The sequence below is a fragment of the Cyclopterus lumpus genome, chromosome 6 (assembly GCF_009769545.1).
Source record: "Cyclopterus lumpus isolate fCycLum1 chromosome 6, fCycLum1.pri, whole genome shotgun sequence".
Classification (NCBI taxonomy): Eukaryota; Metazoa; Chordata; class Actinopteri; order Perciformes; family Cyclopteridae; genus Cyclopterus; species Cyclopterus lumpus.
In genome coordinates, this window is record NC_046971.1 from 19,649,976 (window position 1) to 19,794,154 (window position 144,179).

Genomic DNA, 144,179 nt, shown 5'->3' on the forward strand with positions numbered 1-144,179 from the left:
TCAACCTTTCACTGTAATGCAGTTGTTGTTGTTTATATTGAACATACATGTTTATATTGTTGTCTTTAATGTCTTTTTTATATTTATCCTGTCACCTGTAATTGTAATTTAAATATGTTGTACGATGAGAGCGTACGTGTAACCAGAGTCAAATTCCATGTACGTGCACACGTACATGGCCAATAAAGCTGATTCTGATTCTGATTCTGATTCTGAATATATATTGTTTACCTCAGATCCTGTGTCAGCACCATGTGTCTGAATTTTGGTAAATCAATGAAAGTGTATGCAGACACTTCCTTGTAGATAAAACCGTGCATGGCATCAGTAAGTTGGAGGAGTCGGGGCCGTTTGGAAATATCATTAGCTGCTCCCCGGAGTTTTTGTGCGTTCTCGCCGCACAGGTTTTACATAGATTGTGGTTATACATCGACTTTCCCTTCACGTCGTATTTGTAAGTCATCCAATAGTGAGCAGCATTTATTTACCAGAGCATTTTAGTGAGCTCACAAAGGATAACATATTTGCAGAGAGCAAAACCAGCATTTCAATTGAACAATTTCCAAATGAACAAAGATTTGACATTGTTGTTGTTCCTTTTAGTGTATAAATGTAGTCTATTTATTATCAGAATTAAATGAAAAACCCATGTTTAAAGGACAACTTTTTTAACTTTCGGTCATTAATAACGTAATCAATTGTTTTTCATTATAAATGCGCTCATAAAAAGCTAAATTCACTTTATTTCATGTTTGATTTGTATGTTGTTGCATATTAAATCTTCCACACACCTCTGTGCTCTGCCCTTCTTCACGAGAATGTACCTTCAGTTCAGCGGCCGGCAAAGTCTGTGACATTTGACCTGGACAGGTTGTGAACTGTATCGCTACAAAACTATTGCTTTCACACAGAATATTACCAGCGGTCTCCTGGGGTGAAAGTCCTGTGGTGACCCACCCATCTACGGCAAAATTATACGTAAAAAACATATGTAATTTGGGAGAAAAGAGAGCGATAGACAGACAGATCGTCAGACAGACATATATAGAGAGAGAGAGAGAGAGAGAGAGAGAGAGAGAGAGAGAGAGAGAGAGAGAGAGTCTTGGAAAGATCTGTGATGGACAGCCCTATTGTTATTTTCCTGTTATTTTCTATCTTTCTTTGCTGCAGCCCGACAGCGTTATATGTTGTGTTACAGTATCTTCCAGCATGGTGGTCAGTGCTGTGTTTGCACTTTTGCCTGTTTAATCCGGGCTGCCTGGTGCGTTCGAGTCAGCGGCCCTCGTTGTTAATCAGTGTCCCTTCTAGTCCCGATAACGCATGTGGAGGGGTCATTTTTCAACTGCCCCCTGGGTTTCTGGGTGGTGAGGGAATGGAGCGATACATACTATCAATGTCAGAGGCATGCAGGCAATCAGTCTCTATGACAGTGGGAGACATGGAGAGGAAAGAGTGAGGGCTCTGCGAATGTGTTAACAGGAGGTGAGGACGGAGACCGCTTGGCCTTATTGAGAGCGGCCTACAGAGGAGCGTATGCCCACAGCTGGTTAGTATGACACTGATCACGCACACCGGCTCGTTAGTTCTGCCTCATTTGATGTTTCAGTCACAACAGAAATGTATTAGCTGGCCTGCTAGTGTGCCTCACGGCTACAACAATGACTCCGTCTTCCTTATCTGCCTGTCTGCCCATTCATCTTACATTTGCTCAAACACAATATGCAAAAATGAAACCAGGTATTTTGTTGTTACCAAATAATGCTTGTGTATTTTCATTTGATAGTGTTAAGCAGGCGAGTCATCAGAAACGCCGACGCCACCAGCATCATCATTATTACCATCATTATTAAATATATTATTACATTATGAAGCTGATGATGCTCAGTTACAGTCACTACCGCCATATTTATCATCCATAAGATGTTTTGCAGTGTTGTCTAAAATGTCTTCAAAGGGAAAAGAAGAAGAGAAAACATTTCCACACAAGTAATTTGGAGTTTGTTCCTGTCACCGTGTTGTAGATTGTACCCACATTGCTCATTTGGACTCAAATGGACTGCTTGCCGCTTATTAGTCTTGAGAAATTGGGGCTTGGGTGCTTGGGTGACAACACAAACAACTAGAGTCTGAGCAGGTTGACTAAAAGCCCCGAGAGGGAGAGGTTTTAAAGGTAGTGAAAGGCAAAGCAACTGCCTCTATACGTCAGGTGTACTGTAATAACTAAATCACTTTTTTTTTGTAACAACAAAAATACAAAACTTTGAAAAGATTGAACCTCATGGAGTGTCACGGCATCTCAGTGTTGGGTATTATTATCAGACTGGCTGGACGTGGTTGGGCTAACAAGCCAACGTGTGCAAAGATTCAGAAAGCAGTGAATACAAAACACCTCGAGGACTCAGTGAGAGAGGAAGATGTCCCAAAAGTGTCACAATTTATGTCTCACTGCTCCATGAGCTGCTGCACTGAACAAGGGAATATTTGGAGCAGTGCTATTTTAAAAGTCTGACACCGTGGGCTCCTTCAGACAAAATTGAGACAACTGTGCCTGCCCCCCTTCACCTCCCATCAACTGTTTTTTTAATCAAAAACTGTTTGTAAATCATTTTGTGAATACTATTTGGCAAATCAGCTCCTAAATTATGGAAACCAAGTTTCTATTTGCAAAACAAACCTGGATAAATTAAGAAATTAATATATCTGGATTAATTGCATATAAACAACATTCTGAAGCATATTGTTTCTATGATTTAAGCTGATTTATGGACATTAATTTGCAATGGCCATAGTGGCTCCTTTTAACTCTCCCACAGCCCCTTTGGGAGGTGTACCTCATTGTTTGAAATTGTTTGACATTATGGGAATGTGCATATGCTTTCTTGCAGAAAGATTGATACCACTCCCATGTCTGCTCAGTCAATACGCAGCTGTAGCCGACAGGCGCTTAGCTTAGCATAAACACTGGAAACAACCAGTAACATCCTGCTCTGTCAAATAATAACAAAATCGATTTACCAGCTTCTAAAGCTCAATAATTAACATGTTGCATCTTGTTTGTTTGATTTGGACAAAACCGTAGAGTAAAAAGAAAGTCAGTTGATGTTTCAAAGTGGGTTTTCCTAAGGTTTCGTCTCGGTGCCAAGCTAAGCTAACAGATCCTGCTTTATATTTAACATACAATGTGACAGTGGCATCGTCGTTCCAATCTAACCCTCGACAAGATGACTTCCCAAAATGCAGAAAGAATTCTTTAAAATGAATTGTAAAGCAGGAAGATATAACAACAATATTGATTATTTCGATTAATTAAAGGTGAGTTGACTGCAACGTATAAGGGCTCAGAGCTTGTATGGCACAGGAATGTGTTGGCCAGCAAGAGGACACACACACACACACACACACACACACACACACACACACACACACACACACACACACTAACATCCATTCATTCTCATTAAATCCCTCTCAGCTCCCTCTCCATCCTCCCTGCCGTTCTGAGCTCAAACAGCAGCATTACTTCCCTCCCCAGAACACAACGTGAGGAGCCGAGTCAGCTTCAAGCAGAATAATAAGAGACAAGAGAAGAAAGAAGCATAAAAGAATGGAGAAAGGTCGAAGTTGTGTTTCTCTCCACGATTCCTACACTTTCTTTGTCGTCAGTTGGCTCCGCTGCAGCTTTGACAGCAACATGGTTGAGAAGCATATAGCAGTGATACAATTTCAATTCAATTCAATTCAGTTTATTTTGTATAGCCCAATATCACAAATTACAAATTTGCCTCAGAGGGCTTTACAATCTGTACACATACGACATCCCTGTCCCAGGACCTCACATCGGATCAGGAAAAACTCCCCAAAAATAAACTTTCACAGGGGAAAAAGGGAAGAAACCTTCAGGAGGACAACAGAGGAGGATCCCTCCCCCCGGATGGACAGAAGCAATAGATGTCATGTGTACAGAATGAACAGCATTTATAAAGTTACATAAACACATTACATGAATATGACAATGTATGAATGGAACTCTAATCCATGAAACAGAAGGAGGTAGAGAGGAGGGGGGGCGGGGCGCATCAGCAGGGTCAACGCGGGAGGCCGGCTCACCAGGCATCAGACACCTCCAGGTCCAATGGACCCTATGAGACGTGAAGTCACAACGACTCCGGGAAGGAAACAGAGTTAATAAGGTGCAATGGAGAGATGTAAATTCATCCATAAGGAGAGAGAGAAGAGGAGAGAGGTGCTCATTGTATCCTAAAACATCCCCCAGCAGCCTATAAGCCTATAGCAGCATATCAAGGGGCTGGACCAGGGCAAACCTGATTCAGCCCTAACTATAAGCACTATCAAACAGGAAAGTCTTAAGTCTATTCTTGAATGAGGTGACTGTGTCTGCCTCCCGGACTGAAAGTGGAAGCTGGTTCCATAAAAGAGGAGCTTGATAACTGAAGGCTCTGGCTCCCATCCTACTTTTTAGGACTCTAGGAACCACAAGTAGCCCCACATTTAGTGAGCGCAGCTCTCTAGTGGGGCAATATGGTACTACAAGCTCCTTAAGATATGATGGTGCATCACCAATCAAGGCTTTGTAGGTGAGGAGAAGAATTTTAAATGTGATTCTTGATTTTACAGGGAGCCAGTGCAGAGCAGCTAATACAGGAGTAATGTGATCTCTTTTCTTTGTTTTTGTGAGTACACGAGCTGCAGCATTCTGGATCAACTGGAGGGATTTAAGAGACTTATTAGAGCAGCCTGATAATAAGGAGTTGCAGTAATCTAGTCTGGAAGTAACAAACGCGTGAACCAGCTTTTCTGCATCTTTTTGAGACAAGATGTGCCTGATTTTTGAAATGTTACGTAGATGAAACAATGCAATCCTTGAGATTTGCTTAACGTGGGAGTTAAAGGACAAATCTCGGTCAAAGATAACGCCGAGATTCTTTACAGTGGTGTTGGATGCCAGGGCAATGCCATCTACAGAAACCACATCACCAGATAATTGATCTCTGAGGTGTTCAGGGCCCAGTAAAATAACTTCAGTTTTGTCTGAGTTTAACATCAGGAAGTTGCAGGTCATCCATGTTTTTATGTCTTTAAGACATTCTTGAATTTTAGCGAGCTGGTTGGTCTCCTCTGGTTTGATCGATAGATATAATTGAGTATAATCTGCATAGCAATGAAAGTTTATGAAGTGTTTCCTGATAATGTTGCCCAAAGGAAGCATATATAAGGTAAATAAAATTGGTCCAAGCACAGAACCTTGTGGAACTCCGTGATTAACGTTGGTGGTCATTGATGCTTCATCGTTTACAAATACAAATTGAGATCGATCTGATAAATAGGATTTAAACCAACTTAGTGCGGTACCTGAAATGCCAATCGACTGATCCAGTCTCTGTAATAGCATGTCATGATCAATGGTGTCGAACGCAGCACTAAGGTCTAATAATACCAGTACGGAGATGAGTCCTTTATCTGATGCAATTAGGAGGCCTGCATGTAATACAAGCGATGTTCATTCAGGGCGGCCGGGTTCTTTTGCAGACAGCTGCATGTTATGAAGTCTTTCATGCACAAGCTATCAGTAATGTATAATACCTTGCATCCATATGTTTCTCAATTGATTCACATTAATGGTGCCAACAGAAAACCGTGAGCAGAAAGGGAGGAGCGGATTTGATCCCGGTGCTGCCTCTGTAGACACTTCCTGAGCCTGAGCAGATATGTTCCTCACCGAGGAGCATGTAGTATACTTATATGTTATTGTGTGTGGATTTAAAAACATTGACTGGCTGTCGTATTCAGGGGATTGGTTTTGATTCGAAATGCATACAATCCTGAATGGCCTTCCGAGCAGAAACGTTACATTTAGTGAATATAGATTAAATGAATATTTTGACATTTTGGAAATGATGTTTCTTAGCTTTCTTGCTGAGCATCATCAGATCAAAAGATCAGCACTAGTATGATGTCTGTACAGTAAATGTAAAGCTACCACCAGCATCCGGTTCACTTACCTTAGAATAAAGACTGCAAACAATGAAACAGCTGGTGAGGCTGTAAAGAGGAGCTGACAGGCGTCCTGTGTTCTCTTGACAGAGCCACGCTAGCTGGTTCCCGGTTTCGTCTTTGTGCTAAGCTAACTAGCTGCCGGATGTAGCATCAAATTCAACGTACATGAGAGTGGTCTCAATCTTCTCAGCAAACTCACGGCAAGAAAGTGAAAAAACGTATTTCGCAAAATATAGAACTTTTTAATGTCTTGACATTTGTTCGTATTCCTGAATTGAAACAGTTGCCTTTTGGGGTTTTTCTTCAGAGTGTATCCATGTTGTGTGTTTTTGATGCATCACAGAAGCTTGTATAAGTGAAGGGCACGATCTTTTCTTTCTGCTTGAAGTGTGCTCTTTGGACCTCAGGCACTGGAAGCTGTTCAAAGCTAGCCAGAGCTGTTTGACAGAACACAGGGGTGTGAGGGAAAGAGGGAGAGAAAGACATGACACATGATTTTAATTCCTTAGGTTGCCAACGGCAAGTCTACAGAATAATTTACAGAGGTTAGATCACACTCAATCCTTTCATCATTCTTTTTCTTACGTCTTTATTGTAATATCATAATCACTAACATCATTTTAGCTTCTTTCATCTTGCCTTTCTAGGTTTTCTCTCCTCTCTTGAATGTCCTTTCACTCACTCCACTCTTGCTCTCGTTTACTGAAATGATAGTGTGCACACAACAATGACAAGGGGCATATTAAAGTACCATTAACCTACAATCATTGTTCACTGTTGAGCCGCACAGAGATGCGGTGTCGTGCATTAACATATGTATGGGCGGGCAGAGCGGTTCTGAGGCAGAAGAGGCCAACTGTTCTCTCTAATTGTCACGCAGGACTTGGAACAAGGGAGCACGGGGCTGCAGGCGAGCTCGCTGGTTTACGAGAGAAGACTCACGAGGAACGAGTTTAGAAAGAGACCCGTCCCATCATTCCTACTCACAAAACAAATTATCACTTGGCCCTCCACCAAACACAAACACAGTGTCTCAGAGTATGACCACAAACCACAGTAATTGGCTCATTTGTAACTTTCTGGTCTCCATCCTTTGTGCTTGTGTGGTGTGCAACCCTCTGAGTCAGGACTAAACACAGTGAGGCTGCGTTTCACTTTTATGCTAAAATCTGGAACAGTCTTCCAGAATATGTGAGACAGGCCTCAACTCTCACAATGTTTAAATCCAGGCTGAAAACGGTTCTATTTGACAACTGAAAGTATTTTATATGCACTTTTCGCTTTTGATATAATTAATATATTATTATTTTTATGTTTTTATGGAATGATTTTATTTGCCTTTTTGTAATTTTATGTAGTTGTAAAGCACTTTGAATTGCCTTGTGTATGAATTGTGCTCTATAAATAAACTTGCCTTGCCTTGCCTTGCTTGATGAAAATGCAAACGAATGCACTGATTTTCTCAGCTGTTTTGAGGATATTACATAAATGATGCACAAGCTGGCTAAATGCCATGTTGTCGAACCAGTGGAGTTCCCATCAATGTGTCATTCGCAACTTTTCCCTTTAGAGGAAGGAAGTATATTTAGTCCTGCCCCTCCTCCCCCTCAGATGGTCATGCTTCTGCACCAGCATTTGTCACTCATCATGATGAGCTGTCTACCTTGAATAAGCGTCTCGCCCAAGGTAAAAGTAACCAGAACAATAGAAGAAATAAAACACAAGCACAGGGAAAGAGTAATTGTAGTTGCACAGTTTTGAGCAGGTCTTATCTCCTACATCTTTAACCACGGCTACATCAAATCACAATTAACATCACAGAAACAATTCAAAAATTGTCAATTTCAGTCAGACAAGATTTAAGCAGGCATACAAAAACATAAATATTCATTGTTTATTTTTTATTTATTGTAAAGATTCCTTGCAACTAGAAAAATGAATGCTTCACCAACGCAGTGTGAAATGCTTAGGAGCTAAATATTGTTTTCTGCAGCAGGCATGTTGCCTTAAAAAAGTGTGTCTAATAAAATAAATAATGTCTCTGTTATATTCAAGATGACAGTGTGACCGTGTGTAGTATATTATCAGAAAGGACACAGAGCCTGAAATAATTTTCATATCACTTATATTTACCTGTATTAATTACTTTCTATTTCATATTTCCAAAAAAAGTAAAAAATAATGGTAATGGTTGTACTGGTAAAATATTCAATTTAGGAGCATCTGTTTCCAGAAACAATGTAACTATTTATCTGGATAATCCACAGACCATACTGTCAGCGGTATACTGAGGAACTATTTCTTCCCTTTTGAAAGTCACTTTACATCTTGGCAAATACAGTTAAACTAAAGTGACAATTCATGAGCAGAACCAGCCAATTTACCCCTTCTTCTCTTTTAGTCATGTCCACATCCAGTCCTCTCTTATATTATTCAGGGCTATCATTGAACAGGCAAAGAGTCCCATATCACAGACTTGAAATGATACGTTGAAAGGAACTGGGGATCCATAATAATCAGATGATCAAATGATTTCCGCTCTAGGAATCAGACCCCCTCTGTGACATATAGACCTACAGCAAATGCAGCGTTAGCACTTTGTGGCCCTGGTAGTGGCTTGTGACGTGGTTCACCATAGAGACTGGGTGGAGCTGTATATGTCGTCTAATCCTGTCTTAAAATGCTCCATTGACAGACTCGGTGATGCATTCCAGGGATTTAATAAAATATGTAAAATAAGTCGAATATGTACGTATAGGAAGATTCCCGTGCCTCCGCTCTCATTCCTTTGCCTGAAACTGTTTTCTTAGTAATGTTTAAGACACTTTGGGGCGCACACCATTTGCTGTGGTCACATTGAGGAATGAGCTGCTATCAAGCGCTGGGAAGTCCGAGCTAAAGCAGCATGACAGAAGCAGCAAAGGAGATCATAAACTCATGCAATCCATTGCTGCGCATGCTGAGACTCTATGGCTGGACAAGCTTAATGAAATCAGAGACTGACGCTCTAGAGCAGTGTAACAGTCACAGGATCATCCCTACTGTGCACATACATATGCACGAGTGCACGCGCTGGCGGAATTCTAACTGATGTATGTCTCTTCTATGAACTGGAATTAGGTTTCTTATTACACAACATTCATTAGCAACTTCCCAAGCAGAGGAAACTGCATGCCACGTGATCCTGCACATGTTAATCCCGTAGATAGACAGTAATGGAGCGGGAGGACACTCTGCCAACTTTCCACACATGTGGCCATGGGCTGGCTGGTAAGTGAGAGGGCAAAAGTAAAGTTCTCTTCTTTCAAGCTGAGTGTTTGAGAGATGCTCTCCTCTACGTCAGCCTGTCTGGGCGTACAGAGCGAGAGTTAATAATTCACACTGGGAACAAGAGGTCTATAAAGGATCGCCATGACACAGCAAAGTAGAGAACAGGCTGTTTTAGAAAGCGAGGTGTGTGGGAGGAAAAAAGTCTTCTCTGCCCGGCTCTTTCTCTCTCTCTGTTCCACGTAAGCAATGAGACAGTGAGAGAGATGACAACGATAGTGTGTTTTAGTATCTGTGTGTGTGTGTGTGTGTGTGTGTGTGTGTTTGTGTGCAGGTGTGCACGTGATGCAACCATGTCCGCTCTCCATGTGGGCAGATAACTCACCCAGAGGATGAGAGGGTGGGAAAAGGTTGTTGAGGACCGTTCTGACAGCTACCCGCCTGCAGAGTTGACTGGCGACCTCTAAGGCGATGACTCGAAGGCTGCCAGAGTTCCCCTCCCGTTGTTGCCTCAATTACCAGAGCTCCGGCCCTTCGTGGATGCGGCTTGGACAAACCCCAGAAAACTAAAAGCGATGATACCTCACAACGAGACTTTCACCAGAGTCCAAAAGAACACGAAAAGGGGGTTTCCAACCGTTCAGCAGATGTAAATCCACATCGCCATCTCCTCGGGAGCAGTTTCATGCTCATCTCACTGACCGTTCGCACCAGCGTGCCACTCAGGTGCCGTTAATAGCCAGCGGCCTGCTCCTACCTGGTCCAACCAGGCATCAGTGGCTGTGATGGGATATGGGGAGCGCATGAGGTTCCAGGTGGGCAGCAGAAGCATGAAGGCCCTTTCAATGGTCACTTTCCCCTAAAAAAAACCTTTTCTTATCGTCTGCTATGTACGATGTCCACCACCATGTGGTGATCTCCCAGGGACGACTCCACATGAGGTGGTTTGGCCGCCTCGATACAATACGATGACTTTTCTATGATACTTTAAAATTAGACTTTTTCCAGATTTTCCATTTTTCGACATGTCCTGCCATCAGTGTGGTAATAGGTTAATGATGACAAGTTGTGTTAAAGTGGTCTACTGTACACAGTCCAATTACTATGCTTCGACTACTTTTTCTTTCTTTTCACATGACTATACTTTTTTGTTTGTTTTTATTTTCTTTTAGGCTACAATATGCTCAACTGCACAGCTGTGGGAAACTGCTTGGTCAGGTGATAACCTTTTTGTGAATTGGTCACTCCAAGCAAAACATTTTTATATCTCCCCAAATCACATTTTAATCCTCGCCCACGCCCAAACCAGTGAAAGCAACACAGACAAAAACAACCATATAACCCTCTTATATTTTTGGCAAAACATTTGGCGTTAATGTAGCACTCGTAGAAAGAAGCGGATTGAGAAAAAAAGATTTGTCATGACCTTTAAAGATCCCTTCCTCAATATCTCTCTTCCTCCCTCTTTCTCACCCAATCCTTTCAGCTATCTGCTCCTCTGCAGCGCACTCAAGGTCAATCGGCGAGCATCTGTATTGTCCGTGGATCACACAAAACACCTCTCAGCAAACCTGACACGGAGCACTGGTGCACTGAGGTGAACTGCTCAGAAATAATGCAGCAATCGTTGATGAATCAGGAGCATGAATATAGAAACTGACAATAGAGAAACCATTTCCACAGGCATTTCATTCAAAATACTGTAAACCCTACAGACTGTGATGCATACTGCAGTAAAAATGATTTCCCGACAGTGGGAAACATCAGCTTAGACAGCGCAGCTGTACATACGTGCATGTACAGTAAGCTACTGCAGGAGAGAAAGGTGTGATTGGGACTTAAACCTCACTATTAAAGGCATTTGTTATTATATCCTTATATTGCCAGAAGAAACATTTACTGTGATACAAAGCTATTATCACCAACAGACTTTCATCACCTATTTTATTTTTCTTTAACATCCCAGCACACTCTTGAGGAATAATGAGGAGGCAGAAATGTACATGGGGGAGACAGCTGAAGCATGCACATTAAATATCCGTACACTCCTGTCCATAGCCTTTAAACCCTCTTTCTTTTCATCAACTTTTCCATCTTATAGGTCCTCCCACCTGTCACATAGCCTCACGTTGCAAGTGTTCACAGTCAGATTCACCTATCATCACCTCGCCTGTCCTCCTCCTCCTTCTCCTCCCTTTTCATCTACTCTTCTGTCCTTTCACCCTCCAGCCATCAGTTACCTCCCTCAGGGTGAAGCCGGGGAGGGCACCGCTGACCTTGGATCTCAAGAGCACTCTCAACATCTGTGCCTGGATTTTTATTTTCCTGCAGAGGACAGTGACACACACACAGCAAACTGCCTGCAATGCGAAACACTGCGTCCCCAAAAGATCACCTTGCTATGATTTTTGCCTTGCTTCTGATCAACAGATAAAGGTTGAGCTGTTTTAATATATTGATTATGCTCATAATGCACATTTTATTTTTTCAACAGTCGGTCTCTCCCTCATCCACCTGCATCTAACAGCAGGTAAGGGAGGTGTGTGTTCTGCTAAATCCTAAGCCCGCCCCCTTTTTAGCAGTCCAATCAAATGGGAAGAATTTGATTGAAATCCCTCTTGTAACTGTACCCCCTCAACTATTCCATTTCACTGTGAAATATGTCACTGTACAGAGGCAAATGTCACGTCATATTTCTAATGATTGTTAATGTTTTGCCTTTCTCTTTGCATAGACCGCCTGTTACATTTAGCAACTTATACCTCTAGTAAGTCTTTTTCACCATTCAACCGTGGTTGCTGATGTGTTGCCTTCAAGGGCAAATACAACATTGATAGGGAGGGAGACGGCACACTGCTTTGAGAGATATCTTAATATAGTTATTTCTGTCGACAGATTTGTTATTAATAAGTGCAGAAGCATATACGATATATCTTTAATGTTTTGTTTGGATCTTATCCATTATACTTTACACAATATGTGTTTATTTAGTTACTCTTTCAAATGGAGGTCAATGGTTGCCAGCAGAAGGAATAGATCATGGTACGAAAGAACCAAGCCAGGAATAAAGGCTTTGTCACTGTGCTTCCTCTTCCAGGACACTTTTCAATTTCAATTCAATTCAATTCAGTTCATTTTGTATAGCCCAATATCATAAATTACAAATTTGCCTCAGAGGGCTTTACAATCTGTACACATCCGACATCCCTTTGACAAGGAAAAAAGGGAAGAAACCTTCAGGAGAGCAACAGAGGAGGATCCCTCCCCCCAGATGGACAGAAGCAATAGATGTCATGTGTACAGAATGAACAGCATTTATGAAGTTACATAAACACATTACATGAATATGACAATGTATAAATGGAACTCCAATCCATGAAACAGAAGGAGGTAGAGAGGAGGGGGGGCGGGGCGCATCAGCAGGGCCAACGCGGGAGGCCGGCTCACCAGGCATCAGACACCTCCAGGTCCAATGGACCCTATGAGACGTGAAGTCACAACGACTCCGGGGAGGAAACAGAGTTAATAAGGTGCAATGGAGAGATGTAAATTCATCCATAAGGAGAGAGAGAAGAGGAGATAGGTGCTCAGTGTATCCTAAAACATCCCCCAGCAGCCTATAAGCCTATAGCAGCATATCAAGGGGCTCGACCAGGGCAAACCTGATTCAGCCCTAACTATAAGCACTATCAAACAGGAAAGTCTTAAGTCTATTCTTGAATGAGGTGACTGTGTCTGCCTCCCGGACTGAAAGTGGAAGCTGGTTCCATAAAAGAGGAGCTTGATAACTGAAGGCTCTGGCTCCCATCCTACTTTTTAGGACTCTAGGAACCACAAGTAGCCCCGCATTTAGTGAGCGCAGCTCTCTAGTGGGGCAATATGGTACTACAAGCTCCTTAAGCTATGATGGTGCATCACCAATCAAGGCTTTGTAGGTGAGGAGAAGAATTTTAAATGTGATTCTTGATTTTACAGGGAGCCAGTGCAGAGCAGCTAATACAGCAGTAATGTGATCTCTTTTCTTAGTTTTTGTGAGTACACGAGCTGCAGCATTCTGGATCAACTGGAGGGATTTAAGAGACTTATTAGAGCACCCTGATAATAAGGAGTTGCAGTAATCTAGTCTGGAAGTAACAAACGCGTGAAACAGCTTTTCTGCATCTTTTTGAGACAAGATGTGCCTGATTTTTGAAATGTTACGTAGATGAAACAATGCAATCCTTGAGATTTGTCTGAGTTTAACATCAGGAAGTTGCAGGTCATCCATGTTTTTATGTCTTTATGCAGTGTTTCCTGATAATATTGCCCAAAGGAAGCATATATAAGGTAAATAAAATTGGTCCAAGCACAGAACCTTGTGGAACTCCGTGATCAATGGTGTCGAACGCAGCACTAAGGTCTAATAATATCAGTACGGAGATGAGTCCTTTATCTGATGCAATTAGGAGGTCATTTGTAATTTTCACCAGTGCTGTCTCTGTGCTGTGGTGTTTTCTAAATCCTGACTGAAACTCCTCAAATAAACTATTCTGATGTAGGAAGTCGCACAACTGATTTGCGACTACTTTCTCAAGGATCTTAGAGAGGAAGGGAAGGTTAGAGATTGGTCTGTAGTTAGCCAACACCTCTGGATTAAGAGTGGGCTTCTTCAGGAGAGGTTTAATTACAGCTACTTTGAAGGAATGTGGTACATGCCCTGTTAGCAAAGACACATTAACAATATCCAGCAGAGAGGTGCCAATTAAAGGCAACACGTCTTCAAGCAGCCTCGTTGGGATGGGGTCTAAGAGACAGGTAGACGGTTTAGAAGTAGAAACCGTTGAGGACAATTGGTCTAGGTTAATGGGAGAAAAGCTATCAAATATACACCAGGGCATACAGTCGTTTCCAAGGCCACTCCTCTTGATGACAGATCGGCAGTAGTTGAGGGCAAGAGATCATCAATCTTGCCTGTAATAGTTAAAATCTTTTCATTGAAGAAGTTCATGAAGTCATTACTACTGAGGTCTATAGGAATACACGGCTCCACAGAGCTGTGACTCTCTGTCAGCCTGGCTACAGTGCTAAAGAGAAACCTGGGGTTGTTCTTATTTTTCTCTATTACTGATGAGTAATAGGCTGCTCTGTCATTACGGAGAGCCTTTTTATATGTTTTAAGGCTGTCTCGCCAAACTAAGCATGATTCTTCCAGATTGGTGGAACGCCATATACTTTCGAGCTTTCGTGAAGTTTGCTTTAGGTCGCGGGTCTGAGGGTTATACCAGGGAGCAAACCTCCTTTGCCTCACTGTCTTTTTCTTCAGTGGGGCTATCGAGTCTAGTGTCATTCTCAGTGAGCCTGTAGCACTATCTACAATATGATCAATCTGGGACGGACTAAAGTTAGCACAGGATTCCTCCGTCACATTGAGACGTGGTATTGAATCAAATGCAGAAGGAATCGCTTCTTTAAATTTAGCTACAGCACTGTCAGTTAGACATTTGGTGTAGAAACTTTTGACTAACGGTGTATTATACTCCGGGAGTATAAACTCAAAGGTTATGAGGTAATGGTCTGACAGAAGAGGGTTCTGATGGAAGACCTCCAAATGCTCAATGTCAATGCCATATGCAAGAACAAGGTCGAGGGTGTGGCCAAAGCAGTAAGTGGGTTTCTGTACTCTCTGACAGAAGCCAATCGAGTCCAACAATGAGATAAATGCAGTACTAAGGCAATCATTATCAATATCCACATGAATATTAAAATCTCCTACAATAATAACCTTATCACTTTTAAGGACTAAACTTGATAAACACTATATATATATATATATATATATATATATATATATATATATATATATTCTGAATATGGACCTGGTGGCCGGTACAGTATAACAAATAGGATTGGCTGTAATGTTTTCCAGGTTGGATGTGAAAAACTAAGAACAAGGCTTTCAAATGAGTTGTAGTTGCAAAAGATCAAATCAAGTTTTCACTTGATTTGATCATTTGCATTCAACACTTTAGGAGCTTCACATTTACATTTTCATAAGTGATATGCAGCATCTCTCCTCATTTTATAGAAAGAACCGTATCATTCTAAGATGCGGTTAATGACAAGAAGCTTTGCAGAAGTTGATGTTATCTTGGCACACATAGCGTACAGAGGACCTTTAATTACATCCCCATCAGCCACATGCTCTGAGATGTGCTGCTAAGCCTGAGATCATCAAGCTAATGCAGCACCATAACATGCAAATGACCCCTGGTTCCATACCAGTCAGTGTGAGTCAGTAATGGTGCGTAAACCCTATGGACTGTGAAATATTGCTGATGGACTCCTTGGGTAATTGTGGGAGGAAATCAGTTCGGCACCGATGGCAATGAAGGTTATGACCTATATCCTCATCTTCATCATCATCATGGTTGTGTTTATCATTGTCTGCATCATCCTCATCCCCATCATTATTAGCCCCACCTGCTTACATCACCTGTCCAGCAGATATTGTGGGGTCTGGTGATGGTATTCAGTGGTACATGCGGCCCACTGAATACCATCATGCACTTCATTCCATGTAAAGACATTATAATGACCTCACCTCTGAGCAGGAAATAGCTTTCCCCATAAGATTAATAGTCCGAGTCCAAGTGTTCAGTTTAACTGCCACATGAGGGGTGGTTTAATTTTAATCTAAATTGAAGCATGGAAGGTGGATAAATAAACTTGTTTTTGGGGCAAAGGGAGAGATTAAAACATGGAAACATTTGAGTTAAGGGTATATGACCTCAATTTAATGCTGAGCTAATTGCTGAGGGAATGGAGGAATTGGGCAAGAGAAGGATTGTTGAAAAAACACCTGACCGGAGTGCTGTGCAAGGGCAGAGGCATTCATGTTAAATTTGCCCATGAGGTTTTCAGTGAAGCTTTCCTGTCTTCTGCTTTTGCTGAGGCACTTTGTCTTAGTGCAGACGAAACAGCTGGTGTGTGTGTGGGTGGATGAGCAGAGGTGTTTATAGGAGTGTGCTGCAAGCGTGACCTTCCATGATAACCAGTGAATGGAGAAGAGAAAGCAGCAGAATGCTGCAGAGGCAAAATGGGACTGCAAAACATGCACACACACACACACACATACACACACACACACACACACACACACACACACACATGCACACATATCTCTCTGAGCCAGAGAGGCAATTCTGCTTCAAATTGGGGGCCAGCTGTGGCACAGGGACATGGTGCAGGTTTCACCCGTGGTCTGCACTCTCTTCTATTAAACTAACTTAAGGAGTCATTTAAGGTGGATCTGGAGGGGAAAAAAGGCAGAGAGAGAGAGAAAAGGAGTCATGAAACTAGAGGCAGTAATAGGACCCTTTGGCTGACCTTTAGATGCTTTATAGGGAATCAAGTCATTTAGAACTACAGCGACAACCAATGATTATATTCATTACGGATACTATATGAAGTGGAAGGTTATTAGAATACTGTGCTCAAGAAAAAGGATTGTTACTGTAAAGAAATTTGACTCGAGTAAAAGTAAAAGCACTTAAATTAAAGTAAAATAGGTCAGTTGAAAGGGAAGGTCACACTGGTGGAACAACATCAGCAACATGAGCACTTATCTCCAAGGCAACAATAAATTCCATTTCATTGGACATAACTTTGCAGTTGTATGCGATACAATACTTCCTCAGTGGAGCCTCACAAGATGCAACCAGAAATGAGTCAAAACTCAGACAAAAATGTCTGACAATAATGAAAAAAAGACTATGGACACAGCGGCGGGTGCAACATGCAATATTAAGCTACATTAAGTGCATCGCCTGCCACTTCTCAGATAATCAACATCAGGCAAACAACCCGGAGCTGTCTAAACCACATACACTTCAAAGCCGCTGCAGCCACACACGTACCTGTAAAACAAGTTCAAGTACAATACTAAGAAGAAGCTACATTACACATTTTTAGCTGCCTGAATCACTGTTTTGAGGACTTTATGAAATGTCCAGTAAAACGAAAGAGCACTTGGAGGAAAAGTATATTTAATTCAATATTGTGCACTTTCTTTGTGAAGGACAATGTTGTTATCTGCCTTGTTTTTAAGCAGTAAACCCCACTCAGCTGATATAATGTGCTGACATGGGCTTCTCCTATCATCTTCCCTTTCCTGCAGTTGAGTCTGTGTTGCTGCTCATCCGTTTACTGGCCGGCGGGCATGTTGTCTGGCTCCACTGTAACAACAGCAACTAATGTCATCTTCCCACATAACTGTGCTGCATTCTCCGTCATGATAGACAGCATCTACACACACACACACACACACACACACACACACACACAATCTGTGGCTCACAGTTGCACAAACTCCAAACAGAAATAAAAACTGGCAAAACTTCACAGATAAAAGAAGCGTCCCCCTTCACAGAACTGATAATTCCAAAATAAACCTAAGGGAGAAGATTATGTGAAAAGCTATTTGGCCATCTGTGGACTTCAGATGTAAGATGTCAGCAAAAGCAAAGTCAAATATGTACTCCACAGGGAGGTGAGGGCAACTCAGCTTGTCACAGTGCTTCAGTTGAAATGGCTGCAGGAACCTCAAACACACTTTCTATTGGAGAACATAATGAAGCAGCATCGCTGGCCAATAACTCATATAGAGGTCGGTGCAGAGCTTCATTTATAGATCGTCTCAGGTGGTATGAATGTCCTTAACATCTGTCGATGTATAACCTGTGATGCTCTGCTCTGGTCTCTGTTGTGGTTCTGGCTCTCTGCTGGGAGTCACAGGCCAATGAGACCATCCATCAGACGGGTTTGATCCTCTTCCTGATGGGTCGTTCCTACCCACTCATGCTGCGTGACGCTGTACTGAGCCAATACCCCATCTGCCTGCACAGTCACCAAGCATTACTTAAAGGTGCAATTTCAATTCAATTCAGTTTATTTTGTATAGCCCAGAATCACAAATTACAAATTTGCCTCAGAGGGCTTTACAATATGTACACATACAACATCCCTGTCCCAGGACCTCACATCGGATCAGGAAAAACTCTCAAATAATAGAAAAACCCTTTCACAGGGAAAAAAGGGAAGAAACCTTCAGGAGAGCAACAGAGGAGGATCCCTCTCCCCCCGGATGGACAGAAGCAATAGATGTCATGTGTACAGAATGAACATAGTTACATTCAATGAATATGACAGAAATGTATGAATAATTAGTAGTAGGCATAGACCACGATCCAGACCTCCACAATCCATGTAAATAGAAGGAGGTGGAGAGGAGAGGCACCAGCATGGCCCTAGCAGGCCAATGAGGCTGGATGCAGGAAGCAGGGGCAAGGAGACAGGGGGCAGGGCCCAGGAGCCAGGACCAGCTTCAGACACAGCCAGGTCCAGTGGACCTGTGAGGCGAGAAGGCACAAAGACTCCGGGGAAGAAGTAGAGTTAGTAATGTGCAATGAAAAGATGTGAATTCGTCCATAAGGAGAGAGAGAAGAGGAGAGAGGAGCTCAGTGTATCCTAAACCATCCCCCAGCAGCCTATAGGTCTATAGCAGCATATCAAGGGGCTGGACCAGGGCAAACCTGATTCAGCTCGAACTATAAGTGCTATTAAAGAGGAAATTCTTAAGTCTAAATATTGTAACTGTGTGCCAATGTGTGCAATGTACTGAGCCACCTGCTTCAAAGAAAACGGGTCAAAATAAGATATTGTAATCTCTTTATGTCTCTGAGATGTCTGTGTGTTTTATTGGCTGGGGTCCGGGATGCCAGAGACCAGGGAGCAACTGGTATTTTATTTTTGTCCGTAGGGCGACTCCAGGGGACCAGCTTTGGCCAGCTTGCTGTGGCTGCTCGGATTCGGGAAATAAAACCTCAGCGCAGGGAGTCACAGCTGGCTGGTGGAGGGCTGGGTGAAAAATAATGTCTGCCGAGCAAGCTGTGCCCCCGGATCCGAGTAGGGTTAGCTGGGGTTTGCTGTACGCACGCAGTACTCCTCACGAAGCAGCTTCCAGGTAGCGGCGAGGACAAGGTGAGGATGAAAGTATTTTTCTTTTGTTTCTGCTTAATGGATGTATGATTGACAGGCCCTCAGGGCAGCTCCACTTTGTTGTCTGTTCGCTGTGAGTGACTCCCACCTCTCTTCTCACAGAACAAGTCATATTACAAGACAGGACGGGCCAGGGCCAAATGTCTTGCTTTGTCCGAAAATACTCCGACCAGAGATCCAAAACAAATCAGCAATCATTTTTGGCACGCTCGCTTAAATAATTACTTGATTAATATATTACAACCAAAAATCCCCGTTGGATCATAACTGCAAGCGACACATTTCTCATCATACAGTCGTTTTATCTGTTGTTGACTTTAAATTAGTGCAGATTCAAACATATTTGCTGACACTACAATTGAATCAAGCAAACCCTGGAGACCACAATGCTTTAAACACATCACAGACATTGCTGCCTCTTCTCTGTGAGATGGAGAACAAGTTAAGAACCTCCAAGTAAGACGTATATAGAATCCTGCAGAGGTGTACAGAATGATGCTCTCTTTGATGGATGCTCTGCATTACTTTTAAAGGTTGATGCCCATGTTCCATACAGCGCTGAAATAAATCTGTTCCTTATTCCCCGTCCAGTCACTGAGCATGGTGGATGCACAAGGGGCTCTCCATCGAGAGGTTGCTAGACTGTAATATAGAAATTAGACATTTGCACATTTTTACATACAACATATCGGTTAAGCAACCACATCCAAGGCTGCTCCTCTCTTTTTTTTAAAAAAGATGGCCATCTTGAGAGTTTGATCATGTCCCGCTGTACTTAGCCTGTCATTACAGGCCATGCCTGAGGGGGGCTGAACGTCCTGCACTGAGGGACCATGAGGCCGCTCTCAGCACAGAGCCATCTGGCGACGCTACATTTCCCAAAAGCATTTCCCTCTGTTGACTGATATTCGCTGTTTGTCTGTGTGCCTTCATTTCGTCCCCTCTCTAACAGTGATATTTATTGTAATATTATAAACTTCCCAGTTTTGTACCTTAATTTCTGCAAATGTCCCCTTGACGGCCCCCCCCTCCCCCTCATTTAAGTGCTCCAACTTATGCCTGCAAGGCTAAGAAACTTGGATTGGAAGACCATCTGGCGTAAGATGTGTTTTCAGAGATGTTTTCTGTGTAAAGGCTGCCTGCAGTCTTAAGAGCCCCCCTCATCAACTTTTTCATCATAGAATGGGGTCAAAGGTCAATCTCAGAAGTTGTTCTGACTAGAAAGGTTTTTATTACTTTTGATGACAAGATAAGAGATACATTTTTCTCACGGTGGCTCTGCTGTTTACCTGGGCACATTATTATCAAACCATCTGCCCGCTTCCCAAAAATGAGATGAGTTTGATCTCTTTTTTCCATCTCCCTCCCCCGGTTCATTTCTCCTTCATTAGTGGTGATTCGGCCTCCATATGTTGACTTTGTAAACACAACATGGCTGGAAAACAGCAGTTCCCAAGTACTGTAGCTTTTTGTGGACAGCAGATGGAGGATGTCATTGTTCAAAGTTGCCCTTACAGCGATTCATTTGAATCGATGTTTACAAAACAAACACATCTGGGTGCTGTTGATTATAGCGCAAGGTTATCAAACTGTGGGATGAATAGCTTTTTGGATCGTAGTCAGTAACTACACTTGTAGCTGTTGATGGCAGCAAACCATGTTAAATATTTTAGTAAAGCTGCATCACATCAATGTGTTGGCCATGGTTTAGGAAGCAGCTAATTGCTATAATTAACAGTTAAATGTGTTTGTGTTATATTACAATGTGACAAAGAACATTTTAAAAGCATTAAAACTATTTTAGCTGTGATTTACATGCGTTTATATCCGCAAAACTCGTCTTGGACAAGTTCTCAGAGCTGCTCCTGAGATAAAAGCTGCAGCGCTCAATCAGATTTAGAATATTCACTGTTGGCACTCTTTGACTATGAGCTTGAATAATAAAATAATGATGACGCTTAAAGCCCTCTAAATCTTGGTTTTAAATAGTTTCAATACACAGGACCTCACTTAAAAATCTTAAATCTCTAAATTACAATATCAGTTTAATTCATTCACTTAAAGAACTCCAAACCGTGTCTTCTTATTGGGTATTAAAAAACGCTTTTTCTTCTAAAGAGATGCTATAACAGTCAAAGATAATGCAGTACAAGATAGCTCTTTATAATAAAGCTATGATAAAACATGATTTATTGCAATTCAATGGAAATGGTATTTGAGTTATGTATAAACATTATACATAGGCTGGATTATTGGTTTAGTGCTTTATAACGCAGCACATTATGTTGCTTGTTTTGGAATGCTAATATTAACCAATTTACTACTTACTATCTACTATAATTTATGAATATCTTGATGATATGAATCTGTCAATGAAACTTGAGCGTGTCAGCAATAGTGCACGAGATCTGACATTGACTAAAATGGCTTTGTGACAAACTGAAGTTTGGAAAACTCAACATGGTGACAAAAGTGCACACTGACGTCTTTCGCAGCACGACGACACACTATCATTAATACATGGAGCAGGGCGGGGCGTCACGGACGTGAAGTGCAGGTGGACTATTTTAGCCCACCGCATCAATCATTAAAACGACCCACTGTACAGACGGACATGTCGGATGATCTGCTGATGGATGAGTGGACAGAAAGACGGGACGGCAGACGGTTGGCAGGTGGCCAGATGGTTCCTTTATGAACAAGATTGACTCTGAAATATCTTGAATATATCATGGGGGAAAAGTCATGTGTGGGAAGAGTGATAAGCATCATACAAACTCTTTGATACCGGTACGATATGTTACCATCAGGTACACAGAGAGGCTCCATACGGAGTAGTATTCAACTTATTATTAATGGATGGACAAGCCAGCCTTGTGTACAGTGAAGGCACGTACAGGTGAAGCACACAGTCGGCCCTGGTCCAACTCATCTATAAACCATAGAGAAGCGCTCATTATCTACGGTATCCATTTTTATATTTTACTACCCATAATGCAGTGCTGACTGTCAGTGGTTTTACCTTGTTATGGTCTTTGTAAAGCAATACGCTTCCTAATTAACCCTTACTCATCAATGCCCCGCCCCCGTGCATCAGCAGGCCCAGTCTGACTTTCATCATGATTGATTTGGTGCACAGGTGCACTCTCAATCAGCAGACACACACACAGTCTCTATCACAGCTGATAGAGACTGTGATAACTGCATTGGGAATAAAGATTTATATACAGGTGTAAAAAAAGAACCCCCAAAAAAACATTTTGGTTAACCTTATGGTTGAGGTCAGATCTATTGATCAGGATCAAACTGAAGCGGATCACATGAGGTTTTAGTTCGGCTTTTGGGTCGATGTCTAAATCCATCTGTACGTTACAGCAGCATCCTCAGATCAAACCTTTTCTTTTTAACACGCTCCAAGACATTCATTCATTTCAAAACACACCGACAGTAACAACACAAGACCACATGGTGAAATATAAATAGTTTATATTTAAGAAAATATCAGGATCAATATTTCACATGCCTACAATTTCCATCTGTAATGTCACTAATGTATCCTGTCACATACCGTTACATTTCATACGGTCACATGACACTGATGTGCAATTCTTTTTAAATACTTTAAAAGGCAACTTCATTTTGGTTGTAATTGTGGTTGATCAGATCCTGTAATATGCAACCCGAAGAAACATGACATTAAAACAGTAACTCAAATTGACACAAATCCTTTCATGGACAGTTTTTTTGTTGTAACTCTTCTCATGTTGCATGAAATAAATGGTGTGCGTCGGGTGAGGTCTCTCCTGACAAACCTACTTCTTATCAGCGTTGCAGTGGGAAGGCAACAATGTGAATTTGGTGGAGGGATTATCACAAGCAGGCAGTGTGTGTGCTGATCTGATACACATCTGGTGATAAGAGCATATTGAATACAGAAATAATGCAATTCCAATACAACTGTGGTATGCTGGGTATATGAGATATAACACACATACAGATTTCAATATGGCAGTTTACAGATGTCATGTAAGATTATTGGATTTGAAGAATGGAGTAAATTACACAATGGAAGGTCACAGAACCTGCTGAAAGTGTGCAGTATCAGAAAAGTTGATCAGCAACCTGGACACTTCTGTAAATATAATTTTGACACATCCCACAAATTGTATGTGTGTATGTATTACAGCACCAGCAGAAGAGCAAGTATTGATATGGACACACACAGAAGACATTCATACACATATTCAAACACAGAAGGAAATGCTTCTCTTCTTAAGATCTGGTTAGATTCTCCTTTGGCCGGTCATCTTATAATGCCGTACAATGATCGATAATAAAACATTCTATAAGATTATCAACCTTTAAGCAATAGTTGGACATTTGGAGGAATAGGCTTACATTAAATGTTTGTATCTGCTTTCTTACTGAAGGTTTGACAAGAAGGCCAACATTACTCTGTGTAGCAAAAGCCATCACTTCATTAGCTTAACTTGATGACAGGAAACAGCGAGCCTGGCTCTGTCCAAGCTCTCCAAAGAGGAACCACTAACTTCCTGGAAGTGTCGCTTTTTTAAATCATTGAGCAGTGCCAAGCTAGCTGTTTTGCCATTTCTATACCTTATGCTAAGCTAAGCTAACTGGCTGTAGCTTCATATCAGAGTACAGACATGAAAGTGAACTTTGTGCAAAACAGCCTCAAAGTGAAACTCCCAAAATGCCAAACTATTGCTTGATTACAATGACATATAATACAACACCTGATGTAAAATCATAGCTGAGGTGACTTATGACATGATACTCAGTCACCTTCATATTTAGAAATAAATTGTCAAATTATAAAGATTCTGAATAAAATTCTGAATTTTAATAAAAATTCTCTTTCATGTATATAACCTCTACATGCTGACCCTGAGGATAATACTGAAATACACATGAGATGCAATTCTGCTACCTTCACTAATGTTATCCTCTGGCTGAAGGAGGCATACTGGCAGCTCGGAAGAGGTTGTCTGTACAATAACAACCAGAACAATGTGTAATTTAAACTGAAAAGAAACTAGAAACAGGTTTAGATTAACAGACAGAAACAAACTGGCTGCTAAATTCAAAATGTGAGCAAAAGACTTAATGAGCAGGTATAGCAGCTCGACTACTTAATTAAATCGTGCCTTGGTGAAGTCAAAAGAAACCTGCACAGACTACTGATCAGCTGCTGGTCCTGATTTGTGTCATCCTGCATCGGTAGTTTCAATAGAAAACTATACAGGCGATGGAAGGGAAACTAAGTATTCTCATCAAAGGGACTGTACAAAAATAATCTGGGGTTAAGGCAGGGTCAGGAAAAGGGGGATGGATTGTTTGCTTTTTGCTAAGGGGGGTAGTTTGACTTTCTGGGAGGGCAGAGTGGTGTTTTACTTTTGTTTTTTCACTCATCTTATATTTTAGCCCTCCCTTAATATAGTTAATCATAACATAACATAAATAGCTAGATCTGTTATGCAACTTAGTCACTCTGTGGGTTATACAATGTGCCATAAGAGATGTAACTGATCTTATACATAAGTCTTTTTTTTCTTTTCATTTGGAATATGGGGTGGGTTAAAGATATTACAGCTCAAGTCTCTCAGTACCCTCAGAGTTGTGCCCAAGTCACTCAATGGGAGTGGTCACACGTTATGTACTAGCCCTTTCAAAGAAATAGAGGGGCTCTATGAATGTGTCAATGTCTACGGTGGCCTTCAGGTAAAAACATGACAGTCAGGGTTTGAAACCCGGCGGTGCAACATGGCGTACTCTGTGAAAAGGACCCGTTCCCTATGTAGATGTGAGGGGCTCATTCTAACACACACATATTCGTAGTCTCAGGTGATTATACACTTCTGAACACATGGTTATGAATACTCCATTTCTGCTGAAAGATCCACGTACACAATGCTCCTTTAAATTAGGGTAAACAATTAAACAAGTTGTACCAGTTCAATAGTATTCAATCATCTTGAAATATTGTGGGGAGGATGCAGTTTTTTGTGTATTTAGAGGGAGGGTCCAACACAATTATGAATAATGAGTGGGAGGAAACCTTTAAAAAAAGATTACACATAAGATTTAAGCCCCCTTCCGACACCAATAATTAAGGAACATTTCTTGAAGCACGAAATTAAGTCTGACTGGGTTACATTTCATTTCCCAGTATTACTTGCTGAAGAGTGGATAGAGAGGCACTAAAGTATTGGGACGAAGACAATGTGACAAAAATGACAATGCCACAAATATTCAGTAATACTGTTGCATATTTTGATCTAAAGTCTGACATGTTCTTTGGTGTCGACAAAATATTTTGTGACTGAAGTGCAGTAAAAGCATTGCAGCATGGCCACATGCTTTCTTTATTTTCCTCCTTCTTTTTTCATACATACTGTGAAAGACCTGCATTGCTTGTCAATTAAACCCCAAAGCAGAGTCATAACACACAGATTGATGTCCTTTGTACTTACAATTACTTGGCGGACGTGTTGTGGTCTTGGCTTGGTGATGCAAAAATCAATTTCGGCTGCACAGACCCACCATCAAGCATGCCGCACAAAAGCACACAGACACACACACACACACACACACACACACACACACACACACACACACACAGTTCAGTGAGGTGTGTAGTGTGAACTGGGAGTAGATGCCAGTACAACAGCACAGATCTGCTGTAAGTGAGCTGCCAATGTGTGCAATGTTTCCCTCATTCAGCTTCCATGTGCACTACACTCCAGGATCCAAGTAACGTAACAGAAAACATACAAATAAATAGTATAAAATGCTAAAAAGGCTCCAAAGTGCTGCCTTGTCTTAATAACAAGTTAAAGGCAAAGGTGTGTTTGTTAATGCGTGACTAACTAGTTTGATCAAGGCTAAAACGGTTTGCTCAATTGCACTTGAAGGGGCATCATTTGGGTCTGATGATCCCGTATATATGTATCTATGTATTTCAACGTTGGTTTTTGCCTGTGTTCTTGAAGCTAATTGTCTCCGATGATAATTCAATCAACTTTGCAGCTGATTTTATTTTAAAAACTTTAAATAATTAGACTCATTGAAATTCACACACAAGCCTTGGTTGCCCAAAGCAACAGCCATGTTCAACCTAGTTTGACCCGGGTGTCTTGGCTGTATAAAAGGACCTGCAGCAGGATGACCACGTCAATGATGATCTGAACTGACCCGCAGACCCAAAACTGAGCCGGGCTTTCGTTCACCACGAAGTAGGTGGTCTTGAAGACGTCCCCGGCCGTCCACAGCAGCACCATCTTCACACTGGAGCAAGAGGGACACAGAGAGGCAGACAGTGAGGTGAAGGTGTGAGAACAGGGAGAATTAAGGAGTTTTCTATCAAAGGAAAATAATTGACATTTGGGAAAGATGCTTAGCATAAAGACTGGAAACACCTGACCTAGCTCTGTCCAAAAGTAACAATGGGCACAAAATCCCATCAAAAACTGCAGAAGCGGCAATTTGATGTTTCGGGGCTACCAGCTGTTAGTCATCTTGGTAGTGAGCTACTGGTGTATCACAACTTCACAGAGCCAGGCAAGCTGTGTCCTCTTTTCCAGTATTTAAGCTAAGCTAACAGTCTGCTGGCTACAACTACATATGCATTGTCTATTCATTTTAACTCTCGGCAAAAAGCTGATTTCCCAAAGTGTAAAAGTATTCCTTTATTTTGTTCTTCTTTTACAAAGCATTCTTCCTGCCATGGATGTTCATTAACACTCAATGTAAAAGTTGTGCAGTGAAGGCAAAATAACAGCAGCTATCAGCCAAAAATAAGTAGCTGCTCCTTGAAGGCCTTGAAGACATCATCATCTGCCATGCCAGCAGCGTGATGGCAACACAACACCTCCAGGGAGTCCTCTGAAGCTGTATCACTGCTTCTTGTCCTCCTCCAGTCATCACTTTCTGTCTTGTTTTTATCCTTCATCAGCTATTATCCCCCCCACCCCACAAACTTGTGTGTCGCTGTCTCGAATCATTTACCGCCATGTTTCTTTAACTCTTAAACCTTATTTTAACTCCTGCTCCATCTCCTCTCATGTAGCATGTCATTTCTTTTGATTTGGACCGGCGGTTTCCAAATCCTTTGTCAGGTGCCTTTCAATAGTTTCAATTTAATGGCTGGAAAATGATGGAAGAATTGGACGATGAAGAGAAGCTCCTGTGCCTATAATTAATACGGGTGTTGTTTTGGCTCTGATCAAACATCTGCGGCGTCCGCAGTGCCTGGCACGTAGTCTCATCTTTTCAGGAGGTGTGTCTCTTTGGCTCTCTGCGAGTTTCTCAAACCACCTAAGTTGCTCTGCGCGAGCTTTCCCACATAATGATACCCTTCACAGTCTGTGCCCTCACTCCTACTCTACCTACTCTCTGCTCCCTCCTCTATTCTTGCTCTGTGGACAGCAAAGTCCCATAGGGATGAATAAAATAATGAGTTTACTCTTTTTATTAGGACCTGGGGACGGGGCCGGAGCAGGACTATCAGTCATCAATGAGACATAACGTAAGGGTCAGAGGGCGACGAGGGAGAAAGGAGGCGGAGACAGAGAGCCTGCAGAGGACGGCATTTATCTAGCATGCAGTGAGAGAGACAGCACGAAGACGGCCAAGCCACCAGAGAGAGAGAGAGAGACGGACCTCTGTGAGATAGATATGGAGGGTGAGTGTGTGCAGGGGTAGAGGCAGCCTAATGACTTTGGGGACATCTTGTCCAGTCGTATCCTTGAGCTCTCCTTGCAGAGTCATGTCAAACCCCAAACTCTCCACGGGCTGCCTCCAGGGCCCGGTGAGGAACCCAAACATTTGCGTCAAACAATCCTTCCCTGGCATGGAACCGAGGACATCATTATTCAACAAATCTGTGAATGTATTAAATCCAGACACTGCATGCGGTATCGAAATGTGATTAACAACCCAGACTGACTCAGGCTGCAAACTGTGCTGTGGGCTGTGCTGGAGAGCGACGGGAGCTGAACCAATACAATAAAATGTGTTCAGAAATCTGTATTTATATGTCTGTTTACTCATTTTGTCAAAAATTGTAATTACCAAAAAGAAGAAATGTAAGTTTTAGTTTTTATTCATTTCGGTTCTGTCCGTGGTAATTTGATTGTGGAAAAGTGATTGTAGTCCTGTAATTTGAGCCCTCCATACATTATTCCGTGACTCAGTACGGTATTACGCTAACATACAGAGTGATGTGATTACTCATCGAGTTTGCTGTCAGCACAACTGGACCCATGGTGCTTTTAATAAATCCTTCCCACAACAAACTTTAACAGCTAGGCTTCCACCAGTCTCTATGTTTCTTGGTTCTTGGACTCATTACAGGGCAGATCACAGGTTGTCAAAATCAAATTCCTTTACCATCAGCAGAGGCGCTCCTTGGTGGTGTGTCCTCTGACCATTTCCCTCCTCATTATACACCGATGACTGAAGGTAACTAAGTTCACTGATTATACAACTGGTGGGACTGATGTCCTCTAATAATGACACAGCTTACAGGAAAGAGTTCTCCCGGCCAACAAAACTAAAGAACTTGCAATAAAACCAGAGAGAGCTACAACCGCTGGTCATCAACAGCCAGGTGGTCAATCCTCTGGACAACAATCTCTTCCTCTCTGAAATGGAAAGACAACATCCCCATCATCAAGACGAAAGCTCACCAGCTTAACATAACTAAAAGTGTCAAAAGGTTGAAATGTTAGTTATTTTCATCTGCTTTTGAAAAATGGTTCACAACGGAACGGCATCGTTTCATTATAGTATATATTTCCTGACATAAAAAGTGAGTAAAAAAAACAAAAAGTATTGTTCCTCTTTCAAATGAAAAGTGAATGTGAAAGTGGATCAGTCATTTTGACAAGACATGACTGAGTCCGTTTGACGTCTTTGAGACTCTTCTGTACTGCTGCTGCCGTTACACTTTGTTTTGTTACCTTATCAAGCCAACAAGACGAAGACAATCTGCTTCTGTCACCGCACCGCTTCGCCCCTCTTCCGTCCTCCCACCTCCAATTGAACCACCTCAGGTTTGAGCAAGAATCAGGCTATTTCCACCCCTCCCGAAGGATGACCAAGGAGCGCTTGTTTCGAGCACATCGGAGTCTCACCGCTGTGTTCTGCTCTCTTAACAATTTAAACCTTCAGTGCAAACACTCCAAGGTTTCAAATAAGTATACTGAAGAATTTTAAATGGTTTTGCTTTTACTTCTTTCTCTCTAAGCGGCCGGCATCCCTCAGGGGAAATACCACTAAAGTTTGTTGTTCTGCAGAGAGCACCCTTTTCTGAATTTTGTATTCCTCGTTTTATCCCTCTCCTCATATTTTCCTTTCACTGCGCCACCTTCTTCTTTTCTCCTTGGTCCCGCTCAACTGTCATCTTCACTTGTATTGTCTCTGTTGCTGCCTTTACTCTACTCTACTCTGTGAAAGGGAATAAAGTCAGTGGCTTTTATCAGCTTCAGCTGCACACCATAATAAAGTCACATAATTAAGCTAGCTTGTTGGAACAAGTTCTCCCCAAAACAACTTGTGACGAACATTACATTTAAAACAATGGAATTAGGAATAACACTGCAATTCAGCAGAAGTTTAATTTAGCTGAACTCCTAGTTAAAAATCAGTGCAGAGCTTTCTTGCTCGCACAGCCACTCTCCCTATTGGAAATAATGGCTTCTCTCGGTGTGAAACCGCGCATTTAGTTTGAAATCTTTAGATACATTTATTCTTTCTGCTCCTCTCAGCCTCCGTCTCTCTCTGGCCCTGCCTAACCTCCCCTCCCTCACGCTCACAAATTCTCTGTTCCCAAGTTGGCTAATTTCTTTGCTCAAGAGACGGCAAACACCATTAACGAGGATGAGTCATTAGCAATCTAATTAAGCAGGGCGGGTCATCTGTACTAACGCAGCAGTGCAGCAGAATAGAGTCAACATGTCAGTTTGGGGTCATTCGTCTCTGGCAGGAACACAGACACACACACACACACACACGCACACATCCCACATGTTACAGGCTCTATCTGTTTGTCATGCTAGCATCATGTCGCTCCATCATGGCCTGGATACCATTAACTGTGGGACGTGGGCCTCCGCTGACAGGTGATGAAAGAACAGAACAAACACTTGAACTGAGGCTTTGAGTGTCCACAGAGAGAAGGAGTTATCATGGTATTGATTGAGAAATATTGACTTACTGACTGACTCGCTCAGAGTCACACACACAGACACGCACACAAAAGACACAGACACATACACTCACGCCGACTCATTTCAGCGCAGCCTGGACAAGTCTCTCATCGATTACCACTGACCTGACGCCTTCATCTGAGCAAGTGGCATGAGGAGAGAGGAAAGGGTGAAATGGTGAGCTGCGCACTTCAAGGATGGAAAGAAAAAGAAGGGAGCCCGGAGATAGATGAGGGAGGATGGAGGGATAAGGGAAATTATGAGAGATAGATGTCAATGTATCCGGACAGGAGGACGATAAATCTTTAGAAACGGAGCCACCCTGATTGTTGCCGAGTGACAGAACAGGAGAGAGCGATAGAGGAAGCAAGGGGAGGGGGGGTTTAATCACTGATTACATGGTGTGACGACTGTCCTGTATGTGGGCCAGGCAGCAATTGTGCTGTGTCTTGAACGAGTGCTGTCAGGCCAGCTATTAGCTGCTCTAAGCGGCCAGGGTGGGCAAGTGGAACATGACTACAGGAAGCAGGGCTCAGTGACATTTGGAAAGAGGGACAGAGAAAAGGGAGGAGAGAATTCAAAGGACATGAGCGTGTGCCTTCACGGCCCAAATATGAGCAAAGTTGCCTGATCTTTAAATGTCACTTTGTGAAAAAATCTCTAAAATAACCGGAAAGCTCATCCAATTGTATATCAGTGCTAAAATTCCTTCACAACGGTTGTGAAGTCCATCTATCCACTTGAATTCTGCACACATCGGCTTTCATTTTAGGTTTAGACGGGACACAAACAACATTCTTTAGTGAGAAACAACATGCTACGCACCAATCCACCATGCCATCTTTTGAACCCTTACTTTGTGCCTCCCGACATAAAAAAGACACTAGATTCTGTATTAGCTCCAATTATTGGATATGCAGTAAATCATGTGCTGTAGAATAAAACTGTCTAATAATATTAGGTAAGATATGCAGCATTCAGACTTCCTTGACCTAACAGTCTGGAAGATTCAAGGGACAGGTACAGTGATACAACAATTAGTTGATTAATAGGACAATTTTAACCATCAATTATTCGGTGATGTCATTTTGTTGGAGCAAAAATACCACACAGCCATACCAAGTGGTTACAGTTGTGCTGCTTTTTTTATTTTTTATTAATTGATTAATCAATTATTAATTAAATATATATAAATAGCTAGAATAATAAGAAATTGCATCCCTTCACAATAAAGTATGCTTTGCAGACAATTATTGGTCCCAACCAAAGAGCTTCACTTTATATTCAAATTCTTTCTGAAGCAACCACACACCTCAATCTGATTCACAAGGATGCCTGTGTAACATTGTGCACAAGACAACTAACAGGTCCCATAATGTAATCTATTGGTGGAGCAATATACCACTAGAAACAATAGTGATTAGAAGGCTAACAGGCTGACTGTTACTGCAGCTTGTGGATGTATTGCTCCTGGTCTACTTCATCAGAACAGTTATTCGATTAAGTTTAATCTCTCTGTCCACTTTGCATCTTTTGACCCCCCTGAAAATTGCCCACTGTCGTCACCTCCCTGTAGCCCCTTCCACCACTCGTTCTTCTTCTCTTAACCCCGCCTGTCTTCAACCTGCTCCTAAATCTTCCTCCACAGCCAGACTTCTCTTCTCTGCCTCTCCTCATGTCAACTGTTGTCTCCTTATCTTCTTGTCCCGGCCTCCTCTGCTGCCTTCCACCTTGTTCGCTGCCCAAGTGACCCCTGGATGGATGTTGGGATGAAGGAATGGAGGAAAGGCCAACTCAAAATAAGTATGGCTGAAGGTTTCTTGCAGGTATAAAGTGGACTGCGAGCATCTTTCTGAACCCATGCAAATCAGTTTATATCCACATATGTACATTTTTATGAATGCAGAATGAGTACAAATGTGAAGGTGACCGTCTAGTGAATGACATCGATGCCATGCAAAGTTTACAGAAACAGTGTTGACTAAAGTCTACAACTGAGCGATGACGTCTCTTTTCCATCTCTTTTTCATCTCTTTTTCAGGGCAACCATCCCTGTGTGCATCTGCATCTGCATGTGTGTTTGTGTGTGTGTGTGTGTGGGTGGGTGTGTGTCCACGCCTGCATATCGTTGTATACACATGTGGGCCCACACATTAGGGTGTGTCAGGAGATTTATCAGGGTTGTAGCTCTCCCCAAGGGGTGTGGAGGTGGAGGGGGCAGAGAGAGAGATAGAGAGAGAGACGAAAATCAAAGGGCCCAACGGGAGAGAAGCTGAGCTGCTCTTAAACCACTAACTATGAATTATGCATGTTAATCGATTCGCACACAGGCAAACAATGAAAGAGATGGATTCAACTTCTCCAAACGGAGCGAAGGGGCGGTGAGGAGAAGAAGGAGTATGAGACAGTGTTTGCTCACAGATATTTTAAGAACTTTCCTTCGGAGGATGTAAACAAGTCAGAATAGATGGGAAGGCCGAATGCGGATGGCTTTTTCGATTCGTAGCTCTGTTTTTCGAAAATGGTTACAGAAAAACATTAAAGCACAATCTTCTAAAATGCATTTTAATAAGCTATTGGATTTCCCTCACTTGAGATCCATTTTAAATTCCTAGGCAGAGCCCTTCTTCAGTGTGCTAAGCTCGGCAACTGCTGTTGTGCAAACAACATTTCATTAACCATACAGATGACTCAGATCATCACAATGACAACACGCTCTCATTATATAATTATGCAATATGTATGTAATTGATCAAACGTAATTTACTGTAGAAATCAAACAGTGAAGAAGATGTTCCATGAAATGAGTAACCCAGTAACCCCACCCAGCTCACATTAGGATGTGTAATCATAAAAAAAGAAGAAGATCTGAAGTTTATGTGATGATCATGATGTTGGCACTTCATGTCTAAATAGTACAGATGTATTTACATGCTGAGGAAGAGCTCTGTCCAAAATGTTTGTGACTACGGTTCCTTGGGCCGTACATGTCACTTTTATGTCTCCATTATTAAAGAATATGGAAAGTCTTTATCTGCATCTCGATCTGGATATGTATCAAAATACAAAAAGTGAAAATACATGATTAATGAGAATTACAGATTAATTAAAGTGCAAGTAGTTTATGAGAAAACAGTATCGTTAAAAGATAAAGATCAATGCCACGGAAAAATATATCAGTGCAAATAAGTTGGTACTACTGTGTTTTATGTCCCTCTTTTGTTTTTCTGCTGCCAAGTCTCACTCAACCGTGCCACGATACAAGTATCTTATGAATACGTACTGTAGAGAGGACCTAATCCATCAGATCAGACTTTCCTGGGGAGCTTTCTGGTGTGCGTGTGTATAATTGTGAGTGAATTAATTAACTCCTTTGCACATTCAGCCCCGCAGCTTATTTCCACTATTTCCTCACATTATTTCAAATACTCAAGAGTAGGAATGGTGCTTCATTCAAAGAATCAAGCAGTTTAGTAGTTCATTAAACACTGCAGGTATCCTTGAGTTATGCCGTCACCTGTTCGGCCTGTTTATGCAAACAACAATGTGTTTCTGTGCGTGAGCGATTGCTCAGCTAGTCTGCCTGTTTTTCTCTTCCCTCTCATTAAACCTCCTTGTCACAGTGACAGTGGAGTGGACACTGATGGAGGCGGCCTTCACCGTGTCACAGTGACAGTGGACACTGATGGAGGCGGCCTTCACCGTGTCACAGTGACAGTGGACACTGATGGAGGCAGCCTTCACCGTGTCACAGTGACAGTGGAGGGGACACTGATGGAGGCAGCCTTCACCGTGTCACAGTGACAGTGGAGGGGACACTGATGGAGGCGGCCTTCACCGTGTCACAGTGACAGTGGACACTGATGGAGGCGGCCTTCACAGTGTCACAGTGACAGTGGACACTGATAGAGGCAGCCTTCACAGTGTCACAGTGACAGTGGAGTGGACACTGATGGAGGCGGCCTTCACCGTGTCACAGTGACAGTGGAGGGGACACTGATGGAGGCAGCCTTCACCGTGTCACAGTGACAGTGGAGGGGACACTGATGGAGGCGGCCTTCACCGTGTCACAGTGACAGTGGACACTGATGGAGGCAGCCTTCACCGTGTCACAGTGACAGTGGAGTGGACACTGATGGAGGCGGCCTTCACCGTGTCACAGTGACAGTGGAGTGGACACTGATGGAGGCGGCCTTCACCGTGTCACAGTGACAGTGGAGGGGACACTGATGGAGGCGGCCTTCACAGTGTCACAGTGACAGTGGAGGGGACACTGATGGAGGCAGCCTTCACCGTGTCACAGTGACAGTGGACACTGATGGAGGCAGCCTTCACAGTGTCACAGTGACAGTGGACACTGATGGAGGCAGCCTTCACCGTGTCACAGTGACAGTGGAGTGGACACTGATGGAGGCAGCCTTCACCGTGTCACAGTGACAGTGGACACTGATGGAGGCAGCCTTCACCGTGTCACAGTGACAGTGGAGTGGACACTGATGGAGGCAGCCTTCACCGTGTCACAGTGACAGTGGACACTGATGGAGGCAGCCTTCACAGTGTCACAGTGACAGTGGACACTGATGGAGGCGGCCTTCACAGTGTCACAGTGACAGTGGACACTGATGGAGGCGGCCTTCACCGTGTCACAGTGACAGTGGAGGGGACACTGATGGAGGCGGCCTTCACCGTGTCACAGTGACAGTGGACACTGATGGAGGCAGCCTTCACAGTGTCACAGTGACAGTGGACACTGATGGAGGCGGCCTTCACAGTGTCACAGTGACAGTGGACACTGATGGAGGCGGCCTTCAACGTGTCACAGTGACAGTGGAGGGGACACTGATGGAGGCAGCCTTCACCGTGTCACAGTGACAGTGGAGGGGACACTGATGGAGGCGGCCTTCACCGTGTCACAGTGACAGTGGACACTGATGGAGGCGGCCTTCACCGTGTCACAGTGACAGTGGAGTGGACACTGATGGAGGCAGCCTTCACCGTGTCACAGTGACAGTGGACACTGATGGAGGCAGCCTTCACAGTGTCACAGTGACAGTGGACACTGATGGAGGCAGCCTTCACAGTGTCACAGTGACAGTGGACACTGATGGAGGCGGCCTTCACCGTGTCACAGTGACAGTGGAGGGGACACTGATGGAGGCGGCCTTCACCGTGTCACAGTGACAGTGGAGGGGACACTGATGGAGGCAGCCTTCACCGTGTCACAGTGACAGTGGAGGGGACACTGATGGAGGCGGCCTTCACCGTGTCACAGTGACAGTGGAGGGGACACTGATGGAGGCGGCCTTCACAGTGTCACAGTGACAGTGGACACTGATGGAGGCGGCCTTCACCGTGTCACAGTGACAGTGGAGGGGACACTGATGGAGGCGGCCTTCACCGTGTCACAGTGACAGTGGACACTGATGGAGGCGGCCTTCAACGTGTCACAGTGACAGTGGACACTGATGGAGGCAGCCTTCACAGTGTCACAGTGACAGTGGACACTGATGGAGGCGGCCTTCACCGTGTCACAGTGACAGTGGACACTGATGGAGGCGGCCTTCACCGTGTCACAGTGACAGTGGACACTGATGGAGGCAGCCTTCACCGTGTCACAGTGACAGTGGACACTGATGGAGGCAGCCTTCACCGTGTCACAGTGACAGTGGAGTGGACACTGATGGAGGCAGCCTTCACCGTGTCACAGTGACAGTGGACACTGATGGAGGCGGCCTTCACCGTGTCACAGTGACAGTGGACACTGATGGAGGCAGCCTTCACAGTGTCACAGTGACAGTGGACACTGATGGAGGCGGCCTTCACAGTGTCACAGTGACAGTGGACACTGATGGAGGCGGCCTTCACAGTGTCACAGTGACAGTGGACACTGATGGAGGCGGCCTTCACCGTGTCACAGTGACAGTGGACACTGATGGAGGCAGCCTTCACCGTGTCACAGTGACAGTGGACACTGATGGAGGCGGCCTTCACCGTGTCACAGTGACAGTGGACACTGATGGAGGCAGCCTTCACAGTGTCACAGTGACAGTGGACACTGATGGAGGCGGCCTTCACCGTGTCACAGTGACAGTGGACACTGATGGAGGCAGCCTTCACCGTGTCACAGTGACAGTGGACACTGATGGAGGCAGCCTTCACCGTGTCACAGTGACAGTGGACACTGATGGAGGCAGCCTTCACCGTGTCACAGTGACAGTGGACACTGATGGAGGCAGCCTTCACAGTGTCACAGTGACAGTGGACACTGATGGAGGCAGCCTTCACCGTGTCACAGTGACAGTGGACACTGATGGAGGCAGCCTTCACAGTGTCACAGTGACAGTGGACACTGATGGAGGCAGCCTTCACAGTGTCACAGTGACAGTGGAGGGGACACTGATGGAGGCAGCCTTCACCGTGTCACAGTGACAGTGGAGTGGACACTGATGGAGGCAGCCTTCACCGTGTCACAGTGACAGTGGACACTGATAGAGGCAGCCTTCACAGTGTCACAGTGGAGGGGACACTGATGGAGGCAGCCTTCACCGTGTCACAGTGACAGTGGAGGGGACACTGATGGAGGCAGCCTTCACCGTGTCACAGTGACAGTGGACACTGATGGAGGCAGCCTTCACCGTGTCACAGTGACAGTGGACACTGATGGAGGCGGCCTGTCTGTCCCGATGACTGAAAAGTAAGCTTTGCTGACAGATGCAGAACTACTTTCTTTCTCAATGGATATGTATCTTTGTTAGTTTCCTTTCTCTAGACAGTTCCTCTGCAGTGTCTCACTCAATTACAGTGACTGCATTTTATTGTCATGAATGAGATGTCAAACTACCAACATTCATGGAGAGAATAGAATATATACATAAACACCTGTGGTATTATTGGGTGCAGCTGCACATTCAGCTCCCATTCCCTCTCTATGTCACGCCATCACTCTCACACCATCCCAGCGTGCAGCTCATTTCTTGCTCTCAGTTCTGACTAACACCCTTCAAGTGTTGATGGTGGTCCTATTACCGTGTCCTTTCAATGGCAGCCTAATGGTGGTTTCACATTTATCTTACCTCGAGGCCATTGCCGGCTTGGCCCCGAGGGACATCGTCCAGAAACTGTAATGACCTCCAAGCACTTTGTGACCCGTGAACCAGAGTTGTGTGTCCCAGAAGGGAGCATATCTGGGAGGCATGGGTCAGGGCACTGGCTGCATATGTGTTACACGTGCACAGCGTTCTAGATATGGCATCAACATGTGGAAGAAGATGTGATGAAACAATATATCTCGATGTCTCTGTACTATCACATAAACAGTATTTTCCCACCACTGATTTTGCTATTCAGAAAACTCAGTGAACCGCTAACCTCAGTTTACACCTGCTGCAATAATCTCTGAACATTGATGATTACTACTGTATATTGAATTCCTGTGAACCAGACGCTAACAACAGTTCCTCTGTTGCCACTTTGGCTGACTGTTGTTTGGTGCCATGACAGAGAGATGCTCCGAGGTGCGCTACGATTATATTTCTGGAACAATGACCAGGACACATCATTCATACACGTGGAAATGTGATGCTTTCACATTACAGATAATCAAAAGGCTCTAAAACCGTACTGTGTAGGTCAATAAAGGAGTTTACTCTGAATTGATTGGGCGAGGATGAATGATATGATTCTTCTGAAAATTCTAGATAAGGTTTATCTATGCACTTTATTATTGAATAAGAGTGTACTGCCATAGCGGCTCTGTGAGGCTGCACTTGACCTGCATGCTAACATGCTCACTGTAACAATGCTAACATGCCGTTTATCAGATGTTGTATTGATGTTATTTTACCATGCTCACCATCTTAGTTTGGTGTTGTAATATGTTAACAATTTCTAGTTAACACCAAAAGCAAAGTGCAACTTGGGATCATTTGGATCATTATAAAATATATACATTAATGTCGAGTAGATATTTCTTTCATGAAAAATAAGAAAAGTAATTGAAGTACTGGCAAATCAGAGATGATTTAGAAAATTAAGATGATTACAGCCTGAGGTTCTGATCATATAAAAACAATTCATGTGCTTTCTTCTGGTTTGCTGTAAACAATAAAAAACTTTTTATAATAATGGTGGAATCTTTTAAATTATGATCAGAGCAAAACTGGCAGACAGTCGATGGGTTCAACTCTTGCAGTGTAAGGATGTGTTGCTTTTCTGTTTTCTGTTTCTGTAAAGCACATTTCTTTAGACTGAACTATAACAAAATCCCCATAAATCTAAATCTGCAGCTCTATTTTGTATATATATATATAAAATGTGTGTATATATGTGGTATCATATTGGTCATCCTGAAAATTTATGTTAACATGCCTAGTCTTTACGGGAGCTGATAACAGGAAGTGTAATGGGACCACAGCCGAGAAATGTTATCATTTAAATACAAATTACAATTACAGATTGTAAGAGCAATGTGTGGTGTTTTTGAATAATGCATGTATTCATGCATTATTCTTATTTGTGGATTGAACAAATAAAGTAAGACATCCTGCAATGTTGAGTCCATTTGGAAAAACATATATACACAATCCTTCCAATATAAGAATGTATTCTTTTCCATAATGGCAATGAATTTCGTTAAATGTCAACAACTCGGGACAAAACTGAAGCAGAGCTGCTTAACGCCCATAAACCCATTGGCAACGGCCGGTTGCCATTATGTTCTATGTGAAGCCGGGGCCAAGCTTAATTGAAGAAAAGAAAACACACACACAGACAGACAAAATATTTGGAAGTGGAATCTTCAAAACTGTGAATATATTTTCATTATCAATGTTGCTGTTGTTGTTAAAATGAATAAATATGAATAAGAAAAATAGAACTATACGATTAGCCACACAAAACCGAAAGTCACAAAAGTATACTACACTATGGAAGATCCGTAGGGAGGCACACGTCTCATTGTCTAGTTTGTGTTCCTTTGGAAAGGATTTAGACACAATATATAATTTCCTTTTCCATCACATACTGGTTTTTTTTCTATACCTCATGCCTCTCTCTCTCTCTCTCTCTCTTCTAGAACAAATGGAAGAATCCTAAAGTAAAGGGGACAAGGGTCAAAAGATTTAAATCATGTTCTGCGCAAAGAGACAGAAGTGCTGAATGGGCTGGTTCCATCCCTGCAGGGTTATTCGCCCAATTAGGCCATGGAGATCGACAGCGAGGTTACAAAATGATAATGCTGGAAATACGATATTTTCTGGAAAGAGTTATTTAATAAATGTAAAGTGTATTCCAATAACTGTTTTTGGTGGTTCATATTATATCATCACATTATTGAGTATGCAGGGACTTTGCCATAGATCAGAGTTTTGCGTATCGATTTTCCTGACTCAGTCATCAGTCATCTCGGAGGCCTAATGTAGTGTTATTGCATATTTAATCTCTGACGTGGTATTGAGTTGGATGGATGCTCACGGGAAGTGAAAGCCCAGATGTGCACCCTGAGGACACACCCTGCATCTTTAAGTACACTACTGTGTGTGAAGACTTTACAACTAAAGTATAGGTATGGCTTGTTTTTTGTTTTGTTTCTATGGATCCATGTGTGATATAAGACAAAATATGAAGGGGCTTGACATCATTTTTCCTTAGCATGTTTCAGTATAAAAGCTACTGTGAGGAGGATCGCCTCCAAATGTAGATATGAACTGCTCATTCTAATTAAAAAAAAAAAACACACACAACAATACATATTGGTAGGTGATGATTAACTAAAAAAAACACATGTATTAATATTATGTTTAATTACACAGGAACTTTAAAAATAATAATAATATATATATAACAATAAAGTCAATTACATCATTTTGAGAGAGAGGAGATGTAAATGTAATTGCCATTTTTCTTATGATTTTCTGACATTTAATGGAGCAAATGATTACCTGATTAACATAACAAAATACTTTTGCATATTAATCAACAATTAAATAAATCATAGGTTGCAGCCGTTAAAAACACTTATTTTCACGTATTGTATTTGTGTATGAAAGAACTTTGATTCAAGATATGGAAAACAAAACCCATCCCAACCCAAGGGAGAGATGTTTATTATCTGACGTCACTGCAAAATCCTAATTTTAGGATCATCATCATCATCATCATCATCATTGACGTCTGTACTTCCCGAACATTTACTGAAAACTCAGGAAAAAAAACTGAAGCATCTCTGAAATATGTTGCTTTATATTTTGAAATATCTTTGTCTACAGGCTCTTTTCAGGGATGAGTGACCAGCAAAGCATGCAACCACACACACACACACACAAACACACACACACACACACACACTGTACGTATGGTTTTTGCACTGATGACAGACGAGACGTAGTGATGACGTAATGATGGTTTTGTGCCATTAGGGTGTACTTGATCTCACAGTCCTCTACCTGAGAGGCTAATCAACGTACACATTGACCTTTGCACACTGTGACATAACATTAACAAGAACAACTTTCAAAATGCAAGCTAAGCCTTTTTTTTAATCCCCCTCCTTCACCCTCTACTTCCTCTTTCCATTCAAGGTGACCTTGGACTTTAATGCCAGTACAGGCTTAACTTCTGGAATTACCTCAACATGGTGTATGTAATAACACTATTGAGAATATTTCTTGGATGGAATAAGTTGATTATTTTCACTGATTTTAGAGGGCAGATAATTTCATATCATTACCTTAATTATTTTTCTATGTAGATTTCTGCCATTATCGTAGCGTAATCTTGAGGCCTTGAAGGAGGGATTGTATGCATTCCACTTTTATGTGTTGGATGTATTTAGTGCATTTAGCCGTATCAATGAAATGGATAGATAACAGCTAGATAGCTGTTTAGAACTGTTTATCCAAACCGTGACTTGCTGCTCTAATGATTAGAAATGGCCTTATTAGCATACTTTGTTCATAAGAATATAAATGACTTGCGCTCTATGGACATTAAGGTTAATAAGAATACTTTCCATGAGAGGTTAGTGAGCACTAATGAATTTCTGTGGCAGTGTGCCACTGTACGCCAATGTGAGTGTGGGGAGTTATGAGCGTTCTGCACAGCTCTGCTTGACCTCGGAGCCTTACCTCATGCCTTTGGTGGAGCCGTTGTGGAAGTTTTGCAGCAGCTGCGGGAGGCCCAGCATGGCCTCGAACATCACGGCCAGGGAGCCCAGCGTCTCCACATACACCACAGAGTCCAGCAGCAGCAAGGTGACGACGGCACACAGCACGGTGAAGCCGAAGCAGAAGAGCAGGTAGTCCTCGAACGCGCTCCACTTCCAGAAGTAGCGAAAGTCCAAGTCTGGAGAGCGGAGAGAACAAAGTGGTTACACAGAGACAAATGAACTTATCCTCACAACTTGTTATCAGTATTGCTTACAGTCTGAAAGAAAACCTAAATTGAGTCGATGTGGCAGGTGGAAGAGAGAGGAAATAGGGAGGGAAGTGGAGATTGGGAAAAGGTGTGCAAGGATTTAAAGGAAATAACAGAAGAGCCTGGAGAGTTAATGGAATAAAGAAGCGTGTGTGTCTGTGTGTGTGTGTGTGTGTGTGTGAGTGAGCGTTTGTAGTGCAGAAGTGTGAGAAGGTTCTTACAGTATGCGTGGATGGGAACAGAAGAGCAAGAGTGGCGGGCAGAGATTGTAAGTGGCGATGTAATGGGAAAAATAAGGAAAGAGCTTTCCATTAAAGGATGCATAGAAATTCTGCAAAGCCAGCACTCCTAAATCAATACTGTGCACATGCGTAAGTGAACGGAACAGAGATAAATGAGACACTCGAAAGCTTTGGAATAATTGGGCACTTGTTGAGGCCTCAGAAAGTTTATCTTTCCACTGACAAACCTCTATTTATCACGTGCGGCTTTTCACTGATAAATACCATGTTGTTTGCTAAAAAACACTATCGGCTTGAATGGAAGAGGTCGCCGGCACCATTGACTGCACAGAAAAGTCAGAGTATGATTTTGAATTAGACGTAGCCATCTCCTAATGTGAGATGATCGACAGTCTCTCATTGCTTATGCATTACCATGGAGCTGTGGAAAAACAGATGACATCAGCTAAAAGGGGATTGATGGCGAAATAAGAGCACACTAGTCAGCTTCACCTGACTTCAACTGTGCCGCTGTTTCCTTTCACACGGACTGAATAGGTTGACGTGTGTGTGTCCTTGAATTTCTTTGTACACACACACACACACACACACACACACACATATATATATATATATACATACACACATTATAGTATATGAGAGACGAATGCTGAAATCAAAGACAGATCAGGAAAACCTTCTCTGCTGTGGCAGCTTGAGATCTGTAACTAATTATTTTATTGGTGATTAAATCTATTGATTATGTTTCTTTTGATTGGCCGGTTGGTTTATACAATTTTCTAAAATAAGGCACCCCTGTGATAATTAAAAAAAGGAGGAACCAGAAAACGATTGGCACTTTCGGTGATAAATTACTGAAATGATTCATTAAAACAGTTTTTAATAAATCTTTTGTCAACCAACTTATCAATTAAATGAGCAAACGTTCCAGCCCCAGTTTGATCAGGACTTGGATTAGTATAAGTAAGTGTACTGTACAACAGAGCTCAAACAATTAAACTATTAATAGACTAGTTGATTCAAATGTAATATTTGCTGCATGGTCTCCTAAATGTGTGGGTTTGCTTGTCTTTCAACAAAAACAATTGGATTCATACTTAGGGATTCAGAGATGGTAATGAATCCTGTACACATTTGCTCATGCAAAAGTATTCAGTGCACACAGACACAGCCAACACCAGGGCCGGGACGCTTCCCATTCCACTCCAGTGAGCTGCATCTGATGTTGCATCCTGGGACAGAGAGAGTGAGACATCCTGCAGCGGGTGCAGCGTGGCATGTTTGTGGCAAACAGCAAACGTGATGAATGGCTTTATTACGGAGAGACACAGAAGGCACAACGCCCACTGCTGACAACACGCACAGGGGATGGGAGAGGAGAGAGATACAAGACACACACACACACACACTTCTCAGCTCTCTCTACTTGACAAATATCGACTCTCTAGGCGTGACATATGTCTGTCCTCACAAGCCGCGATACTGACAGGAGCCAAAGAGCTGAAGACAAGCGAGTCTGGAACATTTCAGAAGTGCCTCTTCACTGCTGCTGCCGCATTTACTTCAACACATCAAACCCGAGTCATTGCAGACACTGGCGGCTGGCGATTCAGGAGAGGCTTAGAGGCTGCCCTTTATCGGCAACATAAAAGCCCTTCCATTTCCTTTTGAATGAGGCCAGGCTGGGGAAGAATACACATGCTGACAGCAGCAACAATGAGAGGAGTGGTATTTCAATACTACTGACAACTTTTCAGTGTATAAAAGCCTCCTGCTGAGCCTCTCCTATTTCCATCTCTCCATTTTTAATTCAGCTTCCCCTTCCTCTATCCTGCTTATCATCAGGGCGCATTCACACTCACACTCACACGCACACACACACACACACACACACACACACACACACACACACACACACACACACACACACACACACACACCCTCTTGTACCAAGCACATTTATTTCCATACAGAAAACAAAACCCACCCACTCCCCCCTCCTCTTAGCCTTCCTTCCTTTCCTTCCTCTCTCCCTCTCTCTCTCCCTCCATTCCCATTTCGTCTCTCACTTATACAGCCTTGAATGCTTACCTGGATAATCAAATTGCCCGGAATAGTTAAATGGGGAAATAAAGCGATGCATCATTTACAGAGTCATCTGTTTTATTTGTAATCCTATATATATATCATGCATCATTCCCACCTCCCATTCCCTGACCAGCTCACTATCTTCCTTTTACCGTTTCCTTGCTTTTCCTTTCACCCATGTCTCTGATTAAAAAGGTGTCTTCACAGGACAGCATCCTCCTGTCTGGATTGTCGAGGTCAGGGATGCACTTCAAAGACCCCAGAGGCTGCCGGTAGGAGGGGGCGAGACACTCCTTCTTCACCGGACTCTTTGTTTACACAAAGCCCATGCGAGGTCAGAAAGAGAGGGAGAGCCTGGAGTAGTTGTACGGAGGCTAAACTCGCAGTATTCCCCAGCAGGACGAGCAGAGAAAGCACAGTATGGAGTGTCACACCGTTAGACCGCGAGCAGGACGACTCAGCTCTCTGGAGCCTCCTCTCTGTATTTCATTAAGTGTGAAAGTTCTAGTCACAGCTGAGAACGGGTGCGGATTCTTGTAGGAAATGCAGGATTTAATGGACTTTTCAGGAAATAAATCCTCTTACACCATCTAATAGGGACGCCATAGAGACTGCTACCATTTGGACAGACAGAGAGTCACTGAACCGTTCTAAGTGATTCTCTCGCTCAACAGGTCTGAGGGAAGACAGATAGGAAAGGGTCCTGCACCTCTCTCTCTCTCTCTCCATCTCTCTCTCTCTCTCTTCCTCTCTCTCTCTCCATCTCTCTCTCTCCCTCTCTCTCTCTTCCTCTCTCTCTCTCCCTCTCTCTCTCTCCCTCTCTCTCTCTCCCTCTCTCCCTCTCCCTCTCTCTCGTCAGCTCTCTGAATAATACAAAAGCCTGTAAAATAATGTCCACTCATTAGGTTACTGTGTTAATGAAAGACACAAGAACAAATTGTCCAGTCTCTTGAACTAGTTCATATTTAACTTGAGAGCAGAACAAACTTCATTCCACAACTGCCTGCTTTGGTAGAACGGAAAGAGGACAAATCCTGACTGAACTTTCCGTCTACCTTTTGCGTTCACAAAATGATCAAAAACACAAACTTCAACACTTCAAAGCAAACCAATATAATTGGAATTAAAAATCAATAATGATGACAAGAACCATCTCCTTGTAATTCTACAAAAGCCCCCAATCTTCTGCATCTACCGCCCCTCCACACCATTTAATCCATTTCAGTCTCCCTCCCTCCCTCCCTCCTTCTTCCCTCCCTCCATCCCTCCCTCCCTCCTAACTGTGTTGATGCTTCCTAGTGGAGAGGGGATGCTGCACAATGTCAGACGGGCACCAGCACTGTGTGGAGAACGAACGGCTCGAGACCAGTCATGCGTGGCAGGGTGTTATTTGTGTCAACAAGCACGGCTGGTTCTGCCCAGATTCACGTCCGTCTTAGCTGTAACCTTTCCAGTCATGTTCTCGAGAGCTTCGCTAAACAGCTACTCCGTGTCTTAAATCACACAAAATGGCAACATCCCACCCACAAGAATGGGCTCTTAATCAGCTGCCAATAATAAAAAGCTCCAACAAAATATTATCCCATTTGGAGAAGTCGAGCCATGCGGAGAAAAACTAAATAACAGTAATTAACGGCTCATTTACCGGAAAAACGTACAAGCAAAATAACTGAGAAATGTGCGAGAAAGTGATAAGCAAGGAGAAGTGCAATGGAAAAGTGAAAAAGAGAGAACACTTTGCTGTATACTTCAGGCTGATCTTCGACATTCAACTTTCTGATCTTATCTTGAAGATGTACACACACACTATTGAAATGCCTGAATACACACACAAACAACATACAAACACAAGGGGATCACAATGTCCAGTGCAATTACTGTAACTCTTTGATTTCCAATAGCTTCTGTATGCGTTTGCCCCAGGGGTGATGGGGCATAGTAGTCTGTACAACACATTCTGCATTTGAATTTGTTTCTTCACATCTATCAAAATAAAAAAAATAAAAAAGTCTGTCTGATCTTCTAATAGCACATCTATTCACAGGGACATCTGGAGCATTCATTTTGTATAATATTATTTGCATTACAAAAAGTCACAAACAAGTAATACATTCACAACTGAACAGTTTACAGTTGCTTGCTTGAATGCCTGTGGTGAGGCACCGTGTCTATTTAATAGAGGATTCCTCCTGGCGTCTACACAGAATGTGCTATAGTCGGCATGGTTGGAAGCCTAACATGATATCAGGACAGTTAACTGAGTTACTGGATAGGTATCAGTTTTTACGCAACCAGAGAAATATATGTCTTCCAGCAAAGAAAAACACAAACAACATTCTACAAATAACCCAATACAAATTAACAGTATCAATTTTAGCACATTTATTACATTTTAAAATGTATAATGTAGCCATTATACCACTGCCTCTATCATAACAACGGCTATTCAATTCATGTAACTAGCGTCCCTTTACTAAAACCATCAAATTAAAACTGCTGCTATAAGTAAGTACAGAGCAGAGGCACAATACGTAGTGGACACCGTGTGGGCCTGAATCTTTATACTTGGCATCAAAGCATAGAGCTGTTAAAGGCGTCGGCTTGCCGGTTAATTCTGCATTACCTTGGCAGTGCGACTTCAAAGATGTCCCCCGGGAGAAAGACAAATTAATTCATGAATAGCAACACAAAGTGGCGTGTCTTTCCCTCGGGTTGCTCTGGCTAACAGGGTCTGGGCTGTGAGCTTGCGGACGCTGAGCCCGCTGAAGCACAACGTCTCGTGTCAGTATTCGCATGCGACTTGCATGGTATAAACGTTGTCCTCTTGTGTCAACAGATACAGAGCAGTAGACACAGAGCCATGTGGCCATCAGCTGACCATGTCCGCTTTGAGTATATTCAAAGCTTATCTCCACAATTCATAATGACTTCTGAAATAACATTTTTATTTTAATCACTGTGCATTTACTGTATAACTACTATAGACTTTAACTGACATGATTATCTATGATTATAATAAGTACATGTCTAATTTATCTATTCATCCTTTTTTGTTGTTCCACTTTCCACCTCTTGTTAATGTTAACTGCATATACAGTATTTGCAGCTAGTTAAAAGAAGACAAAAAGAGAGAAACTATGATCTGACGGAGAAAAAGAAAAAGGTCTTTTAGTCACGGTCTGGCCGACTTGCAAAATAATAATAATAATTTTTCATCAAGAACCCTTTTTCCTCTGAGCTTCTGCCGCAGTAGCACTCCTGAAAGCAGCCTTGACCTTGCCAGTGAACCACGGCTGTGTTTTCCCCACAACTGATTGCTTCCTCGTTGAGTGTATGTGTGTGTGTGTGTTCCTTCTTCCCTCTTGACCCAGACGAGGCTTAACTAATGAACTCCACTGGCATCGACGACCCACAACAACAACGCTGTGACCGCCCGACCTCTGCGACGTACTCATGTATTCCACATGCGCACCTGATTTATTAAATAACATAAAAAGCCGAGTCGCAACGTACACCCCCTCCCTGCATGGGGGACTCTACAACGGCCACCTCACACGCATGGCAGGTGCCACTTCGGTGCGATACTCCCCGTTAATGGATAGATAGAGACAGTCAGAAAAGGTCTATTCAAACATTTTCTGTAAGCATGTGCTGCTGAAGTCGTTCACCTTCATGACAGGAAGATTGACGGCCCACTCGTGTCCCGACAGAATAGCATCTATCAGTACAGTCGGAACATGACTTCTCCACACCTAACAACATCTTTTTATTTTTTCAGGTCCATTGACAGTTCTGGCACACTGTCAAACACATCCACCGTCACCATGAATTACAGTGGGGCGAAAAAGTATTTAGTCAGCCACCAATTGTGCAAGTTCTCCCACTTAAAAAGATGAGAGAGGCCTGTAATTTTCATCATAGGTATACCTCAACTATGAGAGACAAAATGAGAAGAAAAAAATCCAGAAAACCACATTGTCTGATTTTTAAAGAATTTATTAGCAAATTATGGTGGAAAATAAGTATTTGGTCAATAACAAAAGTTCATCTCAATACTTTGTTATATACCCTTTGTTGGCAATGACAGAGGTAAAATGTTTTCTGTAAGTCTTCACAAGCTTTTCACACACTGTTGCTGGTATTTTGGCCCATTCCTCCACGCAGATCTCCTCTAGAGCAGTGATGTTTTGGGGCTGTCGCTGGGCAACACGGACTTTCAACTCCCTCCACAGATTTTCTATGGGGTTGAGATCTGGAGACTGTCTAGGCCACTCCAGGACCTTGAAATGCTTCTTATGAAGCCACTCCTTCGTTGCCCGGGCGGTGTGTTTGGGATCATCGTCATGCTGAAAGACCCAGCCACGTTTCATCTTCAATGCCCTTGCTGATGGAAGGAGGTTTTTACTCAAAATCTCACGATACATGGCCCCTTTCATTCTTTCCTTTACACGGATCAGTCGTCCTGGTCCCCTTGCAGAAAAACAACCCCAAAGCATGATGTTTCCACCCCCATGCTTCACAGTAGGTATGGTGTTCTTTGGATGCAACTCGGCATTCTTTCTCCTCCAAACACGACGAGTTGAGTTTTTACCAAAAAGTTATATTTTGGTTATATCTGACCATATGACATTCTCCCAATCCTCTTCTGGATCATCCAAATGCTCCCTAGCAAACCTGGACATGTACTGGCTTAAGCAGGGGGACACGTCTGGCACTGCAGGATTTGAGTCCCTGGCGGCGTAGTGTGTTACTGATGGTAGCCTTTGTTACTTTGGTCCCAGCAGGTCATTCACTAGGTCCCCCCGTGTGGTTCTGGGATTTTTGTTCACCGTTCTTGTGATCATTTTGACCCCACGGGGTGAAATCTTGCGTGGAGCCCCAGATCGAGGGAGACTATCACTGGTCTTGTATATCTTCCATTTTCTAATAATTGCTCCCACAGTTGATTTCTTCACACCAAGCTGCTTACCTATTGCAGATTCAGTCTTCCCAACCTGGTGCAGGTCTACAATTTTGTTTCTGGTGTCCTTTGACAGCTCTTTGGTCTTGGCCATAGTGGAGTTTGGAGAGAGCCAGAAATCTTGCTTGTTTGTAGTTGACCAAATACTTATTTTACCGAGGAATTTACCAATTAATTCATTAAATATCCTACAATGTGATTTCCTGGATTCTTTCCCCCCATTCTGTCTCTCATAGTTGAAGTGTACCTATGATGAAAATTACAGGCCTCTCTCATCTTTTTAAGTGGGAGAACTTGCACAATTGGTGGCTGACTAAATACTTTTTTGCCCCACTGTATATTCCTTCTCGCTCGAGCGCCGATTGCTCAATGAATTTGAGTGTAATTCTAATTCAAAATTGACTAAAGAGTTGTTGTGTTTTTTATTTGTTTGCAAAGAGCATCAATTTATTATTTCTTTGCATACATTTTCCACATCATGATATACTGTAGATACATAGTGATAGATAGAATACTTTATGTATCCCTAGATGGGAAATTGCATCATTACAACATCATTTAAATAAGTGATAAGTTATAAGATAAAATTATGTAAACATAAATAACTAAAATCTTAACGAGAAGCTGAACTTGACGGGCTCAAATCCATGTTCATACTTGTATGATACCTTTCTACTATAAAATAGAAAAGATTTTCTCATCATGCACATCTGAACCGCTCCGTTTTAGTCTCTTTGAGCCGCCCTCCCGAAAAAGCCCAGTCTGCTCTGATTGGCTTGCGAGATGAATACGTAAAGGTAGTTCTCAAGCTATGGGTGGAGATTTAAAAAGATGAAATGTGTGCATTCTAATGAACCTGCATGTGACATATGAAGGGGAGCCAAAACTGACTGGCTTGTCTTGCGTTTGTGGGTTGAGCTCTCCAGATACCCAAATGTTTTTGCACAAGCACTGAAAAAGTGAATATTCATAATACATCACCATTAACAACTCAAACTAAACTTGAAATATACTCAACGATGGTGCCTGGTAATACTCTGTGTATTAGTGCAGCAGATGTTGTTTATTGCCATGTATTGATGCGGCAATTGGAATTGAATATGGCATATTGACGATGGAAAAACATTCCTGAGATTAATAACATGATAATGATTACGATGGTATTACCGTGCTCTGCGTACTCAAATGTCACTACAATGGATGTTCTTAGTCCATCTTCTTTTTTTAGTGCTCTACTAAAGGTCATTGTACGCCCGTTGGACTCAAGTTGCCCACACACACAAAGTTAAGTTCTAAAAACAGTGAGACACAAACCAGAACAGATCAGAGGACAATTAGACTTGATCTGAAATCTAAATAAAAAATATGAACAAATGCAAACACAGATCTAAACTGGTGGAGCACCAAGCTGCTCTCAGAGTACAGTTGATTTCTGCCTGCACTTCATACTTCACACTCTCCATCTCGCCACATTCTTCTCTTGTGATTATGCAAATTGCACCGCATGATATGGATCCACTCAGGTATTAAAACATATTGACACACAGACCTGGGACACTTGACACCACAGTAGGACCCTCTTGACCCCAAGAAGACCTCTGCTCTCGAGCTCTCGCTTGCGGTCCAATTTATAGCTCTCTTTTCATTGACCCTCTCACTTGTCAATCACAGCCCGCCCTCCCTTTCCCCTTTCCGTACTCTTCTTGCCCCTTATCTATCCAGTGCTGGAAGTTCCATTAGGCAGAGAAAGTCAGAGATAAAAAAAGTACTTCATTGGCGTCATCCTCCAGTTGTCCGGATGATAGCATCCGTATAAGCCTCTTTATCTTGGCGCGCATGCCAGCTAAATCCCTAACTGTCTCAAATCCTTTCCAGATCACACTAGATGGGTTGCGCCTGCAGATGGTTTGGCCTCGAGGAACCCCAGTGGTCTCGCTGTGAACCTCTTTGCTCGTTTAGGATTTTTCCGTCTACAGCAAAGTCAAAGTTTGACGTGAAAGTTCTGTTCTTCCGTTTCATGTGTTTTTCAAAGGTTGCGATGAGTGAGCACATATGTTTTCTTATTATGGTGGTTGGTTGATGATCTTGTTATCTACTAATGCCAAACACTGAAGCGTTCATCTCTGCCAGCAATGACATAACAGACACTTAGTCATAGTACCACTCAAGTTTCCCAAAATCATTCACTTTGAACTATTCTTTATTAATAATGTTGCTCTCAGAAACTTAAAAGACGCTGACAGGGCCGACTCATTTTCACCAGCAGTAGAACAATGGCTGAGGGAACATCAGGAGATTCAAATAAGGCCTAGTGTTGGCAGCTCGTGCTGTCGGAAACGTGTCGTTTGATACGAGCATTCACATCAAAGCGGCGCACCGATGCCGAGCTGACAGCGGGCAGGAAAGTTCATCGTTTGCCGCTGTGCCCATAATTGTAACTACATGACTCCATGCAGCCCCATCGGTATGTGAACAGGGACACATTTGTTATTGTCCTAGCTCCACTCCAGCACGCGGGATAATAAATGAAACGGTGATTTGGAGAGTGCTGGCTTTCAGCTTTCAGGGTGTCCCACAATGTCAGACAAATGCCAAGGACTTTGTCATACAAATGAATTGGTCATAAATCTGAGCTTAGCCATGATACAAATGTCCCCATGATATGTACTGCTCATGTGTGGTGGCATTTCACATCAAATTAGTCTATCTATAGATTTTGTATTATTCAGCTTTTACTTGTCAAGCATATTCCCCTGGCCATGGTCATGGAGAAAACAGTGATACTAGTCACTTTCTTGTTACAGACAACAAGCTGACCAGTTATGAAGTAACTATAAGTAGTTATTTCCATAATATTCTTGTACCATTGGGCGTCATTTAGAGAATTCTCGTGCGCAGAGTTCTGAAAGTCTTCTCGAAGACAAACTGCACAAACGTAACTTTTAACTGGATTAATGCAAACTGCTCATGAGGAGGTGTGCGTTCATGAGATTTTATTGTTTGCATAAGCAACACCCCAAAAAACAAATACTTTTTTCAGCAGCATCTAATGTTTTACTATGTGTGTTTTCATGTATTTGTGTTTTTGAAAGTTAACATAGAAATTATGGACTTTTTATCAAATGAAATGTTGAACTTTTTTGTGTTTTCATTTCACAAAAAGGGAAAAAAGAAGAATTTCACACCGCTTAGCTTGAGGTCCTGCTGTTGAATATCAGCAGACACCAATAAAAAGCATGTCGCAGTAGTCGTGGTATTTGGGGTCGGGTTGGGGGATCGCTTCTATTTTCACATCATCCAAGCGTAGTTACTCAAGATCGCTGATAGGCAGTCCGAGCGCCAGGAGACAGCGGCGTTACTCAATGAACCTCGATGTTTTTTGCACGCAATACCGAATAAACATTTCTAAAAGGTTTTATTGACAATATTTAAACATGAAAAAATAATCGATTTAATAGCAATGTCTCGGTGTGTCTGTGTGTGGTGGAACAATATCGCAGCATCACGTTCAACAGGTCACAGTTATTGGTATGTTCGACGTGACAAGACTCAGAGATGGTAAGATGACCTCAGATCTGAAAATATTACAGCCTTTCAAATTCACGAATCATGAATTTGCACTCAAGAATTATATGAGGACATATTTTGAGTATATTTACATTAGTGTTTTCTCATTGTCTTGTTTGCTGTCTCACCGAGGATCTGCGCCACTTTCATATTTACACTCAGCTTTATTATGAACTTCGACTAGCTCTGCACAACGCAGGATATAAATACTATGAAATACGTAATGCATAAACCATCCTGACTTGAACCGAATACAGCAACATACAGTAAATTAGCTAGCCACATTGATATGGTTAACAAAAAGTAAATTATTAAGCATTTTAGTTGACATCTGTTACATATTTAAATTCCAAATTATTTCTATTTAAAAGCATCATTTAACACTATATATTTAAAGAAACTATTTATTTAAAGAGAAGTGATTTTCCCCAGGTGGAGGGAGGCAGACAATCGCTACAGACAATCGCTACACGACTTGTACGACAGGTCTGGAGCCACTAGAAGGATCGGTTGGAAAGGCTGGCTGTGAAATGTGCTCTGGAGGGGTCTTGAGACGTTTGTGTGGATACCAACTAAAAGATGCTACAGGATGCATTTGTATGTCGTTGTGAATTTAAATATAATTACTGTGGACAAATAAGAGGGATTAGTAGTTTAAAATATAAATATATTTCATTCATTTCTTTTTTTGGGGGCCATTTTGAGGCAGCGGAAGAAAGCTGTAAAGAACATTCTAAACACACACGGAACATTCTAAAAACACAGAACATTCCAAAAACACTGAACATTCCAAAAACACAAAACATTCCAAAAACACAAAACATTCCAAAAACACTGAACATTCCAAAAACACAAAACATTCCAAAAACACAAAACATTCCAAAAACACAGAACATTCTAAAAACACAAAACATTCCAAAAACACAAAACATTCCAAAAACACAAAACATTCTAAAAACACAAAACATTCCAAAAACACTAAACATTCCAAAACACAGAACATTCCAAAAACACTGAACATTCCAAAAACACAAAACATTCCAAAAACACTGAACATTCCAAAAACACTGAACATTCCAAAAACACAAAACATTCCAAAAACACTGAACATTCCAAAAACACTGAACATTCCAAAAACACAAAACATTCCAAAAACACTGAACATTCCAAAAACACAAAACATTCTAAAAACACAAAACATTCCAAAAACACAAAACATTCCAAAAACACTGAACATTCTAAAAACACTGAATTTAACTGCCATAAATATTATTTATGTCATTATTTAATAGGCTTGTTTACATATTATTATTTCTACAATTTGTTTCTTGAATATTGATTATGTTGATAGGAACTATGTTGATATGTCGCATATTTACGTGCAAACTGTTTTTGTGTAATGTGAACGCCAACGTATGTTGAAATGTATTTATACAGTTCGACGGTGGATTGATGACGGTGGTGTTGACAGAAGTGTTCTGAGACGAATAAATCCATCAGTAACTAAGAACAGAGGTGTTGTGTATTTCCTGGAGGGAGTGATACAGAACATTCTAAAAACACCGAACATTCTAAAAACACAGAACATTCCAAAAACACAGAACATTCTAAAAACACAGAACATTCCAAAAACACAGAACATTCCAAAAACACGAACATTCCAAAAACACAGAACATTCCAAAAACACGAAACATTCTAAAAACACAAAACATTCCAAAAACACAGAACATTCTAAAAACACAGAACATTCCAAAAACACAGAACATTCTAAAAACACAAAACATTCCAATAACACAGAACATTCTAAACACACTCTGGATATCAACTAAAAGATGCTACAGGATGTGTTTGTATGTCGCTGTGAATTAAAATATAATTACTGTGGACAAATAAGAGGGATTGGTAGTTCAATATAAATATATTTCATTCATTTCATTTTTTTGGGGGGCCATTTTGAGGCGGAAGAAAGCTGTAAACACAACATTGACATATTATCACTTCATTAAGTTAATATGGCAAACAGCTGCCGTTTAAGGGTCCACAAAGCTCCTTTTTCCCAGGCAGAAAACCAGCGTTTCAACAAAAAAGTGCCCCGGACCAGTGGAGAACCACTGACTCAGACCAGTGGAGAACCACTGACTCAGACCAGTGGAGAACCAACCAATTTGTTTCTTGAATATTGATTATGTTGATAGGAACTATGTTGATATGTCGCATATTTACGTGCAAACTGTTTTTGTGTAATGTGAACGCCAACGTATGTTGAAATGTATTTATACAGTTCGACGGTGGATTGATGACGGTGGTGTTGACAGAAGTGTTCTGAGACGAATAAATCCATCAGTAACTAAGAACAGAGGTGTTGTGTATTTCCTGGAGGGAGTGATACAGAACATTCTAAAAACACCGAACATTCTAAAAACACAGAACATTCCAAAAACACAGAACATTCTAAAAACACAGAACATTCCAAAAACACAGAACATTCCAAAAACACGAACATTCCAAAAACACAGAACATTCCAAAAACACGAAACATTCTAAAAACACAAAACATTCCAAAAACACAGAACATTCTAAAAACACAGAACATTCCAAAAACACAGAACATTCTAAAAACACAAAACATTCCAATAACACAGAACATTCTAAACACACTCTGGATATCAACTAAAAGATGCTACAGGATGTGTTTGTATGTCGCTGTGAATTAAAATATAATTACTGTGGACAAATAAGAGGGATTGGTAGTTCAATATAAATATATTTCATTCATTTCATTTTTTTGGGGGGCCATTTTGAGGCGGAAGAAAGCTGTAAACACAACATTGACATATTATCACTTCATTAAGTTAATATGGCAAACAGCTGCCGTTTAAGGGTCCACAAAGCTCCTTTTTCCCAGGCAGAAAACCAGCGTTTCAACAAAAAAGTGCCCCGGACCAGTGGAGAACCACTGACTCAGACCAGTGGAGAACCACTGACTCAGACCAGTGGAGAACCACTTTCCCAGACCAGTGGAGAACCACTGACTCAGACCAGTGGAGAACCACTTTCCCAGACCAGTGGAGAACCACTGCCCTGGACCAGTTAAGAACCACTGACTCAGACCAGTGGAGAACCACTGACTCAGACCAGTTGAGAACCACTTTCCCAGACCAGTGGAGAACTACTGACTCAGACCAGTGGAGAACCACTTTCTCAGACCAGTGGAGAACTACTGACTCAGTCCAGTGGAGAACCACTGACTCAGACCAGTGGAGAACCACTTTCCCAGACCAGTGGAGAACTACTGACTCAGACCAGTGGAGAACCACTGACTCAGACCAGTGGAGAACCACTGCCCCGGACCACATCTGTCACACATGTTCTTAGCAGCTCACTATTTGTTGGACCAGTTATGTTCTTCTCAACTGTGACAAAAAAGCTTTGAACAAAGTTAATGTAATAACGTGTGTTTGATCTTTGATACAGTAATGTGGGTTTTAATAAATATAATTAAATGGATTTATTTTATAATATTAGAGAAATTTGCATAAATATTTTTAGATTTATATAAATGCATGTACAATATTTTTACACTTGAATAAACAATGATCATATGCAAAGACAGTTATTTAACAATATGTTCGGGAGTAGTTACATTCATACAGTGTTACAGTTCCAACCGGCCCTTTGAGGGCAGCCATGACGCTGATGTGGCCCACGGTGAACATGAGTTTGACACCCCTGACTTGGACAATTCTGTTCCTATCGAAGAGAGAATTCTAAGGACAAAAAACAATTGGGAAATACCCAAAAAGTTTTTTTTTTTGGCAACGTTGATTATGGCAGACGTGAAAGGGTTCTGAAAGGCTGGAGCATTGATATAACGGACGATGGAGCTGTGTGTCTCATGATGGTAACTAGACGGAGTGGTGTAGTGACCTTGGTGCTGAGGATGGGGGAGTGAGGTGGACAGATGAAAGACAACAAGACTTGGGCTCTATTAATTAAGTTAAGCCTGGCTGTGGATGAAGGTGATCAGCTCCAATAATCAGCTGTTGACCAGATGGAAGAGTCGTGGGTCCAGATAAGGACACACAGCACAGGGACTATTTATTAGGGTCTGCTGGGGCAGACACGTTATCAATGGGAGGCTTTCTTCCTTCCAGAGATAAGCAGGTGTCAATAAAAGATAATGGGACGAGACCACAAAGTCAGCTACTATTAGCTCAAAAATCTTTCCAGATCCAGCCATGACTATGTTTACATGCACACTCATATCCCACCACAATGCCAAATATAACAATATTCCAAATTTGATATGGCTCATGTGAACATCATATTCCGAGTAAGACATGTTGGATATGTCGATATTATTCTGGTTTTAGGAGCATTATTTGGACACGTATGCAGTGCATCCAATGGTTTGTTTACTCAGACGGGTTCCTGCTGACGACCAAACCAACTAGTCAACACTTTGCAAAGCTGGAGTAGAGATGCATGCTCAAAAGGAAAGCCCACATTTCTGGTTGGAAAGAGAATTAATAAGGATATGGATATCAACATGTTTTTGGATCTGCGCAAATATTGCAACCGACCTTTTCAAGAAAGTGCTGTTGTGTTTTTAAATGAAAAAGGGAGGATGTGTTCGCAACCGGTGGAACACTTTGAAAAAACATACTTTGACTCAAAAAAGCGGCTCCTGCCGGTCCAATTTTCCATAGTTTGACGTAATAAACGATTTGTCGCACACAGACGATAATGAAGAATGAAGTCGACGTGGGATTCAATGGCCCCGGCGATGAGGTTCTTAGGGTCGCTTTCCGTTAATCGGAATATGCACGGCTGCATGTAATTGTGAATATTAATATACAATATACATTAGCCATGTTAACAGCTTATTATGAATAAAAGCGAATATTTGTTGCATGTAAACGTAGTCATGGGGAGTTCCCATTTAACATACATTTGCTTTGTGCGTTTTTTACGGTCTGAATATGTAGATTTCTTGGGTACATTAGGGCACATATTTTGTAATGCCATGAATATAAACAAACACGGCAGTGCTTAATGAAACTACATTGCTCCAGTTAATCATGTTCCCCAGTGCTTTAGGATCCATCCCGCGGACATAGTGCCGAGTTAAATAAGTGAGACATGAGATTCAACAACTGCAGATGACACAAGAGGAAGACTTTTAGTTTGATCAAGTAAAAAATGTGTATAAGTAACAGATGAATAAACGCGCTAAATTTGATTGTGTGGCTTATGTTGTGAATCTTTGAACTCTCCACATCCCCGGCATAGTCAGTGCTGGGAATGGGCTCCGACTCTGAATGGTTGACAGGGAAAACGGTCACCAAAATAACCAGTTTTGTGTAATTTACACGACTGGCACTGACAGAACATGCACACACTAACAACATGGAAAACAGAGAAAGTGATGATATAACAGAGAATCATAAGAATGATTGGTTTTCTGCAGGAAACAGGATATCTGTATGTCTCGTGGTCTAGTCTCTCACAGGATGTGACAGAAACATACGCATACACACACCGCCACAAACACTACTTCCTCGGGGTACAATTACCTCATCACCAGGTCCGAGTAATTAGCAAAGCAGTGCTTCATTAAAAGTCTTTATTTAGATAAAAGGTCTATTGACCTTCCTCACAACGCAGCTGGTTACTTTCCTGTGTTCCTGTGTTCCCGTCTCCCTGTGTGTGTGTGTGTGTGTGTGTGTAGTTGCCATCCGGAGATAATGTCCATGTCACTTTACTAAGATTGTTTAAACATGTAGCTTTTCCACAGCTATATTACCAGGTAAGTGGCAATGTGAGGAGCTAACAAGGCTACTAACTTTGTCAAACAGCAGAGTTTAAGCAAAGGGGGTCGCGTTCTCAATAGTAAACACAGAATACATAACAGAAACGTATCATATTGATTGACACCAACAGCTGACAATCAATATGATATATTTTCTCTTTTTGTCTTTTAGTATTGCAATGCTTTTAAAGTTGTTGTTTTTTACATTCTCTACACAGTGGAGACAAAGAAATAATAAGAAGCCATGGCAAACATGATGAGTGCCAAACCAGCTGCTCAGATTGAGTTTATATATTTTACATTTCTATATTGAGCTGTTTATCTAAATGTGTAATGAAAGCAAATTCTTGACACGTCTATGTTAACTACTGTAGATGTCATAATCACAAAATGCATTTGATTTTATAGATGGATGGATAGATAATTAAATTAAGTAACAAAACAATAGTGCAAAGATGTAACCAAAGAGAGGGGTGGTCCGGGTTATTCAATATGGATAATAACTTCCTCATTGTCCTCCTCTCAACCATCTTTTTCAGACTGTTTAGTTTGCAGCCAATAATAGAGCCGGCCTTCTTCACCAGTTTGTTCAGTTATGTAAACAGATCAGTTAGAAAAGGGATGTATATTGTTGGGTTGTAGTGGATTTTATATATATTTGCACATGTATATAAGAGAAGTTTGTTTTAAATTAATACATAAAGAAAGATATGATAATTAATTTGGGATATTATGAGGAATATTCTGGAGGAATGTTTTATGAAACATAAGAGGATCACTGTTTTATTATTCTGTTTTAATGACAAATGTAATGATTAACTGTATGATGCATGAGAATGAATGAATGTTTTATTGTTTAGACAATAGTTAAAATGGATGCCGATTGAAACCTAATGTGTAGCTTTTATTCTGAAGGCAGGATAGTAGGTTTTATTCTGAAGGGGAACTTCCTGTCCTTGACCGAAAGTGTGAGCTTTGACCTCGCCAGCTTATCAATTGGCTTAGCGAACAGAACTGCGGCATCCTTTGAACTGACCAATAGAACTAACCTTTAGGTGTGAATTCATTTGCATGACCATACTAACGACCGAGCATTTGTTCTGGGGGACATGGTTCTACTGGTCTGGAGACATGGTTCTACTGGTCTGGAGACATGGTTCTACTGGTCTGGAGACATGGTTCTACTGGTCTGGAGACTCGAGACAGCCCCGGTCTGTGGCTCCTTGGGAGCTGCAGACCGTCTGTGGAGAGTTCCTCCTTTCTGGCCCCACGATCGTGAACGCTACATGAGTATTATTTTTGCCATTAAATATTGTTAAACTTTAACTCATTGAATCATGAATTTCCTGCGGCCACGGGACCCGGAGCTCTGAACACAAATCTTACAATAGACTTCATTCCCACTCCGACAGAGAACGGTCAAACTTTAAGAAGCTTATCATATGACTTTCCACAACAATATTACAACGCCAACACAGAATCTCAGTGTGTTGACACTGATTGCTGTTGCACACTGCCACAAACACCCTGAACAACAGGGACTGGGCTTGTGTGGGCCTTTTCATTAACAACTTAATAAAACACCTCAGAATGTGATCACACATTGATGGTCAATAATCGCCACTTCTCCCAGATGCGTCTGGACATGTCTTGAAATGAAGTATTATTTCCCTTTAGATGACCAGAGCCTTGGCGTTCAGTGCTTGTTTTTACAACATGATGCAGATGGAACTGGATCTGAGCATCAGCCAGCATGGTCTTGCTGTGAGGTTGCATCAGTGTCCACTTCTTTGCTTCGGCAATTCAGAGGGAAGAGGAGAGGAGAGAAATGAAGAAAGATGTATAGCGCTGGAGAGAGAAGAGGAGAGTAAATTAATGAAGTTAAAGAATGACAAACGAAAAAGGGGAGGAGCATAGAAAGAGATTGGACGGTTGCCGAGAAGTTTCTGCTGCTTCGATACTGAGGAACCTTTCGGGGGGGGGGGGGGGGGGGGGGAGACGTTGTTCAACGATACGTCTTTTAGTCAAGACGAGACGAGTCAAAGCGTGGCTACTTAGGGAGGACTGTTGAAGTTGATTAAAGGGCTAAAAACACGATTCGCAACACAAATAAATCTGTGTCACCAATTAAGTTATTGCTCTATCCTAATATCTATAGAGAAACGACCGTCAGATAGTGATTCATCACATTAGCACAGACATTAAAGCAGATTTGCAAATCTATTTAGTGTCCAACAAGAACGTATTGCTTCCAAAAATGAAAGTTTCAAACATAAAGTAACTAAATAATTGTAGGGTGTCCAGAAAAATACAGTGCCTTGTGTTAAAAGTCATGTTAATGCAGCAATGATGATTAAAAACTGTTTATCATAGCCCACTTGAGCTTATCTCCTATTGTGGTTCTGATAATTATCTGAGCTGCTTGTTAAACACCCTGCTTTGTGTGTGTGTGTGTGTGTGTGTGTGTTTGAGGGTAGTCCTGCAGGCAGCGTTGTTCTCAGGAAGTCTGCATAGGTCTGGTGTCTTGTGGACAGCACAGTGCCTAAATCCTGTCCTACACACACAGCTGTAAGTTCCTGTTCCTCTGAAAAACGGATCATCACAGAATCTTTTTGAGATTGAAAACTTTTTATGAGAGGATAGGTTTTTATGTTATGGGAAGCTTGTGTTGGGCAATCCAGTGTTTGTTAAAACAAGTAGACTTTAACAAACAAACTCAATTCCAGTTATCCACTAAAATAAAGAAAATATACCAATTAATTAATTAAGTTGTTTGATGAGTGTTGCATGCTTTCATGCTGTATTCTTCCTTTGAGGGGTATTATACATGTGGATAAGAGCATGATACAGAAAGAGTTTTTGCTCAATGAGAGCACCAGGGTTTTTAATTCAAAGTGTGACCCCATTGCATGCATATTATTATTAGTATTATATCTTGTGATCAGGTCTGGTCAGAGTACAACACACTGGGCAACGAAGCTGTGAGAGAGTGAAGGACGAGAGGTTGAAGTCAATCTCATTCAGCTTTTACTCAATGAGGGAATAATGAGCTTAAACCTCCCAGGAATCTGCTTATCATGCCGGCTCCTTGACATTGTGGAGTCAAGGACTAATGTGCATTAACCCTCAAAGAATTGCATGAGACGCCAGATAATTTAGTTCAGCTGACACGCATCGCTGGAGGACTTTCAAAGAAAACTCCTATGTAGCATCACAAGCCACGGCCCAAACAAGGACACCACAACAGGATGACTGTATTATTTCTTGGATAGGGGTCCATACACTTTGTGAATTTGTGTTTAATAACGTTCTTGGTGTGTGGCTTTAGTAATCCAGCGAGGCCACAATGCGGCTGATCAGGCTGCAGTTTGCCTCCACGGTGCACCGGCGGAGAGCAAAGAGGCCATCAACTGTGAGGAGAAAACAAAGAGTCGGACCACAGAGGAAGCAGAGATTTCATTTTACCCTCCACATGAGAGAAAACCCCTCACGAAGCAAGATGGGCACAATTCCAGATACGCCTTGCGCCTTCACCTGAACGGGTGCCATCCGGTGAGTACAGAGAGCACATTAAATGACTCAGTCAGGTTCATGCCCAACACACTAATATACTAGAACTAGCAACAGCTTGACCTAAACTACAATACATCATGTTGTCATTTGTGGCTGCTGACACTGATGCGAGAGAGCGTTACAAAAAGTAAAATATGTATTATTACTGTTATCCTATCAATCTATTACTACTATGTCACTCAAAAATCCAATGTTAAATATTATATAGCTAAATCCTAACTAGCATGATTACCATGCCAAAGAAATCTGCAGTGACAAGAATCACACAGCTCTTGTTTAGTACAAACCTTTCCTACTTTTGTGCTGTCATCATTATAAATGCAATATTTGGGGAATTTGAACTGTTATTTGGGCAAAACTAACTATTTGAGGGCAACACTCTTGGCTCTGGGGTAGTTTTTCTCTCTTTTCTTTTATATTTGACTATTTTCTACAGACAATACTATTATTATCGAGATCCATCCATCCATCCATCCATTTTCAATACCGCTTATCCTCATTAGGGTCGCGGGGGCGCTGGAGCCTATCCCAGCTGACATAGGGCGAAGGCAGGGGACACCCTGGACGGGCCGCCAGTCCATCGAGGGCACATGTAGGGACATACAACCATTCACTCTCACATTCACACCTATGGGCAATTTAGAGATCAATTAACCTGCAGCATGTCTTTGGACTGTGGGAGGAAGCCGGAGAGCCCGGAGAGAACCCACGCTGCCACGGGGAGAACATGCAAACTCATTTATTATCGAGATATATAATTAAAAGAATTTTGGTGGAGTAATTACAAAATATTCTTTATATCTGTAGAAAGAAATGGTTTCTTCCAGCTTTCGTCAGTATCAGGTAACATTTTAAATACTATAGCAGCATTATGAGGGAATTTAATTTAACTTTCTTTGTCACATTAAACAGAGGGGGGGGGCACTACTACACCTGCTTCCCTATTTCCAAGGTGCATGGAGAAGGGGAAAAGTCTAAAGAGGTCAAAACCCCACCGACATGTGTAGCTCGTAGACCAGCGGGGTTTTGCTAGTAGCTTCTCTGTGGCTTGTCATACTAAACAGACAGTGAACAAGCGGCGGATGGTCTTTCATCGACTTAACAGGCACTCAGAAGGTATTGACTTTGTGTTAGCAGGCATCTGGATGTCTTTATCGACACGTCAGAAACACACAACACACTCACACAATCTGGTACCCACACACTAAAACAGATGTGCAACATGCCCCGAAGACTCTCTCTCACACACACACACACACACACACACACAGGTGTATAACAGATGGGTACACATAGCTGAACACGCACACACCTGTCGGGTTTTATGGTGGAGATGGATGGTGATAGATGGTGTCTGTTTGACAGACCGTCTCCTTAGTGCTGGTCTAATGAGGCGACACACTGCCCTGACTGACACAACCAGTTCAGCGGTGGCAAAGACAAGTTCAGGATTTCTAACCTACATCCATAAATAACCACAAGGTATCGGAGCAGACCCTCAGAGAGAGGCTGAGCCATTTTCTCAATATCAAATGTCTGATTAGAGAGCCAAAAGCAAGTTTCTATTCTCAACCGGGTGGGCCTGATGAAAACTATCTCCATTTAATAATTTTCGATAACACAAGTAGCCCTATGGAACTGACTCTGCATGGAGACTGAATGTGGATGTTTCGCCTCAGTTTGGTCGATTTGTTTTCAACAAAGCTAACAGATGACAGGACAGAGGGGTCAATCAAGCACTCTGAACAAACCCACACAGTCCTGAGGAGAGGTCTAGTCTGGGGAAACAGTGGGTGTATAGTGAGTATGAAAAAAAAATCGACTTTATTTATCAAGTTCTAAAAGCATTTATGTGCTTGCGGGAAAGTTAGTCATCTGAGATTTGAGAGTGGGCAGCAAAAAATTAACTGAACGCACAAGCAATGGGGTCAAATATCAGACCCGTACACATAAATTACCACAGTAGCTCGGGGGATGAAAAAGAAAATGAAACGAATGTAGATAGATGACTACGTTTTCACATGGGAGGTACACTGAGATATTAATATACAATGAAGTTTAGCGCACAACACCGGTACACAAACAGGTCTTTTTTCACAGCAGACATTTTTGACTTGTCGAAGTAGAAAAAAGCAGAGGTTTAACTAATAACATATAAAAGGTGCAGGAGCCTTGAAAGAGCAGCAAACTACTAATTAGGTTTATTTATAGTTAATTCATATCGACCAAAGCAGAGACTGGAGCCACTCAGTAATATAAACGCACACTTTGGAGAACTTTAGAAGTATTCCTCGAAGAGGGAAAATTCCTTTTAGGACATGAGACCAACAAACAGCCCTTGAGGGCCGTCATCAGACGAAATGGAGAGTCACTCCTCCATTTTCTGGTTTTAATATCCACCAACATTCCTCCGCTGCTACTGCCAAATATATCAAACATTTAGGAGACGCACCAGGCACAACAGGGACTGTGAAAAACTGCTTCATGTATCCAAACGGCAAAACGTATCTTTGGTTTTAGTCAAATGTTTTTCACATTGCAATTCGTGTTGCAATGTGTGGGCTTACGAGAAAACTATTGGAGCAAAAAAATGATCTCGACAAATACTCCCTTCGAGGCATGTTATATTATTTCTGTTTAAAAAAAACAAAAAACATTTTGCCCAAGTAATCCAAAATGCTCGACTCCTCATAAAACAACTCTCGCCTACCTGACTTCATTTGACTTGTAAATAAACTGTTATCTGGGGTTTAATTAAACTCTTGACGTTGAAAGTATAAGCACACTTTTCTGTGTGTCTTAGCATATGTAAATTAAATTGGTTGGGTTGCACAGTGTCTGCCTTTGTGTCCCTGTGTGTGTGTGTGTGTGTGTGCGTGTTACACCTGATTTGTCTTGCTGCAGTCGTGCTGCCGGAGTTTTGTAGATACGAGTGAGTGGCAGAATCGTCATACTCTGCACTGCACCATTTAGTAATTCATAGACAAATGCAACATGCATCTATGCAAGTGCAAAAGAACGGGGCGATCCCAGCCTATTAGACACAGGGAAACACTCACGGACAGACAGACAGGGCACTCCTCTAAATGGAGTCCAGCTTTTCTCTTCAAATGCAGTCGAAGGTCACACATTAATCTGAGAACAATGCACAGACCTTCACCTTCAAAGCGATACGCTGAGTCAAGGTCACAACGCACAAATACTGTAATCGGCACAAAAAAGCAGCCTCAAGACCGGGAAAGTAAGTGTTCAAGCTCGGCTGCAGCCTGGTAAAAGATGAGAGTTTGGAAGTGAATTAATTAATTATTCAGCTTTCCCTCCTCTTCAAGCTGTCTTTCAGGGAAGAAAAGCACCGAGCACTAAGCCGTAGGTAAGGTATCTGTCCATTACCTCAGTGGTATATTTAAAAGGGTATACTGCAAATCAAATAAATTGGTCCTCAAATGAATTTTTCTGCAGTGTGGCAGACTCAGTGCAGAACAGTGGCTGTACAGAACAGTTATGGTGTGAATTTATGGGGCATTAAGTTGCGAGGAAATACCGTATGTTATCACTTGGATGAATAAAAGCAGAGTGACAGCTCATTTTGTAACATTACAGACAACGAATTAGCCGCCGACTGAGCAAGCTTCCTTTAATGATTCCCATCACGCGTCTGCTGCTTCTAACCTCTCCCGAAAAGGTTATCAAGAGCAAATTGCTTTCCCCGCTTGAGTGCTAACGGATTTAAGGATGACCGCAGTGTCAACACCAGCTATCAAGAGGCCCAATCGCTTCCTGTGTTTATGGTCTGGTGAGCTCTCGTTGGTTCTCACAAACAGGATGGCGTGGAGCAATTGTGGCTCTTTGCTGGGGGACTCACAAAGTGGTGAGCGCTGCTACTGTTGGCTGGTTAAATGTAGGACATTATTACCTGTGAAAAATATTTAAATGCATGCTAAATATATGCATGCACAGGTTACAACCTTAAGAGCAAGTGTTGTAGCAGTTAGGTTGTGCTTGACCCACTCCAACCAGTAGAGGAGGATGTTGCTCCACTCATTATTTGTTTTAAAATGAACTTCTGGTTGCAACTCAACTCGTAACTTTAAATTTGAAACTAATTTCTAATTTCCAGAACTCATTTGCCTTCACTCTGTCTCCCCAGTCATTTCCCAATTCACTTGTTCAAAGTTACTCCCCACTTTCATTGCACCAAGCCTGAGGTCACATTTGTCTTTGAACATAATCTCTCCCCTCGGCCCCCCATCAGCCTCCCAATCCCTGTATCATAAGGCCATGATTGTTAATGTGGCACCCTGGGGCAGCGACTGGAAGTCACTGCAAAGTCAGAACTCAGAGTCGGCTCAGTGTAACAACCACGACACAGACTCTGCAGGTAAAGCTCTAACTTTAATCTACAAACCAGACCAATCTAGTCTTTTTTAAATCATAAATATTCTTCAGAGATGACAACTCGTACTTTACAGTCAATTCATTCTGAAAATGTTTTCACTATTGAATATCTACTTATTACTACTTTATATTGGTGGCAATGTGAAGGGTTACATTGTAATGGACTGTGTAACAAAATCCCCAAACAGCCTCCTTTCTGCTGACCTTTCATTATGTATTTACAGCAACCGTCACCAGATTAAAGCAGCATAAAGAGCTAAAGTAGAGCATGCTAACATGTGCACACACCCACACAAAGAACAAACATTTAATTCACCCACTCCATATCTCCTCAGACTCATTAACGATAATGAAGGTGACCTTGCTGGAGAATTAAATTCTGGTCTAATCATGTTGATTCTCTCAGCTTTCACTTAAATAATAAAAAAAAAGGCAACGCTTGGAAATAAAAACAATTCTGCCCTCTCACTTTTTGGGGGGGGGCGTAGGCATTATTTACAATGTGAGACCCAGCTATGTGTTGCCTCTACACGTGTGACAGTTGTGTCCAACCTGAAAAGGCTGCGTGGCCGGTTCCAGTCAGAATGCAACACGCACTCCTGTGTCCTGATCACATCCTAGCTGGCCTTCTTGAATTGATAACAAGAAAACAGTGAAGATAAAATACCCCACCGATGAGTGAGTCAAATAACAATACAACCCTGACTTGATGCAACACAACAATTCTCTCCCAGGATGCCTGCTTCCTTTATATATATATATATATATATATATATATATATATATATATATATATATATATATATATATATATATATATATATTTTTTTTTTTTTTTTACAGGGACAATGCACACCAATCAACAGTAAAACTGTAAGTGAGCCAGAGAGGCTAATTTTCATCTGCTGTCCCAGGCCAGATTTTTTGAAGGCAGCCAGAAATGACAACATTTCCAATAACATCCTTGTGGACCACACTCCTTTCAGGCATGCCAACATGGCACCATCCGCACATTGTCCTCCATGTCCCTGCATACATCGGAGAGTGATCCAGTATTGTGGTAAACACCTACACTTTATGAAAGGAAAGCATTATGTCAACTAACCATGGATGGAAACAAGTATACAAGCAGCCCAGCAGGCAAACCCGTCGTGAAAACGGCCTGAATATGATTCTCTTCAGCGTATTCAACTTATGTCAAAGCATTTAGCATCACAAAGCCAGCTGCATTTAGCAACAAAAAAACGGAAAAAAAGAAGCTTGGTTGAACCCCACATGAATAAAGGCAGCATGCCAGATGCGGCTGGCAGCACATTGAACACCCTTAGGTGATCGACTGAACACAATTCCGCAGACATAAATCACTAAAATATGGAAAAACACCTTCTGCAATACACAAATGGCTAGTATGAAGAAAGGAACCAGGGCAGGTGGAGGCTGAGGAAACCAGCACAACCAGCAACAGCAGAATGTTACAAGAAAAGGAATCGGTAGCGTATCCAGGAGTTGCACAGAGAAGTGACAAGCAATTCTTAATTTCACTTGTTCATTAAATCGGTGCTTTTTTCGTGTGTGTGTGTGTGTGTGTGTGTGTGTGTGTGTGTGGGCATGTCTTTAGGAAGTGGAAAATGAGGTCAGTAAGGAGGGAACAGGTGTTGGCAGACAGGCCACTGGATCAGAGATGACCCTGGTATGGCACACTTCAGTCTCAGATGTCCATGCTGAAATAAAAAGTGAGGGGCAGGAGGAGGAGGAGGAGGAGGAGGAGGAGGAGAGGTGATGAGACAGCAACAGAAGGACAGAATGAAGAGAGATAAGAGAAGGAGAGCAGCGGAGGAAGGTGGGAAAAACAGACGAGAAAGGGGTGCTGGATGGGTAGCGGAGAAATGACGGGAGAGAGAGCTCAGCGTGAAGGATCTTCAGAAAATCAGGCCAACGTTACAGAGAGATGGCCCTGATCTGTTGGAAAGACTTAGCGTTGGAGGGAGGAAAAGACCGTTCTGATCTATTCTTGTCCTGACCCCAGTCGTACTCGGACTCTGAGAAACCGGACCTCGGTGGGGGGGGGGGGACTTAATGTGAGAGGGTGATCTGTCTGTATTTTAGTAGCCGGGGGTCATTACGGACAAACTCGCGTGTGACGATTTGATCCTAAGCTGCATCGCTCTCTCTGTATATTAGGCTGTTTGACACAGGCTGAACTTATTGTCCAGAGCATTTGCAACACAGACAGAGACAACGCCTGTGGAAATAATCCGCAACCGATTCACCACCGGTTGACGTGAGTGATTATATTCGCCATGAAAGAAGTTGAAGCGTGGGCTCACGGTGAGTAATGCACCGGCCCTTTGCCGACACGAGAGAAGCACAGATGCCAAAGATTAAGATGCCCCAAAGGCACGCAATATCGAAAAAATCCCTTTGGAGAACAATTGCCACCGCCAGCGACACAAACGGAACACGCAGTCTGTTTTGATTTACAAAGAAACGTTCCCCTCCTGAATTCGAATCCGAATCAAACACTGATCATGATATACTGATAATGTATGTCTTTTAATAACGCACCCTGCTCTGCATGATCAGAGCACTACAAGATCCCATCCTTCAATTTCTCTTCCGCAGGCAACTGTTATCTTATAAAATTGGTCTTAGATTGAGTTCCTGCCAGCCCATTTGCAAAAGCAATCAACTCGAGCGACTGTAAAAAAAAAAAGTAAAAACACAATTACCCATAAAAGACAACACCCTATCCCTATGAAGAGTGACCCTGAAAATAATCTTGGATGGGCTCCCTCAATCTGCACTCGCGGACCTTAACACGTACACACACACACACACACACACACACACGCACACACACACAGTGGATGCTGATGCTTAATCGTTAGCCCTCTCCGTCCCATCTCTGATTCTCCCTCACCCTGCACTGACGCTCCACACACACACACACACACACGTGCCCAGAATAGACTAATCTCATGTGCGACATTACAGCAGCTAATACATCCATAGGACATTACATATCTTACATATCTTAATATCTATTCCAGAGTGTTATTAGTATTCAGGCTTTAACATAAGCAGTGTGCAGAAGCATTTACCTTAACGTCTGGACACAAGGAGCCAAATGTAACTTTTCTAAATAAAGAATAAGGCAGGTGGATGTCAGATAAGAGGTACATAAGTGGCCATCAGGTGAGGCTCTTTGAAAACAGCAGCCTTGCCTGTTAAGCTTTTCCAATGGCACCATCTTTTGGCAAGAAGTAGGAGTTGAAGCACTTGACACCTAAACTGCTGACACAGAGCAGTCCATGCTGGATTATGGATATGTCGTTTACCACCCTGAAATGTTTTTGTAACTACTGCGGTAATGTGACAGCGGCTGTTCGTTGTCGGTCAAGATGGCTTCGGAAACAAAGCCGGTTACCTGAAAGTCGGTGTTGCTTGGTGCTCACTCGGTTGGTGTATTGGACCATACAGCACAGGTGGAGCATGGCAAACATGGCGAGGATCATCACCACACTCTGCAGCAGCAGGGTGAGCTCAAACTGCTTCCCTATCCTGCAAGGACGCACCCGAAACAACGACCACATCACAGACTTTACACAGTTGATGTAGGAGCAAATACACTACAGTCAACACAAATATACATGGCCTTTGCAATATAAATAAGGATAACAACAACAAATAAACAAGCTATGTATATACCACAGTTAACACATAATACTATATTATTCAATTAAATGGGTTTTCTTTTTTAGGACGTGTCATACAGGCTATAAGCAGCACAGAAAGACCTCATAAATAATCCAATGTTCCCACTGGATTCTATAAAGAATTGATTACATTCCCTCTTCTGTCCTTCCAGTTGAACAATGACCTGTGCTCTCCGGTGTGTGAAACGATTTCGAGAAGCAAAGTGAAAAGCAAATGGCTCACATTATATAATGAATCTCATTCTTTTTTGTGACTATATTCCTCTTCCATTCATTTGTTACACACTGATCTATGGAATTACCTTTTAAATGGCCTGTGCCATCCAAAGGGGGAATAACAGATTCAAAACACAGGCCTTCCCCGGTCCTCCTCACCAGAAGAAGATGCGCAGGATGTTGGCTATGAGCAGCACCAGGCACACTCTGGTGGAGAAGCCGTCGCTGTTGCTGCTCTTCTGGATATCCTGGTACTGTGGCACATAGGGCAGCGCCCCGCCGAACACCATGAGGCAGGACGCCATCAAGGACAGCAACGACCACGAGTCCTCCATGTCCTCCTCTGCATCCATTACACCAAGGTAAGTTCAGAGGCGTCCAGGGGGTCAAAAGGTGGCACCTGGGAAGCATGAAAGGAATAAAATGGGAGTTCAGCAGAGTTATCAGCACTCAAACGTATGAAGCTGATTGCATTTAAATACCTCAGTGATGCATTTAAAAATAACTATCCCTGAGAATAAAAATGTTTTTGAAAGACAAATGGACTTAGGTTTAAACAGTAAAAACTTACTCTTGAGTTCATTCTTGAGGTTACAGAGTCCCCGCTGGACAATTTATATATTTGTATCAGTCTTCTTCAACACGCACAGCAGCAGCAACAATACAATACACAGGTTCCATCCCTTGCGTTAAAAATGTTTAAACTGCCACGTGAGTGCAGACTTTCTCCCTGTAGCTACTGTCCATATTTATCTAATTCAACATATCTCAGTTGTAGGTTGGCCACGCCAGTGTGTTTCCCTTTTCCTACATTTCGTTTCCAACCATTAACAAATCGGCCAGAAAAAAAAATTGCACTCACTGACTGATTACTCTGTCAAAACAGGTGTAATTCATTACATTTTGTTATTAATTGTTTTATTAATTTAGTAAAACATTTGGAAGGTAAACCTTAAAAAAACTCCACAATTTGTTTCCCTGATAATTTTGTTTGTAATTATGGTGCTAATTATTAGGTAATAAAATAGGTGTATCATTCTTCAACAGTCAGCACTCGGTATATGCACACATGCAGTCGTGTAGTACACACTGTACAGGCAGAGGTAGTTACATTGTGTGAATAGAAGTAGTCCCACAGGTAAACATATGTGTACTGTGCCGCTATGAACAAACACCAACACTAAACTAATACAATTGTATTCCAGCTGACTTAAGCAGAGCAGTTATCTCATGATAGAAAGATTGAATACTACTATTCTAATGAGTAAGTTCTTACACTATATAAATATTTTGGGCTTTTGCAAGAAACACCTTCACCGGAACTTTGCGATTCACTTTGTTTCTATTATTACTAGTGAAGAGTTGTAAAGTGGGAAGGTACAGACGTGTGATTTATGAATGAGCAACCACAGAGCCAGACTGGGATAACAGGTGGGGATCTGTCAAGTCAAATATGTGGTAATGTCCCACAGAGAGAGAGAGAGAGAGAGAGCAAGTGGAGTGCAAGGAAAGGTTAAACGGCCGATGATGGCCAGTGAAGCCAGAGATGAGGACGAGGATGTGTCCTGGATGGGGGAGGTGTCAGTACGAGATGTCACAGGGTGTGGAGATAAAAAACATAAGTCTGCTTCTCCTCCTGCTGACTGACTTCTCTCTGACTAACAAACCACTGAGCGTTTACACAGTTGAACCAAGCGGGCCTACATGCAGCACAAAGTAGTTCAGGCACTGAGGTGATCCAACCCTAAAATCACAAGTGCTTGCAGGCATTGAGGGGATAATGACATCAATGACTACAGGTTTGCAATTCCTTTCTTTCTCCAGAGCACATAGAGGGAGTCATTACATTTGAGACAATGTGGTCTTGTAATACAGATTAGCAGCTCCTTCGCAATGGGATTGGTACGTGGAAAAAAATGTTTGGTGTGCTGTGTGACACAGAAGCAAGACCTGCAAATTCTCTGCAAATAGTGGGACTAAAAGGGAATTGGTGTGGCGTGACTCATAGGTGACCGTGGGATTCTTCTCGTGGCTGTGTAATAACAACAGTGTAACTTAACAGTATTTGTATTCACATTATCTGAGCAGGCAGTGTCAGCTGATGAGTCGCTCACTGAGGCTCAGTTAACACACTAAGGATAGTTTAGTCATAAAACAATAAATGAATGAAAAAACACCAGCAGGTTCTCTGAGTGGTATCTTTTTGAAATCACACTGATTGCTGGAAGTAGGCTAATCCAACACAACAGGGGATGCAGAGATGCACCGAGAGTCCTCCAAGAAGATGAGCAGGATCTGATTACACGTGAGGCATCTGTTATTTCACACAACTCAGATGGAAGTAAGGGCAGAAGGAAATCAATCGTCCAGCCAAGACCTGGCTGCTTTTGGAGGATGGTGCCGGACAGGTGGATCTGGTCTGGTGGAGCAAAAGCCAGTTCTTCACTTACCCGTGCACGTCTCCATACTTGATCCCCAGAACGTTTAAAAACAAAGTAGTTTTTTTTTTTATAGGTTTCCGACAGTTAAACATTACTCAAGTATTTAACAATCCAAGGTGTCTTCAGCTATTTCCTTGTGCCCCAGCAGCCTCTAGTGTGTTGGGCCACGTCTAGCAACAGGGCACGCTGTTATGCAAGCAGAACATAGCTTCACGGGGCGGGTCACTGACATGCCTGAACATACAGGCATCCGTTTGGGGCTACTGGGCTACTCCAGTAAGAGCACACAAAGACACGACGAACACCGGCTGCTTACATTGTATGCAGGTTTTGACGTGCCATGTCGAGTACACCACGCTGTGTGTTTAACTATTTAAAAAATATATATATATATTGTTTTTGTTTATTAAAAAGTGCGCGCTCACGGCAAATGCCGGCCGGTCGCGGTGTGTGTCGCCCCCCGTACAGCGGTGTGTATGTCCGTCTAGGTCGCGTGATTTAAGAGTCGTCGTTTTGAAGGTAAACGGTGCAGCAGCACCTAACTTTACTCACCACTCGCCTTCATTCACCTTGTCGGAACAAAAACACACTCGCACACTCACACGGGTGTGTTTCAGCTCCACAGCACCCTGGGGTCCCTGGAAGCTCCAACTTTCAAATCCCAACTCGCTCCCAAGATGTGAATACGCATCGGGGCACACGTACACACACTCGCGCACGGATAAACACACACTCGCGCACAGATAAACACACACGCACGCCCACACACCGTTGTTCACTATTACACTATTACAGATCTAACGTTACTATATTTCAATGTTTAACGCGTGACGGGGAAGCAGCCAAACACAAGTGAACAAATGCAATGAGCGCGTGCGGCGTGTGGTCTTCTCCACAAGGGTTTAACAACAATAACTAACGTTACTAAAGTAATGTCACACACTGCTCATTAAAAAAAAACTACATATACCACGTAATTTAGAAGCCCCGACACAGCTCTCGCGAGACTCTTAGTGTTGCGGAACAGCTGACTGCGCGGTGGGTGGTGCCAACGACTGCTATCTTTCTCGAAAGCTATACGCCTAATAGTGAACACAGTTGGGAGACTTTCTGAATTTGAGTACTGTTTGTCTGCTGCTAATAACTCACACCACAACATGGCTGAGACGGACCCCAAGTCGGTGCAGGACCTCACCAATGTGGTGAGTTGTGATCGAGATGGCGATCCAGCGTTAGCTACAGCAGCCTAGCTTAGCAAGGATGGCTATACGAATGCTAACGGAGGCTAGCTAGCCAGTCTTCGCTAGATCACAGGTGAAGACTAGCCAGACTGTAGCACCAGCAGCATTTTGTGTTTATTTATTCGTGTACAAATCCAACCGGGTTATGGGCTCGGCGGGTTCAACCCGTTTACTGAGGCCAGAACGTGCTGGCCTTTTTGTTTTGCACGTTATGTAACGTTAGTGGTCAGTGTGGCTTCTCCATGACATCACAACAGAGCAACACGCACAGCTTTACATCAACACATGATATACTTCTGCAGTGTCGTTGTCTTGTAGCTGGGGTAATGTGTAGGTAGTGTTGTCATGGAGATGAGCATAAAAGCCATTACACTCCCGTTACCCTCCTAAGCCTTCAAGTTGTATTTGTCCTCCTCCCTTTTTTCCCCCCTATATTTGTTTTATGTTGTCTCTACACTTTTTACAGCCATTGTTGAGTAAAACGTGTTTAAGTACACTTCCAGACCTTTCCTTAAGGACGCCCAGTTAAGTGTGTACATACATACATCTGTTTTCATTGTACTGCTTTTTTTTGGGTTTAAATCATTCAGACCACAGGCATGATGCATTAGAGTGGGTGTGCTGATGTTTTTCAAGTGCCAGAAGTACGGTCCACTGAAGGCATCATTACTTAAATCCTCTTGATTGTGTCCAACTCTAATTAAACTGGCGCATTTGACATGTGGCTGTGATCTTCAGTGAACCAACTCTAATCCGTACACGATTAATTTGTGGCTTCGTAGTGAAATGGTAAATGGACCTGTACTTGTATAGTGCTTTTCTAGTCTCCTGACCACTCAAAGCACTTTAACACAACATGACATTCACACACTAATGTGCAGGTGGAACCTTAGCCCTTCCCATCAGCAGTAACTAACATTCGTACACATTCATAGACCGTAGACAGAACTCCGGGAGCAATTTTGGGGTAAGTGTCCTGCCCAATGACACATGGACTAGTAGAGCCAGGGATCGAACCGCTGATCCTCTGATTGAAGGATGGGCCTGCTCAGCATTGAGCCATAGTTGCACTTACAGTATTTGTGCCGTGTGTTTCACAGGTCCAGACACTGCTGCAACAGATGCAGGACAAGTTCCAGACCATGTCCGACCAGATCATCGGGAGGAATATCCTAATTAATCGTTCATAAAGCAAGCAGTCAATTGCTCATTGATTAAATGCATTTGTGGTGCAGATTTTTTATCTAATATAATGATGGATTGATGTCTCAACAGTGGACTGACCTGGACACAATTAGACCCACGGGTAACTTTGTGAGTTCTTATGTTAATTATATGCCTTAACTGCTTCCTCACTTGATGAGATGAGCACACGCATTGACGACTTGGAGAAGAACATCGCCGACCTAATGACCCAGGCTGGTGTTGAGGAGATTGAGGCGGCACCGGAAAAGGCTAAAGAGGGTCAGGGGTCATAATGAAGGTAAGCCAGAGACCCCATCCAGCTCCTGGAACAGTGCAACACCAGTATCCCCAAATAGCTTTTTTTATTCATGCATTCCATTTTGCTTCAAACTCTGTGCTTGTGTTCTCTTCTTGATTGACTCATGAATCCTAAGAATATATACGTAGATATCAGAAGATCAGAGTCATTTTCTTTTAGTGTTACATATCTCAGTTAATCATTTTAGTCATGATAGTTTATTTTGCAGTGTCAGATGTAAACGTGTAAATGAACACATGTATTCATTAAGTGACTTCAGACGCAGCCCATTGTTTTGTCTGTCCCGCAGGTCCCCAAGTACGGGAAGTCGGTCTGACATTCAGGAGCAGCAGACTTTTCGATCCTGAAATTGACCATTTGATTTGATGTATCGTCGTGTGAAATGCTTTTTTATATATTGAATATTGTGATAAACGGTTAGTTATGTAACTTGACTTGAGAAGTTGAATGTCATTTGTAAGTTAGAATAGTGTGATATGCCTTTCAGAAACATGTGCAGGAATGCAACTTAAGGAATTTTATGCAGCGACCCAGAAGTTATTTCTCCATCATAGAGCGTAATTAATAAAATGATGGCTGATGGGGACAGCTTTGCCCTGGCCGGTGCTGAGAAGTGCAGGCTCAGGCCAGTGGAACCTCCACCCCTACCAACATGGGAAGTGGGCACAGTGCACATCTGAAGCCTTTGGGGATTTACAAACAGCACTGTTAGACCAAGCTGTGGGATGCATTCCAATTTCAACAGATGTTCTTCTATTAAAGCTATTTAATACAATGCTTTGTCATGTATTACATAATACATATTTGTCCAGGTCCAGAGTGAATTTAAAAAATATATAAATAACTACCAGGTGCTCATTGTTTTTCTGTATATATTTTTTTTTAAGCCAGAGTTGCATTTGATCTTGCAAACTATCTGAAATGTCTGTTGCATTTTTTGGGGGGTCTATATTGTTTATAATGTATTGAAATTGAGTTCATTGTTAGACTAGGCTGGGAAATTGGGAATTTACTTTAACTGTTAATATTAGAGGTTATTGCAACAATATCTGCTCAAAAGTGTCACTTAACTGCATAGCAGGAACCTTTATTCAAATTAGTGCAAACCAAACAAATGAACAACAAAATAAAGCGTCAAGCAGAACTGAACAGCAGTAAGCAAAACGTACACAATTAGTAGTGAATATATTCTGAATGCAATATTAAAGTTATGTATGTCTTATGAAGTGAATGGCTCCTTAATTGCATTTTAATATCAGCTTATCCAAGTTAGAACTCAAAGTCCTCCTCCGTCATGTCGATGGCCCACGCAAACTTGTCCCTTTGGCTCTTATTGTAGATTTTTTCTATAGGTACATCCATGTTCTTACACCTAATGAATGGAAAAACGATTGTTAAGTAAACAATGCAAAATAAATAGTTTAACCCACCAGTTGATCTTCTGACATGTCACAAATCTTTTCTCTTCAAAAAAAGAAAAGCAGAGGTATTCTGACAATATAAAAGCACTGATGAAAAGCAATCACTAGAAATTTAATAAATATTTTAAAAGCCTTATATACAGTTGACCGTGTAAGTATAATTAGTATTGAATTGATTATTTTTTACTCAAGCGCCTTGAACAAACTATTGTAATGAATAAATACAAGCAATATACATTCTTCATAGCTAAAAGTAAGGTATTTGCTTTAATGCCGAAGAGAGAAAAGCTACAGATAGAACAGCATTGATTAAAAGATTTGAAGAATATTTAATGATGAGCAGTAACTTTGTTTATCTGAAGTCACAGTTATGCTGCTGCAGCTATGCTTTATCCGCATTCATGGTTTCAATAAGTCCACAGAAGAGATTCTCTATTGACAGGGTCGGCTAGCTTCCTGCTTATTGTGAGAATGTTTTATAGCAAGAGTTTTTCAAAGACCAGTAAATCAGTGAGTGTTTTATTTACACATTTTGATGAGATCCACTAAGCTGAACCTGCCTCAGGTCACTATGGTGGTTAAAACTGATTCAAAAAGAGAACCAGCATCACTAGAAAGTTAAGCCCCTCATTCAGTCGTTGACTCAAACATCTTGCTTTGTGACACGGGCCCCGGGTGGAGCTCAGGTTCATGAGTTTAGGCGGCGAGTTCGTAGGCAAAATGTGTTTTCACCTGTTGAGAGAGTCCATGTTGGTGTTCACTCACCAAGCCACGCTGATGCGCGGGTCCAGGTAGTTGAGCTTGGAGGTACCCAGTGCAATCTGTTTGTTTTCTTCCCTGTCAGTCGCCTGGAGCTCCAACTTCAGCAGCTGCTCCTCGCAGCGCTTCACGGCTGCCTTCTTCCGCTCCACCAGACTGACAGAAAACATACAGGTTTGGTCTTTCAATGTGAAAGCGTTCCACATTCGGGCCAAGCAAAAAGGAGTGTGTGCCTTCATCACAATGTGGCTTAATTCACAGAATGTTTTGTGTAAATAACTTGAAGTAGCAAATGTCCAGCTGGCAGAAAACCTATGCATGTGCAAAAAAACCTGAATATTTAAAACAGTTAAACACGTTTGGGGATAGGGGTGATGGACAGGGGTAAATAGAACTATGTGTGGCTTTTATAACTAAGCATAAGTGTCCCTTTTTTGGCTTACAAATTGCTTACATTCAAAATGTCATCCCACAGAAACAAGTGTTACTTTACTGTGCGCCCACACAATACTATATAATGCTCTCTATCATGATTATCCAGAGAAACAAACATTTCGATCATGAATAAAAGGTAACGCACACAAAAAAGCAGTGGTCCATTAAGGATGTCGTACTGCAACGTACAACTAACAGTGTTTTTAATTGCCTTTTGGCTCGAGGCACAAAGACTAAAAGGAACCGCAGGGAAGCTCATCTCAGCGAGTTAACAACAGGGCGGCCACCACAACTAACACAATTTCATGGTCAAGAACTTTATTTCTCACAGCGTTTAGCTACGGCTCATTATTCACTGGGAAGCAGTTATCTCTTGTTTGGAGGCACTTAACCCTGTCGGGTACTTGTCCACAGCTTGCTGTTTTTTTTGTTTTGTTCCAGAACTATTGTGTCACGTACCTCTGCAGCTTGGGGTCTGAACTGCCTTTGGTCTTTGCCTCCTTCTTGGCCTGTTTCAGCTCTGTTTTTTCGAGGGCCAGCGTTTCCTTTCGAGCATCAATCTGGGTGGAGCACATATGGAAATGGTCGCGTTTATTTAAGCAACAAGGTACGAGAGGCAGTACTGTATCGTCAATAATGTCCTGTTCAAGGGTGTTGTTAGGCCTGACGCGTCATTCATATATATATATATATATATATATATATATATATATATATATATATATATATATATGTCACTGATTGGGATGGAAAGGTTATGAAATCTGCACTGGACTTCCTTCAAGACACTGTTACAGATTAATAAGAACAAGAAATATATTATCCCCCTGTAATTGTAAATGTGATGAATGACCGTGCCCGATAAACAAAGTCCTTACCTTGGCCTGAAGATTAGCCATAGACTGATCAAAGGTCTTTGGCGGCGCCCGCTGGTGGTTACACAGAATGGCAACTGCTCTGTTCGCCCTGTTGTAGGACAGCAGTTTCTCTGGCTCATTGTCAGACTCTGAAGGGTGACAGATGAGTTATTTGTATCTTAACAGGAAAATCCCACTAAAAAACACAATTCTGACCAGAGATAAAGATTTAATCATGCTGGTGTCCAATCTTGACCTTGAAAAAACAAAAACACACACACAATTTATTTCATTTGTCCAGATCCCTATAAGCGTCACCTACTATTCCTGGGGTCCACAACATAAGGTACAACCGCATGCCATCCTGGAGATTGGCTCTCAGTGGCAATCCAGAAATGAGAAAAGAGAGTGACACTTCTATCTCTGAATGAGAAATGGTGGCACAGGCAGCCAATTGGAACCTGATAGGAGTGAGGCATAGATTCACAGCACTGTGCACACTGCACAGCGATAATGTGCTCCTGGAGTGGCTGACTGGCATCAGGCTATCTTGAATCAAGCAAGCTAAAAATAAATTAAAAACATCAAAAGTGGGGCAGTTTTATCATGGGACTCCATGACGCAAGCAGTCAGGTAATAAAGACAATGATGGGGGCCTGCCAGCTTGACAAAATGCAATAATATTCAAATATACTGATACATTTTCTAGCTGCTGTGGAATATGATCCGTTGCCTTTTGTAATTTAATGTAAAACTGCTTTATAGCACAGTGAGTGTCTGGCACTTACTGTTTGTGAGCTCCTTGAGCTGCTGCTGTAAGGTGATGGAAGCGTTGTATGTCCTGAAGACCTTGGCACTCAGACCGGCCATTAGAGAACCCAGGTGCTTGTTCAGCATGCCTGTCTGCAAGGAGAAATGGGGAGAAAAGAAGAAGAAAAAAAAGAGACAACACAATCACATCAGTGTGCTTTGCAACGAATTCCACAAAACCGTTTGACCGACTGAATCAAACCTCTACCACTAGGTGGCACTGTGGCATTGTGCCACTGCAGTGTGTAAAGTGTCTGTATTGTACCATAACAAATAAAACGCATATAACACCATCTCTACCTTCATTATCATCACCAGCCATTAGAGCAGAGAATTAAAAGAAATCAGAGGACTATTTCCCCTCTGACATTTCAGTAGGTATTATAACAAGTTAGAGCCGTCATAGCCTGTGGTTAGATAGCCATTAGCTCCTGTCAGATGGCTGCAGCTTCAACCGAACAGGGAAAAGATTAAACGGAAGGGCACACACTGATATGAAAGAAAAACAAACATGTATGCTCACTGTACACATAATGATAGGAGTTGTAAACACATGGACTGGAGAGGCATGCATTTCTAAACGCAGACGAAAGCTCACAGGCGTGAAGAAAAAGAAGAAGACGAACATCCAGATGAGCCTGCTGGTGAACTCGCAGCTCTGGCGGAAGAATCCTCATCATTCTGATGATTCTGGTGAGGATTACAATAATGATGTGGTTGGTTTAATCAGAGCAAGGTCAGGACCCGCCTGTCGGGGGTGCCGGGCACAGACGTATGTGAATGTGTTTCCCTGCAGGACCCTATTAGAAAAGTTTTTTTTTTTCATGTATCCATACGTGTGCATGGACATGCTGGAGGGCGCAGCATGTCCGTGCACATCCATGCGCACGCACAGTTGCTGCCGTGCTTGCCTTGCTAATGAGCTACCTAACTCTGCTCCTGCAATGCTAATGAAGGTGTTTGCAAGTCTGATGGGCAAGTATGATAGGTCTCACCCACCCCCACCCCCCTCTAACTCCCTTGGTGTGGTATCTAAAACACAGGATGCTATGTACCGGAACTTTCTTATTATTATTATACTGCGCAACCATTTTGTGGTGATGGCAACTAATGCTAGGGAGACTAAACTGGTTATGATGATGTGAGGGTGTCAGTTCCCTTTTAAAAGGAAAAAAGGGATGCAAAATTGAATGCGCCAAATAAAGCAGCTCAACGGGAGGGAATATACTAAACTGCTTTTTCTCCCTCTGAGGTTACAGTTAATGACAATGTGTTTACTGTAGCTCTAATGATGTGGACTTTGGAGAGGAGACCTCCAGACAAACGCTTTCCTTTATAGCTTGGATCAAACCTCGACAGGACACGTGCGTGTGCGTGTGCGTGTGCGTGTGTGTGTGTCACCATGACATCTAATATCGAGGAGCACTCTCTCCCTCAGAAATGTTATTCACTACAATTGGGCCTTAATGTTTGAAACACTTACGGGTCTCTGAAAGCACGGGCCATGTTAAAAAAACAACATTCTCATGCATTGTGCCTTATTTTAGTAAAAACCAAACAAACAAGTTCAAGTTTTGCAGTTCAAAGAGAAACAATTAAAAAAAAATACCTCCTCATGGTTCTATGTTGCAATTAACATCCACGTCCATCCAAAATGTCCTCACATCATTTTATCCTTTTAAATATTTGTATGAAATTGTCATAATTAGCACATGGATTATTTAATTATGGCCAAAAACATGTTTTGTGAGGTCAATGTAAATTAGTCCAACCTTGAGTCCAAATGGACATTTGTGGCACATTTGTAGAAATGTGCTCACGACGTTCCTGGTGTATCACGTTAACGAGAATGGACCATTCAGAACGCCTCCGGCCACACATGGTGCCGATGCGGGGCCATAAAAATATATTTCCCAAGGTGTAATTCTTTCTCTATGTTGAAAATAAAGACGCTCCGACTTTAGTTTCACTGTGACGGTAAAGGTAGCTCTCAGCCCTGGACACCAACACCATGCTCACCAGTCCAGCTAGTTTAGCTCCAAACACCGCGGATGTTAAGTGAATAGGGCTTGGAGTCATTTAACTCTGCTCTCCTGTTCATGTTTTGGTATTTACATGTCAGTCCTAATTTGTTTAATTTGCTTTCCACTATCTCTCCACATTAAGGCCATGTGAGGATAGCAGCACACTCTCCACCTCTCATCTTCCATCACTCTTCCCATCGTCCTCCTCTTCCTCGTCTCGGCCTTGCAGCTGTTGCCAACTATATACTTTCCTTTCTCCCTTCAGCTTTTCTCCCTCTCTTCCACCTACAACCCTTTTACAGCCATCTTTCACCTTCTCACCTCCCCTCACCTGGACCAGCTGTCACATTCCTACCGCTCTGTCTACTCCTCCACACCCATCCTTCCTCCGCTCTCAGTGGCCTGGCCTTTGCGGGTGCCAATCAGCCCGCGCACAGCCACCATTACCATTCCACCTCCAACACGACCTGACACTTCTTGACACACTAGAGAGCAGAGGCACTGCACTCCCTCCTTCGATTGCTCCATCTCACCCTCTCATTCCTGTCCCGTCTCGCAGCGTCCTTCTTCCACCTGTCAATCTTCAGATATAGACACGAGGCTGGCTCTCAAACCTTCCTCGCACTTTCTTATCTGAATCTCTTTCTCGCTCCATTTTGTTAACCCCCTCTGCTCCAGAGTGACCGTTTGACTATAAATTCCTAAATACAAATCATGTCTCCCTCGAGCGTGTCTCGAGACAAGATATTTCCTTGCAATCGGAGTACTTAACCCAAGACTGCCAGGCTGTGAGCTGTTTATTGAGTGATTCTGAATGTGTCCTCAACCAGGATAGTCTGTTCGCCTTGGGTACAGTCTCAAACAGACAGATTATGCTGTTGTTTTAAAAAGGGGCCGAAGAGCCCCCTGAAGAGCCCCACGTCTCCCTGCGGTGGACTAACCATGTGTACAACTGCTGCATGCTGTGTGGCCCTGCTGCCTGCAGGTAGAGGAAGAGATTTCTTTATGTGTTGTAATTCATCCGTCGAGCATGTTCATTCTCAATTTCCACTAGTGCAGCTTCAGTGTTCTCTGCCAGTTTCCATCCCCTCTGTCTTTTGAAACTTCTTTTCTGCCTTCAGTCTCCCTGCCCCCAACACCCTTCCCCTTCTCTTCAATTTACCCCTTTCATCTCTCCACACCATTGGCTCATTCAATATCATCTCTTAAACCTTGCAGTTCGGTCCCTGCTTTTCCTTTACTGCAGCCAGAAAGAAAATCATGATATGTTGCTTTCACAATGTTTCACAATGCCTTTTCTACAAATATTACACACTTTGAGTGTTTCACAGTTATTAGACAACCACAGAAAAGAAGTACTAACTTGTGAGCAGATAAACATTATAATAGAATCACTAAAATAATTTAGAAAATACTGTTTGTTGTTAATAGTTATTGAGACACTCACATTGAGGCGGTCAAAGAGGTCATCTCCAGGCTGTTTGTTCTCCAGGAACAGCTTAAGATTCTTAAAAACCTGAAAAGACGTACAGACAAAATGTATCATGCATGCCTGCGTATTGTAAGAACCAGAAATAAAATGCCAACATTACAGGCACAACTGTGGCAATTTGTATATCCTTCTTAAACATTGTTTGATTAAAATGGCATTCAATGTATCAATGAAGTCATCGCGAAAAACACCATAAATGACACTTATATAAATGCATTATAATAAAGACACAATAACCTGAGTGACTAAGTGTGAGTGTGTGTGTCTCTGGAGTCTGATCTTAGAGCCAGGAGTGAAAATGGCACAATTACACCTGACATTTCCAGCGACGCACCGCCTCTTAATAAACTTGTAAAATATGCACGGCACAAATTAATAGCAACAGATGCATTTTAAAACAAAACAAAATATTCACTGACTGATTTGCGTGGCAATAATGTTCCCTGTGTCAAACAATCCGGGAAAAAAAAAATAACAAGTACTTTTGGGATGAAAATGTTAATCAGTGTCTGTCTAAAAGTCTCATAGCAGGAGGACCCCAAAGTAAGCTTGTGTAATTTGTGTGTGTGTGTGTATGTTCAGAATGGAAATACATGCATACATAAATGCTCAGCAGGCTGAACACAATGCGTTTATGTATCTGCAGGTGTCCCCACACTATGGGGCTATTCGATACAGTCAATGTTGTAACTGGCTTACAAATTGAGACAATAGAGATGCACTGAGGTGCTAATCAGTCTTTATGTAGGCATCAATGTTTGGGAAAGGCACGCTAGCAATGGTTTAGTGTCAACCCTTCCTGCCAGCAGGGATGGCTCGTCCCCATTCCTGCTGGAAATCAATGATTTTACTTTTTCTTTCATTGAACTACAAATGGGGCATACACTTTTGGCACGCCATAGCATGCATAGCTTTGCTTCCCTTTATTGACGTGTTTTGTACTCGATAATGTTTTGCAGAGAAGCAGCACATTTTATTAAACAGTACATAAGCCAAATGTATTAACACAATTATTAAAGTATTAAATGATGGTTAGAAATGGAAATCCTTTTCCTTCCATGCGTGTTTCATTAATACATTCCAAGTGACATTTAGCAGCAATCTCACTGATTTCCTTAGGAATTGATGATGCTAAAATATGCAATGGACTAATTATTTCTAGCTAATGTGTTGCTTTTGAATGCACTCATTTGAATAATTATACATTCTGCAAAGAAAAAAAAACACTTTGACTGTCAGGTGCTAACATTTCTTTCCCCCCCATCTCTGGAACGGAAGATAGCATGGGCTGAGACCAGAAGAGGGGACAGAAATTTACATACACACACACACACACACACACACACACACACACACACACACACACACACACACACACACACACACACACACACACACACACACACACACACACACACACACACACACACACACACACACACACACACACACACACACACACACACACACACACACACACACACACACACACACACACACACACACACACACACACACACACACACACACACACACACGTGACAGCTGTTTGTTTCCAGACACATTTGGTTCTCTTGTATTGTAACATATATACATACATACATACATACATACATACACACACACACACACACACACATACATATATAGTTGTGTGTGTGTGTATATATATAAAAATGTGTGTATATGTGTGTATGTATATACATACATACATACATACATACATACATACATACATACATACATACATACATACATACATACATACATACATACATATCTGTAAGTTATCAGACAACATGGATCATGCTACGCGACTTATCCTTCCACTTCTAATTGCAATGATTCTATTATTCTTTACAATTCTTTCCTAATATAAGATAATATCTGGTACTGAGCGGCAGATAGACTGAGATTAAACATAGTAGTTTGGGAGGGGCATTTCAAGCAAAACCCTACTTGATAATCACTGGGAACTATTATGATGATCAGGCCCCTCAAACAATTCTTCCAACTGAAGCTACAGGGGGCCACACAAGCCGAGGAAAAACACTACATTTTCTATAATGAAATACCATTTCATTATAGAAACATGGCAGCAGAGGAACCCATCATTAATAGTAAGTAGCCATGAACCTCAACTGTAACATCCTAAACTTGTACTGTACTGCGGAAAAGAATAAGCACTGTGAAAAGTCTACGGCTTTCTGTTATAACAATATGTGCCCTGTGAATACCGCCCCTGAACGGCTACAGCATTGCAGATCTCAAAGGTGCACTCCACACATTTAAAACACTAAGTGCAGTTTACATGTCTTGAGGAGTTGCATTTTGTGGCCATTGTGATGTCATCGGGGTCGGAGTGAGGCTACGCCTGTGGCAATAACGAATAACGTTTTAATCGTTTTAAAACTCCTTTTACCTTCAAAGAAGTAATTCTTTGAAGGTAAAACATGCATGGTGACACTTAGATTCTGTGTTGTGTAACTCCAGTTCTTTGAGGATCAGTTTGTTTCATGCACCATAATCATTATGATCCATTTCTCTGCTAATTATTTGGATCAATTTATTCCAGAAAATTCCAGAAATAAATACAATGCCCATCACAAGATATGTCAGACAAACCCTATGTTGTCTTACCATCAATTTAAAAAAACATATACAACAATATAAAACAACTTGGAGATTAAAGCGGATTCTAAGATTCAACGAACTGTTACCAACAATTGTGGCATAAGAGATGCTACAAAGAAAACGTCTAACACAAGGGAATTAACTGATGATTCCAATAGTACAACAAAGTACTGCTTAGCGTGACCAAAATATGTAAACCATTTTATGATGCTCAGATGTACAGGCCAACTCAAGTTACCTCAAGTTGTGGGTTAACAATTCACCAACATGTGATCCAAGAGGAGCCGACTGGAGCAGAGGGACAGATCAAAAGTCCTAACAGACACACATTAAACCAGGAAACCAATCTACAACTGTGCCCAGAGGAAATGTCTCTGTTCCCTCTCTGCTGCAGGCGCTGAGCATGTCGATATGCACAGAAGTGACCTTCTCTGCAGGGACGTATGCCAAAACCCAAAGAGCAAAACCTAGATTATCATAATGAAATATTTTGGTTTTGTTCTGCAATGTACCAGCCCTTATGTACCGGACTGGTACACTCCAAGATGTTGTCCTTTTATGCAGTTCTTTGGTTCCCCTATTTTAGTTTGTCTGTTCTGCTTTATTTTGTATTTGTAATTTTCTATTCCTCTATTGTGTTCATTACCTATATGGCATTGTCTCCTTTGCCTCATGTATTTTCTGAAATGTTTACTTGTATTGATGTTATGTTTTTACCTTGCTTCTATGTAGAGCACTTTGTAAACCCTGTTCTTAAAAAGCCAGCCAGCCAGCCATTTTCAATAAAAGGTGCTATATAAATAAAAATAAAATAAAATTATGTTGGTAGAAGAAAACCTCAGCAAATAAACTGAGAGGAGTTGACTTTTATCAACTATTTGTATTTCCAGAACCAATTTCTTCGGGTCCAAGCAAAGTCATGGAAGCAGGATGCGGAGTTGTTGTTGTTGTTCCTTTACCTTCGTGATGACGGGGACCTTGTTGTAGTAGCGAATGGAGTCTTTACCGAGGAAGTCAAATTCCACCACACACTCGTTGCCTTCCAGTTTCTCGTGAAGCGTGATGTGCTCCACACGTAGCGAGCAGCAACCAACTGTGTCGGCCGTCTCTCCTTCCTCCTTCTCATTACCGGCTCTCAGTGCCAGCTTTTTTTGGGGGGTCAGAAAATACAGAGATAAATGCACAAATCTACACGCACTTTGCCGGTACTTTGACCGTCATCCTTCCCAGTCTCTCACTCACACACTTGTTTTTTGATATCTACAATCTTACTAAATGCAGATAATGTGGCTACATAAAATCATATTTCATTGCAAAAGATCCTCCATCCAGCTATGTGAGAAGACAACAAAGGCAATTGACACATAGCATTGATTGCCAATATGTTTACATGGCTCTTGGTATCAGACCTGAGCACTAATGAGAATCGTTTTAACTGACAGCGGTATATTTCTAGCACTGGTGTGCAAACATGGTCAAACTAGGTACACTAATTGCTGCATCTTTACGTCAACCTTTTTCCTCGACCGACCGCTCGGAACCAGACCTTGTCTATGAAGTAGAGAGCCACTGCTCTTTGTCGTGTCACCATCTGTTTAGACTTGAGATCCTGGCCGTACTGGTTACGGATGTCGTCCACGCACAACTTCAGTTTCCGAGCGATCTCGTATTTTTCCCAGTCCTTCTCTCCCTTGGTAGGATGAAAAGTATGAAAAGAAGGCGGAAAAGAAGAGTGGCGTCGACAAAGATACAGCAGAGGGCAGGAGGGGACCAAAATGAAGAAAAGGAGACAATGAGAAAGAGGAGAAAAGCCAACATGAAACAAAAAACTAAAGAAACAAAATGTAACATTTTCCTTGAAAAGCCTCCAATTAAAACAGTAATCAAAATGGTAATCATGACATGAATGCAGGCCTCAATATCACTCTATTGGCAACATGTTCTTTGCCTGTTTGGCACAGGCTATATTGTATATTGGGAGATGGGACTAAGACACAATTAAACCCACCATCGGTGAATACATGCACATATTGTCATGGAGACCAACAGTGGAATAACTTAACCTTTACACGTGAAAGACGGAAAGAAAGAAGAGGACGAGCGAATAAAGGGAGGGCGAAACGCGAGACGGGGAAATAATGACAGGATGTCAAATTTTACATTTACTCTCCAAACAATGCCATGATGGCATGTTAATATTTTAGAAACCCCAAAAATATTAGGACTGCAAATCTCCTACAAAAACAGAGTGGGCACTTAAAGGTATACAACACAGATCTAACGTCGGAATCTGAGGTCAACGGTGTCAGGACCGCTAAAGGAACAAGAAGCCTCTGAATTTGTTTGACAAACTGTAAAAATATATACTGTACCTTTTTTGTAAAGGAACCGCATTCACAATAAAAATACAATGCTGTGCAAAGGTTCACATTCGTCATATCCTTCACGGCAGCTAGAGTCTCACAATATCACAGGATCACACAAAAGATCTTTTCAGGTTTGAAGTAATTGCCTTTGTGTTTAAACTCAAGTGTTTCAGACATCATGCGAGGAGCCACGGGTGCTTCGGTGTGGGTGTTTGACGGAATGACAGAGGCAACCGTTTGTTTGGAACAAGGATGGCGGCTCCTGAAGGGGTTAGCGTAGATGCTGCAATAGCATCAGTTATATCATGCTGGCGAGTATTTCTGAATTGAAAGAAGAAAAGAGGATGTTTTTGCTCGTCTCTCGACAGTCTCCAGCGTCTGTCAATCAAGAGTTTGATTGACAGACAATCAAGCGACAAGTGTGTTTTTGAAAGTCACTTCTCATTTCCAAACAGTTTCCAATGACGGAGTCTAAGATGGTTCTGTCTAACAAACCATCTGGTGCGTGGACTCCCCATTTTGACTGATTCAATGTTGTTGTTTATATTCTAACTAAATATATCTAATTTCAGTTGGATTGCAGGCTATTACAGCATCATTCATTTCAGTGTGCTAGAGGCAGCCAGACAATTTCGTTTGCCAATTTGCAGACACCACGCTGAACTAAAAGAATTAGCACCAACAATGGCAAGATGATCAAATGCTTTGAATCGCTTAGATGAAGATAACAAAGGATCAAAACTGAGTCTGCAGACCTAAATATTATTTCTTTTCATTTCACAATTTCTTGTTTGTCAACCAAACCTGGCGCCTACAGTACACACATTTTCTCTTGTTATTGGTGGTTTGCCCATGGTGCTTTGGAAACACGGAATAGGACAAGACAAAGGCAAAAGGTAGAGAAGGCTTAGTAGTGAGTTTAAAAAGCACCATACATTTTGTACATGGTGTATCTAAAACACAACCCATGTCGACCAATTTTTCAAGGCTGACTATATGGTTTTGATTGATGAATGTGTTTTTTTTCTTTTCTACCTTTTAGTAGGTGATTGGCCTACATTCATGTCATCGTGGTATTAAAAAAGAATCTACTTCAATTCCCAGTAAAAGTTGCCTTGTTATACATAAGCCGTTGTGAATCACATGACAGATGTCACTTTTGTCAATATTACATTTTTGTTGAGTGGCAAGCAGGTGAGAACAGAGGCTGCTATGGCAACATTTGACTGGTGGTGCATTAAGGTGCTCGCAGGACAATTGGATTAGTGCATTTATTAACCCCAACTGAAAATCCAATCTAAAAACCTAAAGTGTTCAAAAAAACATTTGAGTTAAATAAAGCCACAAGCAAACACAGCCTGTGCCTGAATGCTAACAACGTAGAAACTAAACTACGGTTTAAATTAAAAAGTGTGCATTCAGCCCAGAACTGGCTGTGGCGTGTGCCTGTGAAACTTAAATAGGAGCATTTTCTTGCCCGTTTGCAGCAGACTACTACTGTTGATACCTTGAGTTTTGAGTTGGCATTTAGCATGATGTATTTAATGGAGCCCTGGATGTTCTCAGTCCAGCTGGCCAGCCATGTCACAGAGTTGTCGCATCGAACCTCCTTCCAACGGTGACCAGCAGGCGGCACAGGGATGCGGGCTTCTCTGTCAATTAAAAGAGAGATTACAAGACAGAATGTGTGTGTGTGTGTGAGAAGTCACAGCATTGGAGTAGACGCTACAGCCTCCTAAAGGGGCGCACGCCTTCTAAACATAAACATATGACACCAGCGCCAGAAATGGATACAACAGTTGAAATCTACAGCTGTGTGATATGAATTCAAGTAATGGATTTCTGAAGTTACCTAAAGCAAACTTTCACAGTCAAAATCCAAACACCGCACCATCTGCAGCAGTGCACTACAATAATCTGTGCAGCTTTCAATATGGTGATGGACATTTTGAAGAAATTGAAAATATTTGTTTAGGATTTGCAGCTTTTAAAAGCACTTTGTGCATTGTGCTCTTCCAGCTAGACGGTCGCACCTGGGGGTGTTATCACAGGGTTTTTAGCAGCAATGGTGATGGGAGTTTTAATAGATCCTGTTTTTCGTCACACCAGCCTTTACTTATGCATCACTGTGCTGTGTACAGTTTGAGCCCCTCGCCTCGCTCTCACTTGCTGCAGTTGATGATGACATGCTCTGGTTGGATCCTCTTCTTCAGCATGCCCTGTTTTGGATGCTCGCCCCGACCCCGGAACAGCCCCGGAGGCTCAATCTTAAAGTTGCCAATCCGCTCTTTGTGGTGGTCCAGCAGACAGTAGCCATATTCTTCCACTACCTTCTGGTTGGCCTCTTTCAAAACCTACAACAGAAATCAAATAACTTGAATGTCATCATTTTATCTTTTAAACCAAAATGATCCATGCTGACTTTTAGACATGAACAGGAGGAATTGAATGATATGGAAAACATGGCAGATGGGGACAAAAAAAAAAACCGACAGCACATTACCAGTTTCTCCTCTTTGGTCATATTTTTCCTGGCCTCCACCTTGGCTTTATGCATGGCATGGATCTCTCCAAAGTCACATTTGTTGAGATCTTTAATCAGCGACCTCTCCTCATTGGTCATTTCCTAAACAGACACAAACACACAAATCCGACACTCAAGTGAGATGATCCCTTCTTGAGTAAAGTGTACCTGCATAAAAACATGGATAGCTTTTAGTGATAAAAAGATACATTTTGATCAACAATAAATGTCTTCAGTCAATAGTGTTTGGTAAGGGGCATTTTCACCATTTTTAGAATCCATCTTTCTTCCACTACTTATCCAAAGTTCAATGGAAGTCCTGATGAAACCAATTGACTTGTTAAATCAAAACTTCAATATTGATCAGAAAAGGTGTACAAATTCAAACACTTTTTCTGTGCAGAGTAAAAATATTGAACTGACGGAAGAAAGAGACAAAGGATCTGCACACAGTGCTGCTTTATTCTATTTACTAGGAGTACATAACCTTTGTCTGTCAAATATCAGATCACACAATAATGCATCATAAAATGAACAAACGAGAATAGCACATTCAAATCAGATTAGTGACCTTACGCTATTACTCATCTTTACAGAGGCTGGAGTGGACAGAAGAAAAGGGTATTGTTATGAAAGGCCAGAGGATAGCCCATTTCCTCCTATGAAGGCATGACACAGCAGTAAACTGAAGGGCAGCTGAGTTTTACCTATAATTGTCAACTTTCTAAAAGTTATTGCACAAGCGGTCACGCCATCAGAGAGGTCACGAACATTGCAGCAATACGCAGGAATTCAGACTCTATGGTTGATCTTGGAAGTTTCCGGTAGCAAAATGTCATGACAACACGAGTGGCTTTTACAACCAATTCATGCATGTGCACAAAACGCACACCTCTCTCAGAAACACTCAGACAGAACAGACACGCAGTCAGTCTCCGTGTCTAAGGATGACTGACACCCAACTGTGGGCGGGCACTGAGGGCAGTGGAGCGAGGAAGAGTTTTTCCGGCTATAATAACAGTTTAATTGGATTTGTTCATATGCAGGGGAGCTACTTGTATGGATTAGCATATCAATGCCTTCACACAAATCGTGTTTTCAAGTGCATTGAGCACTAAGCGGAGCAAAATTAATTCTGCATGATATGACTTGGGGCTTGGCACAGTGTTTTCTCTATACATAGGACCGACACCAGGGTAGACGCCAGCCAGTCACACAGACACACTTTACAAGCGGATTTTCTACAATTTACAACACAAAGCTGGAATACAAACAACTAATACTGTACTTGGATGTCATCTGTAGTTTAAGTTTGGACTAAGACAAATAGCATCAATAGAAATGCAGCTGGACAAAAGACGGTTGACATTTAGAAATTTTCATGCAAATTCACTTAATTTAATTTGAATTAATGTGGATAAACTTCTGAGCTAGAGGTGTCAGCTTTGAGGGTTAGGCTTCAGCAATAGTGTCCACGATAACAGAAACTTATTTAATTTTCTAATGTAAAAATGGTGGCAATAGCCTCATTGCATTGTTGTAGCGTATCAAAAAACGTTGTGTTATTGTGGTTATATAAATGTAATTTATGTTGCTGTCAGATTGCTGCCTTGTCCACCCTGTGAAGCCACAGATGCGTGCAAGAGAGTAAATAGCTCATGACACCATTGAAATGTTGTTTTTGAAAGACTTAACGCCAACAAGTAGCAGAATATTTTGTTAGACAAAAACATGTTGTGAATTTTGGAAATTATTACATATTTTTTTAAATTATAAATATTGACTTTTGCAGCAAGAACTGAGATAATTAGCGTTTACATAATCAGGAGTTTAGTGTTATTTCAATTCAGTGCCAGTCTTTACTGCATGTTGCTGTTGTTTCCTGCCTGTCACACTTGTTTCTCTCTTCACTCGCTCCTCACACAGCCCTCGTGCCCCGAGCAGAGACAACACCCGGCGGTCTGCCGGCTTCTCGCTCTTGCTCACAATATTAGTTCATCTGATTCAATAAGGTTTTTAAAAAAGTGGTGTTGTTAACCCTGTTGAGAGAACCAAGTGATAGAAGAGCTATAAGTAACTAACTAACTAGCTGCTAAGCTAATTCATGCATCGTGAAATGCCATTGGCATTCAGTGTGTTAGAACTGCGATGTGAAATCCTTATTTGTGTCGCCCAAAGCACACGTGAAATACACTGCAGAAGGATGTTTCTTTAGTTTTTTTTAATGTTTATGTACAGAGGGGGGTCACAGATACTGGTATTGAAAAGATGCACAATTTTACATTATAGACTGTTGTAGTGAGATTTAGTTGAGTTCGGACTGCTTGTGTTGTTTTTGCAATTGTAATTTAATCGAATTGTGAAGCGAGTGAATATTCACACTTCTAGTTGATTGATCTGAATGATTAATCTCAGCACACCCATGCGTAAAATAGCACTAACTGCCTGTATATTGTTTACTACTTATGGGTATTGCAACATATGCATCTCCAGTCCATAGATATTTGTACCTGTGTGTCTGGGGTTTTTTTGGGATGATAATTTCAAATAAATTCTTTTCTAACAGCAATATTGTCAGTAGAGGAATTTCATTAATCTCCAAACACTATTAGGGGTGCTTTTTTCCCCCCTCGCAATACTGACAATCTATCCAAGACTCCTTCTGGCTTTACCTTCCTCCAATCTTTAAAGTAGTTCTCCCGGAACACCTTCTTGGTGGTGTACTCATGGTCCAACATCTGGGCAAAGAAAAACGCCACCTCTTCAGCTTCCAGGCTCAGCTTCACCTTCTTGCCTGCACACAGACAAACACAAGCTCAAGTTCAACTCCACAACACACAATGAGGCTCTAAATTTGCTTCATGCCCTCCGTCCTCATTTAAACTCAAACACACCACCGAAGCTCAGATCTACATCCCACAGTACAACAGCCACTTCAGCTCATCTAGAGTCCTGTCAGACTAATGCATGGATTTATAGAGACAAGGACACAGATCTACATTCAGCCCCACGACTAAGAGTGAGCTACAAACAAGTACATGAAGCACAGTAATTAATAGATCAAACCAACTCCCTGTAGGAATGTTGTTGCTCGACTGCTTAACAAAGCAAAAGTAATCGCAGTCATCAATCAGCGTTTGACCCAATACACCTTTAGCGTCCTGAAGATCCAATTGTGCGTGTGCGCGTGTTGGTGTGCCTGTACACCTTTACCCATAGATCTGCCCACTTCAAAGACCTCTTTCATTTGATCTGCAATGTTGTCCACTGCTCCTCTAGAGTTTGAGAATCTACATAATTCCAGCATGATTTCAAAGCAGTTTCTTTTAAGGTTACTTATAATAATTTGCCGGTTAAATTTTCAAATTTGTACAAAAGGTCAAAGGTCTTTTGACTAGTTGGGGACACCAATGCAATTCAACACTCCAGACATTTTCCTTAACTTTAAAACACACCGAACGTTGGTTCAATGCATTTGTACGGCCAGCTGTCCTGCTGAGGGATGACGGCTCTTTACATAATTAAGCCGAGCCATCCTATACATGACAATGGTTAAATTGGGGATGAAGCACACATTTTCAGACAGTGTGTCCCAGAAACCAGTCATATTTGCACTAGTTTGTGCACTATTGCCATCACTGAGTCAGGAATTTCTTTTAAAAGAGAGCTGGAGACAACATCATACATACGCTATGTAAAACAGAAATTGCGTCACCAAAAGGTGCAGTTTGGCTCGGTGGAGAGAACCTCCTTCTCTTTACAAGAGCCGGTCACCTCCTCACTCTCAGTAAGAGAAACAATACGCAGCTACTAGAAAACCCTTTCCGTCCCCTTATGGCAGGCTTTGGAGTAAAAAAAAGCCCATTGCATCTTCACACGTGGAGCATCGCGTTGCAGCCATCGGGGCTCTGCATTGAAACGGCTGTGGCCGGGGCGGGGATGACATCAACACACGCTGTAAGACTTTCCTCAAACTTGCGGCCATTATTTACTTACACTTTCTTCGCCATTATTGTCTAATGAGAGAAGAGAACAAAGGCGAACTTGAAGGATTTCCTTTTAATTAAAACAAAAACATCAATAGCAATAGCCTCTAAAGGTTATTTGCTCATACGTAATGTAGGCCTATAAACAAATAAATAAATAAATAATTGTAGCCTAGACTGTGGATCTCTTCTTCTGCGTTTCATTACACCCTCTAGACACAGTGAAAAGAACAACGATCATCGTGGTTACGGTGGGATTACGATACCTTTATTAAAAAAATCCCATGTTTGTAAACCAAATCTAAATGACATTTTGGTCTGCTATCTATCTTTTTGATTATTTGTTGTCAACATATCTTTATTTTCGGGATCACTACTTCTGTCTGGACAATTTATTTACCGATCTTAAATAACAGTTTTGTTCAATTTTGACAGCTTTCCATATGGATTTTTGTTTTTACAGCCTTCAGCTTTTATGCGGAATTTATAAAGCACAAGTTAACATGAAGAAAACCAGAAAAGAAGAATCACAGCAAACGTCAACAAGTGATGTTACTATGTAGTGCTTGAAATGTATTAATTTATTTTTAATGGTCTGAACAACGCCTGAGAGGTACCAAGCGTATGTTAAATTATAATCATGAGTGAAAACATATGCGAGAAACTCTTTCAACCCCATTTGACACATTCAACTGACCATCATAGTAGAAGTGAACGTTGTTTGGCAGAGGCTGGTACTCAGAAGGGAAGTAGGGTCCATTGTGTTCTAGAAACTTCCATTTCACCCCATCTTCATACTTCTCTTCCTCCCACCTGACAGAAAGCAAAACGAGGATACATTTGAGAAAGGGAAGATTGCTGCTCTCCGGTTTCCCGCGTGTAGTTTGTGTGATTGTGTGTCCCGCAGCATTTCCAAACCATCTCCAGCGACTCTGCTCCTCCTCCTCCTTCTTTTTGATCTTCAACTGTCTTGCCTCCTCAATATCCACTTTTGTCTTCTTTGTTTTTTTTGAGACTGGATGCTCTCCTTCCTCTTTCTTTACCGTCTGTCACGAGAAAAACACTTGAGATGTCAATTCCAACACTCCCATCATAAACCACATTTCCAGCTAACGTATATTATATAGTAGGAGTAATGGAAGACAAAGGTCTACCTTTTCTGTTCTTTTCTTTGATTTCCTTTTCCGAGCTTCTCTGTCATTTTCTTCTTCCTGCCCATGTTGCTTATTTTTCTTCTTTGAGCTGCAGGTGCCCAGAGGACATGCAGCGAATAGTTATAGCAAACACAATATGGGGAAAGAATTTGCAGAAACGACCACATTTTTCATACACAAATATTAACATGATTTACAGGAGCCAAAACACTTTGTAAACCGTACTCTTATATTATGAAAAAACCTACATGTAAAATATGCTCTCCTTTCTGGCCAATCCACGGGTAAAAGTGCTGACTTACGTCGTAGGTGAAGCGGCAGAATGTGAAGGACCTTCCATGGACTCATCCTTAATTCTTTTCCTTTTCAATCCTTTTTCCTTTGCAGCAAAGTCATCATCCTCTGGCTCCTGTTTCAGCGACTCTCTAGACCACAAAAAGATCTGGGGATTGTCATTGTCATTATAAAGTTGAGTGAACTTTTCATCTTTACATTGTTAGAGGTTGCTTTTTTCCCCAATCAGAAGTCTGCTTTGTAGTCTTTTGAAGGTACAATTATTTTCTATGTCGACACACACATAGTGGACTGCAGCTTTGTGTTAGGCTTAGAGCAAAGCAACATTCACCACTCTTCAACCAAAATTCACAAGAGTGAGTTTTTCATTTCCATCCTCTTTTCTTTAATATTGTTGGGCTTGAGAAAATACCTTTCTTATTCTATTTTGTCTTCGAAAATCTGTCTTTTTTTTCTTTACTGCTGTCGGCTTCACTCCTTGCTACAGAATGAGGGCAAAATTACCCTGCCATGCGAAACAGAGAGGTCCAAAAAAAATTATAATCCTCAAGCGCACAATGACCACAAGAAATCACACATAATTATGGTAATCAAGCAACATTTTTGAAACAGTAATGATAATGACAAAATTGCAGCAATTAGAAATTCAAAGATATAATTATACAACTGCTAGCTTGGGTTTCCCTGCAGAGTAAGGAAATACTGGATAGGGAAATTCTCAGATTAAGAAAACAAGTCCCCACTGCTAATAAATGACAGTGTTCTCTTTTCAACACATAATGAGTTAAGGGGGAAATGTAAATAATGTAAAGCCTGTAATTGTCAAACTGGCTTACTGAAGCCCAATTACAAGATGCTTATAGTAGCAACTACCCTGTATGTACTGTATGAGCCTAATGCACTCTCTCTGTACTACGGCATGACCCCTGATGTCTTCTGAGCTAGAGTAATGAGGCTTCTCCCTGGTCTCTGGTTTTTGCAGCAAACACTGTACGTGTTTGGGTTCAGAACAAAGATGAGACGGGACCTTTGTTCTACCTCGAGAGGAAATCTATCTTTGGACGTCAACAGATAAAATGTAAGATAAAAATCAGATTTAATTTTCATTTCTGAAAAAAAGATTAAAAAGAAAAGACAGAGTCAATACAGTATTACAGTAGGGAAAGTGCAGGAGTAAGGAATAAGAAGAATTATGGTCACTGTACATATTCAAGGTACGCAGAAAACTGAACAATACCATCACTGACCCTTATTGACTATATTTCTCTAAATCAAACATACCATTACTTACATTTTGTTTACCTATGTATTTATCCAGCCAGTCAAGTTCAATTGTCATACAAACTGAACAGAATATTTTTTGTATACAGTAACATGTTGTTCCAGCAACTGTCCACAGCAGAACCTGCACACCAAAAGGTCCACTCATGCTAAGAGTGATTGTTCCCAATGGCACAATGACATCCTCCATCAAGACATCATGCTGACAAACGATTAACAAATCTTTCAAGGGCACTGCCTTTTTGTTTACAGAACATGCGCCAGCTAAAGTAGAGTAACGATGTTGAATTACATGTCAATACAGAAGCCCAACTGCCTGCCTGCAGGTGTCACAATCCCATTCATGCCGACAGTCAACGCTCTTAACCACCGCAGTAGGTTAGCTACTTGAGAGCCAGAGCTTTATTTATATACACTACAAATTACACATATGGGATTATTCCAATGTAGTCCAACTATGTCCTTGTTCTCCTTGGAGTAAGGATGTTCCTGGTGCCTAATTTACCTGATATTTAAACTTACACACTAGTCGATTTGGCAAGAAATAATACTCAGTAAACTGTCAACATTTTTGCACAATTAAAATGTAAAAGGTTAAATATTGTCATTTAAAATAGTAAAAAACATTTAAGTGCTGCTGAAATCAAGATGCCCCCACTGACTGACTGACTCTCACACACACTTAAATCACTCCTCCAGATCCAAAAAAAAGCTCCCATGACTCACCAGCCAGCTGCTTGATAAAGACATGTAAAAACAAATTAAAACGACTGTGCAGCAATCAAAAGTTACGATCGAGGCGTCAAACTAAGTATTGTAAAGACCTAGTTCTCTATTTTGTTTACTTTGCAAACTTAAGTGTGTGCTGTTGCCAAGCTCTTCAGTTCAACTGCTTAATGTGGAGAAAAGGAAAAACAGTGTGCAAGTAGAAATGGTCATGTTTTTTTGGTATCATGCACCACTGAGCAAAATCCATAAAAAGCTATACAAAAGGAGTGTGGGTCACTGCGTCCATTGACATTTACGGTCTGTGGTTCTAATAGCCTTGTGTTTCTTCCCCAACTCTGCTGTGAGCCCTTAAATTTCCTCCCTGCATGAAACCCTCTCAACTTGCAGTTGCCACCTGAGCCTTTCTGTTGGGATGAAAAAAAAAAACCTGAAGGGAATTATTAAAAGCCAGAATTTATCAAAATAGTCTCCTTTGGAAAGTCTCTTGTCATATTGGGTCGGGTTAATTCAACCTCTCGGAAACAATCCATTAATAACTCTGTAGAAACCCTACTGTGAGACAGATTTGACACAGCAGGTCTTTGGCCAAAGTCTGCCATCCCAGCAAATCCCTGCTGAGTGTCCAACTACTCAAACCATGCATTCTCATTTATTACTTTCCTGACAAGCCTCCAATATTTGTCTTCCATGCAGATTAAAGTAAATTTTCTTGTAAAATTAAAAAAATGTGATGGTTTCTGTCCAGGGCCCTTCAACATCCAAACACAAGGATTCATTTCCATCACCTCAGGTAATAAGTTTTCTGGCTCCATGGTAACTTTTCAATAAGTTTGGGCCTGTGTAAACATTTTTAGAACAGTAAGATAGTAACACCGGACCAGACCGTTATACCCAAAAAGATCCCACACGGTGTCACACTTGACTCAGCAGCTGCACCGAGCATTACACTTTTTTTTAAGCTCACCAGCTTCAAATCTAAAATGTTGCCATATAGGCGCAGTTTTAGTTTTCTTTGTGACTTACTCTGCTGTGTCTCATCTGCCCCCCCCAAAAAAACACATGCACTTTCTTGTAAACATATTAACAACGTGAGCTGTTTGCATAACTTCCATATTTCATCCCCTTCATGTTGCATTGCACTAAATTGCAGACACTAGTTGCTCTATTAGTCCAGTTAATAAACAAACATAGTAATATATTAATAACGTTGTCATATGGCTTATAAATTTAACAGATTTCATGTTACTCCCTGTTAATTGTATCCTTCTGGTTGCCATAGGAAAAAGGGGCATGGAGGAGAGATTCAGATTTAAGCTTGTTCAGCAAAACTGGAAGTCACTCCAACTCCACTTATCAGTTTATTATCACAGCCTAGGTACAGTCAACTTGTATTATGACTTCATACCTACCTTGGACTGCTGGCTGACTCCAGTGTTTCTGTCTTAGGTGCCTTGACCTGAGGGGAGGAGTTCAACACAGCATATATGTAACGCACTGCACACACAGAAGGCCTATGACACTACGCACAGTAACTCTGTTCATGCTTACATAAAAATAAGTATGCACAAAGTCTTTAAACATTCATACAATCAAAAGCAGGTCATGTTGTATCTTCTGGCTTCTGGTGAGTACATGTATGCACATCTGTTGCATATCATGTTTTCCATCTTGAAACATGTTAACATGTCATGCAAAGCCCTTTATCTGAGGCTCTTGGTTACAAGCAGGCATAATTAAGATAATAACTTCCATGGATGAGTGTTGCATATAGTGTTGTGGTGCTTGTAAATATTCCCTGACAATGATGTCGGACTCCAACAGCACAGAGGTAGTAACTTAGTAGGACAAGCTGTTGCACATACTGCAGCTGCGACAGTCTGCTCCGGGGTCAGTGGGTAACTGGGGCTGGAATCGTCACCCTGGTGCTAATTCCAGACAGGACACGAGTTATGGACAGACTCACATGTCCATCACGAACCTTCCCCTGGTCAAGATGATACTGAATTTCCATTGAAATGTTTCAAAATCGGCCTCAGCCTATACATATGTGCAGATTTTAGCCACATCTAGCTCTGTGCAGTATTGAGAGAAGAGTAGTAAATTAGTGATTTACCTTGTTAAGAGACTTTCCATTTTCAGTTTTCTCTGTAGCATTAGCTGCCTTTGCACTGTTCATCAGGATGAAAATTAGAGAAAAAAGCTTGTTACTGATTCAGTATTTGTATGACATGAGCAATTAGGAGAAATATTGCAGAATTAGGGCGGACGCTGCTTACATAGTCAATAGTTTGAGCTGCACTTTAATAAAAAACTAATTTTGTCATATTTGCTCCAACTGTCACTATATCTTGAAAGTCGTGCATGAAACAAATAATCTGGGGGAGAAAAACAGGTTTCTCCACCTCCTCTCTTACTGCTCCTAATGGTATTTACAAGTTTCCACCGGGGCCTGATGAAAAACAGCCAATCAGAGCCAAGAACTATCCAGCAAAGTGTCAATCATTGCTCGTGAGGCTCGTACACTCCGAGCACACTGTCAAACTAGGCAGCGTTGATCCAATATTAATCAATATTATATTATGTGATTGCATAGCCTTTTTTCTTGCCTCATATGTTTTCAGACACATATTTTAGTGTACTGCTACTAGCTGTAAAATTAGAAATAAGCAGCACTAGTGGTGGGTGGTTTAACGGTTTCATCACCATTACCGGTGTCACGTTCAGTCATCATGTGGATTTTGCAATACTGTCTTCACCGTGACTGACAAAGACACACACGCGCAGTAGATATTTTCCCTTAATTCCCAATAGAGATTGGTGAAATTATGTTTTAAGTTCATATTGCCTACCAACCAAATTTGATCATTTTTACTGCTATCCTACATTAACAGAATTTTGATTCATATTGGATCAGCACAGACTTGTTTTTCTGTTGAATCAGCGATTATCCGTCTCATATACTACTGTTAAGATATAGTGTCAGTTTTAGAAAATTCGGCAAAAGGTTATTTTCATTAAAGTTACCAACTGTAGCGTTAAGGTGAGAGCATATCAGCTCGATGTTAGATTCATGTCTGTATCTGATTAGTATCCTTTTAGTAGGACAACATTATAAAATGCAAACAATCAGACAAGCAGTGTCACAAGAGGATTGCTCTTATATTTATGAACATGTTTCAAAGTTTGACCTTTCCAACCTTCATGTCCACATGTAATATGGAATTGAGCAGCAATTATTCCCCAGCTATATTAATTTCATTCAGAATTTTAAACATCAGCCTATGGCAGTTACGACATTTAAAGAAAGAGGCCCTTTCATGCTCAGGAAAATGTGCTCCGTGAGTCTTGTAGCTGATGAGGATCAGTTGAAACTTAATCAGTAATTCAGTCAGTGTGCCATGAAATAACATGAGGCTGGCTGCAACAGAAAGCTGCCTGCTCTGCTGCCAGCAGCGCTTTCAGGTGTCTATTCATCTCGCTGCTCCCATCAATTACACAAGCCAATGACAGATCACTCCACATTCATTTGTCTGCTCACATGTGCATGGTAATGAATGCATCAGATAAAGGAAAAATTAATATATTCATATGAAGATGGAGTACCCACTCTACTCCGTGAATGTAATGCACACACTCAATGCCACTGGCCTGCACGACAACTCTTGTATGTTTCTGTTCTTCAGTAGCGCAAAACACACACACACACGCACACGCACACGCACACACACACACACACACACACACACACACACACACACACACACACACACACACACACACACACACACACACACACACACACACACACACACACACACACACACACACACACCACATCTCACTCTTACATGATTTATCACCATCGCAGGAATGCAATGTTAATCTAAATTTATATTTTAAACGCATATCAACAACGCAAAAGGCTTTAAGCTTCTCACAAGAGCCATGCAAAACACAGCTTGTGTATGTGTGGCCTGATGCTGAACAGATGTTGGTTGTGCTGCTTTAACTCGCCAACTGTGACAGGGGTAACTATAATTTTCGAAAATGGCTTTTGATGGCCTGATATTTAAGTGCTGGCTAAACTGTGGCTTTCAGGAAATATTTTTTTATAACCACCTTTACTTTCTTTCTCACGCACGCGCACCTCACCTGTTCTTAAACGCATCTCCCCGGTTACCAGCTCTTTCATTGTCACTCAGCCTTTTCATCTTCACCGCTTTGTGCTTGGCCTCCCCTCCTCCTTTTGCGTCCTTCTCTCTTGCCATCTCTCACGTGTAGCGTTACCGCTGTACGGCACAGTTAATGATAGTCAACGCAAAAAAGATACAAAAAAATGACATTGTAAAAATCATAACCGCCCTGGAAAGAGTTGGCTTTTCCCCAAGTTAGCCAATTAGCTAAAACACATTTTCTATTCCACGTTTTTGCGGAACGTCACATAGCTAGCTAACAACTAACCTTGCAATATACAGGACCCGCGCACCACTTGTAATGTCGACAAATACTAAACTATATTGAGTAAAAGTACAAACTTTTTTGGCGGTTCAATCCACTTGATGGACACAGCGGAAACTCGCCTGATTTTTTTCCGCCGTTGACCTCCTGGGTTGAGCTGAGCGCGCGTCAACTACAGCTGTATTCCGATTGGTTGAAGAAGTTCCGGTAGTTGAGAGGTGGGCGGACCCGAGGTGGTGTTACACCGTATTCTGTGACCTGCCAACCGTAGTCAAGTTTTAAAAGCATACACAGTCAGTTTAATACACTTTAATTAATAAATATAACTTAGTTAGATAAGGCCAAACTTGTATCATCGTTTGTTTTGACTTGCTATGTACAGTGGCCTTTTATTGTTTAAATGTGTGTGCGTGTGATCAAAACAGTCTTGGAAAATATTAAATAGCTTTTAAATAATGGAGTAAGACATTGTATTTCCTGATTAACCTCCTTCAAACCTATTGACTCCAGTTATTTGGTTTACATTATGGTAGCACATCTTCATATTACATACATATTTCGTTGTCTTTCTATAGCCCGTGCTTTGTCAGCCCCACTTCATCCCAGACAGAGAGGAGGAACACAGCAGGTCATAGGCTTGACTTGACTGTTGCTCAAACATTCTGGAAAGGGGACATCGGTGGTAACACTCTCGGCGTTTGACAAACAATTCTGACATATTTTATTCTGAAACTTTTAATAATTGTTATTATCTCTGACACATTTTATTCGTTTGTCATATTTGCATTCTTGTCAGAGTGGAAAGGATGACATCATTAAGAGGCCCATAATATACCCTACGTATTGGTATATCGGCCTCTAGGGAGGCATATCAAACATTATCAAACAACAAACCAGATTTCACCTTGGATGATGGCTTCCAGTAGACGAGGTGTTGAATCAGTGGGAAAGTGCTGTAGACAGAAGCAATAATGGTATGATAGGTCCCCTAAGGCGGACTGAAGAAGGTTGTCAGTGCAGTATACTTCTATATTGTATATTCACAGGCCAATAGAACCCTATCTCTCAGCTCCAGAAAGAATAATTTCACAGTGGCTTTAGATGATGGGGAGCAAATCTTGAGCCAAAAAAGTGAGGGAACTATATGATATGGGGTCTCAGTATGACGATAAGAACATGATGGTTAATTGTGAAGTCAGAAGACATTCTTGACAAGCTAAATGTGCCTGATCTAAGAACAGACCTTTCTTTCCAATAAGTTAAATGTTTATATTATTATCCTTCATTCAAGCAGACTCTCATTTCTCAGCTATAGCTATAATAAAATGAAATAAAAAACAACAACAATCCTCTCTCGATTCCCTCCTTATTGGTACTTTATAACGATTAACGGTCATTGGTTTGGATGTAAAGTATTGCACATAGGCTGTCTTCAGACATTTCGATTTTAATATTATGGTGAATACATTGTTATTTGTTGTATAATTCGGAGGTTACTGATCTTGGAATAAAACACATCAAAATAAACATAAATAAACGGATTTCTGAATATATTTTCCTAGTAAACAAAGAAGTTGTATCCATACTTTAACCATCAACTCTGTTATCAGTATGAGTAAAAATAAAAACACATTAAGTTGCTAATGACACATAATATGGAAAACTGACCAACATGTTATCGTTGATCTTTATATTTTATGTGTTACATGGATAAAAGTCTTGTCACAAACTGTATTGGCTATAAAGAATGTGAAAGAGTCCAACTGTGTTTTTTTTTCCTTCTTCTAATAAAGGAGATTAAGTTGACTGCCATATTGGGGTAATTGCTATATATATATATATATATATATATATATATATATATATATATATATATATATATAGAGAGAGAGAGAGAGAGAGAGAGAGAGAGAGAGAGAGAGAGAGAGAGAGAGAGATATATGCAATTTGTTACAAATTCATTCTCAGATATGTAGTCGATTCCCTTCATTCTGAGTATGTACATTTCACCTCCTTCACACGAGGGAGCTTTTACCTATATGTTCAAACTGCCTGTGAGGAACCTTCTGGTCTGTAGCGATGACAGCTGTACTGTCTCTTTAAGAAACCCGGAAACGGTTCCCTTCTGCGTGTTCACTGGTCACGGGCGGTCGCGGGTCCCGCACAGACAGCTGAGCATGATATTTCGATCTGCTAACTGGGCTTTTCGAAGCAGCGTGTGGTGCTGGCGAAACCGGGCCGTCCTCAAAGCAGCGCAGAAGGCCTCGGACGTCAAAGGTTGCCGTTGGTACTCGACCCCAACTCGTGGCGGTGTCACAGGCATGGAGGAGATACTGGCGAGGGTCGTTGCACCGTTACCCACATACGAAACGAGAGACAAATACCCGCCTCCCCCCGAATCAAACAGCTTGGAGTTCATGCACTTCTACGGAAGTCTCGACAAGGAAGACAAACTCGGCTTCCTGACGAAGCTGTCGCAAGACTTCGGAGTAGACCACAAGGGCGTCTCGGAGCTCGCTTTGAGGCTGTTGGACACTCAGCTACGAGACTTGGCGACTATTCTGCAAGTTGAAGACCGGCTGCGATACGGCTTGACTCCCCGTTACAAACAGTTGCTTAACCATATAAGCAGGGTCGAGGGGGGCGTGAAGTTCCTGGTGGACCTGCGAGCCGACGTGCTTGAAATAATATCATCCAAAGCTAGCGAGACCCCGCACATAAGGGTAATTCACTTGTTTACATAATCTACGGGTGCTCGCATGAGCCAAGAAGTGATGTTCGCGTTTAGACATTTTGACGTCTCAGGCCTGAACAGCTGAACCGTAATGTTCAGATATTTAGATGCATTGTATGTGCTATTTTTTAACAGCAATAGCAGTGGGCTGAGTATAGCTGCTTACACGACTCACTGAGACACAACTGCTCCGATCACATGGCTCACATTTCCTCAGCTTGTGGCAACGACCTTTGTCCCGGGTTACCGTCCTAATCAACTGGAGGAACTAAATTTGATTTGTTTCCTCATTGCTTAGGGTGTCTTTACAAATAGATAATACCAAGCTTTTTGTCAAGCTCAACTTCAGGGCTTCCTTCGTGGGTTTTTCTCCACTTTGTTGGACCGATCTACCTACTCGATTGCTCTGGTGTTAAAATAGACCCTATACTAATATTTCTATACATGAAGAGACAAGAGCTTCTGTATGCTGAATATAAATCAAGCATCTAATTAATATGCTAAATAATTTAATTTAAGCAAATATACGTACACTGTGTATATGTGTGTGTGTATATATATATATATATATATATATATATATATTATTATTTTGTTTTGTTTTAATACACATGAATAAACATATTTCATTACACCACACATACATGGCCCCCATGCTCTTTGTTCCCTTAATATCCAATCTTTGGCAACTTACCCTTTTGAGTCTCATTATTCATGTTCAGACAATTTTATAATTCAGTTCAGCACTTGAGTGTAGAGGTTTTCATGTGAACCTTGGAATACTACTACTCACATATTTAGTTGCCTACAAGATGAAACCGGATTATCTTTTTATCAATTATTTTTTTTCAGTTTGCAAGGTTACACAATTCTGTTATTGATGTTGGCTGTATGCCTTGTCCCTGTAAGTTGGGAACATACTGAGGTGACGCTGAATGAAGCTGTATCTATATATCTACAAGTAGCTTGCAGGCTGGGGAATTGTCATTGTTGTGTCGAAGGCCATGATCAGCTCTTTTGTAAAAAAAATTATTTTTAAAACACCGTAAAAGCAGTAGTTCCTGTAATGTGTGTGTATAGATGTAGCTCTACTAAGAATGAAAACTCACCATCTAGAAAGATACTTTGGTTTTGTATTTTGAAAACACAATTGGGAATTTAGTGGCTTAATCCAAATACTGCTTCTGCCATACATGTTGTGTCCACTTTTCTGAAACATATTAGATGAAATGCAGACTGCTGATTTGTAAAGTTGTTATGCTGGGATGCAATAATCAAGATCACAAAACTGATGTGTGCGCCATAGAAAAGCTGTACTGGTCAAACTAAAACTGCCCTGCTTGACATCATTCAGGGACCATTTAGAGCAAGCTTACTGATCACCATGACATGTGCCGTCTTTGGATACTGATTGAGGATTGAGTGAAAATGGCTTTCTATCAACGTTGCGATCAATGTTTAGGTTTTCTTTGGCTTTGGAATAGAGCTTGATATGATTTTCAAAGACCGCACCATCGCCACAGGACGTCTGGCCTCTTCTCTGCAGCTCAATACCTATTTTATTCCTGTTGAGATGTGGTTCACATGCATTTATTCTCAATAACCAAGGCCTATTGAGACCTTTTGTATCTTAAAAAGGTCTATGCTACCTACAGTGTACTCATACTGAGTGCCGGCCACCTTGGTCTTGGGGGTGCACAGCAATCCTTTCTTGTTGTGGCCACAATTGATTGAGCTAAAAAAGGGAAAAGGTCATGATAAATATGAAGCTTTTACTACATGTATTGATAGTAAGTGCATACCAGAGGAGAGCACAACTTGCAGTCCACAATGGTTCAGATAATCAAAGTAGCATAGAGAGACCTACAAATTATACAATTTCCAAAGATTACTAACGAAAGGAAGTTTGAAAGTTTTGTCAAGGTTGCAGATACGTTGGTTCTTCCAAGAGCGTTGACATTTACTCCAGATTAATCTCTTCTGGTTGGATAATTGATTTCTCGATGTTTATCTGTCCAAACTGAGTGGATAAAAGATGTAAAGACAAGTCTGAGACATTGGTTTAGTTTGCTCCTTAGGATTTCACAGAGTATAAGTGAGGCTATTTTTCCCCCCACAGACGGACTGCCATGCTGACAAGTGGCATGCAGCCTACTGGAGTAAAAGTATTGGCACACTCTGAGTTTGACCAGTAAACACTTTGTCAGTCGGTGGTCGTTTGGCCTATAGGATAGACAGACTGTTCCTTCCAGGCACGGCAGTTTCCATCGCTCTGTATATATAACTGCAGCTCAAGGTAACAGAGGCTGTATCAGCTCACAACACCACCCACTGCATTTATACTGCTCCAGTGTCAAAAAGATTTGCTTTATTTTCTTTCTAATGGAGTGCAGGATTTTTGTATTTTCCCTTTTTTCTGTGTCTCTCCCTACCTCAGGCTTCCATCTAGACCCTTCCATTTCAAAAGACTTCATCTTCTGCTAGGTCAATGGAATACACATCTGTCTGGCCTTCCTTTTGTGTGGGAGAGAATTGGCTATACCCAAGGCAGCGGCTGCACTCTCATGGGTTGTTTATCTGCTGCGTTTTCCACACAAATGCTGGGCTGGGATTACCGGCCATTTTATAGATTATTTCACCTCTGTCAGTTTGTGAGGTTAGAGGAACACACATACACACACATGTAGCTATACACACCTTCACACAAGTAGTTATGAGTCTTGCTCAACTTTCAAACTTTTGATTTGCTCCTCACTCAACAGAATGTTCCAGCCTGAGACCTCTGACCCATCGAGATGAATAATGCAGGGACAAATGCAAATATGAGGAGAAGACTTTCTAATTTTGTTAGTTTGGGTTTTTATGGAGGATTTCAGCCAGTGGCTTTTACACCATAACTGTACTTCAGCTTGCTTGTATTAGCAATTATTATGACTGGCAAGCTGGCTTTAAAGTAAGCCCAAAGTGAAGACATTGTGTGTGTGTGTGTGTGTGTGTGTGTGTGTGTGTGCGTGTGTGTGTGTGCACCACGTCCGCTTGTTTGTGTGTTTGCAAGAGATTTGCTTTAAATGAAGTCTGACCTTTTGTGGGAGGACAGGCCTGTCTTGAAATGGCAAGTTGTTTATTGAAGTGCCTCCTCTACACCCATTGCGAGCTCAAACAAATCACTACTCATAATGTGAACACAGCATACAAACACCTCGGGGGCCGTGTGTAAGATAGCAGTCTGGAATTGTTTATTGCTGACGGACAAACTTGAGCAACTTGGAAGCCAGTCAAAATGATGGCGCTTGTAAGTTCTCTCAATAAAAGAGGCCTATGAGGCTGTTCGGATTGTGTTTCTCCACCTCTTTCAATGGTCCTATAAAAGTTGTAATTTCAACAAACTTATTCCCTTCATAAGATAGTGAAGAATGACAAAAGAAAATCCGCAAAAGCAAAGTTCTCAATGTTCCAAATTCATCACAAAGGATTCATCTGCATACAACGGTTTTATGTATTTACAATATATAGTCCCTATTACCAAATACAAATGCATTCAGCGTTTATTAAATAATGTGGTGTTTTTTCAATTATCTGCTGGGTGTGGATGTTAAACTGTTTTGCTCTCCCAGGACCTGAACGGCACGCTGAAGAGCTTGCTGTCTGAGTGGTTCTCTGTAGGTCTGCTCCGACTGGAGAGAATCACCTGGCAGTCCCCCTGCGAGATCCTGCAGAGGATCAGCCAGTAAGGCCATTCATGCTCTCTCCTTCTGTCTGTCTTTCCCTCCTTTCGCAGCCTCTTTTCATACATTGAAATCATACAGCACAGCAAAGAAAATGGACCATTTGCTAAACCCCTCCCTTAAACAGCAATTGTCCAATCATACCGTAACAGACGTAGGTGGAGTGCTGCAGGGATAGCGTATTTTTGTAGATCAATCCAAACAGGGTTTTTCTAGAAAAAAAATTCCATCATAAAAATAAAAAAAACTCTTATCATACTAGCTCTACACCGTCTGCTTCAGCTGGAAACATTACAAAGTCCTCCAGAGGTGGCATTAAAACCAACTCTCAAAATCTGTCAGCAATCGTTTTTCCGTGAGCAAAACAATCTGAAAAAAACCCAGCTTTTGCCTATCTCCGTCTGAAATCAAGGATCCAGTGTTTTTAAAATGTACAAATAATTTTGCGCATTAAATGTGCCCCGCTATCACTTCTAAACTGCACATCTACTATACAAAACGGAGAGCCTGACAGGTGTAGCAACAGTAGCTAAGGAGGGCTTAGTGAACGGTTAATTGAAACCTGAAAGACTAACTGTCAGCCCTCTGCCCAGGTATGAGGCAGTGCACCCTATAAGGAACTGGACGGACCTGAAGCGCAGAGTCGGGCCGCATCGCCGCTGTTATGCCTTCACCCACGCCGCCATGCCGGGAGAACCCCTGGTTGTACTTTATGTGGCCCTCACTGAAGACATCTCTGACAACATTCAGGTTAGAATCAATAGCTGCAGGCTGTTGTAATGGTTTGTCTCATTTTACCACACCTTGGGGGATAGTTAAATGTCTGGGATTTACTACATTGTTCCTCTTCTCAGCTGACAAATGGATTTTTGCTGTGTGAAAAACAATACAGAGACCTTTTAAACTGCACAACCCCTCTGGGAGCAGCCTCTACAGCGATGGCTTCCTTTACTTGTTATTTACAGTGAGGAAAAGGTGGTTTTGACAACACTGCAGTTTGAGAATATTCCATGGTGTGAAGTACCGCAAGTTTGGCTCCAGCAGCTCTGGCATGGCTGCAGGAGACTCCGATGGTTGCAGCTATGCAGCCACACTGAGAATGGGCTTGTATCTGGATGAGTGATGCACAATTTGCGAGTGACTCAACGGAAATGTCTTTTTTCTCACAGAGTATCGTCCGCGAGTTTGCCACTCTTGACTCCGAGGAGGATGTGAATAAGATAAATGCAGCCATCTTCTACTCCATCTCCTCCACCCAGGCTGGCCTTCAGGGGGTGGAGCTGGGCAACTACCTCATCAAGAGGGTGGTCCGAGGACTACAGGTGAGTGCGTGTGGGGCGTGGGATGTAGTGTAGTACAGTGGTCATCGAACAGAACTGTGGCTGTGGAACGAGGATTGGATGTTGCAGCATTTGATTATACAAATAGCAGTTTTCACAATTGATTAATACTTCACCGTTTCAAACCCCGGCCTCGGCATGAACTGCACATTTTGTCATCTTTGTGGAAATTACCATTTTATTTCAAAATGCAACAATGATTACCATTCAGGGATGAACATAATAATGCTGCGATGTTCTAATAAAGTTCCTGTATTGTATATCACCTCATTTGATATTGATAGTTTCAGTTTGTTTTCATATGTATATTTTGTGTTTTGTAGCTTTACAAAAAAAAAAAACACTGAAATTAAAGCCATTGTAAAATACTGTAATATAATCCATTCTATTTGAATTCCGACGAAGACTTGGCTTTGGTAAAACATAAGATCACACAGAAGGCGGGGTTGTGTAAACATTGGTTATCTAAATACAATACACTTATCAGTGAAGCTTTAACACCACCCTTTCCTGTTAAAGCTACATCCCACCTTATCATTTACAGTGCATGGATACAGCTGTTAACTCCTGCAGAGATCCTCAGCTCCTCCCCTATGGTGTAGGAGCAAAGAGTGTTGTTAGTCTCCTCCACAGGATGCTTCATCTGTATGACTGGCACGCTGAATTCAATTAAAAGGCTTTACGGTGGCCTTCAGGTGCGGCCCAGCTGGCACAGCTGTATTCCAGTGTGAAATGCAGCCGTGCCAGGCAAGATTTCTCTTTTGTTTGATTGCTTTTCAAAAGTTTGTATTTGAGTCCCAGTGCTGAATCATAAATATCCTGCTTATTCTAGCACTTGCTTTTACACACATGATTGCGTATACACAGACAGGGCTTTATACACTAGACAGGCAGTAATGACATCTCATCCATCCCTGTTAATAAGCGCAGAAGAGCCCTTCACGTCGGGCCACTCCAGCAAGCTCTTGTTAAACGATTGGATGATTGAAAGGAACATCAGGAGCCACTCCAACAGATGGGAAATCGCTCTTTACAGTGTATCCTCATAAAAAATAAAACAAGGTTTCAATGCTTTAAGCTGCTCCCACCTTAGTTATTCCAACAACTGAGCTGTTTTGATTGGTGCAAGCTTGTCTCTCATTGTCATTTTTATTAATGGCAACATGCGGTTAGCTCAGCAGATGTTGCATTTTCGGCTTTAGTATGAGGGGCTATTTGTGTCAGAGTGGAAAGTAGGTTATATTGCTTTAGCTAAGGTTTTACTCCATTAGTATAGAATGTAGAGCTTTCTAATAATAATAATAATAAAATGAAAAACCAAGCTGGCGGTTCATCAAAGTTGATATTTTGTATTTACAGCTAGAAATCACAGTGAATTTTGTTTTAGCTGGCTATTTCACTATCTAGCTTTTTCTTGGTACCGAGCCAGATAAAAAAAGAAATGAATACATTTCTATAGCATAATAATTTGTTAATGTTGTACAACGGATTCCAAAAAGGCCGATTCTGGTTGTAAGCTGTCGCTATTGGATTTTGGCTTTTTAACGCAGTATATAATACTGTTTGGAACTTGTACTTTTCAATGCGTCTTCCTTTCCTTTTTTCCGGATGGTTTTATTCAAAGCACTCCATCAGTGCAAGTCATTATTTCATGACCCTAGCGGGAGTCCAACACCTGACCCCAACAGTGTAAGTACAAGGCTCTCGCCCCGACGCTACCCGAAACCACAACACAAACTTGTATTCTGCAGAGGGCTTGGCTTTCTGACGGGGCTTAATGTAAAGGTGAAGAGAAGAGAGGCACAGCCACAGAGGGACCACTATGATGATGGATAGATGATAGGGTGGAAAAGAAAAGGTCACAGCCGTGATTTAAGGTGAAGGGAAGAGGTCTTGCTTGTCTTGGTAGATTGGCCCCTCGAGCACACGTCTGGCCCTGCTCCTCCTTTTTTTCTCTATATCCTTTCCTTCCTGTTCCCTTTTCACCTTATTTCCACTCTCCTCTTTTCCATCCTCCTCATCCTCAGTCCCTTGGGAGCAACCAGTACTTAAAAGTAGAAGTTGGAGTGAAGAGGGCATGATCACGATACAGTAGAGTAAGAAGAAACGCAAAGGGAGAGTCGGCGGAGCGTCGAAAGTGAGAAAGCTGGATCCTGAAGTGAAGTTAGGGCCAAATCAAGGATGATGAAAAGAAAACAATGTTGTCTGCCACTTTTATCTGCAGTGACTTTCACTTGTCTGCCTGCCACATCGCTGAGTTACTTATCAACCCAGACGCCACGATGGACAGAGAAAGGGGGGGGGGGGGACTCATGAGATGTATGGCCGGGTGTTGTGTGGTCTAGACACAGTGGAGACGCGAGTGAGGGAAGAGGACAGGTATTAAAGGTGAGAGTGCAAGGGATTGAGGAGATAGAATAAGAAGGAGGGAGGGAGTGAGAGAGGGGATCATCCATCTCCATCAGCAAGGCATGGTCGTGAAGCAATGGAGTTGATTTGTAATGCCGTCCCTGTCTGAGGAACTGAAGGCTGCAGACTGAGCGCAAACAAAAATAAATGTTGTTTTGTGTTCTGATACTGAGGCGGAGTGTTCATCTCATCTTATTTCCACCGTTGCAAAGTGTGTGCCTTTGCGTTCTAGTGAAGATCAAATCTCTGCTGCCTCTCCCGTGTCTTCTCATCCCTTTCACAGCTTTTTAAAGCAAGTTGAGGCAATTTTCTGTGTTGAAGCGTCTCCGCTTGCATGCAAATGATTCTGCGACTTTGTGTTTCAAAATAGGGGTCTTAAATGTATGAATGTGTTGTCAAACAATACTGCATACCTTATATTAGCTCTTAAGAGACCCGTTCCATATTTAACACAGATTGGGCTACACGCTCCTGAATGTTTCAGAATAATATATATATATATATATATATATATATATATATATATATATATATATATATATATATATATATATATATATATATATATATATATATACGTGTGTGTGTGTGTATATATATGTATGTGTATATACGTACACACACAATCTTCAGAACTGAAGCAGTCATATTCCTGCTTCAGTTCTGCTTCCATCCAAGAAAGTGCTGCTCTGCAGTGTGCCGACACACGTATGCTGCGCCATCTTGTTACTGAGACATAATTAAACATTTTCATCATTAAGTCACAAATTGAGGCCAAACTGTAAAACATATTACCTGATGCTATCCTGTATAGTGGGGGAAAAGAAGGCGCCCTTGTATACCTCCAGCTCGGGGGCCTAGTGTAATAGTTCATAACGCTTCCTAGTACAAAGAGTTGGTCCTTGTGAAGTACTAAAATTATGAGCATGGTGAATAAAATACATATCAAGTGAATAGGTCCATGCACAAGTAGGTCTGTGCTTTCAAAATGTACTACTTTTAAAGTATGGCTCACAGCTTATTCAACGGAGATGTTGATTAGGTAAAACAAGTATTCACGTTTACACCATGTCTGACTAGAGACTAAATCCTATGATCAGGCCCATCGATTTCACTGTACTTGCTATGAGCTTCATCACAAAGAGTGCATTTTTCTTATTACATAGGTTTTTGTGTGATTAACCAATCACACCTTTTTAAAAGAATGCAACGCGGTCAACCACTCCTCTCCAAGGTCAACGCTTCTGTCCCTTCCTTGCTCTGAGAAGTTTCCTAATTCACCAGGATTTTGGGCAAAGTTAGGAGCTCTCTGGGAATACTCTCACAATGTTTCCGAGTACACGCCTTGAAGTATACGTTTGAGGGTTAACTCTACCTGTCCTCCCCCCCCCCCCTCTTTCTCCTCATGTCTTCCAGAGCGAGTTCCCTCACATGGCCCAGTTCTCCAGCCTGTCTCCGATTCCGGGTTTCTCCTCTTGGCTCCAAGGTCTGCTCAGCCAGTACAAGAAGGAAGGCCGGGGCTCTGACCTCCTCTCTGAGCAGGAGTGGAAGGAGGTGGAGCAGGCCACTGGCTCGGCCCCGGGGTCTACCGCCATTGAGGCCCTCCGCAAGCTGATCGCCACGAGTGAGTGGATGCGCTCTGAGCGCCTGACGTGCGTCCTGGAGCCCGTCCTGATGCGCCTGTGCGCCTGGTACCTCTACGGGGAGAAGAGGCGAGGCTACGCTCTCAACCCGGTGGCCAACTTCCACCTGCAAAACGGCGCCACCATGTGGCGGCTCAACTGGAACGCCGACACCAGCCCCAGGGGCGTGGAAAACTCATGCGGCGTCATGGTGAACTATCGGTACTTCCTGAACGAGACGTCTAAAAACAGCACGCTTTACCTGCAGAACAAGGTCATCACGGCGTCGGAGCAGGTGCTGGGGCTGGTGTCCCAATTCCAGAAGAGCAGCAAACTGTGAGAAAGAGACGAGGATGAACCCTTAAATACAAATCTGTGCGGTTCTCTGGCACTTGATATCGTCAGTATACGCTAACTGCCAAACTTATTGATATAACATTTGGCATATTGTTAAAACTGCTTCAGAGACACCACTGAATGGACGTCAGCTGACATTATTCTTTAATTGAAATTAGAACATTTCTCAGATGACGTCGCTCATCCCGTCGTCTGAATGTAATGCATAAGTTAGGCTGCTTGCCTCATTGGGTTTCTGGTTGAAGCTGTTTGATATTGTGTAAGTGCCTCTCAGGCCGAGAGAGTGTAGCTAATGGAGCACGAGGAATCTATCAATGCTTTACCATGTTCTTGGATAACAGTGTGTGTGTAATGGTGAAACAGGAGCAACGAGGGAGTGCAGCTACTGGAATAAATGACGTTTAGATTCTTTCATTTGGCTGAACAGTCTCACTGCAAACGTGTTGATGAATGCGAGAGAGTTGGAGTGTGTCTTTCTTTCTTCTTTCAACGTGGAGGGTTTAAATAGGGTTTATATACACCTGCTTATTCCCACTGAAGCTCAATACACTAAAGGCATGAAATCAATGAGTAGAAATATTTCATTTTACACAACTCTAAAAGAAAAAAATACTGTTGGGTAAAATGAAATATTTCTACTAATTCTTTTTCTATTCGTCGACTGTCCTCGTTCTGATCCACTGGACTGGACCCTCCTGTCGCCTCATTCACATTACTTAATTTTCTTTTGATAATTTTACACACACACACACACCACCGACGTCTCTGCAGAGCCATTGCTAATGTTCTCACTGCTCTGTACAGGTGCCAAGCAGGGCTCATCCCAGCCCACACTGCATTGTTGTGAAATAATATATCAAAGCAAGTTGACTGTGAAATGACATTTTATCTCTCCAAGGAGCCAAACTTTCTTTTAGTTTTTTTTATCCACACCATCTGTATTCCCCCCACCCCACCCATTTATTTTTGTTCTCTCCCTGTGCTGCTCTGTGTCCTAGAAACTAATGTAGTGGAAAATAAAGTTGAAGTAAATGGCTAGATTGATGGCGTTCTGTTGTGAAGGAAGTGGGTGGAGAATAAAAAGGACAGTTGTTTAAAGGATGCCCTTGACAGACGGTATAAGTGTCTCTGGAGATATTGGAGACAATAAGAGGCGCGTACTCCTCTGTGCCTGGGGACACATAAGAGAGCGACACTGTCACGCCATCTCACAGCGGAGTATGGTGCATGCTTACATGGGTTGCCAGGGAAACAACCATGAGATATACCACGCTCACTACTGGCTTGTTTTGAGTGACCGTTGCCTAGAAACGACCAATGGCGTTGACCGAGTGTTTTGGGTTAGAAGTCCAGCAGCTTTTTGAAATGAACCTTTTCAAACTATATTGTGTCGTAATTACTTTTTGATGCTAGTCAGTCAGGTGTTGGACGAGTAAGAAGACAAATTGCTCACACAGTGAGCCGTTTAAATATGATTTATGGACGCATGGGGTCCCACAAAAGGAAATAAAACAAACCTCTTCCGTGGATGCTTACGAGGATGGGTCCACCTTTCTTGCGTTAAATGGAGACGATTTGAAAATGGCCGTTCAAATGAATGGAACTTCAAATTGTGATCGTTAATCAAATGGCAGTAAAATTGGAGAGGCATGTGAGAGCTTTTGGTAGAGAAATGTCCTTACACATATTCTGATCACTGACAGTTTTCATATTGGCGTAGTGTGTACTCATACCAGTCTTCAATTGTATCTAATCAGATTGCAGCTTGTCACATTTCCAGCACATGTTGATAATGGATTAACAGCCAAGTTCAATATTTTAGTGCTCCGTGGTCTGACATGTCTTTGAGCCAATACTTTCCAAAAAGCAGCAGAAGACCTGATTACAATTGATTAGAAACTGTCTGCTGTGGAAATTAATGCCTCATCTAAAGATAATTCTGTAATTCAGGCGATCCAATTATTATTATTTTTTAAGATGTATGCCTGGCGGTGGTGGTGCATTTCATTTCATGTCTCTCATTTGGAGGAAATTGACTTACAAATAAAGCTAATCCATTTTTTACAGACCACAGTGGCCAGACAAGTCAGAGTGTGGCGGTAGAGTGGTGGTCGTGGCATTTCATGTTCTAATTCACTCCATCTGAACACTGGTCGAGTGTTTCCCCCAAATGAAATGCTTCAATCGCATGTCATTTCACTGAAGCACTTGAATGTATTAAATGGTATAGAGAATAAACATTGGCACTGGCACAGAACACAATCAAACTCACTCAGTCCGACATTCCCTGTGATCACTGCAACGCCGAGGAAAACCGGCAGCGCACAAACGTGCCAAACCAGATTCATTCCACTGGTGGCGTCCTCAAAGGCAAATATGGCAGGAAAGAAATATCACAAAGGACAACAAAACATAAGAATGTCATGCATTTTTTAGATCGAAACCTTCCATGTCAGCTGCATTTTCTTGGAACTATCGAATTGTTGTGCCAGCCAGCATACAGTATGCCGCGGCCTTTGCCAAGTACTGAGAAAAAGATTCATTGTTACTTTTTATTGCAATACAAAATCCACTGAACCTCAGCCATGCTTAAAGTAAATATGTGTTTCGTAACATTAAAGAATTATGACTAAATGAGCAACAATCAAAGATAAAGCTTGGGGGAACAACACACCCTTTGATATTGTTAATAAGTGTTTAACCCTCAAAAATGCTAATCTGTTTCATCAGGACTGTGGGTGTCGTGGGATTTGATTAACAGTAGTCAACAAAAAAACCTGCCATCATATTTTAATTGAAATGTTATAAAAAATACTGATTGGTGATCAAAAGTATATGGCATCCCCTTTTTCTCACCAGAGCGCAGCCCACTTCAGCCTGATCAGAACAGTGTGGATAAATGCACATGGACAAAAGTCTCTTCTGTGAAATAACTAAAAGAGCTTCAACTTTGGGAGAAGATTTTAGGATCCAATCACTCACAGACGGATGATCATTGAAAAGAGATTTCTGGGCCTTTTAATGCGAACAATAGACCCTTTTACGTTTGTAATACATGAAGACGTACGTGAGTACAGCAGAGTGCATTAACCACAAAACAGTGCAAACGCAACAGAAACAAGTTGACTTTCCAGATCTGTGTGCTTTTAGTGAGTGGGTAGAATATGGTAACAAGTTGCCCAGTATTTAGTGGCCAGGTATATACATGGAATTGGCTGAGAAACTAACTACGTGATGTACAGAACGTCAAATTCCATGATATGTAGACTCCGATTGTTGAGTTTATTCAGTTATAATATACTACGAACACAAGCCTTTCTATCAGTCCCGTGGTAATCAACAAGTTAAATGGTTGGACGAGTTGGCCCATGCGCCGCTAAATCATTACATAGTGCTACTATGGTAAATGTTAAATACAACTCGAATAACTAACGACTGACCAACCTAATTTTCAGTAAAGTAAAGTGTATCTGGTGTGTTATTAATAAGAAAGAGTCCTTTATGTGGCTCACTCAATGCACTTGCTGATGTGTGGGTTTTTTTGCGGGCATAAGTGCAGGTTGAAGGATGTGTCCGCTGAAATTTTATAGGGTGAGGCATTTTATTGTAACACTCTCCTGACATTTCAGGGAAATCAATGCATCCCACTTCTTTGGCTTGAATAATTTTTTTATGATGGGGACTTTTGCACACATTTTCTAAATGTCATTGTGTGGTCTATTTACAGCAGTGTTTGTGGGTAAGTGATGATGTGTGGAAAGTGGGATTTTCAGTTAAAACTGAAGGGAGAAAGGGGGGGGGGACAGTTCATCCAAGTGTGTTAATTCATTCTTCCTGGTTGCTGTCGCTGGCCCTCCTTCATGCTTCTCACCTCACATCCTCACATCATCACCATTCTCCACCTTCTCCGCCCCTTGGTAACCCGCCCCTGCACCCACAGCCCATCCAATCCCTTGGTCTGTCTTCAAAGGGCTTTACGGTTTTACGAGCAATCAGGACTTACACACACACACGCACACGCACACACACTCACACACACACGTTCCACATGTGTATAGCCATGCACACACTCTTGAAGGGATACATGATGCCTTTTGAATCTGCCCATTTTTATGCAATATGTAACCTTAGGAGGGCAGCAGAGTTTCACTTTTTTGTCAGACACACACCTTCCTTGCTTTTCTTAATTCCCGTACTTCTCCCTCTCTTCTAGCCTACCTTCCTTTCTTTCCTTCTTCTGTTATTGCTGTCATTCCTTTCATGACCCCCCCCCCCCCCCCCCCCCATTCTGTCCCAGTTGCAGAGCGAGTTGGAGATTGACAGATCTGCTATATCTGGTTATAGGCTGTAATTAAAACTAATTTGGCTTGCTGATGGCATTTTACCCCCCCTTCATCCATTGCAATTAGTCAGTATTAGCTGACCTGACGTCTTGTATCAGATTCAGGTTATTGAATGAAAAAGAGGTAAACAGGCAAGTAGTGGTGGCATCACCCGAGGGTGAAAGACACTCCAGGCATGAAATGATTGAAATGAGGGGGTGAAAGCACACACATATACACACACACACACACACACACACACACACACACACACACACACACACACACACACACACACACACACACACACACACATACAAACACACACACACACACACACACACACACACACACACACACACACACACACACACACACACACACACTGTTCACTGAGTCTAACAGTTCCCTAAATCACAGAGACAGTGTTCCAGAAAACGTTGAACAGAAGTTAAAGAGCATAACAGTCAGTTGGCTCTGTAACTGCTCATTGATCAGCTAAACAGATTGAGGCTCAGAGGTGATGATCACTCACAAATCATCCATCATTTGTCCTTCCTTCTCTTCATCCTTGATATCTGGACCACCTGGACATTTGTGGGAACACATGTCTGTCAGTCTTGCTGTTAATATAAAGTGCCCCCTACTGTGCATGTGCAACACTATTGACAGTTGGGAAACAAACCAGATGTTGAGAGGTTTAACAAAACAGATGCTCTGACACAAATTGTTTCTACTTTGTTTAATTTACAAAGTTACTCCTCTGAGTAGTAAAACCAAGATGTAATATTTACAATTTACAATGGAGAAATATGGTCAACCTTCTTGTCCATTGATATTATTGCCACTATAGATGAATGGTATCCCACAATGTAATCAGAGCACCAGCTACTTCATGTAAATGCATACTGTACGCAGAAATTATTACAACTACTAAATCCACATTAAAGAGTCTAGAGCCACGTCAGGATGTATGTGGCTGTACACATTGGAGCTTTGACCTAAAACATGCTAATATCCAGCAGATATCATGTTCAGTATGTTCACCATCTTATTTTGGTGGTGAGCACACTAACATTAGGTAATAAGCACTCAAGCTCAGCTGAGGCTGATGGGAATGTCATTTGTTTGGCAGATATTTGGTCATAAAGTATCAAAGAAACTGACTCAATGACCAGATGAATGCTCTAATAAATTTATTGAATTTCTGTACCAATTTTCATGGCAATCCATCCAATAGCTGACAAGACGTCACAAAAATCACAAATGTGGGAACCATGACTGCACACAATTATTATTGGCAATCCATCCAATATTTCGGTCTGGACCAGAAGTGTTAAATGGACTAGCTGACTCTGCCGCAAGTGTGACTAAAAAAAGAATAGTCAAAATTATGCAGCAGAGGCAAAGATATTCTGACTTTTAATAGTGGTCAAGCTCCAAAATGCTGTAACCATCCTGCCCACGTCTTTTAAAGTGTGTAACACAGGCTTTCTTTTAAATACATGTCGTTATCAAGCCCACACTCAGATGACCCTGATGACATCACAGGTTTTATTTCCTTCTCAGACTTGACTGAGCTCCTTTACAGCTACAGAATATATTATATTATTAATTATGAGTCTCTTGAAAACCCCAAAAGATAAGAATCCCTTGTCTCTTATTTATATTAGTAAAATAATATTTTAGGATCATTTATGAAGTCATGTTACTAATCAATGTTTCATTTAAAGCTCACAGGTGTAATATTCATACTTCCTATAGTCGAAACCTCCTAATTAATGTTTAATGAATTTCAGCTTTGCTCTTTAAAAGAATCCTTTATTTGATGAAATATACAACACATGCCGAGAGAGCGAGAGGGAGAGAGATACTTTTCTTCTCTTCCACTGACAAGCTGAGTAATGAGTCAATGGCTTTTCCCGTCAACACGGTTTGTCTTTTACAGTCACTGCGTGCATCCCAGCGACCCATTAAGGCTGCAGACCTCCTCATGCTTCTGCAGAGTTATCTTCAAAAATCGCTTCCCTCCATTTCCCGGCCTCAGATCGGCTCACAGAGCACTCTCTCCGTCTCCCTCTCTGTGTCTGCCTCGCCTTCACCCAGAGCTGCATATTGAAAGGATACGTGGTCGCACTTCATGAAGCTGCGAGTCTCATTTAAATAGATGCAGCAGCTGGGCTGACACGCAAGCCTCGCCTCGTGAATCCATGCTCCTCTTGCAACGGGAGAGAGCGGGGCGAGCAGAAGCTGAAAATGGTGTGACAAATTGCGTTTTTTCTTATTTTCATTGCGCTGATTTATTCCTTTCCTCTACTGCACTGCCACCCATCAACACCGCCACACTACCCGGCACCCACACACGTCTGCCACTCCCCCATCCTGTTCCCCGTCTCGCTCTATCCTTTGGAGCGGAAGGCCTGTAGCTGTGGTAATGAGGAAGGTTAATTGGTCTTGCTGTGTCTTTAGGAAGCTGTATAGTGACGATAGCAGTGTTGGGGGGGGGGGGGGGGGGGGGGTGAGGGGCGACCCGCTTACCCTCTGCTGTTTTCAGGTAATCTGAAATCCTCCCCACTGAGAATCCTTTTTGTCGAGGCAGCGTGCCGACAAAAGGGATATACTTTTGTGGAAACCTTCATACGCACACCGACACCGTGCACGCTATTCAATTACTCAGGGGTCACACTCTGATACTGCACGCCGTCAGAAAGCGGAGTTGATTTGCATTTCCAGGGAATGGTAGCACAAGTTAGGCAAAAAAAGGAAAAGGAGGTGATGGATTACCTGTCTCTGGCAGTTCTCAAGAATCTCCGAGTTGTTTGTTTTCCTATAGCGAAATGACTGAGAATTATGTTTACGTGCTTACGGACATTCTAGTTTTGAATCATATTTGGGTTACATTGTGAGCATGGAACAAAATAAACCTGGTTATTCATATACCTGTACACTCACAGCATCCATGTGTCTGTAACCTCAGCCAATGAAGATGATCTGGGTTTGGTTTCTAGAGTAGATATCTGGACTGGACTGGACCACTCTGTGTGGTCGCCATTAATGGAAGATGAGACTGACAACACAGTTTATCATTTAACATTAGTGTTAGACTTTCACTTCCACTTTCACATGACACTGCTGATCATCGGAAAGCCTCATCACACTAACTTCGACATAACTTGTATTAACAGTAAATGCAGTCCATCCATCCATCCATTATGAGCCGCTTATCCGGGGTCGGGTCGCGGTGGCAGCAGGTTCAGCAGGCCGACCCAGGCTTCACTCTCACCCGCAACACTTTCCAGCTCATTCTGGGGGATCCCGAGGCGTTCCAAGGCCAGCCGGGAGATATAATCCCTCCAGCGTGTCCTCGGTCCTCCTACCAGTTGGACGTGCCCGGAAAACCTCTAATGGGAGGCATCCTAACTAGATGCCCGAACCACCTCAGCTGACTCCTTTCGACACGAAGGAGCAGCGACTCGACTCCAAGCTCCCCCCTGATGTCCGAGCTCCTTACCCTATCTCTAAGGCTGAGCCCGGCCACCCTACGGAGGAAGCTAATTTTGGCCGCTTGTATCCAAGATCTCGTTTTTTCGGTCACGACCCAGAGTTCGTGACCATAGGTGAGGGTTGGAACGTAGACCGACCAGTAAATGGAGAGCTTTTCCATCCGGCTCAGCTCCCTCTTCACCAAGACGGACCGGTACAGCGCCTGTTTCACTGCTGCAGCCGCACCGATCCGCCTGTCGATCTCCCGCTCCACCTTACCCTCACTCGTGAACAAGACCCCGAGATACTTGAACTCCTTCGCTTGGGGTAGGCAGTTTGTCCCCACCTGCAGGGAGCTCATCCCTGCCGCTTCGCACTCGGCTGCAAAACGCCCCAGTGAATGCTGGAGGTCACGGTCCGAGGAGCCAAACAGGACCACATCATCCGCGAACAGCAGAGAGGCGATCCCGAGACTCCCGAACCGGATCCTCTCTGCCCCCTGGCTGCACCTAGATATCCTGTCCATGAAGGTCAAGAACAGGACCGGTGATAAAGGGCAGCCCTGGCGGAGGCCAACACCCACGGGAACGTGTCTGACTTACTACCAAGGATACGAACACAGCTCCTACTGCAGGCGTACAGAGACCCGATGGCCCGTGCTAACGGGTCCGGCACCCCATACTCCCGCAGCACCTCCCACAAAAACCCCCGAGGGACCCGGTCGAAAGCCTTCTCCAGGTCTACAAAGCACATGTAAACTGGTTGGGCAAACTCCCAGGACCCCTCCAGTAATCTTGCGAGGGTAAAGAACTGGTCCACTGTTCCACGACCGGGACGGAATCCGCACTGTTCGTCTTGAATCCGAGGTTCGACAAGCGGTCGGAGCCTCCTTTCCAGCACCCTGGCATAAGCTTTTCCGGGGAGGCTGAGCAGTGTGATACCACGATAGTTCGAGCACACTCTCCGGTCCCCCTTCTTGAAGATGGGAACCACCACCCCGGTCTGCCAGTCCATGGGCACTGTTCCCGATCCCCATGCGACACTGAAAAGGCGTGTCAACCAAGACAGCCCAACAATGTCGAGCACTTTCAGCATCTCAGGGCGGATCTCATCCACCCCTGGCGCCTTGCCACCAAGGAGCTTTTTGACTACCTTAGCGACCTCTGCCAGGGATATGGGTGAAACCACCCCAAAGTCTTCCGGCGCTGCCCCCTCTCCGGGGGACATGTTGGCCGGGTTTAGGAGTTCCTCAAAGTGCTCTTTCCACCGCCCGACGATGTCCCCAGTCCGGGTCAGCAGTCCCCCCCCCCCTGCTGAGAACAGCCTGGGGTAGACCCTGCTTTCCCTTCCTGAGCCGTCGGATGGTTTGCCAGAACTTCCTTGAGGCCAACCGAAAGTCCTTCTCCATGGCCTCCCCGAACTCCTCCCATGCCCGAGTTTTAGCCTCCGCGACCATCGCAGCTGCAGCCCTTCTGGCCCGCCGGTACCCGTCAGCTGCTTCAGGAGACCCCTGGGCCAGCCAGGCCCGAAAGGCCTCCTTCTTCAGTTTGACGGCTTCCCTCACCGCCGGTGTCCACCACCGGGTTCTCGGGTTGCCGCCACGACAGGCACCGATGACCTTCCGGCCACAGCCCCGAGCAGCCGCGTCCACAATAGAGGCTTTGAACAAGGTCCACTCGGATTCCATGTCCCCAGCCTCCCTCGGGATTTGTGAGAAGTTCTTCCGGAGGTGGGAGTTGAAGACCTCCCGGACAGGATCCTCTGCCAGACGTTCCCAGTTCACCCTCACTACACATTTGGGCTTGCCTGGTCTTTCTAGCCGACTCCCCCGCCATCTGATCCAACTCACCACCAGGTGGTGATCAGTTGACAGCTCTGCTCCTCTCTTCACCCGAGTGTCCAAGACATACGGCCGCAGATCAGATGATACGATTACAAAGTCGATCATTGATCTCCGGCCTAAGGTGTTCTGGTACCAGGTACACTTATGAGCCACCTTATGTTTGAACATGGTGTTTGTTATGGACAAACTGTGGCTAGCATAGAAGTCCAACAACAAAACACCATTCGGGTTCAGATCGGGCAAGCTGTTTCTCCCAATCACGCCCCGCCAGGTTTCTCTGTCATTGCCCACGTGAGCGTTGAACTCTCCCAGGAGAACTATGGAGTCGGCAGGCGGCGCCCTTTCCAGGACCCCTCCCACCGACTCCAAGAAGGCCGGATACTCCGAAATGCTGTTCGGTGCATAAGCACAAACAACAGTCAGAGCCTTACTCCCCACAACCCGTAGGCGCAGGGAGGCGACCCTCTCGTTCCCCGGGGAAAACTCCAACACAGCGGCGCTCAGCCGGGGGCTCGTGAGTATCCCCACTCCCGCCCGGCGCCTCTCACCCTGGGCAACTCCAGAAAAGTAAATGCAGTTTTTATGTGTTATTCCCCTGTGCAGAAAGGGGTTGTGAGGTCAATGCAATTCATTATTCCTCATCAGTCTCTTTCTTCTTTTTTGCCCTAACTTTAATCAACACAAATGCCGCCCCCATCCTCTCTTTTTCCACTCAATCTCAGCCACTTCCTTCTTTCTCCATTCTAGTCTCTTCATCCATCTCGATGCTGCGGTCAGTCGGGCCACTCCAGGTGACCGATGAGCATGGCCATCGATCACTAGAAACTCAGCCTTTTACAGTTAATGAAATCCCTGTTCGCTCACACCGTATGCAAAGTGTGTGGTGGAGCTCCACCAACACATACACATATGGAAGTCGAGTGTTGGTGGGATCTTGATTAAATCAATACCAGTAGAGAGAGATGGAGAAGCAGACAGATGGATGATTCAGCGGAGCATATTCATGTGTGCACTCAACACTGCTGCTTATTCACCATCAAGCATCTGTTCGCTTTTTCTTCCTGACTTTTTGCCCGTCTCACTCTGCCCCTGCTTGTTTTTGACCATGCCGTTTATGAATGATATCAAGGAGCCTTTGATTCGTGTTGAGGTGTCCGGGTGAATCTTGATGGGCTGGCAGAGTGCCAGAACTCAATAAAGACCCTGATGACAGGCGTGCCTCAAGGTTCTCCATTAACAAACAAATGTAGCAAACATGATGCACACAGAAAGATCAACTAATATCACTGGAGGTCTATATGGAGGTAAATATATGTGTGTGTGTGTGTGTGTGTGTTGTATTTCTTTATAGCAACCGATATATATATATATATATATATATATATATATATATATATACATATATATGGTGTCGGAAGGATGCAGGATGAAAGTTATTCCCTAATTTAACAAGTCAATGATGAATGAGAGAAGCATTAAAGGATGCCATTGAAATATTCCACATATTGCATTGTTATTGCAGCATAGAGCACCAACTAAAACTATTATATCTTAGACATTAGTGGATATTAGTGGTGATTGTTGATAATTTATACTCTTTTATGTTTGGAACAGGATGCTCCCAGGTCTCTCATTTTACTTGCTACATGTCAGTATTGGTGGGCTGATCCGATCTCAGCTGCACCTAACCCCATGTGTGGAAAAGAAAACTCACTTTGCTACGAAAATACCCACACTTTTCTTTTTTAGAATCTTAAAATAATAATGTGTACCATTGGTATTTTCATGAAATTGTTCTCCTAATCAGGAGGGATCTGCTGAAAAGCCAATCTTCCTCCATAACCATGCCGCCAATAGCTAGCATCCGTCCACATGCATGTTAATTGGCTGCTTGGAAACATATCTACATTTTAAATTTAAGGAAACTGTTGGCACTAATTATGTGGACATCAAGTCTGTGCTGGTGGAGGATTTTGGAGGCGAGCGCAGAAGGCTTTCACCCAGCATCTGTCCCCCGCTGAGTGCTAATATGCAGCTCAGGTAGCCAAGAGCAACCACACTTTTATGCTTCTCCAGACTTGTTTAGACATGGAAAAGAGGAATGTAAAGCCTCTTAATTCAAGAAACCACACAGGATGTGCCAGCATTCATCAGCAATGCACAATAAGTAATAATGTTACACATACGAGAGGGCACGTGGCCTATTTCATGCACTAATGATCACTGCTGTATCCTGACCATTGTTATGGTTTCTCTGACCCCAAGCGCACGACAACAGGAAGGTTTTAGTTTTAGCCGAACACACGGCGTAGTTTATTAGAGCACAAGTTGCTAGGAAAAAGAAACACAAAAAACTCAAAGTGTCCCCTTAATCCACGAGTGATTGAACATCAAACCCGACAAAACCAAAAACTCTTCTTCTCCAGGGGAAGGGAAAAAAAGGTAATCCACTTGATGGTCGAACAGAAAATAATCCATACAAAAAGTCAGCAAAGACACGAGGAGGAAAGTCCACGGACATCATGGCACGAACTCGCAACGTCAGCACAGACAGACCTGTACCGGGTGTCACTGTGTGAACGGGCTGAGGTGGGAGTCCGGCTGGCTGAGTCCTGACAATCATAAGATGAGAAAAACTGATATGTCCCATGTGATACACTTCCCACTTTGGAGGTTGTCTGAGTCCATCCCAGTGGGGAGTCATCTCAGGTGGAGCTGGACAGTGGTGGCTACCTATGAGATGAGTGACCAAGAAGGCTAATCGCTGACTGGGAAGAGGCATGACACTGAACTAGCCGAATCGGATGAATCAGATGTCAGAAGAGTGCAGCAGCGAGCGAGAGGAGAGGCCTGGTCATGGACTGAATGTATCCCTGGCTCAAAGCCGTTGCAAAACCTCAGTAAACTTCCCAAATGATTATGCTTTAATTCGTTCTTGGACATTCTTTACTTCTATTCCTTTAGTAGACATGTCCACCCACAGCAAAGAACACCTCTTCAATCAGCTTTGCATGGAGAGCCACAGCTTTACCTCTGGATGTAGATGTCGCTTGTCGCTGTGACTGTGTTAAAGACAGGGAGACACGTTGTCCAATCCGGCAGATGCTGAGGTGAGCGAAACAGGTTTTTATTATGGTTAATTAGCGATTAGTTTACACAGATGGCCTCTTTGGTTTGGAATTGAGGGACGAAGGGAGCATTGCAGTGTCGCATCAATGCTTAATGGTGACTAAACAAGAGCATGGTTTGTAATTTTCATTTCTTAGACACAACAATAAAACAGCAATAATGGTGACCACAGCTGAGGTGCATATGAGACCTGTGTTCATGGTGTCAGTGCATGTAAATGTGCTTATTCTCACAGATATGTGTTGACATTTAGGCAGTCATTAAATACATGGTATACATAAGATGAACCCTTCACTACACTTTAGTAAAATACAAAAATACGCTACACAGCAATGACTCGACAGTAGTCCAGCACCTGAACAGACGGGACCTTGAGGTCGCCTGAGCCCACTGCTATCAGGGAAGAATCTAATTATTTATGATTCTGCTGCCACATACCCAATGCCATACAAATTATGGCATTACATTTATTAAAATAAAAGCCCTACACAACACTTACACTTTCATTAATCAAGCAAGCTAATAATGTGTCTTATTATGCAGACTGTGTTGCAGAGGGTATTATTAAGTACTGGATATTTATTTTACATATATATTGGATGCTCTAAATGTGGTTTGAACATTTTTGTTTTTTCACTTTGATGTGCCTTAAAACATCTGAGACCAACAGATAGGTGGTTTGAAATAGCAGATTAAGAACTGATATCTTAGGGGCTTTTACATTTTTGTTTTAATTTTCTTATTACTCGCACACGCACACGCACAAAGACATACACACACACACCACCACACACACACACACAGCGCTTAGATAGGTGAAGGGAGGTTAGTGGAGAACAGTAAGTACAGTATTTACAGCACACTTGTATACAGCTCTGCTTAGCGTGCCTGAAAGAAGCGGCTTGTTCGCTTTTAGGGGGAACAGATCATCAATCCCTATTTGCTGAAAAGCAACAGTGCACACACGCACGCACACACACACGCGCACACACACGTTTTTTATCTATGCATTTTTTCTCTCAATATTCTAGAATGAGACACACACAGACATAGGCATTAGAGTGTTTGCGCAGCCTTGAAATGGAAGACCAAAGGAACATTAAGGGATCTATCAAGCCTCTAGCTGTCCTCCTTCCAACCATAGAGACATCACAAACAGCCTTGTTGCTACTCTACCATGGACAGCTTAACCACTCTCAGGCGAAGCAGAGGAATAAACAAGTCTCATTGTATGAGAATAGAGCAGTGGGGAGAGGGACAGAGGAAAAACGTGATTAGGATATACGGGCTACAAATGGAATCTGTTTATAGAGATTAAAAGATATATCAATAGAGGTGTTTAAGCAACTTTGCTGTACATATAGATATGTGCATGGGACGTTAGTAAGACTAATACAAGTCAACTTTTTGCCGTGCAGCATTTGCAACTTCTCTCTTTTAACATCATATGTCTTTACAGTAGCCGTCGATGGCATTTCTAAAGAGAAACTAGAAACACTATTTTTTTTTTTCTTACTGGCATATATACAATAATACAGACAAGTTTTCCCCACAATTCACAAATTCCGTTCTCCCCACAATTAGTTTCTGTGACTGCTTAAATTCTCTGGCCCCTCCTCGATCGTGTTCAAAATAAGACCAGAAACAGTTCAGAAAGGAGGTGGCCCACTGAGAGTCGGTTTCACAGATTATGACGGATTATTTTCCCCCCATAGTAACATTTTTACAAGCCACACCAGAAATGTGTTTTCATAGCAACACACTCTGGCAACTAACATTCAAACGTCCTAGCTTTCTTATTCTTGTAATGCTAAATATGTCTCTTAGCCGCAGACTTTTGTAGTCTCATTTAGCTCTGTGCTGGTCACCACCTGTTTTAAGACACCTACAAGTTTCACAATTCACGAGTGATTATATCGTAGAACAATACTTTAAAATATGTTAAGCTTGTGTTAACCTCAGAGTTTATTTTAGGCATGTAATTCAATACCTAATCATGTAATAAATCAGACAGACATTACAGACAAAGTGGGTCCTAGCAGTGTTTTGAATCTGAGACAGAGGTTGGGTACAGTTCAACCAGATTTTTCCACCCACAATGAACACATAAAACAATTCAGTCATCTTCTCTACATAACATGCAGTGGACAGGCAGCATGAGGTCCTGGCACCAGCAACTGGCAATGACCGCAACCCCCAAACACAGAATGGGGAACTCTGCCCCTCAGCTGACAACAAAACCACACACACTACAACACATACATTTAGAACATATCACCCGCTTTTTTTCTATCTACATTACATGACATGTCATTTAGCTGACGCTTTTGTCCAAAGCGACTTACAATAAGTGCATTCAACCATGAGAGTTCAAGAAAGCCAAACTACAAAGTGCTATAAGTAAGTATAAGTACTTTTTAAAAAAATGTAAGCACAGTGGTTTCTTTTAGAAGTCAGTCTTTTTTTTAAAAACACGTGGTATTTTTGCACCAGCTAATGTATATTATGATCTTATGGCAAAATTACATGAAGTTCTCTAGTTCCACACAACCACATTCATTACTGATATTCTGTACATAAGAAAAGAAAATTACCCCTAATTTCTAAGTTCTTTGCAGGAACATCTGTCAATTCAAAAAAATATTCTATTCTATATCCTGTGGGTAAAGTCATACAGTAGAGGCACACACAATATGCAGTACTATTTAATGCAATGTGTTATTACTGCATTCAATTGCATTTCTTAAAGTGCTGCCTTTCAGACATTTCCATTTTTCCTTCCCAACTTTTGTTACTATCCTTTTAATAGCCTAAATTCATCTAAATTTAACTGAAAAAAATATAACTCTCTTTCACCTATTCTTATTTATTAACCCTTTATCTCGCTTTCTCTCTCTCTCTGTTTCACTTTGCCTAATATGTCTCAAATGTGTCTTTTTCTCTTCCTCTGCCTTCTTTACAGACCACGTCTTGCATAGTGCTTTTACTTCTGTATGGCATATAATGTAAACAACAACCCATTTATTCAGGATAACCCACCAATTTTGCTTTCATTGGCAACTATTTTCTACCAAATGTAAAGAAAAATCTGTCCACAGTCTGTTTATTTATTTGAATAATAATCTTGTGGAAAGAGACATCGTTGTTGAATTTGACAAATGCAAAATATCATTCTTCAGGTTGTACTTTAGGGAAACATGATGGAAATGGAGCTTGCCATTCAGCCTGTCGGTTTGGTCAAATATATGACTCCATCGATCAATCTTTCTCCACCTGAAATGTACCCAACTTCAACGAGGATAAACATTAAACGCATCATAGTGTCGTCTACTTCCTTAAAGTGTGAGACAAATCCAGTTAGTCAATGATGAATCCGTATAGGATGATTTAAGGGAGACAGGGAAAATCCTTGTCCTCTAGATGTACCAGCAGTGTCAATAGAAATGAGGAGAAGTCAGGCGCTAAATGACTCATTATGATGTCCATGCATGACATCCAGCATTAGCACATCAAATCATGCTAGTTGTTCAACTCAAGCTGCCCTTGGGTTGAAGGCGAGGGGGAGCTGGTGCATGTTTGCATGTCAGAATTAGAGAGGGGAAAGAAGAATACGTCTCACACATTCTCTCTTGTCTTTCCCACACTAGCAATGCCATTAGCAAACTATTGAGTTGTTACAACATGGCAAAATCATAATGGTATCAAATAAAGCTCCGGAAACAATGTTTGTGCCGGTACAGATACTTTCCATCTGTTTTCATTAAAATGAAAATGAGACAGCTCATCCATCTTTCTGCCAACGTGATTTGCCTGTATATAAGGAACCAGGAATGTGAAAGCATTCAATATCCAATATCCATTCAAATGACTATGCAGCTGGTATGTACAGTAGATATTTCAATAAATGAACCATGGCTGAGGTCATGAAGACACACATTTCTTATGAAGATTGAATACGAATTTCTAAAAGTTTGTTTGGCTTTGAGAAGGAACTGTAGAAATCTGTCACATAATTTAATTCAAGTATAATTCACCTCTTATACCATATTGACACTAAAACAATGAGAGGGAATGGACACCGGAAAGGAAAAGGGTGTCACATCATTCTAAAGTGGTTACCTGCGTTGCTAGCCCCCAGTAATAACACCATATTTAAAGTGAGGAATTTAACCTTTGCCAAGCCCCACCCCCTTTGCCTGTGAGGTTTTCCACATGGAGCCCCTTTCCCATAGGGCAACAAATACAAATTAAATTGTAACACCCACTGATATCTGGATTTTTACTTGACTCTGCAGTTGTCTTTAATTTAACGTTTAATTTAAACACCGTATTGGCTCCAGCTCCGATGGGCAGTGATGAAAACACATGCAAGTTTTCGCTCCTTTTCTGGTGCGATGGCATTAAAGTGAATACATCATACGTAAAATTGACCAACCCTTTATTCTGATGCCATCCGTCGCTACACATTGAACATGACACACCAGCCAACAAAAACAAAACAAAAACTAGGGATTGGACAATCGATTATACAGAGAGCGTGGGCGTTCTGGTCATGTTTATGTTATGGATAACATACAGTAGATGAAGAGTTGGGGTACTGAACAAAGGACAGGGAGGGAAACGTTGGACAGGAAGTTTGGTTGGGTGATAGAAGTGGAAGGGTGAGTGGCTGCATGTCGAATTCAATGAGGTATTATTACAAAGAAAAATGATCAGCTGAGTAGGCCTTTAATCTCCTCCTGATTATTGTTCGATTTCATGTTCTATTCCTCTTTCATAGTTCCCATGCCCTTTAGGTTTACGTCCTTTGGTTTGCTCTCCATCTTGCTGTGGTTTTCTCTCTGTCATCAGGTCAGTCTGGAGAAATGCTTGAGTGAGAGTGACCCTGCTGAATAGGTCTCCCTCTCCTTTCCTGCTCACCCTCTTCTGCCCTTTTTCTTCCACCTCCTTGGTGGTGGGACTTAGTGGTTGGCATCCTCTTTCATGAACACCACTCTGCCGTGATCACAAGTAATTTTCAGAGGCAGTTCTGAGCTTGTTGTTGTCCTCTTTCAGGGCAGCTCTTAGCCTGTCGTTTATCTCCTACTGAGCAAGGTGAGTTTCCCAAAGGAAGGAGATCTCCTTTTCTTTAGTGTCCTCTTCCCATGTTTGATGTCAGATTGGTCTTGTGTGCAATCTTTGTTCTTCATGTTTCGGTCATCTGTTTTGTGTATCAACAACTGTCTCCCCAATGCTCTTTGTAGACTCTTATTTGAATTCACCAGTTGAATTCTTTCATCCTGCCGGATTATGGAGCTAATTCCATGCCAATAGTTTTGTTTGTTTGAAAAAAAGATTTTAACCTGAAAATTCATGTTTTGGTCTTGAACATTGAAAAATTCAACAATGTATTTGAAATAAAAACAAGTGTATGTAAAGTTTTGTTGGTTTAAATATATAATTTAGATTCAGTTATGTTTTTTTTTCGAATAAAACATATTTTTTCATTTTTCATTAGCATATTTTATATTTTCAACTTTCAATCTTTTTTTTTACAGTTTCGAATCTTTTTTTCGGGTTCAAATCTTTTTTTCAGGTTTAGATCTTTTTTTCACTTTCAGATCGTTTTTTTTCCAGGTTCAGACTTTTGGCCGGGATGTGGCGTGGGGAGCGTGGTTTCAACTACAGGGGCGTGGTATCATGAGTGACAGCTTAACAAAGAAGGCTGACGACCTGCCTCAACTACGTTGCCTTCAAGAAACGTGGGTTTCAAAGATCCCGCTATAATATCTGACGTTTCGCACTTCCACACACCACCTTTAACACAGCGTGATTCTGCGATAGCGTCTGCTCCACCTGGTCCGCCAGCTGGCTCCAGCGGGCAGGTAAGACATTTAACGTTTTTTGTATGGATACTAAAAACATTAAAATGACGACTGTAAAATAGGGACACGTTACAAAGCATTAACTAGATTTATTGAAATGTGTTTTTTGCCAAAGCGGAAATTAAGTATAGTGCTAGGTAGCATTCAATAAATCTAGTTAATTTTAATGTTTCTAGTATGTATACAAAAAAACGTTAAATGTCTTACCTGCCCGCTGGAGCCAGTGTCACTGGCGTCAATTGTGTCTACTGCCAATCACGTGAATATGCTGTATATAAAGGAGTGAGTCATAATTTTCGCAGTACCCACGTTTCTTGAAGGCAACGTAGTTGAGGCAGGTCGTCAGCCTTCTTTGTTAAGCTGTCACTCATGATACCACGCCCCTGTAGTTGAAACCACGCCCCCCAAGCCCAAAAGTTGAAAACATAAAATCTGCTACTGAAAAAATATATATATATTTTATTCGAAAAAAACCCATAACTGAATCTAAATTATATTTAAACCAACACAACTTTTCATACACTTATATTTATTTCGAATACATTGTTGAATTTTTCAATGTTCAAGACCAAAACTTGAATTTTCAGGTTCAAATCTTTTTTTCAAACGAACAAAACTATTGGCCTGGATTTAGCTCCATACTACCGGATGAGTTACCACTGTCCTCCCTCCGGGTTTTTGTAGCCGAACAAAGGGCTAGTTTTACGTGATCAAACTGGGAGAATTAATGGGGACTTTATGTCTTTATTATGTTACTAAATATTCATGAAGATTTAAATGATCATTGTGAGGGTGGTTATTTGAGAGCGGCACCACAGCTCTGTGCTCACAGTTATTGTTTCTTACATACACAAATAATTTCCAATGCATTCGCATTGCAGCTTTGGGTGTTTGAGGTGTAAGGATGCAAAGACTACTTACACAGATGATGACAAGATAATATTCTTATTGCAATTAGGCAGCTTAAAGTGATGTGGTTGGGAAATGCGTGGGTTTGATGGGGGTGCTATTTTTCAAGAATTGCATGTAAATTGGAAGAGCAAAGTATCCTATTTAACATCCAAATGAATGTGGTTTTAGGGTCATACTGCCCCTGCTGATTGGTCGGTATGTATTTCCATGGCTTCTTTCTTTCCAGTGTGAAATGATTTTACACATGCTGAAAGAATTAACTGCCGGAATTTCATATGTTGTATGCAAAGTTGTGTATAGTCTCAGTGAGCATTATGGTAAGCAAATAGCTGTTGTCTTCTCCTGGAATTCCATATGTCATGTTAATAAGACAGAGTTAACGGGTGAGAGTTAAAACAATGGCTATATAATATATCGTAGCAACTGCTAGCAACCAAGTCTGATTTACAGTAAGTCTACTGCAGAACAAGATTGCATGTTTTGAATGCCTTCAGGCCATTACTGCTAACAGTGATAAGTGGACTGTATTTACAGGTAAACTGACTGTAAGGGTGCACCACATTATGTATAATAATCCTCTGATTGATGCCAGAAAGCGCTAGTGGTTTCATGTGTTTCAGTAGGAGCAATCATGGAGGAATAGAGCAGGCCTGCGTTCTTAACACAACCGTGCATTATGCGAAAACACACTATGGGGTGATGACAAAAGAATTGAGGAAGCGCAAAACAAATCAGAGCGCTGCTCAGTCTGAAAGGCAACCTTCAGGAGCACACAGGTATGGATTTGAAAGAGCAGCATTAGATTTGTGCACAAAGGAGGTCAGAATCTTGAGAATCTTGATAATTTTGAGCAGAAATAACTTGTGCAATTGCTCGCGCTTAAATCCTCCAAGTGCAAACTCAAACCAAGAGCAAGGCTACTGAAGGAAAGCTGGCGTAACTGGAGCTTTGTTGTTGGCGCTAGAAAATAAAGGGATGTTGTCCGCCAATGTGCTCTTTGGGTCAGTGACGTACGGTGACGTTCGTGGCTGGTGAGGCACTCACCAATATACTAGTTTGTTTGCATGATATATGGTGGGTGTGTTGACAAAGCAAGCCTGTTCCAATTCTCCATGATACACACACACACACACACACACACACACACACAGACAAACACTTACACCTTTATGACATACATTTTTTACATCCTTTTTTCTCCTAGCACCCTGAGACTTCCACTTGAGCCTTGCTTAGATAAACTCAAAAACAGTCATGATTTAAACTACACACAAACGGTGCACGTACTCCGGAGTGTCTTTTGAAACTAGTTGGACTTTACTAGTAATATAGTGCAGACAGTTAGGACAGGTAGTGACTGTCAAACATATCATATGTTGATATAGTATTAGGCCAGCAGTAGCCAAAGAAAAGAAATCTGTTAATTCTACTGCTGCCAGTCTAGCACCAAACGGCAGACAGATACATTTAGTTCCAGAATGTCTATTTCCTGTTATACCACAATCTAGTCCACAGGACTTTTACCATAGGCTCAGGCTCATTCCCCCTAAACTAAGCCCTGAACCCTCAGGGACTTAGTTGACATCACCTGTTAAATGCCTGAGTGTTAGAGGCTGCTAGGGCTCAAAATGGTAAAAAACACGTAACAGACAGAGACAACACCTTCACTCTGACAGTGATGATAACTGTGACTTCATTAGTATGAGTAATAATGTAACACCATTAAATCAACTGAAAACATTACACCATAGTTTTTAATCAAGATTTTAAATGAATCAGAAACCGGCGTCGCTTCACGCTTTAGAGGGAAGGACCTCTCAAAACACATTTCCTCGTTTCCTCTCTCTTCGCATGGTTTCCTCCATGTCTCTCCATGCATCCCTGGGGGAGGGACTAAGACGCAAGGAAAAGACGCAAGTGAGGGAAACGGGTATGCAATTAAGAGACTTGGAATGCACTCCATCAGTCCGTGAGGGTGGAGGTTGGGATTGGGCCTTAGTATGGATGTCATGACTGAAACTTCCTGACCCCACGGAGTTGATGTCCCAGAAAGGAAGCTCCTCAGGGAAGTGCATTACAAGGTCAGTGAAATAATATATATAACATTGTTGCTAATTGTTATCAAATGATGTTTGTGATCTATTTAAGTAACAACACGTGCACTTAAGTGTTGAAAATGGGTTTCCGTTTTTTCCCCAAAACATTTTTTAGCTGTCCCACTTTATTTAAATACAACTGAGAATGTGGGACGGCATGTTTTGGGTGATCTGGGACAGTCATTTAAGTTATTCAGATGGGGGAAATATGCATTTAGGGACTTCCTGAGGTTGCATAATGTCAGTAGACAATGGTCTGTACACACACATACACCAAGTATTTTGGAGTTGTTAATTACGTACAAATGTGAGAGTCATTAGCCAGCTAGACTATGAAAATGTTAATCAGTGGCAACACAGTGTCAGGAAAAGAGAGGGCAACAGAAAGCGGGAGGAAGAGACAGAGGGAAATGAGAGAAGTAGAACGACGCTAAACCAATGGAGTGAGACTATAAAAAGGAGCTAAAGAGTACAGGTAGCCAGTGGAGGCAGGTGGTGTCGCTCAGCTTCACCTTTTGGCCTGGAATGTTCTGAAGTTGACCCTTCAGCGAAGAGGTGAAGGCACAGGGGCCCCAAAGCACACAATCGGGAGGTAACCCTTTATTTTACAGGAAAATGTAAATATCCTGGTAGAGCATGCAAAGACACTTGGAAAAAGATGGTTTCCCCTACGGATGGAAGATATCCAGAACCTCACCTTCAAATTTGCATATAATCGTGGGATGCAGGGCTTTTACGTGACCAAGGAAAAGCTGGGCCTGGTTTTAGGGTTTCCTGGAACGCAAGTCAAACCTAATAAGCAAGCCTGAGGGTCTCTCTGCTACCATAGCAGCCGGCTTCAACTGCCCGCTAGTTATGAAGTGGTTCAGGGATTATGAAGATGGCATTAAGTCCCTGGGTTTAGGACCATATTGGGAACTGCGATGAGACCACTTCCTCTCCTCCAGGGTGTTTGCCATGGCTGGGGGACCATGGTTCAAGTATTATTGCTGGTGAGAACGGAGAGACAACCGACTACCTTAACAGTTTGAATGCCGCCATTGTCTGAATAATTATATTCAAGGGCAAAGCGGCAGAGCGGCTCTGGGGTGTCTACCAAACATTGTGGTTAAAATATCTGACAGTGGGTGAGTAAACATGTTCACACGTCCACGTGTTCTTCTGCTTGATGGATACAGCTCCCAAGTTTTTAAATCATGGACAACAATGTATATGTCCTACCATCCAACACACACACACACACACACACACACACACACACACACCACTCACTACCTGCAATGACCCCCCCTTTAGGACCATGTACAGGCAGCACAACGTGTATGTGGAGACATACCTGTGTTTCCACATTTAAACACAACCTCCAGCTTTTAGTGAACAAGGTAAAAATGGTTTGACATTAACAAATGTAATTCTACATTTAAATTCAATCCGACTCTCCTCTTAAGGATTACCGTCTTACGTGATGAGTCGTGACAAATCGTGGAAATTAAATTGTTTTGTTGTATGCTCTGTCTCTGCAAATCATCGTGGTCACGGTACTAAAAACAGGTCTCTCAGCAAGAACTGGCTATTACACAATTACATGCAAATTAATGAACAAATAAACAAGATGGTCAATCAATAAATCTATTAAGTGGGCCAGTCTCTTGGGTCTCTCCTGGTGTCTGTTACATTACCAACCAAGTGACTCCTCCAAAAGAGGAACAGCTGCATGGTAACAAAGATAAATGGTTCACGGCTGACATCTTAAATTAATATATGGGTCGGAAAACAATTTAACAGATCGCTACTTTGAATCATCCTTTTCTTTCTTCTCTTCAAAGCTTCAAACTACTTTGCACACAACGCTTGTTAAGACCGCAACATATTATATTAATATGCTGGAGCTGATTCACATTCAGATCCTCAGCTGTTTAAATCAACTTCAAAATCATGGACATAAACTGCACCGATAACCAAACTCCAGGAGGAATTTGACACCTCACCACGGTGGCGTGGTCTCACAATTTGGTCACTCGGCCTAATTAGATCGGAAATATGAACTGCTGGACTCCGCAGCATAAAGGGACTGATTTGGATAATTATGCCGTGTAGTGACACAGTGTGGTGCACACATGATTCTGCAGAGAGTGTTAAGCCTCTGCAAACTGACCCCACACCCGACCGTGTTGCAACATCCTGCCTCTCTGTCTATCAAGTTTTAATTGCTCTGTTATTCATATTTAACTTTCACTCGCCCTCTCTGTCAGCATCAAACTTATTAATAACTGGACAAAGCTTAGCAGAGTTCTGGACATGTCTTCAGACAACCTGCACTATCACTGAGACTAATAGCCTTTCATTTTAAAATATCTTTCCGAATATATAAAGGACGTGAATCTGGTTCTCTTATGTATCATGCATAATAAACTTAAGCTTTCTCACACAATTGTTAGATTTGTGGTCAAATCAAATAGCCTGGAAGTGATGTGTACACAATTAAATGACCCGCGCCTCAAGTCACTGGCTTAAACCAATAAACTTACAAATTACAGGCTAGACATAAATGCTAAATACAATCACCAGCTGGAAATGACTGACACCTACACTAGATAGATTTAATTTACTTTATGTTGGACAGGAGAGAAACGTACTTTCAGATCTTCTGTATGTTTGCACAAATGGAAGAAGTGACAATAAAGCTAACTTTGAACTTTGATGAGAGTGGCTTCCATAAAGTTGCAGGACTCACACGATTATAGCAGCAGCACAGGTCAGGAAATCCTAAGGGTCATGCTCCAAAAATGCTGGTTCCATCATCCTACATTTCCCCTCATGCAACTCAATCTTCATCAGACTCTGTCTGCCTCCTAAATACTCACCTCAAGACCACACCTCAAGTTTGGCTTTCTGTGAAAATCACAGGATTATTCTTTCCATCTTTGGACACAGTGTTGCACTTGCCTTATGACGAGGACATTAAACCTAATGAGTACAATTGTCAGAGTGCATCTTAAATTGTCTGCTTTCTTAATTCCTGGTTTTCTGAATAATTGTAAAATGAGTTTTATTAAGATAAAAGACCTGACATTTTCTTTGCAGTTTCCAACAAACAACAATGTTCAAATGATTTTAGTCCAGTATGTGACACTGAGAAATTCAGACCGCCATCCAAAGGCATACAAATTGTGCGGACAGTTGTTACATGTGTGATTTCTAACTAATTAAGGTAGCATCTTAACAATTGTGCATTGACTGATACTTCACCCGAAGCCTGTCTTTTGAGTATTGAACACTCACCCTAATGACGGCTATTAAAAATGTTTCCTCTCCCATGAAAAACAGTGTGGTCAGCTTCAGGCTCATTTCAATGGGAAGGTTTCACAGAAAAGTATCAGAAGGTCAAATAAATCTTCTATAACCACTCCAGCAGTATAACCCTCTTCTATCATGTCATCCATTCATAAGCTTGATATGTTTCACAATAACTTTATATATAGATATGGCTACATACTACTTCTGGCAGAAATTTGGAGCATCAACAAGCACAACAATCCTCCACTGAAGCCGTGTATTCAACCACATTTTGGCAAAATTATGACTCATACATTTGAGCAACTGCTTTTGTCTCAGAAGAGCTCTGGGGCCTCTCCCTGTGTACTCACATCTGTCCAACACAACAATTTCACATGATCAAATGTCCATTTTTGCCAGACTTAAGCTATATACTGTAATTTATGAAAATGTTATGTTATGAATGTGCTGGAGTAAACAACAAGTATGCCTTTTCTGGGAAAAACACAGTAAATTATGTGTTATTTGACCAGGCATCAGCAGCAGAGGTGAACGTATGAATGGTAAATGGTAAATGATGCTAGTGTTGGCCACACCATGTAAATGCTCTGACTACCACATATGGACAAAAAAATAAAATAAGTTTCTTTTCATGACTTTCCATCACCATTCACAACCTATAAGAACACAAACAGAACTTTCTCTTGTTTTAAAATGGACCACCACTTTCAACCGGGTGACTCGGCTCCCATCACAATAAAAACCAAAGTGCGATGCCGGTGGAACAATTTTCCCAACAAAGACGCACAATGAGTCTGCGGGAGCATAACAGCCTCAGTGGAGTGGTTTCAGTCAGCACAGCACTTTTCTAGCCTTCCGACCACTCAAAGCACATTAACACTACATGACATCACTCACACCCATTCATACACTGATGGGAGGAGCCACCTGCTCATCAGGACTACCTAACATGCACACACCGTAGGCACAGCTACGGGAGCAATTTTGAGGTTAAGTGTCTTGCCCAAGGACACATCGACATGGAGCTAGCGGAGCCGGGGATCGAACCACCGATGCTCTGATTGAAGGACGATCCTGCTCACCACTGAACCACAGTCTCCCTAACTCTTTACAGAGAAAGTAAGTCAAGTCTGATGTTGTCTTACACATAAAAGACTGATCTCAGTCACTTCCACACAGTGGTACTCAAAAGCCCAGGTATCGCAAAAAAAGTCGTATTGCATCCCTGGTCTGTACTGACTGCTGACTGGTAAATGCATACGTGTGAATAAGCTACGCTCAGAGCAAGTGAAGTAGTATTAAAGTGAGAGACTATGGAGGGAGAGGAGGTGGATGAGACTGGACTTTCAGCCAGGAGGCACGTGTTTGTGAATGTTGTTCGTGTCCCAAAGCTTTACAACGCAGACGGACACACACATGTTAGAAGGACATTTTCCAAGCTGCAGGGGCAGTAGGCTACTCAAGCCCAGATGACTGTCTCTCCTGTCACGTCCTCCAGCTCTTCTTGGGTTAGCCCAAGGCGTTTCCAGGCCAGACGGGATATGTGATCCCTCCAGTGTGTTTTGGGTCTCCTCTGGGTGGAAGCAACCAGAAGGGCATCCTCATCAGACGACTGAACCAGCTCACCTTCACTTGTTCTTTGAACTCCTGTCAGGTATCAAAGCTCCTCAACCAGTGCCCAAGAGTGAACTCATACTGGCAGGTCAACTCATTTTGGCTGCTTAAATCTCTCTCTCTGGTCATTTGTCAGAACTTATAACAATATTGTAGGTGAGGACTGGACTATACGTTTAAATTAAGATCTGTGCCTTCTGGTTCAGCTCTCAGGGACAGTTCTGGCTGCAGACTTGTCAATGGTGATCTTCATTCCAGATGTATGACCTTAAGTGTGCCTGGGATATACAGAAAAGGGCAGTGCACAAGCCATTATATTTGATGAGATCCTCATTAGTTTTGTATGTAAAATGTTGATGCAAAGTAGAGGGTACGTTAAAATCCACAGGGATGTGTATGTAATTGTCAGTCAGTGGGAGTCCCGAGCTTTATTGATGATGATGAATTGTTGTGGAGTATAGAAGTAACTTAAGTAAACACAATTACACCACACCCAACTCCGCCCTCAAATGTAACACTTTAAAGCTTCTTTTATTAATTATCATTTTTCCAAAAGAACCACCATTCACATCGGCATAAATTAAGATCCAATGCACTAATTAAAAAGCTCCCTTTTAAAGCTGTTATTCCCAATGTTTCCTTCTTCAAAAAAGGTGAAGAACACTGAGTGAACACCATTGAGTAATGACTCACCCAATACATAACATCATTTAAATCAGGGGAGACAAGTCAGATAAAGAAAAGATAACTGTTTTGTTTTACACATGATATGTTATGATCACTTGGACTCTACAGGGAGATTTGTAATTGAGGGGCGTCTGCCCTGAGCAGCTGCAAGATAAATCCCCCCCGTGGAGTCCAGACCTGGTGGTGGTGCTGATGAGGCTGATAGAAGGATGAGTTGATGAAGCTGATGGATCTGTGAAGATTGGGCGAAGATGGGGAAGTGGAGGGGCGCGTAATGGCAGCAAGGTAGAGAAAAGAGACAGCAGCAAGATGATGTGCTAACGATGCAATTGATTCGTTGTGCTATTTGATAAGAGGAGACCAGCTGATCTAGACAGTTGATATTATGATTGACAGCCCCGAACCATGACAGCAAGACAATTATGAGTGAGCATGCGTGAGGAGTGAATGGCAGATGTATGAGAAATAAACTACAAGCCTAAACACACAAGAGTATAGTGTTCCTGACTGGACTTAGGCTGGAGCTTCATATATTCACACGTCTTGTCTTGTTTTTACAATGTGAAATAGACTCTAGATTACAACAATTTCTGATTAAAACACCAGGTGCAAAAGCCAGGAGATATTATGACTGGTGTGTTAACTGCACGCCAGATTAATCAGAGCACACAAGGCCAAATTGCCTCCTGAGTTACTGTAAATAACTGGTTGCCACCACCTTCATCAAAACCCCAAAAGGATAGAAAAATTGAGGTCCAGTAGATGTCCGCATTTGAGAATTAATGACAAGGAGCATTGAAGATGAAGCCTCTGATTGGAACTATACCTTGCAAAAAAAAATTGCTCCAAATGTAAATGAAAATAATTTAGGGTGTATTGCTCATGTGTATGTTTATACTCTCCCACACAATCCATCAATGGTATGGTACATGACATGGATTGTATCACCTGGACTGTGCACTTTGTTCCTTTTGGCAGAAAGGATTTCTATCTTTTCCATCCACCGGCGTTTTGACTTCACACAGTCTCCACCACTTTCAACCGGGTGACTCGGCTCCCATCACAATAAAACAGAAGTGCGTTGCAGAGTGACAATTTTCCCCGCAAAGTCGCACGGTGACAATGAATCTGCGGGACGGGAGCACAACAGCCTCAGTGGTGTGGTCAGCGTGATCGGCCAACTCCCTGCATGCTCCTTGAGAAAGGAATTCGTGCATTTTTAGTCTTGCGGTGGAGATTGCAAATGGCACGGGAGGCTAAACTGTTCATACTCTACCATGGCACGTTAAAAGAAAAGTGTGAGGATGTGTGTGTGTGTGTGTGTGTGTGTGCGCCGATGGGTCCAGCTGGTATGACATCAGCCTGTTGTGGTTAATTTGTTGGAGGGGGGTCCAGTGCCAACTGGGCATCTCCCGTTTTTCCTGCTTTGTTAGATACATCTAAACACACGTGCACACACTGGACTGTGGACATCTGGTAAACTGCATGGGGCGGATTAGCATGTTTAATTCACTTGTTGAAGAGGCACAAGGGCAAACAACTTTGCAGCCATAATAACCAAGGCTTGGAAAATGTGCCATTTCAGCACGTCGCTATCATATCTGGGCAGCTCTGTCATCCCCTGTGGTGCTCAGTCAGTTGGCTTTTCTTGTCTTTGTTTTAGCCAGTCAACATTGTTAGCCCTTACCCGCCCCACTCCTACTCCTACGTACACATGCAAAGTCTTCGTTCAGAACAGCAGTGTCTCAGCAAACCCAAAATGTGCTGGGAATTGCTTTCATTTTGTTAAAGATGGGGGGGAATCT

At 42.1% G+C, this 144,179-nt stretch overlaps 4 protein-coding genes across 5 annotated transcripts; 2 read left to right on the forward strand and 2 right to left on the reverse strand.

The window, feature by feature from the left end:
* Positions 1–24,695: 24,695 nt before the first annotated feature.
* si:dkey-246g23.2 (solute carrier family 66 member 2) lies at positions 24,696–73,954 on the reverse strand. 2 transcript variants are annotated; one of them, XM_034535968.1, is made up of 6 exons: positions 73,524–73,954; positions 70,690–70,930; positions 70,026–70,159; positions 41,672–41,888; positions 26,533–26,625; positions 24,696–25,867 (listed from the first exon to the last, which is right to left on the reverse strand). In XM_034535968.1, exons 2-6 carry the CDS (start codon positions 70,881–70,883, stop codon positions 25,858–25,860), a joined length of 648 nt encoding a protein of 215 aa, XP_034391859.1. In that variant the 5' UTR covers positions 70,884–70,930; positions 73,524–73,954; the 3' UTR covers positions 24,696–25,857. The 2 variants fall into 2 exon arrangements, with proteins under 2 accessions (XP_034391859.1, XP_034391858.1); XM_034535967.1 differs by having other exon boundaries at positions 24,696–26,625.
* A 13-nt stretch (positions 73,955–73,967) lies between these two features.
* Positions 73,968–76,942, forward strand: hsbp1b (heat shock factor binding protein 1b). The gene is made up of 4 exons (XM_034535969.1): positions 73,968–74,173; positions 75,313–75,379; positions 75,569–75,695; positions 76,006–76,942. The coding sequence occupies exons 1-3, from the start codon at positions 74,129–74,131 to the stop codon at positions 75,688–75,690; spliced, it is 234 nt and encodes a 77-aa protein (XP_034391860.1). The 5' UTR covers positions 73,968–74,128; the 3' UTR covers positions 75,691–75,695; positions 76,006–76,942.
* zgc:173742 (DNA topoisomerase I, mitochondrial) lies at positions 76,662–105,138 on the reverse strand. Its single transcript, XM_034535970.1, has 23 exons — positions 104,976–105,138; positions 103,845–103,893; positions 103,494–103,602; positions 103,018–103,198; positions 102,635–102,771; positions 100,596–100,650; positions 99,892–99,938; positions 96,481–96,603; positions 96,179–96,266; positions 95,943–96,070; positions 95,722–95,837; positions 93,711–93,832; positions 91,018–91,140; positions 90,681–90,868; positions 90,022–90,166; positions 87,695–87,838; positions 87,108–87,293; positions 83,470–83,538; positions 79,977–80,091; positions 79,210–79,337; positions 78,791–78,891; positions 77,903–78,052; positions 76,662–77,088 (listed from the first exon to the last, which is right to left on the reverse strand). Exons 5-23 carry the CDS (start codon positions 102,748–102,750, stop codon positions 76,986–76,988), a joined length of 2,247 nt encoding a protein of 748 aa, XP_034391861.1. The 5' UTR covers positions 102,751–102,771; positions 103,018–103,198; positions 103,494–103,602; positions 103,845–103,893; positions 104,976–105,138; the 3' UTR covers positions 76,662–76,985.
* Positions 105,040–116,166, forward strand: mlycd (malonyl-CoA decarboxylase). Its single transcript, XM_034535966.1, has 5 exons — positions 105,040–105,663; positions 109,289–109,401; positions 109,993–110,149; positions 110,569–110,721; positions 114,565–116,166. Exons 1-5 carry the CDS (start codon positions 105,118–105,120, stop codon positions 115,108–115,110), a joined length of 1,515 nt encoding a protein of 504 aa, XP_034391857.1. The 5' UTR covers positions 105,040–105,117; the 3' UTR covers positions 115,111–116,166.
* The last annotated feature ends 28,013 nt before the right edge of the window (positions 116,167–144,179 follow it).

What these genes read in the sequence shown, in the direction of transcription:
- si:dkey-246g23.2 (XM_034535967.1), bottom strand. Translation starts at nt 70,883, where the DNA reads ATGGATGCAGAGGAGGACATGGAGGACTCGTGGTCGTTGCTGTCCTTG. An exon ending in ATCCTGCGCATCTTCTTCTG is followed by an intron (nt 70,160 to 70,689) that starts GTGAGGAGGACC and finishes GCGTCCTTGCAG; the next exon opens with GATAGGGAAGCAGTTTGAGC. An exon ending in CAAGCAACACCGACTTTCAG is followed by an intron (nt 41,889 to 70,025) that starts GTAACCGGCTTT and finishes TCCGCTCTCCAG; the next exon opens with ACTTGGACTTTCGCTACTTC.
- hsbp1b (XM_034535969.1), top strand. Translation starts at nt 74,129, where the DNA reads ATGGCTGAGACGGACCCCAAGTCGGTGCAGGACCTCACCAATGTG. An exon ending in TGCAGGACCTCACCAATGTG is followed by an intron (nt 74,174 to 75,312) that starts GTGAGTTGTGAT and finishes TGTGTTTCACAG; the next exon opens with GTCCAGACACTGCTGCAACA. An exon ending in CGACCAGATCATCGGGAGGA is followed by an intron (nt 75,380 to 75,568) that starts ATATCCTAATTA and finishes CTGCTTCCTCAC; the next exon opens with TTGATGAGATGAGCACACGC.
- zgc:173742 (XM_034535970.1), bottom strand. Translation starts at nt 102,750, where the DNA reads ATGGCAAGAGAGAAGGACGCAAAAGGAGGAGGGGAGGCCAAGCACAAA. An exon ending in CAAAGAAAAGAACAGAAAAG is followed by an intron (nt 96,071 to 96,178) that starts GTAGACCTTTGT and finishes TTCTCGTGACAG; the next exon opens with ACGGTAAAGAAAGAGGAAGG. An exon ending in CCGCGCATCAGCGTGGCTTG is followed by an intron (nt 77,089 to 77,902) that starts GTGAGTGAACAC and finishes TCCATTCATTAG; the next exon opens with GTGTAAGAACATGGATGTAC.
- mlycd (XM_034535966.1), top strand. Translation starts at nt 105,118, where the DNA reads ATGATATTTCGATCTGCTAACTGGGCTTTTCGAAGCAGCGTGTGGTGC. An exon ending in GCGAGACCCCGCACATAAGG is followed by an intron (nt 105,664 to 109,288) that starts GTAATTCACTTG and finishes TTGCTCTCCCAG; the next exon opens with GACCTGAACGGCACGCTGAA. An exon ending in ATCCTGCAGAGGATCAGCCA is followed by an intron (nt 109,402 to 109,992) that starts GTAAGGCCATTC and finishes CCCTCTGCCCAG; the next exon opens with GTATGAGGCAGTGCACCCTA.